Raw genomic sequence first — 144,179 nt, 5'->3', positions numbered from 1 at the left:
AATGACCAGCATGGTCAAATAATAGTAATCACAGTGAGCAGGTCAGAGTTCCATAGCCGCAGGCAGAACAGTTGAAACTGGAGCAGCAGCACGGTCAGTTGGACTGGGAACAACAAGGAGTCATCATGACCCTAGCCCCCCGACACATAAACTACTGCAGCATAAAAACTGGAGGCTGAGACAGGAGGGGTCAGGAGACACTGTGGCCCCATCCGATGATACCCCCGGACAGGGCCAAACAGGCAGGATATAATCCCACCCACTTTGCCAAAGCACAGCCCCCACACCACTAGAGGGATATCTTCAACCACCAACTTACCATCCTGAGACAAGGCCGAGTATAGCCCACAAAGATCTCCGCCACGGCACAACCCAAGGGGGGGCGCCAACCCAGACAGGAAGATCACGTCAGTGACTCAACCCACTCAAGTGACGCACCCCTCCTAGGGACGGCATGGAAGAGCACCAGTAAGCCAGTGACTCAGCCCCCGTAATAGGGTTAGAGGCAGAGAATCCCAGTGGAGAGAGGGGAACCGGCCAGGCAGAGACAGCAAGGGCGGTTCGTTGCTCTAGTGCCTTTCTTTTCACCTTCACACTCCTGGGCCAGACTACACTCAATCATAGGACCTACTGAAGAGATGAGTCTTCAATAAAGACTTAAAGGTTGAGACCGAGTCTGCGTCTCTCACATGGATAGGCAGACCATTCCATAAAAATGGAGCTCTATAGGAGAAAGCCCTGCCTCCAGCTGTTTGCTTAGAAATTCTAGGGAAAATTAGGAGGCCTGCGTCTTGTGACCGTAGCGTACGTGTAGGTATGTATGGCAGGACCAAATCGGAAAGATAGGTAGGAGCAAGCCCATGTAATGCTTTGTAGGTTAGCAGTAAAACCTTGAAATCAGCCTTTGCCTTAACAGGAAGCCAGTGTAGGGAGGCCAGCACTGGAGTAATATGATCAAATGTTTTGGTTCTAGTCAAGATTCTAGCAGCCATGTCTAGTACTAACTGAAGTTTATTTAGTGCTTTATCCGGGTAGCCAGAAAGTAGAGCATTGCTGTAGTCTAACCTAGAAGTAACAAAAACATGGATACATTTTTCTGCATCATTTTTGGACAGAAAGTTTCAGATTTTTGCAATGTTACGTAGATGGAAAAACGCTGTCTTTGAAACAATCTTGATATGTTTGTCAAAAGAGAGATCAGGGTCCAGAGTAACGCCGAGGTCCTTCACAGTTTTATTTGAGACGACTGTACAAACATCCAGATTAATTGTCATATTCAACAGAAGATCTCTTTGTTTCTTGGGACCTAGAACCAGCATCTCTGTTTTGTCCGAGTTTAAAAGTAGAAGGTTTGCAGCCATTCACTTCCACTTTATGTCTGAAACACAGGCTTCCAGCGAGGGCAATTTTGGGGCTTCACCATGTTTCATTGAAATGTACAGCTGTGTGTCATCCGCATAGCAGTGAAATTTAACATCATGTTTTCGAATGACATCCCCAAGAGGTAAAATATATAGTGAAAACAATAGTGGTCCTAAAACGGAACCTTGAGGAACACCGAAATTTACAGTTGATTTGTCAAAGGACAAACCATTCACAGAGACAAACTGATATCTTTCCGACAGATAAGATCTAAACCAGGCCAGAACTTGTCCGTGTAGACCAATTTGGGTTTCCAATCTCTCCAAAACAATGTGTTGATCAATGGTATCAAAAGCAGCACTAATGTCTAGGAGCACGAGGACAGATGCAGGGCCTCGGTCTGACACCATTTAAAGGTCATTTACCACCTTCACAAGTGCAGTCTCAGTGCTATGATGGGGTCTAAAACCAGACTGAAGCGTTTCGTATACATTGTTTGTCTTCAGGAACGCAGTGAGTTGCTGCACAACAGCTTTTAGTAACATTTTTGGAGAGGAATGAGAGATTCGATATAGGCCAGTAGTTTTTTATATTTTCTGGGTCAAGGTTTGGCTTTTTCAAAAGAGGCTTTATTACTGCAACTTTTAGTGAGTTTGGTACACATCCGGTGGATAGAGAGTCATTTATTATGTTCAACATAGGAGGGCCAAGCACAGGAAGCAGCTCTTTCAGTAGTTTAGTTGGAATAGGGTCCAGTATGCAGCTTGAAGGTTTAGAGGCCATCATTATTTTCATCATTGTGTCAAGAGATATAATACTAAAGCACTTGAGTGTCTCCCTTGATCCTAGGTCCTGGCAGAGTTGTACAGACTCAGGACAACTGAGCTTTGGAGGAATATACAGATTTAAAGAGGAGTCCGTAATTTGCTTTCTAATGATCATGATCTTTTCCTCAAAGAAGTCTGTGATTTATTTAGAATTCAAGGCACACTTAACCAGCAGGCTACCACAACATTCTGCAGCGATACGCCATCCCATCTGGTTTGCGCTTAGTGGGACTATCATTTGTTTTTCAACAGGACAATGACCCAACACCCCTCCAGGCTATGTAATGGCTATTTGACCAAGAAGGAGAGTGATGGAGTGCTGCCTCAGATGACCTGGCCTTCACAATCACCTGACCTCAACCCAATTGAGCTGGTTTGGGATGAGTTGGACAGCAAAGTGAAGGAAAAGCAGCCAACAAGTGCTCAGCATATGTGGGAACTCCTTCAAGACTATTGGAAAAGCATTCCAGGTGAAGTTGGTTGAGAGAATGCCAAGAGTGTGCAATGCTATCATTAAGGCAAAGGGTGGCTACTTTGAAGAATCGAAAATATAACATCTATTTTGATTTGTTTAACACTTTTTTGGTTGCTACTTGATTCCATATTTGTAATTTCATAGTTTTGATGTCTTCACTGTTATTCCACAATGTAGAAAATAGTAAAATAAAGAAAAACCCTTGAATGAGTAGGTGTGTCCTAACCTTTGACTGGTACTGTATATGTACTGTATATTGTGTCAATTTCCCCAGGAATGGATTGGGTATGATTTGGTAGTAATTGTGTTATATTATTTATCAAAGAAACACATCCATACACCTTTAGGGGTAAGAGTTTGAGCACTTTGTAACCAGACCTTGGTTGAAATAAAATCTAAATCTTTCAAAATATTTTGAGCATTTGCTTGGAATGCCAGATGGGTGTGGTATACACTTTTGGGACTATACCATTAGTCCAATTGGCCAAGCAAGCTCAGTTAATCCAGGATATGGTGGTTCCATTAAATGAAATGAAAAGACATGTCATGTGGTTTTTAGTTACATTACTCAAACATCTGATGGAGAAGGAAGGCACAGTGACAGTCTGTCATAGAGTTGTGTCACGATATTGGTGTTTCATAATACTTGAAAGTATCGTGGCAAGGATACAAAACATGACGCCGATTTAATTTACTTGAGAAAAAAACATTTTAATGTTTCAAACGCACAGCCTTCCGTCGTCAGAGAGCCTTCCCAGAAGTCCCCGAGAGTTTTTTCCCCTCTCTGTTATATCACACAATATTTTACATAAAGCCGTTTTTTTTTTTAAATGACTATAGAGTGAAGTCTGCTTCATGTTTTCTTTTTTTGCCAAGGAAGGTACAGTGGTGTCACGATACTGGTGTCATGACACCCCTACTATGTTGTACCCCGAGCAGAGGGAGCAGGGTTCCCCACTTCAGAGATCCCTGTGGGGAACAGAGCTTAACCTCCCAACAACTCACTGTAATGTAATGTGTAGCTAATTATAGCTAAATACAGAAGAGATAGACTGCTGTTCCCTTGGCACCCACCAACCACTAACTCCCTCCTCTCAAAGGTGTAACGATCAAACCGATTAACTGTTCAGAACATCTCATCTCCTCTACAGTCAACCATAGTCTACTGTAATGTTGACAATGAGAAAGAGTTATGGGAATGAAAAGGTCGATGATAACTGCCAAAGGCTGTGTTTACACAACTCTGATATTTTTCCGACTAATTTGATCTTTTGACCAATCACATGTTTTCACATCATATTTTTTCTGAGCTGTGATTGGTCAAAATAAATATCAGAATTGGGCTGCCTGTGTGAACCCAGCCTAATTCAGCAGGGTTTGGGTTGCCGAGTGGCGCAGCGGTCTAAGGAACTTTATCTCAGCGCTAGAGGCGTCACTACAGTCCCTGGTTCGAATCCAGGCTGTATCACATCTGGCCGTGATTGGGAGTCCCATAGGGCGGTGCACAATTGGCCCAGTGTCGTCCGGGTTTGGCCTGGGTAGGCCGTCATTGTAAATAAGAATTTGTTCTTAACTGACTTGCCTTGTTAAATAAAGATAAAAAAATATATATATAATAATAATAATAATACATTTCATTTAAACTCCAGTCAATTCAGAAATTAAACCAAATTACAATTCCAAATGTACCCTTATAAAAAAATATTGGAGAGAATTAGAATTTCAGTGCGCTTCATGAGTTGAATGGAATTGACTCCAACACTGTAATTCAGTCATTTAAAGGATCTCAGGACAGTGATAATATGTCCTTTGTACAGGTCCAAGATCAGTTCTCTCCCCAATTTGCCACAGTATTTTAATCTATTGGGAATATAAATTAACTATCCAGATACTTACTTCATATTCCAATAGCTCCTAGAAGCTTACAACCAGACTTTATATTGTAGTAAATTTGGGAGTAGCACCGACCGGTGTTTGAACCTGGGTCCAGCAACTGTCAAGCAAACACCTTACCTATTATGGCAAGAGATTCAAGTCTCCTGATAAAGGGTTGTGAGGTGTTGGGTAAAGGTCGCATACAATATTATTAACTATGTTAATAATACTAAGACAAAGAGATTATCTCTCCAATGAGTTGTGAGTTTCAGTACTATTCCCTTCTCTGTTCTCCTGAAAGATAATGATTAATTCAAGATAATTATTGTTCCTAACGTCCCCGTCCCCCTTATTCGCTCAAATTAATGTAACAAAAATAAAAGAGAAAAATGCTTAATTTATTTTAAGAGGCTAAAACTGGTATATATCCAATTAATTTTAATTGTCTTCATAAGCTGAAAATTCTCAAAAGATATAGAGCAATTAAATCTCAGCATTGACTCTGTCACCTCTGGGACAGAGAGGAGACTGTTTAACAGGATTTTCATGGAAGCGTTTTTGGTTAAATGACTCTAGACGGCTAACGCGATTGCATGGGCGTCTTTAACGGTTTATTAACAGTTAATAAGAGGAGTTATAACAGTTATATTAGCAGTGTAATAGTGTAACACAGTGATCAATGAGCTATGCAAGGCAAATATGGCCAATACTATTGTGTTTGTTAATGAGCTGACTGTTGAATCTTTGGTTGTACTTTTGTTAACATGTTTAAATGAAGAGAATGCAGTTAAAAATACACAGCGACTGTTAGTATATTACATATTCCACCCACTTCAGTTCTAGCTGCCATGATAGCTGTTCCCAGTCCTAAACTACTATAGACGTTTGGGATTTGGCTGTTGTGTTTTCACAAATGATATGTTATTATTTGTTTTGATTCAGTATTAAAGGAAATTAAGTAATATATTAGTCATCACCTATTTTGAGAAAAACGAAGAAGAAGAAAAACAAACAAAAAAAACGAAAAGAGACGAGCAAAAAGTTGAGCCAGTGGTGCATTTTTTTTGTGTTTGGGAACTTGATGAAGCCACGGCTCCTTGCGTCGTAAAACGGGGGAACATAGCGCTATATACAGTACATTACCATGAATTGTGGTACAGAACAAAGCAGACAGAACATATCAATTACTCCTGGTTTTGGAAGCGGGCCAGGCTGTCCCCCCCTGAGACCCGGTGGCAAAGAAATACAGGAATATCACTGCTTGTCTGGGTTTTAAAAACATGGAGGTGAAAAGGGGCACGTTCATGGGAGGAAGGAAGCTGCTTATTCAATGTTCTATTTGTGGAGGACTAGAGTATCTTATCATTGAGATGACTAGAATTTACATAAAACACAAACAACAATTTGCCTCCGACTTAGGGCTCGTTGTGGTCCGCGGTGTATTGACTAGTATGCACCCTAGATATTTGATTACCCTAGAGGGTTGATTCCCCCTTAACAAAAGCAAGATGTATGAGGTATCTGGGTAAGAATGAAAGCTTTGGTTCATTGTGATACCTACAGGACGAACTTCTCCTACCTTTAAAGAGAGACTATGGAGAGAGACTGTGTATATTCATCTCAGATTTATTTATAAAAAAAAAGTACATTCATTTTACTAGGCAAGTCGGTTAAGAACAAATTCTTATTTACAATGACGGCCTACCGGGGAACAGTGGGTTAACTGCCTTGTTCAGGGGGCAGAACGACAGATTTTTACCTTGTCAGCTCAGGGGATTCGATCCAGCAACCTTTCGGTTAATGACCCAACACTCTAACCACTAGGCTACCTGCTCTAACCACTAGGCTACTGCCTCTAACCACTAGGCTACCTGCTCTAACCACTAGGCTACCTGCTCTAACCACTAGGCTACCTGCCGCCACAAAAGCCAAATAGAATAATGTAAATTGTAAATAATGTAAACATTATGGAAGCTCTATGTTTGACACACATATTTGGGAAAGATTATGGGGCATTTGATGTGTTTTGTAGTGGTCATGCTCACTGTATTCATGTGTAAATATGTGTTTTGTTTTGTTTGAGTGGGTCAGTTCTACCTGTGCACTAAATGTACAGTGACAATAAAAATCACATGTTTTATTAAAGTACATCTCACAACATCGTTGTTTTTTTTGTTTACCGTTCTGTTGCAAGAAAATATACAACGTACAGAAATGTTCTAACAGGCCTCGTATAGTGAGGGGAAAAAATTACATTTACATTTACATATTCACCCCCTATTCACCCGCTATTCACCTGCTATTCACCCGCTATTCACCTGCTATTCACCCCCTATTCACCAGCTATTCACCTGCTATTCACCCCCTATTCACCCGCTATTCACCTGCTATTCACCTGCTATTCACCTGCTATTCACCCGCTATTCACCAGCTATTCACCTGCTATTCACCCCCTATTCACCAGCTATTCACCTGCTATTCACCCCCTATTCACCCGCTATTCACCTGCTATTCACCCGCTATTCACCTGCTATTCACCCGCTATTCACCAGCTATTCACCTGCTATTCACCTGCTATTTACCCGCTATTCACCAGCTATTCACCTGCTATTCACCTGCTATTTACTCCCTATTCACCCGCTATTCACCCCCTATTCACCCACTATTCACACGCTATTCACCCCCTATTCACCCCTATTCACCCGCTATTCACCCCCTATTCACCCGCTATTCACCCCCATTCACCTGCTATTCACCCCCTATTCACCCGCTATTCACCCGCTATTCACCCCCTATTTACCCCCTATTCACCTGCTATTCACCTGCTATTCACCCCCTATTCACCCCCTATTCACCCGCTATTCACCCCCTATTCACCCGCTATTCACCCCCATTCACCTGCTATTCACCCCCTATTCACCCCCTATTCACCCGCTATTCACCCGCTATTCACCCCCTATTCACCCGCTATTCACCTGCTATTCACCCCCTATTCACCCGCTATTCACCCCCTATTCACCCCCTATTCACCCACTATTCACCCCCTATTCACCCCCTATTCACCTGCCATTCACCTGCTATTTACCCGTTTTTCACCCCTTATTCGTTTGGGTTGGAGATTGAATAAATGAAGGTGTGGTGGAGGTGTGTCTATAGATACACCATATTAATGAAGGTGGGGTGGAGGTGTGTCTATAGATACACCATATTAATGAAGGTGGGGTGGAGGTGTGTCTATAGATACACCATATTAATGAAGGTGTGATGGTGGAGGTGTGTCTATAGATACACCATATTAATGAAGGTGGGGTGGAGGTGTGTCTACAGATACACCATATTAATGAAGGTGTGATGGTGGAGGTGTGTCTATAGATACACCATATTAATGAAGGTGGGGTGGAGGTGTGTCTATAGATACACCATATTAATGAAGGTGTGGAGGAGGTGTGTCTACAGATACACCATATTAATGAAGGTGTGGTGGAGGTGTGTCTATAGATACACCATATTAATGAAGGTGGGGTGGAGGTGTGTCTATAGATACACCATATTAATGAAGGTGTGGAGGTGTGTCTATAGATACACCATATTAATGAAGGTGGGGTGGAGGTGTGTCTATAGATACACCATATTAATGAAGGTGGGGTGGAGGTGTGTCTATAGATACACCATATTAATGAAGGTGTGATGGTGGAGGTGTGTCTATAGATACACCATATTAATGAAGGTGGGGTGGAGGTGTGTCTACAGATACACCATATTAATGAAGGTGTGATGGTGGAGGTGTGTCTATAGATACACCATATTAATGAAGGTGGGGTGGAGGTGTGTCTATAGATACACCATATTAATGAAGGTGTGGTGGAGGTGTGTCTACAGATACACCATATTAATGAAGGTGTGGAGGAGGTGTGTCTATAGATACACCATATTAATGAAGGTGTGGTGGAGGTGGAGGTGTGTCTATAGATACACCATATTAATGAAGGTGGGGTGGAGGTGTGTCTATAGATACACCATATTAATGAAGGTGTGGAGGTGTGTCTATAGATACACCATATTAATGAAGGTGTGGAGGTGTGTCTATAGATACACCATATTAATGAAGGTGTGGAGGAGGTGTGTCTATAGATACACCATATTCTGACCTTGAATTAATTCCCTCATAATTCCACCAGCTTTACATGTGAGCAAACCATGGATAAGGACGAACTAGTTACCTAGCTAGTCAACCCCATAGTAACAGTCTATTTATTTACCTACTGGTTCCAAGTGGAAAAGCATCTTCTTTATATTATCCAATAGAAATAACGGAAATAACCAGGGTTTTTTTTAAATAAATTGATAACAGCTATTGAAAACAGCTATTGATAACAGCTATTGATAATAGCTATTGATAACAGCTATAGATAACAGCTATAGATAACAGGTATTGTAAACAGGTATTGATAACAGCTATTGAAAACAGCTATTGATAACAGCTATTGATAACAGCTATTGATAACAGCTATTGATAACAGCTATTGATAACAGCTATTGATAACAGCTATTGATAACAGCTATTGAAAACAGCTATTGAAAACAGCTATTGATAACAGCTATTGATAACAGCTATTGAAAACACACAAAGCAAATGTTTGAAATGATTGTTCCTTATAATCCCTGGAGATGACTGTGAAACCAGTCATATGGAAGGAAACTGAAAATCATATCAACTTGAGATGTATTGCAGGTCCTTTTCCACGCTGAAATAGAATACAAATACCTGGGCCGTTATTCCTAATTAATGTGGATTAAATTTAGAGACCCAAGATCTAGGCTTCTGTAGGGCTGAACCCAATATATAGGCTTCTATATCATGTTAAATATTAGCCTATCGGGAGCCACCGTTAGTAACACACACATACATTTATAACTGTCACTTTGACTGTTTGTTTTCTTCAAATTTGTAACTTTACATTTTTTTGCATCGTTCCATTTCGTTTACCTTTCTTACCTCTGTCACGTCTGTGTAGTTGTTCCAGAGGGTCGCTAGAATTAGTGGATCATATTAAGTTAACGTTGTACAATAATTTAGGACATGTAGCCTGTTTGAATCATTATGGAACTCAGACCACAAGTAGCAGGTTAAACCTGGAGCCTGACGCACGGTTCACCATGACTGGACCGTTGTCATTACAGTTCCATGATCTGTGAGAATTAGACAGAGTCATTTAGCAGACCCTCTTATCCAGAGCAACTACTCACTACTGTGAGTGCATACATTTTCACACTGGGACCCCGTAGGGATCAAACCCACAACACTGGCATTGAAAGCACCATGCTCTACCAACTGAGCCACGCAGGAATTGTGGTAGATTAATAGGACTGTTGTTCAACCCTTATTGTAGACTCTTTTTCCACCTTCCAATATTTCATGGATTCAACTTGAATATGGCAACTTTCAGGATGAATCAAACCACTGTATTTTTTATTCATCAATATATTTTGTCTCCAAACTAGTTTTTTTAAAATGATTTATACTTACACTTTGTAGATGTGTACAGATATAACGCTCAAACAAAAATCTGTGTTTAGACTTTGGACTAAAATACAGTACACTACATGACCAAAAGTACGCGAACATCTAATTTAAATAATCATGGGCATTAATATGGAGTTGGTCCCCCCTTTGCTGCTATAACAGCCTCCACTCTTCTGGGAAGGCTTTCCACTAGATGTTGGAACATTGCTGCAGGGACTTTCTTCCATTCAGCCACAAGAGCGTTAGTGAGGTCTGGCACTGATGTTGGGCGATTAGGCCCTGGCTCGCAGTCTGTGTTCCAGTTCATCCCGAAGGTATTCGATTGAGGTCAGGGCTCCGTGCAGACCAGTCAAATTCTTCCACACCGATCTCAACAAACCATTTCTGTATGGACCTCGCTTTGTGTACGGGGGGCATTGTCATGCTGAAACAGGAAAGGATCTTCTCCAAACTGTTGCCATAAAGTTGGAAGCACAGAATCGTATAGAATGTCATTGTATGCTGTAGCGATAAGATTTCCCTCCGCTGGAACTAAGAGGCCCGAACCATGAAAAACTGCCCCGGACCATTATAAACTTGACAGTTGGCACTATGCATTGGGGCAGGTAGCGTTTTCCTGGCATCCGCCAAACCCAGATTCATCCGTCGGACTGCCAGATGGTGAAGCGTGATTCATCACTCCAGAGAACACATTTCCACTGCTCCAGAGTCCAATGGCGATGAGCTTTACACCACTTCAGCCGACACTTGATATTATGGATGGTGATTTTAGGCTTGCGTGTGGCTGCTCGGGACATAAAAACGTGTTTCATGAAGCTCCCGATGAACCGTTATTTTGCTGAAGTTGCTTCCAGAGGCGGTTTGGAATTGTTGCAGCAACCGAGGACAGACGGTATTTACGTGTTACGCGCTTCAGCACTCTGCGGTCCCGTTCCAGGAGCTTGTGTGGCCTACCACTTCGCAGCTGAGCCGTTGTTGCTCCACTTCTTAATAAGCACACTTACAGTTGACCAGGACGGCTCTAACAGGGCAGAAATTTGATGAACTGACTGACTTGTTGGAAAGGTGGCATCATCCTATGACGGTGCCACGTTGAAAGTCACTGAGCTCTTCAGTAAGGGCCATTGTACTGCCAATGTTTGTCTATGGAGATTGCATGGCTGCGTGCTCGATGTTATATACCTGTCACCAACGGGTGTAGCTGAAATAGTCGAATCCACTCATTTGAAGGGGTGCTTTTACACCACACAGTGATACTCATTTTCTAATTTTACGATTGGATCCCCCACCACTAATAATGTTTTGGTTTGGCCAGGTCCTCAGAAGCCGTGGTTTTGCACCTTGCGGATTTGTATATATATATAAATATATATATATATATATATATTTTTTTTTTTTAATTTAATTTAATTTAATTTAACCTTTATTTAACTAGCAAGTCAGTTAAGAATAAATTCTTATTTAAAATGACGGCCTACACCGGCCAAACCCGGACGACGCTGGGCCAATTGTGCGCCGCCCTATGAGACTCCCAATCACGGCCCGGTTGTGATACAGCCTGGATTCAAACCAGGGTGTCTGTAGTGACGCCTCTAGCACTGAGATGCAGTGCCTTAGACCGCTGCAGATTACATGATGGGTTTGGCCATCGAAAAAAAGAGCAATGCATATGCAGAAAATACCTGATAATAATTGGACCAAATCAAATCAAGAAATTCACCAGAAAGTATTTATTTTAAAGAAATCTGACTTGGGGGAATACCCCGTGAAGGGTGTTGGACCCAGAACTCATTGACCGTTAGGAGATACAGATACACCAGGAGAGAGTCATAGAATGAGATAGAAGACCATCAATATGCTCAGTGTATAAAAATTGAAGGAGGAGGTCATGACTTATATCTTCTAGGCGTTGAGGTCGTCTGTTGAATCTGAATGCTGAATCTACTATTTTATTCTTCTCTCTCTCTCTCTCTCTCTCTCTCTCTCCAATCTGTTGGCTGGCTCAAGGACAGATAAAGGTCTTTCTCTCTCTCTCTCTCTCTCTCTCTCTCTCTCTCTCTCTCTCTCTCTCCTCTCTCTCTCTCTCTCTCTCTCTCTCTCTCTCTCTCTCTCTCTCTCTCCTCTCTCTCTCTCTCTCTCTCTCTCTCCTCTCTCTCTCTCTCTCTCTCTCTCTCTCTCTCTCTCTCTCTCTCTCTCTCTCTCTCTCTCTCTCTCTCTCTCTCTCTCTCTCTCTCTCTCTCTCTCTCTCTCTCTCTCTCTCTCTCTCTCTCTCTCTCTCTCTCTCTCTCTCTCTCTCTCTCTCTCTCTCTCTCTCTCTCTCTCTGCGTTTCACAGTCAGTGGCACTCAGTGACGGACAGCTTCTGAGGAGGTCTCTGCTGATCAAAATGAGGTGAGCACCATCTATAGGCAACCAGAGGAACTGACTCTGGAAAAGGTTTCTCTGGAGAAAGCTGTGGCGAGAAGACTGGTTTACCAAAATGAGATGAGTACAGATGAGATGAAAACATACAGCCATCAGTGAGAATCCACGCAGACTGAGAACCTGAGAGTCCAAACCTCAACACAGCACATGGAGGCATAGAATGCAAGGTGGGGAGAGACAGGTCCTGATGTCAGTGTGGGAAGAAAGAGGTCCTGTTGTCAGCGTGGGGAGAGAGAGAGAGCGCTTGTTTTCAGAGTGGGGAGAGAGAGGGGGCTTGTTGACAGTGTGTGGAGAGAGAGCGCGCTTGTTTTCCGTATGGGGAGAGAGAGAGAGCTTGTTGTCAGTGTGGGGAGAGAGAGGCCCTGTTGTCAGTGTGGGGAGAGAGAGATTCCCTGTTGTCAGTGTGGGGAGAAAGAGGCCCTGTTGTCAGTGTGGGGAGAGAGAGGCCCTGTTGTCAGCGTGGGGAGAGAGAGGCCCTGTTGTCAGTGTGGGGAGAGAGAGAGGCCCTGTTGTCAGTGTGGAGAGAGAGAGGCCCTGTTGTCAGTGTGGGGAGAGAGAGGCCCTGTTGTCAGTGTGGGGAGAGAGAGGTCCTGTTTTCAGTGTGGGGAGAGAGAGAGGCCCTGTTGTCAGTGTGGGGAGAGAAAGAGGCCCTGTTGTCAGTGTGGAGAGAGAGAGGCCCTGTTGTCAGTGTGGGGAGAGAGAGGCCCTGTTTTCAGTGTGGGGAGAGAGAGAGGCCCTGTTGTCAGTGTGGGGAGAGAGAGAGGCCCTGTTGTCAGTGTGGGGAGAGAGAGGCCCTGTTGTCCTTGCGAGGAGAGAGATGCCCTGTTGTCAGTGTGGGGAGAGAGAGGGGCCCTGTTGTCAGTGTGGAGAGATAGAGAGGCCCTGTTGTCAGTGTGGGGAGAGTGAGAGGCCCTGTTTTCAATGTGGGGAGAGAGAGAGGCCCTGTTGTCAGTGTGGGGAGAGAGAGGCCCTGTTTTCAATGTGGGGAGAGAGAGAGGTCCTGTTGTCAGTGTGGGGAGAGAGAGGCCCTGTTGTCAGTGTGGGGAGAGTGAGAGGCCCTGTTGTCAGTGAGGGGAGAGTGAGAGGCTCTGTTGTCAGTGTGGGGAGAGTGAGAGGCCCTGTTGTCAGTGTGTGGAGATTGAGTGGCCCTGTTGTAAGTGTAGGGAAGAGAGAGGCCCCGTTGTCAGTGTGGGGTAAGTGAGAGGCCTTGTCAGTGTGGGGAGAGAGAGAGAGGCCCTGTTGTCACTGTGGGGAGAGAGAGGCCCTGTTGTCAGTGTGGGGAGAGAGAGGCCCTGTTGTCAGTGTGGAGAGAGAGAGGCCCTGTTGTAATGAGTGACGTAGCTGTCTCTACTGACATTTTGTATCCTGGCATAGTGTCTGTTCAGACTCTGATGCTTATTAAGTCTAGTGTTCCACTTGAGAGAATGTCCATCCTCTAATTAGGTCAGCCAACTAAGGAATGTCCGTCCTCTAATTAGGTCAGCCAACTAAGGAATGTTCGTCCTCTAATTAGCTTAGCCAACTAAGGAATGTCCATCCTCTAATTAGGTCAGCCAACTAAGGAATGTCCATCCTCTAATTAGGTCAGCCAACTAAGGAATGTCCATCCTCTAATTAGGTCAGCCAACTAAGGAATGTCCATCCTCTAATTAGGTCAGCCAACTAAGGAATGTCCATCCTCTAATTAGGTCAGCCAACTAAGGAATGTCCATCCTCTAATTAGGTCAGCCAACTAAGGAATGTCCGTCCTCTAATTAGGTCAGCCAACTAAGGAATGTCCATCCTCTAATTAGGTCAGCCAACTAAGGAATGTCCGTACTCTAATTAGGTCAGCCAACTAAGGAATGTTCGTCCTCTAATTAGGTAAGCCAACTAAGGAATGTCCATCCTCTAATTAGGTCAGCCAACTAAGGAAGGTCCATCCTCTAATTAGGTCAGCCAACTAAGGAATGTCCATCCTCTAATTAGGTCAGCCAACTAAGGAATGTCCGTCCTCTAATTAGGTCAGCCAACTAAGGAATGTTCGTCCTCTAATTAGGTCAGCCAACTAAGGAATGTCCATCCTCTAATTAGGTCAGCCAACTAAGGAATGTCCGTCCTCTAATTAGGTCAGCCAACTAAGGAATGTCCGTCCTCTAATTATGTCAGACAACTAAGGAATGTCCGTCCTCTAATTAGGTCAGCCAACTAAGGAATGTCCATCCTCTAATTAGGTCAGCCAACTAAGGAATGTCCATCCTCTAATTAGGTCAGCCAACTAAGGAATGTCCGTCCTCTAATTAGGTCAGCCAACTAAGGAATGTTCGTCCTCTAATTAGGTCAGCAAACTAAGGAATTTTCGTCCTCTAATTAGGTCAGCCAACTAAGGAATGTCCATCCTCTAATTAGGTCAGCCAACTAAAGAATGTCCGTCCTCTAATTAGGTCAGCCAACTAAGGAATGTCCGTACTCTAATTAGGTCAGCCAACTAAGGAATGTTCGTCCTCTAATTAGGTAAGCCAACTAAGGAATGTCCATCCTCTAATTAGGTCAGCCAACTAAGGAAGGTCCATCCTCTAATTAGGTCAGCCAACTAAGGAATGTCCGTCCTCTAATTAGGTCAGCCAACTAAGGAATGTTCGTCCTCTAATTAGGTCAGCCAACTAAGGAATGTCCGTCCTCTAATTAGGTCAGCCAACTAAGGAATGTCCGTCCTCTAATTAGGTCAGCCAACTAAGGAATGTCCGTCCTCTAATTATGTCAGACAACTAAGGAATGTCCGTCCTCTAATTAGGTCAGCCAACTAAGGAATGTTCATCCTCTAATTAGGTCAGCCAACTAAGGAATGTCCATCCTCTAATTAGGTCAGCCAACTAAGGAATGTCCGTCCTCTAATTAGGTCAGCCAACTAAGGAATGTTCGTTCTCTAATTAGGTCAGCAAACTAAGGAATTTTCGTCCTCTAATTAGGTCAGCCAACTAAGGAATGTCCGTCCTCTAATTAGGTCAGACAACTAAGGAATGTCCGTCCTCTAATTAGGTCAGCCAACTAAGGAATGTCCATCCTCTAATTAGGTCAGCCAACTAAGGAATGTCCGTCCTCTAATTAGGTCAGCAAACTAAGGAATTTTCGTCCTCTAATTAGGTCAGCCAACTAAGGAATGTCCATCCTCTAATTAGGTCAGCCAACTAAGGAATGTCCGTCCTCTAATTAGGTCAGCCAACTAAGGAATGTCCGTCCTCTAATTAGGTCAGCCAACTAAGGAATGTCCATCCTCTAATTAGGTCAGCCAACTAAGGAATGTCCATCCTCTAATTAGGTCAGCCAACTAAGGAATGTCCGTCCTCTAATTAGGTCAGCCAACTAAGGAATGTCCGTCCTCTAATTAGGTCAGCCAACTAAGGAATGTCCATCCTCTAATTAGGTCAGCCAACTAAGGAATGTCCATCCTCTAATTAGGTCAGCCAACTAAGGAATGTCCATCCTCTAATTAGGTCAGCCAACTAAGGAATGTCCATCCTCTAATTAGGTCAGCCAACTAAGGAATGTCCATCCTCTAATTAGGTCAGCCAACTAAGGAATGTCCATCCTCTAATTAGGTCAGCCAACTAAGGAATGTCCGTCCTCTAATTAGGTCAGCCAACTAAGGAATGTCCATCCTCTAATTAGGTCAGCCAACTAAGGAATGTCCGTACTCTAATTAGGTCAGCCAACTAAGGAATGTTCGTCCTCTAATTAGGTAAGCCAACTAAGGAATGTCCATCCTCTAATTAGGTCAGCCAACTAAGGAAGGTCCATCCTCTAATTAGGTCAGCCAACTAAGGAATGTCCATCCTCTAATTAGGTCAGCCAACTAAGGAATGTCCGTCTTCTAATTAGGTCAGCCAACTAAGGAATGTTCGTCCTCTAATTAGGTCAGCCAACTAAGGAATGTCCATCCTCTAATTAGGTCAGCCAACTAAGGAATGTCCGTCCTCTAATTAGGTCAGCCAACTAAGGAATGTCCGTCCTCTAATTAGGTCAGCCAACTAAGGAATGTCCATCCTCTAATTAGGTCAGCCAACTAAGGAATGTCCATCCTCTAATTAGGTCAGCCAACTAAGGAATGTTCGTCCTCTAATTAGGTCAGCCAACTAAGGAATGTCCGTCCTCTAATTAGGTCAGCCAACTAAGGAATGTCCATCCTCTAATTAGGTCAGCCAACTAAGGAATGTCCATCCTCTAATTAGGTCGGCCAACTGTTTATCCTCTATATACATCAGTCAACTAAATCAAATCAAAAACAATTTATTTGTCACATGCCTGGTAAACAACAGGTGTAGACTAACGGTGACATGCTTCCTTACAGGCCCTTTCCAACAACTCAGAGAGAAACTGTCACGGGCGTCGTAAGGATTGGACCAAAATGCAGCGAGAATGTGTATACTCATCTTTTTTTATTGGCAGAAAGAAGGAAAAAACAAAACAAAACATTCGTATACAAAAACAACGACGACAAACAGTCCTGTAATGTCACGTCCTGGCCAGTATAAGGGTTAATTGTCATTTTAGTTTGGTCAGGACGTGGCAGAGGGTATTTGTTTTATGTGGTTCAGGGTGGTGTTTTTGTTGTAAGGGCATTTGATTTAGTATTCCGGGGTTTTTGGGCACTGTTTGAGTTTCACGTATTTCTATGTTGATCTAGTTAGTTGTATGTCTATGTTTGGTTAATTAATTGGGGTGGACTTCCAATTGAAGGCAGCTGTGTGGTGTTGCCTTTGATTGGAAGTCCTATATTAGTTGGGTGTGTTTGTCTGTTTAATTGTGGGAGATTGTTCTGAGTTTAGCCTTGTGCCTTGCCAGACTGTGTGTTGATCGTTCGTTCTCTTGTTTTGTTATTTTTGGTGTTCATTTTGGAAGTTAATAAACGTCAAGACGAGCTTACACATACCTGCTGCGTTTTGGTCCTCCTTAACCAACGACAACCGTGACATGTAAAGGCATACAGCTATACACGAAATAACTACCCACAAGTCCCATAGACAAAACACCCCTATTAAATAGGACCTTCAATTAGAGGCAACGAGAAACAGCTGCCTCCAATTGAAGGTCAAACCAATAAACTAGACATAGAAATAGAAAACCTAGAATGAACATAGAAATAGACTAACATAGAACATAGCCCAACAAACCCCGAAACACTCTAAACAAACACCCCCTCTTAAATAAGAACATAGGCCAACAAACCCCGAAACACACTAAACAAACACCCCCTGCCACGCCCTGACCAAACTACAATAACAAACAACCTCTTTTACTGGTCAGGACGTGACAGAAACACATTAGAAAGATAATAACACAAGGAATAAATACACAATGAGTAGTGATTACTAGGCTATATACAATAAATATACAATGAGTAGTGATTACTAGGCTATATACAATAAATACACAATGAGTAGTGATTACTAGGCTATATACAATAAATATACAATGAGTAGTGATTACTAGGCTATATACAATAAATACACAATGAGTAGTGATTACTAGGCTATAAACAATACCTGTACAATGAATAGCGATTACTAGGCTATATACAATAAATACACAATGAGTAACGATTACTAGGCTATATACAATAAACACACAATGAGTAGCGATTACTAGGCTATATACAATAAATACACAATGAGTAACGATTACTAGGCTATATAGAATAAATATACAATGAGTAGTGATTACTAGGCTATATACAATAAACACACAATGAGTAGCGATTACTAGGCTATATACAATAAATACACACTGAGTAACGATTACTAGGCTATATACAATAAATACACAATGAGTAGCGATTACTAGGCTATAAAAAATACCTGTACAATGAATAGCGATTACTATGCTATATACAATACCTATACAATGTCCATACACACGGGATACCAGGGGTACGAGGTAATTGAGGTAGATATGTATATACAGAGCATTCATAAAGTATTCAGACCCCTTGACTTTTTCCACATTTTGTTACATTACAGCCTTATTGTAAATTTGATTAAATAGCTTTTTTTCCTCATCAATCTACACACAATATCCCATAATAACAAAGCAAAAACAGTTTTTTTGAAATGTTTACATACACGTAAGTATTCAGACCCTTTACTCAGTACTTTGTTAAAACATCTTTGGCAGCGATTTTAGCCTTTAGTCTTCTTGGGTATGACGCTACAAGCTTGGCACACCTGTATTTGGGGAGGTTCTCCCATTCTTCTCTGCAGATCCTCTCAAGCTCTGTCAGGTTGGATGGGGAGCGTCGCTGCACAGCTATTTTCAGGTCTCTCCAGAGATGTTTGATCGGGTTCAAGTCCGGGCTCTGAACACTCCGCAGAGTAAAGGAAAAGCAGCCAACAAGGGCTCAGTGTCACGTCCTGACCAGTATAAGGGGTTATTTGTTATTGTAGTTTTGTCAGGGCGGGCAGGGGTGTGTTTGTTTTGTGCTATCGGGGTTTTTGGGTATGGTTCTATGTTTTTGTATTTCTATGTTTTTCTATGTTGTGTATTTCTTTGTGTTGGCCTGGTGTGGCTCTCAATCAGGAACATTGTTGTTGCTGATTGGGAGTCATACTTAGGTAGCCCTTTTTTCACCTGTCTTTTGGTGGGAAGTTGTTTTTGCATAGCTGTGTTTAGCCTGCAATACTGTGCGTTAGTTTTCTTGTTTTTGTTGTTAAGTGTTCAATAAAAGTTAAAATGATCACTCAACCCGCTGCGCCTTGGTCTACTCCCTTCGACGGCCGTTACACTCAGCATATGTGGGAACTCCTTCAAGACTGTTGGAAAAGCATTCCAGGTGAATCTGGTTGAGAGAATGCCCATAGTGTGCAAAGCTGTCATCAAGGCAAAGGGTGGCTACTTTGAAGAATCTCAAATATAAAATATATTTTGATTTGTTTAACACTTTTTTTTTGCTTACTACATGATTCTATATGTGTTATTTCATAGTTTTTATGTCTTCGCTATTATTCTACGATGTAGAAAATAGTAAAAAATAAAGAAAAACACTTGAATGAGTTGGTGTGTCCAAACGTTTGACCGGTTCTGTAGGTCAGGAACCAGTTGCTAAGGAGTGTTCATATTGTTAATTGGGCAGTGATTAAGTATTTTTGTAAGGTACTCCCTGCTACTAAGTTTCGTGTTCTTTGTCAGGGTTGGTTATGAAAACACAATGAGCCAATATTTCTAATCAAGAACAGGTCATCAAACAGTAAAAGACAAAGGGCATAATTTGTAGCTTTAACCAGGGTCTATGATGTTTCCATACCTGCTTAACCAATGGGTCTTTGTGTACATTTTCATCACACACCAATATGTTTCATCAGAGAAAAGTGCATCCGTCTCATTGACCTGTTATCCAATGAAGGCCAGTGTCACCTCTAACACAATGAGCATGACGACAGAATATAAACCCCACAATTAACACAACTTAATAAACGTAATAGGTGGAACTAACAGGGTGGAATTAGAGAATGAGGAGAATAACAATGGTACTACTTAGATGGTTTTAAAATGTATTAAACAGTGGAAAAGGCAACTGTTACGGATACAAGTGTGTCTCCTGTGTGTTTCTTTTCCCTCCTTCTCCTCTTCACAGGTGACAATCATCACTCCCCAATCAGAAGACACCTGTTCCTTTTCCCTCAACCAATCACAGTCCCTTTCCCCTGGTTTAAAAACCCAGTCAGTTGTTTTCTCCCCAGCTCATTTCTCACTCTGTGATCAATCTTTGTGTTCATTCTCTCAATCGCGCTTGTGTCCAATCTCTATCTCCCTGTGTCTCTCTCGCCATCTCTGTATTGATCTCTTTTGTTTTTGCAACTACATGTCACATTTGTCTGGTAATCCTGTGAGTATTGTTTTGTTTGTTTGTTTAGTGGGAAAAGGGGGTACCAAGACAAGTCGCCCATGGGCATACATTACCCGTAGGAATACTGTGTCTAAGTACCCTAGTTAGAACTGGGCGGACCACCCACTGTATTTTTGGTTAGTTAGCTAGCTGTTGTGGAAATAGGCTAGTCTAGCTTAGGGGTGTTTTTGATTATTGTTTCTTTGCTTGGGTCCAGCTCAGACCCTTTTCTCACACCCCTTTACCGTGTGTTTAAAATAAACCTTTTGAGTTTGACGGTAGATTTCAGTTGTCTGTGGTTTTTGGTTCTCACTGTTACTTGTCACGAATATAATTTGCATGATTTATGTTACGGGTCTCGTATCCATCCCCCCCTAGACCGCTGGGCCAAAGGGATTCGTAACAGCAACAATTAATAAAACCTCCTGCCAGTTTACTGTAAAATCCTACTTTATTCAGACCAGAACTTTAGCTAAAAACACTGAAATAATCTCTGCAGATTTATGTTTTTGTAAAGCGCAAGAGATTGAAGTATGTATGTCTGAAGAATGTTTCAGCTTTGTATTGAGGTCACGATGGCTATGAAACTGCCGCATTGAGATTCTCATAACCACTGATCTGTCTTCTTTTTTAACTGATACGTTTTCCAGCTTTTTGACTGTCTTTCTCTGATTGGTGACATCCAGGTGGAACATAGCCTTCCCAAAACAACATTCTAGGCTTACCTGTTCATATGACTACTCTCTTGTCTGAACCAGTGCTTATTCCCATATCCTCAGCCCACTGTAGCACCTACCTTATTAACACTGTGTTAATGTGGCGTTAATTGCTTGTGCTTTCTCACTCCATTAAGTGTGGTGCTGCCTGCTATCTCTCCTAAGGAGCCACGCCAGATGGTTTATCTGCCCATATCCAGCGCGCACACACACACACACACACACACACAGCTGCTAATGGACCAAGACACTGGGGATGTAAAATAGCGGGGCGGCCACGCTCGACGACAAACGCTCCTCGTTGCTAATTGAAAAGTAATTGCGGAGGTACAGAGCACCTGTCACACCGTGAACGGCAGTGTCACCGAGACACAAGGACGACTTAGTTGGAGAGGTGCCGTCGGCAAGTCTGTTATTGTTGCGCATGTAGAATGGAGGGAGATGCCGCCCGTGATGACAGAGAGGACAAATACATCCGTCCTGTGTGGCACAGTTGTTTAGTAATCTCCGTTTCAGTGGAACAGACCATGTACAAAGTATTACGGTCAGGTAATTGAACTGGGTTAGTGGTTATCCTACAACGTCCACGTGAAACCATTGACCTCTACACTAAAACCAATACAATAGGACTGTCTGCAGGGTAATCTATTAATCTACACTAAAACCAATACAATAGGACTGTCTGCAGGGTAATCTACACTAAAACCAATACAATAGGACTGTCTGCAGGGTAATCTACACTAAAACCAATACAATAGGACTGTCTGCAGGGTAATCTACACTAAAACCAACACAATAGGCCTGTCTGCAGGGTAATCTACACTAAAACCAATACAATAGGACTGTCTGCAGGGTAATCTACACTATAACCAATACAATAGGACTGTCTGCAGGGTAATCTACACTATAACCAATACAATAGGACTGTCTGCAGGGTAATCTACACTATAACCAATACAATAGGACTGTCTGCAGGGTAATCTACACTATAACCAATACAATAGGACTGTCTGCAGGGTAATCTACACTATAACCAATACAATAGGACTGTCTGCAGGGTAATCTACACTATAACCAATACAATAGGACTGTCTGCAGGGTAATCTACACTAAAACCAATACAACAGGACTGTCTGCAGGGTAATCTACACTATAACCAATACAATAGGACTGTCTGCAGGGTAATCTATACTAAAACCAATACAACAGGACTGTCTGCAGGGTAATCTACACTATAACCAATACAATAGGACTGTCTGCAGGGTAATCTATACTAAAACCAATACAACAGGACTGTCTGCAGGGTAATCTACACTATAACCAATACAATAGGACTGTCTGCAGGGTAATCTATACTAAAACCAATACAATAGGACTGTCTGCAGGGTAATCTTGTCACGTCCTGGCCAGTATAAGGTTAATTGTTTTTGTAGTTTGGTCAGGACGTGGCAGAGGGTATTTGTTTTATGTGGTTCAGGGTGGTGTGTTTTGTTAAAAGGGTGTTTGATTTAGTAATTCCGGGTTTTGGTTTATGTTTAGGTATTTCTATGTGGAGTCTAGTGAGTGTATGTCTGTTTGGTTAATTGGGGTTGGGACTCTCAGTTGAAGGCAGGTGTTGTCTATCTGCCTTTGATTGAGAGTCCCATATAGTAGGGTGTGTTTGTGTTTGGTATTTGCGGGTGATTGTTCTGTGTTGAGCCTTAGGCTTTGCCAGACTGTTTGTTGTTGTTGTTGTTGTTGTTGTTGTTCGTTCGTTAGTTCTCGTGTTTTTGTTCCTTTTGTATTCATTTTTTTAAAATAAATAATCATCAAGATGAGCATACACGTACCTGCTGCGTTTTGGTCCTCCTTCACCGACAACAACCGTGACAAATCTACACTAAAACCAATACAATAGGACTGTCTGCAGGGTAATCTATACTAAAACCAATACAACAGGACTGTCTGCAGGGTAATCTACACTAAAACCAATACAACAGGACTGTCTGCAGGGTAATCTACACTATAACCAATACAATATGACTGTCTGCAGGGTAATCTACACTATAACCAATACAATAGGACTGTCTGCAGGGTAATCTATACTAAAACCAATACAATAGGACTGTCTGCAGGGTAATCTATACTAAAACCAATACAATAGGACTGTCTGCAGGGTAATCTACACTATAAGCAATACAACAGGACTGTCTGCAGCAGTACAAACTTTTCTATGAAAAGGGAAGATTCTCACAAACACAATGGTGTTGTCTACTTTGGTTAGCTTAGATTGTTAGAGGTTAGATATTTAAATGGTGTTCTGTGGGATGGCTTGCTTTCCATGATCAATCTTGTTTTGGACAGGGGAGGAATTAATTACGAGTGAACAGCTTTTCATTGTGCAATTAACTAAGCCACTCACAGGGGCTCGTGCACGCACACACATGCACACACACGCACATGGACAGACGGACACGCACACAGATGTCTACTCACTCGTCCAGTCTGGCCATGTTGTGTGGTGGGTTTTCTCACATTTGGATGTGTCCATATTTAACCGAACAAGCTCTGTCTCACTGCAGAATTGTATGTTTTCTCACTTTTTCTCACGGTCAACTTTCGAAGTTATTAATGGTTAAGGTGTTGGGGTGGGGTTAAAACAAGGGGTTGGAACCGGTTTAGGGAACAGAACAGAAAACCAGAAAATAACAACAACAAAAAAATTGAGGAACAGAGCCCGAACCGAAAACTAAAGTGATCTATACTGTTCCTGGAACATAACTGCTATTTTAAAAGCGTGGGAACTGGTTAGTAACGTTCTGGACAATTTTATTTCTCTCCAAAAAACAAAACGCACCAAAGCGCATATACAAAGTTCTCCCTCTGTCACTCAAAAATGTATTTCAGTGTCTGCCTGCCAGCTGAAAATCTTTACCAGTGTGAAGCCTAGGTTAGTGTAGCCTACTGACTTTAAAAGCATGATTCAGTAATTAGGGAAATAGTTTTTTAATTAGAGAAGAATGGATTAACGTTTTCAACGCTAGTTAAGGATACAATAGTTATCATGTTTCACTTTGGATTTATTAAGTACAACAAGTTAAGACGTGTTTTTACTTCAATTCTGGTGCCGCTTTGCACACAAAAGCGAGGCATAATACTAAATAAATTAGAAAAATCCCTGTAAAAAAAAAATATATATACTGTATATATTTTTAAAGCGAGGTCCATAAAGAAATGGTTGGTCGAGATCGGTGTGTAAGAACTTAACTATCCTGCACAGAGCCTGTGACCTCAATCCCATTGAACACTTTTGGGATGAATTGAAATGCAGACCGTGAATCAGGCCTAATCGCCAAACATCAGTGCTCGACCTCACTAATGCTCTTGTGGCTGAATGGAAGCAGGTCCCCCCCGCATCAATGTTCTAACTTCCCAGAAGAAGAGTGGAGGTTGTTATAGCAACAAAGGAGGGACTGACTCCATAATTTATGCCCATGATTTTGGAATGAGATTTTCAACGAGCAGGTGTTCACGTACTTCTGGTAATCTAGTGTAGGTGGGCTACTACAGGCTCCTGATCAACCTGTTGGAAACCCCTGATATAAATATAGGTATTTGTAACGGGCGTCATATAGAGGAGACCGAGGCGTAGCGTGTTGAGTGCTCATCGGTATATTTGAATGAAAAACGAACACTAGACAAAATAAACAAAATGACAGCCAACAGATCTGTCAGGTAAATACAAACGAAACAGAAAATAACTACCCACGAAAACCAAAGGGGGAAAAAGGGCTGCCTAAGTATGGCTTCCAATCAGAGACAACGATAGACAGCTGGATCTGATTGGAAACCATACCCGGCCAAAACATAGAAACAAAACACATAGAATGCCCACCCACCTATCACACCCTGACCTAACTAAACAGAGAAAAACAGCTCTCTTAGGTCAGAGCGTGACAGGTATTATTATTAAGCTATTATCAGAAACAAATTAGGTAAAATATCTTATGGGTGTAATATTTTAGCAAAAGGTCAGTTTAAACAGTTTATTTTGTTTCTTTATAGAATAAATTAAAATGGAAAAGTCAAAACAGAATATGGAGGATAAACCAGCTGCCTTGTAGACCTACACTTCCCCTTTAATTTGTAGTTTGTGTTGATTCATTAATTAATATTCCTCTCTCAAGGACTTTTAATAAATATTCTCATTAATAAAAGCAGACATTCAATTAGCAACCAAATCTTGATTGGCAATGTCATCTTAACAGTCTCTCTCTCTCTCTCTCTCTCTCTCTCTCTCTCTCTCTCTCTCTCTCTCTCTCTCTCTCTCTCTCTCTCTCTCTCTCTCTCTCTCTCTCTCTCTCTCTCTCTCTCTCTCTCTCTCTCTCTCTCTCTCTCTCTCTCTCTCTCTCTCTCTCTCTCTCTCTCTCTCTCTCTCTCCCCCTCTCTCAGTATAAAGGGGAGGGAAAATTAACTAATTTCATTAATCTCATTGTCATCGTTTCAAGCGGCCCCTAATAAGTACAAATTAATATGATTCATCAAATTGACGACATAAACTCATTCAATTACAGGTTTTGAAAGGCGAGTGGTTGTTGCTGAGGTGATAGAGAGGGAACAAGGTACCATGTGTAAAGGGAGGTTGAAGAGAGGAGAGGAGAGGAGAGGTGTAGGACAGGACAACAGAGAAGCTATCCTACTAAATGAAACGGTGTCCAGAGTTTACATTTCCTCTCTCAACGGTGTCCAGAGTTTACCAGGTATAGTATTTATAAAGGACCAGATATAGTATTTAGAAAGGACCAGATATAGTATTTACAAAGGACCAGGTATAGTATTTATAAAGGACCAGATATAGTATTTAGAAAGGACCAGATATAGTATTTATAAAGGACCAGATATAGTATTTAGAAAGGACCAGGTATAGTATTTACAAAGGACCAGATATAGTATTTACAAAGGACCAGATATAGTATTTATAAAGGACCAGATATAGTATTTATAAAGGACCAGGTATAGTATTTATAAAGGACCAGATATAGTATTTAGAAAGGACCAGATATAGTATTTAGAAAGGACATAGTGTAGTATTTATAAAGGACCAGGTGTAGTATTTAGAAATGTCCAGATATAGTATTTAGAAAGGTCCAGGTATAGTATTTAGAAAGGTCCAGGTATAGTATTTAGAAAGGTCCAGGTATAGTATTTAGACAGGACCAGGTTGATCTCAGTTCCTTAAAGTTATTCTACCTCTTCAGAAAGAATCCCAAACCGAATCCAAAAAGACAGTCCACCGACGAGCCCCATGTTGTAAACGTGTATTTTCTCTTCAACCAACCATGCAAAGAATCATCTGTCAATGTGTGTGTTTTCCTCTCACTAACATCGGGCCTCCATCTGTCTCTGTAGGCTTACTGTACATTTGACAATTCATATACCGGGCTGCTGAAAACAGGCATGAATGCTGACTCTGCGTTATAGGTGACGTACTTTATTAATCAGCTTCATGTCATCAAGACGACATCCCACCACTCAAACTAACACTTGATGGAGTAGCAGCACATATCGCTGCAGCTGTGTTATTATATGTTCTATTAGGAATACCTTTCAGATGCGCTGTCTCCTAATTGGAGAAGTGACTGCATTCCAGAACAAATACTCTCTTACAGGCCATACGATTAGTATACAGTGCACTACAATACTTTAAAAAACAATACCCTATGGGTTCTGGTCAAAAGTAGTGCACTAAAAAAGGGAATTAGGTTGCCATTTGGGATGCAACTCTGGGGATCGATTGGAGAAGAATAGAGGAGAGGAGAGGAGAGGAGAATAGAGGAGAGGAGAGGAGAGGAGAGGAGAGGAGAGGAGAATAGAGGAGAGGAGAGGAGAATAGAGGAGAGGAGAGGAGAGGAGAGGAGAGGAGAGGAGAGAGAGAGGAGAGGAGAGGAGAGGAGAGGAGAGGAGAGGAGAGGAGAGGAGAGGAAGAGAGAGAGAGAGAGAGACAGAGAGAGGTGGGAGGCTTTCAAATGTCGCACCAATTAATCTATCCAGCCATCAAACAATATTCTGGAAAACAAAGTCAGAGGCCAATCAATCGGCATCACTTTTCCCCTCACAGGGTTATGGGAAAATTGATTTGTCAAACAAAGCAAAGCGTTTTGGAAGCAGCCAGCCAGCTAGTCATCCAGACAGCCAGGGAACAGACAGCCAAAGAGACAGACAGACAGCTAGACAACAGCCAGTCAGCCAGGGAACAGCCAGACAGCCGGGGAACAGCCAGCCAGCCAGGGAACAGCCAGACAGCCGGGGAACAGCCAGTCAGGGAACAACCAGCCAGGGAACATCCAGCCAGGGAACAGCCAGACAGGGAACATCCAGCCAGGGAACATCCAGCCAGGGAACATCCAGCCAGGGAACAGCCAGCCAGCCAGGGAACATCCAGCCAGGGAACAACCAGCTAGCCAGGGAACAGCCAGCCAGGGAACAGCCAGCCAGGGAACAGCCAGCCAGGGAACAGCCAGACAGGGAACATCCAGCCAGGGAACATCCAGCCAGGGAACAGCCAGCCAGCCAGGGAACATCCAGCCAGGGAACAACCAGCCAGCCAGGGAACAGCCAGCCAGGGAACAGCCAGCCAGGGAACAACTAGCCAGGGAACAGCCAGCCAGGGAACATCCAGCCAGGGAACAGCCAGCCAGCCAGGGAACATCCAGCCAGGGAACAACCAGCCAGCCAGGGAACAGCCAGCCAGGGAACAACCAGCCAGGGAACAACCAGCCAGCCAGGGAACAGCCAGCCAGCCAGGGAACATCCACCCAGCCAGGGAACATCCAGCCAGCCAGGGAACAGCCAGCCAGGGAACAGCCAGCCAGGGAACATCCATCGATGCATGGGCTTGTGCTGGATTCATTAGCCCTCATTGAGTATTTTGTTTTGCAGAAGATTTGATTCCCAGGATAAGATACACTGTCCTCAATATTAAGTGAAATTGTTCAAACAGCCTGGTGAAAGTGACGTTCAAACCAGTTAAAGGGCAATTCTACCACTTTTCAACCTCATATTCATTATCTCCAGCACCATACCAGTGTCTACCAGTGTATTGCTATGATATGTGGTTAACCCTAACAGTCCTGAGACCCCAGCAAAAATCAGCTTTTAATTTATCTGACTTTCATTTATTTGCATGTGTCATGACACCGACGGAAGGTGGCGCCCCTCCTCGCCCGGGCGGCGCTCGGCGGTCGTCGTCGTCGGCCTACTAGCTGCCACCGATCCTCTGTTTCACTTTCTGTTAGTTAGGTCTAGGTTAGGCATGCACCTGTTTTGTATTAGTTGTTAGTGGGGGGGGGGGGGGGGGGGGGTATTTAGTCTAGCTAGGTAGGTTTGTGTTTTGTGCGTGATTGTTCGGTGTCAGGACGTATGTCGTTAGAGGAACGAGTGTTTCCCTGTGCCTGTGTTTTTTCCCCGCAGAGGTTATTGTGGGCTGCGTCCCTACTTTGTGTTGAGCTGTGTTTTTGGAGTGTTTGTTTTATGCGCCCTGCCCTACCTTGTTTCGTACTGAGTGGATGCCCATTAAAAGTGTGTTTACGGATTTTCTGTCCCCTGCGCTTGACTCTACCTCTCCTGCTTCCTTGAGCCAACCTTGACAGCATGTCCAGCCCTTATATTTAGCCTCACAATGAAGGGTTCTATCATGTTCTGTTCAGAACAACCAGGGCTACAACTAGAAGACAAAACAATTTGACATAAAGAGTTGCATTCACGAGTTTTATTGACAAATTGTTTGCTCATTGTAAAATGATTATTCAACTATTCAATGACAACAGTGTGGAGTTTGTGACAGCAACTATGTGAGCATGTTACAGTATTATAGACACTATGACCTGGGGTTTACTATGATATTCTTTGTAGAAAAACCCCTTACTACCTTGTTAACGACTCTTGTGTAGCTCGTGAGGGTCATAGAGCAAAGCGTGTGCGTGTTCGTGAGTCTCAACTTTTCACAGATGGCTTGTAATAGTTTGTAGCTCAAACCAGTCTACATATGTTTTTGGTTTTTAAAAAAAAGACCTGTCCCCAGGTCCCTTCAGGATCCATCCCTTTGTCTCCCAGACACAGCTCTAGCTCAGCCTTTGTTAATCACACATGACCAATGGATGGTATCGTTGGATGCGGAATAAATAGATCAATCCAAGTGTAAACACACAGATGTTTTATTAAAAGTGGTTAGAAATTTAAAACCCGCTGACTTCACGGTGGGGTTGTTGAAGTTAAAAATATAAGAAGAAAGTTTGCACGTTGCTAAGTTACCACAGATTTTCATGCGAATATTGTTAAAAATCTGCAATAAAATAATAGGCCAATGTTTCCATCAAAATGACTTATTGTGGATAACAGTCTGTAAGTGATGATGAAGTGCACATTAAAATTACTTTGCGGTTAAATCCCCATATACTAAATGAAAAATAAGTTAAATGGGTTCCCATCGCATTTTCAACGTTATTGATGGTTTTGTCACATATATCAAACATGTTACAGTATATAGCAAACATGTTACAGTGTATAGCAAACATGTTACAGTGTATAGCAAACATGTTACAGTGTATAGCAAACATGTTACAGTGTATAGCAAACATGTTACAGTGTATAGCAAACATGCTACAGTGTATAGCAAACGTGTTACAGTGTATAGCAAAACTACACAGTGTAGCAAACATGTTACAGTGTATAGCAAACATGCTACAGTGTATAGCAAAACATGCTACAGTAGTATAGCAAAACTGCTAGCAGTGTATCGCAAAACATGCTACAGTATATAGCAAACGTGTTACAGTATATATCAAACGTGTTACAGTGTATAGCAAACATGTTACAGTGTATAGCAAACATGCTACAGTGTATATCAAACGTGTTACAGTGTATATCAAACATGTTACAGTGTATATCAAACGTGTTACAGTGTATATCAAACGTGTTACAGTGTATAGCAAACATGCTACAGTGTATATCAAACATGTTACAGTGTATATCAAACGTGTTACAGTGTATAGCAAACATGCTACAGTGTATAGCAAACATGTTACAGTATATAGCAAACGTGTTACAGTGTATAGCAAACATTGCTACAGTGTATAGCAAACATGTTACAGTGTATAGCAAACATGTTACAGTATATATCAAAGTGTTACAGTGTATAGCAAACATGCTACAGTGTATAGCAAACATGCTACAGTATATAGCAAACATGCTACAGTATATAGCAAACATGTTACAGTGTATAGCAAACATGCTACAGTGTATAGCAAACATGCTACAGTATATAGCAAACATGCTACAGTGTATAGCAAACATGCTACAGTATATAGCAAACATGCTACAGTGTATAGCAAACATGCTACAGTATATAGCAAACGTGTTACAGTATATATCAAACGTGTTACAGTGTATAGCAAACATGTTACAGTGTATAGCAAACATGCTACAGTGTATATCAAACGTGTTACAGTGTATATCAAACATGTTACAGTGTATATCAAACGTGTTACAGTGTATATCAAACGTGTTACAGTGTATAGCAAACATGCTACAGTGTATATCAAACATGTTACAGTGTATATCAAACGTGTTACAGTGTATAGCAAACATGCTACAGTGTATAGCAAACATGTTACAGTATATAGCAAACGTGTTACAGTGTATAGCAAACATGCTACAGTGTATAGCAAACATGTTACAGTGTATAGCAAACATGTTACAGTATATAGCAAACGTGTTACAGTGTATAGTAAACATGCTACAGTGTATAGCAAACATGTTACAGTGTATAGCAAACATGTTACAGTGTATAGCAAACGTGTTACAGTGTATATCAAACATGTTACAGTGTATAGCAAACATGTTACAGTGTATATCAAACATGTTACAGTGTATATCAAACATGTTACAGTGTATAGCAAACATGTTACAGTGTATAGCAAACATGCTACAGTATATAGCAAACATGCTACAGTGTATAGCAAACATGCTACAGTATATAGCAAACGTGTTACAGTATATATCAAACGTGTTACAGTGTATAGCAAACATGTTACAGTGTATAGCAAACATGCTACAGTGTATATCAAACGTGTTACAGTGTATATCAAACATGTTACAGTGTATATCAAACGTGTTACAGTGTATATCAAACGTGTTACAGTGTATATCAAACGTGTTACAGTGTATAGCAAACATGCTACAGTGTATATCAAACATGTTACAGTGTATATCAAACGTGTTACAGTGTATAGCAAACATGCTACAGTGTATAGCAAACATGTTACAGTATATAGCAAACGTGTTACAGTGTATAGCAAACATGCTACAGTGTATAGCAAACATGTTACAGTGTATAGCAAACATGTTACAGTATATATCAAAAGTGTTACAGTGTATAGCAAACATGCTACAGTGTATAGCAAACATGCTACAGTATATAGCAAACATGCTACAGTATATAGCAAACATGTTACAGTGTATAGCAAACATGCTACAGTGTATAGCAAACATGCTACAGTATATAGCAAACATGCTACAGTGTATAGCAAACATGCTACAGTATATAGCAAACATGCTACAGTGTATAGCAAACATGCTACAGTATATAGCAAACATGTTACAGTGTATAGCAAACGTGTTACAGTGTATAGCAAACATGCTACAGTGTATAGCAAACATGCTACAGTGTATATCAAACATGTTACAGTGTATAGCAAACATGCTACAGTGTATAGCAAACATGCTACAGTGTATAGCAAACATGCTACAGTGTATAGCAAACGTGTTACAGTGTATAGCAAACATGCTACAGTGTATAGCAAACATGCTACAGTGTATAGCAAACGTGTTACAGTGTATAGCAAACATGCTACAGTGTATAGCAAACATGCTACAGTGTATAGCAAACATGCTCCAGTGTATAGCAAACATGTTACAGTGTATAGCAAACAGGTTACAGTGTATAGCAAACGTGTTACAGTGTATAGCAAACATGCTACAGTGTATAGCAAACATGCTACAGTGTATATCAAACATGTTACAGTGTATAGCAAACATGCTACAGTGTATAGCAAACATGCTACAGTGTATAGCAAACATGCTACAGTGTATAGCAAACGTGTTACAGTGTATAGCAAACATGCTACAGTGTATAGCAAACATGCTACAGTGTATAGCAAACATGCTACAGTGTATAGCAAACGTGTTACAGTGTATAGCAAACATGCTACAGTGTATAGCAAACATGCTACAGTGTATAGCAAACATGCTCCAGTGTATAGCAAACATGCTCCAGTGTATAGCAAACATGTTACAGTGTATAGCAAACATGTTACAGTATATATCAAACATGTTACAGTGTATAGCAAACATGTTACAGTGTATAGCAAACATGCTACAGTGTATAGCAAACATGCTACAGTGTATAGCAAACATGCTCCAGTGTATAGCAAACATGTTACAGTGTATAGCAAACATGTTACAGTGTATAGCAAACATGCTCCAGTGTATATCAAACATGTTACAGTGTATAGCAAACATGTTACAGTGTATAGCAAACATGTTACAGTGTATATCAAACATGTTACAGTGTATAGCAAACATGCTACAGTGTATAGCAAACATGCTACAGTGTATATCAAACATGCTCCAGTGTATAGCAAACATGTTACAGTGTATAGCAAACATGTTACAGTGTATAGCAAACATGCTCCAGTGTATATCAAACATGTTACAGTGTATAGCAAACATGTTACAGTGTATAGCAAACATGTTACAGTGTATATCAAACATGTTACAGTATATAGCAAACATGTTACAGTGTATATCAAACATGCTACAGTGTATAGCAAACATGCTCCAGTGTATAGCAAACATGTTACAGTGTATAGCAAACATGTTACAGTGTATAGCAAACATGCTCCAGTGTATATCAAACATGTTACAGTGTATAGCAAACGTGTTACAGTGTATAGCAAACATGTTACAGTGTATATCAAACATGTTACAGTATATAGCAAACATGTTACAGTGTATAGCAAACATGCTACAGTATATAGCAAACATGTTACAGTGTATAGCAAACATGTTACAGTGTATAGCAAACATGCTACAGTATATAGCAAACATGTTACAGTGTATAGCAAACATGTTACAGTATATAGCAAACGTGTTACAGTGTATAGCAAACATGTTACAGTGTATAGCAAACATGTTACAGTGTATAGCAAACATGCTACAGTGTATAGCAAACATGTTACAGTGTATAGCAAACATGCTACAGTATATAGCAAACATGTTACAGTGTATAGCAAACATGTTACAGTATATAGCAAACGTGTTACAGTGTATAGCAAACATGTTACAGTGTATAGCAAACATGTTACAGTGTATAGCAAACATGTTACAGTGTATAGCAAACGTGTTACAGTGTATATCAAACATGTTACAGTATATAGCAAACATGTTACAGTGTATAGCAAACGTGTTACAGTGTATAGCAAACATGTTACAGTGTATAGCAAACATGTTACAGTGTATAGCAAACATGTTACAGTGTATAGCAAACGTGTTACAGTGTATAGCAAACATGTTACAGTGTATATCAAACATGTTACAGTATATAGCAAACATGTTACAGTGTATAGCAAACATGCTACAGTATATAGCAAACATGTTACAGTGTATAGCAAACATGTTACAGTGTATAGCAAACATGTTACAGTGTATAGCAAACATGCTACAGTATATAGCAAACATGTTACAGTGTATAGCAAACATGTTACAGTGTATATCAAACATGTTACAGTGTATAGCAAACATGCTACAGTATATAGCAAACATGTTACAGTGTATAGCAAACATGCTACAGTGTATATCAAACGTGCTACAGTGTATATCAAACGTGCCCACTGGACTTGCGCTGTAGCCAACAGCTTGCAGATACAGTGTGGGTAGGCTACCTATGTGATTACACCATTATGGATAAGAGAGATATTAATTGTATTTGTCAAACGTGTAGCCAAGCATCGATTATCATGTCGCCAGAATAAAACCCTCGATATTTAAAGGAGCGTCAAGCTCATCGAGTGCACATTCACCAGCCTGTGAAGTTCATCAAAATGTATTTCATCTGTAGCTTACTGCATGGTTTGCTGAGTCGTAGTGAGAGGACCACACATTATATATCTTTAAGTCTCCCAAGTTAACTTTCGATACGATGGTTATTATATCAATATTTGTGCATAAAAGTGTTTCCAATGCCATTTCTTGCATAATTAATTTTACAGAAACAAAAAAAGATCACACCATGTCGAACGAACAAAATATCTGTCGGCATTTATAAAATTGTACCGGCATTATGCTGTTTCCGTCAGCCTTTTTTTTTTTTAAAAGCATCAGGTTATTCATCCGCATGAAATGGCTGGATGAAACCCTGATCTCAACCCCTCCTTCACCTAATCCACAGATATACATCATTCTTCCCTATATCAACACATCACTCTCCTCTCCTCCTGACCTCACCCCTCACCTCCTGACCCACAGATATCCATCTGTCTTCCCTATATCAACACATCACTCTCCTCTCCTCCTCTCCTCACCCCTCACCTCCTGACCCACAGATATCCATCTGTCTTCCCTATATCAACACATCACTCTCCTCTCCTCCTCTCCTGACCTCACCCCTCACCTCCTGACCCACAGATATCCATCTGTCTTCCCTATATCAACACATCACTCTCCTCTCCTGACCTCACCCCTCACCTCCTGACCCACAGATATCCATCTGTCTTCCCTATATCAACACATCACTCTCCTCTCCTCCTCTCCTGACCCCTCACCTCCTGACTCACAGATATCCATCTGTCTTCCCTATATCAACACATCACTCTCCTCTCCTCCTCTCCTGACCCCTCACCTCCTGACCCACAGATATCCATCTGTCTTCCCTATATCAACACATCACTCTCCTCTCCTCCTCTCCTCCTCTCCTCACCCCTCACCTCCTGACCCACAGATATCCATCTGTCTTCCCTATATCAACACATCACTCTCCTCCTCTCCTCACCCCTCACCTCCTGACCCACAGATATCCATCTGTCTTCCCTATATCAACACATCACTCTCCTCTCCTCCTCTCCTGACCCCTCACCTCCTGACCCACAGATATCCATCTGTCTTCCCTATATCAACACATCACTCTCCTCTCCTCCTCTCCTCCTCTCCTCACCCCTCACCTCCTGACCCACAGATATCCATCTGTCTTCCCTATATCAACACATCACTCTCCTCTCCTCCTCTCCTCACCCCTCACCTCCTGACCCACAGATATCCATCTGTCTTCCCTATATCAACACATCACTCTCCTCTCCTCCTCTCCTCACCCCTCACCTCCTGACCCACAGATATCCATCTGTCTTCCCTATATCAACACATCACTCTCCTCTCCTCCTCTCCTGACCCCTCACCTCCTGACCCACAGATATCCATCTGTCTTCCCTATATCAACACATCACTCTCCTCCTCTCCTCACCCCTCACCTCCTGACCCACAGATATCCATCTGTCTTCGCTATATCAACACATCACTCTCCTCTCCTCCTCTTCTCCTGACCCCTCACCTCCTGACCCACAGATATCCATCTGTCTTCGCTATATCAACACATCTCCTCTCCTCCTTAAGTGAATTTACGTAGCAGGTTAAGTGAATTTACGTAGCAGGTTAAGTGAATTTACGTAGCAGGTTAAGTGAATTTACGTAGCAGGTTAAGTGAATTTACGTAGCAGGTTAGGTGAATTTACGTAGCAGGTTAAGGGAATTTACGTAGCAGGTAAGGTGAATTTACGTAGCAGGTTAAGTGATTTTTGGTTAAGTTCAGAATAAGGGTTAGCTGAAAAATGCTAAAGTTGTCTATGACGTGTCTCGAACACGCAACCTTTGTATTGCTAGACTGTCGCGGATTACGCCCGACCATCCTCCCTTCTTTATTTCTGTCTCAAGTAACTAGACCAGTAAGTATCATAAGTCTTGGAGGTGCTCAGAAATACATAAAGTATGTTTTGTATGGCTCTGAGTCCAGGCTGTTGTGTCACATTGTGCCAATCATGCTTTATAAAAGGAGAGAGCGCAGAGCTCCTCCATAGGGACTCCTCCTCCACCCTCCTCTCCCATCCCTTGATAAGGTATCTGCATCTCTCCCTGAAGGCCAGTGCTCGTAGTGTGACATTGTCCTTGCGTCGGGAAGGTCGTCCCGTCTAGAGAGTAGAAAAATCTGCATCCCAAATAGAACCCTAGTCCTTCTATTGTGCATTGTTCCCCACAGGGCTGGTCAAAAGTAGTGCACTATATAGGGGAATAGTCCCCCACAGGGCTGGCCAAAAGTAGTGCACTATATAGGGGAATAGTCCCCCACAGGGCTGGTCAAAAGTAGTGCACTATATAGGGGAATAGTCCCCCACAGGGCTGGCCAAAAGTAGTGCACTATATAGGGGAATAGTCCCCCACAGGGCTGGCCAAAAGTAGTGCACTATATAGGGGAATAGTTCCCCACAGGGCTGGCCAAAAGTAGTGCACTATATAGGGGAATAGTCCCCCACAGGGCTGGTCAAAAGTAGTGCACTATATAGGGGAATAGTCCCCCACAGGGCTGGCCAAAAGTAGTGCACTATATAGGGGAATAGTCCCCCACAGGGCTGGCCAAAAGTAGTGCACTATATAGGGGAATAGTCCCCCACAGGGCTGGTCAAAAGTAGTGCACTATATAGGGGAATAGTCCCCCACAGGGCTGGCCAAAAGTAGTGCACTATATAGGGGAATAGTCCCCCACAGGGCTGGCCAAAAGTAGTGCACTATATAGGGGAATAGTCCCCCACAGGGCTGGCCAAAAGTAGTGCACTATATAGGGGAATAGTCCCCCACAGGGCTGGCCAAAAGTAGTGCACTATATAGGGGAATAGTCCCCCACAGGGCTGGCCAAAAGTAGTGCACTATATAGGGGAATAGTCCCCCACAGGGCTGGTCAAAAGTAGTGCACTATATAGGGGAATAGTCCCCCACAGGGCTGGTCAAAAGTAGTGCACTATATAGGGGAATAGTCCCCCACAGGGCTGGTCAAAAGTAGTGCACTATATAGGGGAATAGTCCCCCACAGGGCTGGCCAAAAGTAGTGCACTATATAGGGGAATAGTCCCCCACAGGGCTGGTCAAAAGTAGTGCACTATATAGGGGAATAGTCCCCCACAGGGCTGGTCAAAAGTAGTGCACTATATAGGGGAATAGTCCCCCACAGGGCTGGTCAAAAGTAGTGCACTATATAGGGGAATAGTCCCCCACAGGGCTGGCCAAAAGTAGTGCACTATATAGGGGAATAGTCCCCCACAGGGCTGGCCAAAAGTAGTGCACTATATAGAGGAATAGTCCCCCACAGGGCTGGTCAAAAGTAGTGCACTATATAGGGGAATAGTCCCCCACAGGGCTGGCCAAAAGTAGTGCACTATATAGGGGAATAGTCCCCCACAGGGCTGGCCAAAAGTAGTGCACTATATAGAGGAATAGTCCCCCACAGGGCTGGTCAAAAGTAGTGCACTATATAGGGGAATAGTTCCCCACAGGGCTGGTGAACAGTAGTGCACTATATAGGGGAATAGGGTGTCATTGAGGGGCTTGTTTGGATCCTGAATGGGCCATTTCTTCTCCAACACCCTTTTAATGTCATCACTAAAATACGAGGTCATTAGGAGATATTAAAACACTGCTGACAAACTCATTAACGTGAGACATTAAACGGGGCGTCGGTTGATTAATCCGCTTTAACGATTCTTTTTAAGTGGTTCTGCTTAAAATGAATACAGATTTACTGGTGGAGCTAATTCTAACTGAGGGCAAAACAGTAACACTGGGTGAAGGGTAGGGTGAAAGTCTGTGGCCGTGAGCCCCTCCCTGTCCTCCCCTCTCTCTATCCTCCCCTCTCTCTATCCTCCCTCTCTCTCTATCCTCCCCTCTCTCTATCCCTCTCTCTATCCTCCCCTCTCTCTCAGCTGAACTTGAAAGGCTCAAGGGGAAAAACCAAAAGGATTCCAAAACCGTCACAACGCTCCGATAATTTGTTCATGGTTCAGACTTTTGTGATGGTCATAAAAAAAATAGGCCTGTTATAAAGAAATTCAGGCGTCATGCCCATTGGTGTGCCCCCTCAGATTTGTCCTGTTAAATGTTTTGTTGTCGTTTCTTTGTAATACTAATAGCCACTTAACAATTTTATGAAGTTGGTTTTACCCAGATTTTAGCAGAGATGCAGAAAAGCATATTTAGTTTCTAAACAAAAACTAAAAAACACCAGTTAGGAGGATACAGACAGCTCAAGATGTATACTTAGATATACAGAAAAAGAAAAATGTTATTTATTTTATTTTTACATAGAATTAGGCAAATGATTATGGCTCTAGATTGCAGGAAAAATAGGTTTCAGGTGTTTGAAAAATACAAAAATTATCCAATTTACGGTCGGGGGCATAGTTGTGCCTGTTGTCATAGATTGAGGACTCATGGTGGATATGGATATTGCCAGAGGCTTTCCACCATTTTAAAGTAGTCAACTGGATGGGGATTCCTATGCGTTTGGTGCAATCAGCCAATGAAGAAGATAACTGTGGCTTTAAAATGGATTTAGCCACAATGGTGCTGTCTTTTATTTATTTTTGTTTTGCAAATGTTTCTTACTTTTTAACTCTGCATTGTTGGGAAAGGGCTCATCGGTAAGCATTTCAAGGTGACAAATACAATTGTATTTTATGCCGTCACAGACGCTATAAAGGCACAGATACAAAGATGAGTCCCCTGCCTATCTCTACGGCCTGTTTGTTCACGGTTATCTGCCCTCTCACTGGCTAGAATGGTCCCATCTGATCTCGCCTTCCATCTTTGAGGACATATTGTCCATTGTCAGTTCGGTCACTTGAATATCTTGTCAATATAATAGACAATCATCCTTGGCTGGACTGGACTACTGAAATTTGGCTGTGGCGTATGAGGCTTGTATATTTATAAAGAAATGTCGCCCTCTTGTGGAATGGATAACAAATAACAATTTGGGCGAACCGGAAATGATGTGTGTAAGACTACATGCCAACCAATCAGCGTATACGTTTCCCTCCACAACCAGCTAGTTTTGTAGCTAAATGATACGGAACCCGAAAACCCACCACGAAACAACGCGTTTTTATTTCATTTGTTAGTATTTATTGATACATCAAACGACATCAATAATCAACGTTTTGTTTACGGATAACACGCGTGGTAACGTACCTCTATCGAGGATAACGTAGCTTTAATTTGTATTATTATTATTTTTTTAACTGCACCAGCTTTATGTGAGGACAAAGGCCTACACATTACTCGCTGCTTCCAACGCATGTATCCCTCTTGGGGTAGTAACTATGGTGGTGGTGGCGGCCATCAACCACCTTCGCAGCAGAACTTCGGTGCGCCGAGGGGTCAGTCTCCTCAAGGCGAAGGTTTCGGGGGAGGATTCGGGGGCTATGGAGCTGTTACACCCGCAGCTACACCCGGGTCAACGTTCAACAGCCTGCGGGAACAGCATCTCCAGCAGATGCAGCAACTGCAACAACTCCACCAAAAACAGCTTCAATCTGTGCTGCACCACGACAGGAACGTAAATGAAAACCCCTATGGAGGTGGTGGCGGTGGTCCTACGGCCGAGTCGTGGCAAGGCAACTCGGGATATGGGTATGGTTCAACGGGGGCCGGTGCCCCTTCCTCTTACCGAGATGAGTATCAGTCCATGGAAACCGGGGCGACCAGCCCACAACTTCAGCCGCCGCAGCCCAAAGAGACCCAGCTTCCCCCATCAGAGGCGAACCCACCCCCATCAGAGGCGAACCCACAGGTACCCACTCAGAACAATGCTACACCCGCGACTAAAGAGGTAAACATAGAAAGAATAGTTGGCCCCAAAAGACTTACATTTCCCGACATTGGAAAGTCGGATCAGGGAGAACGACTGGCCTCCTCTCATTGAAGCCACGGAGGTTCAAGGGCGACCGCGGTACTGCAGGCGTTGTTAACATTATAATTACATAGAAAAATGGCGATCTTCGTGGTCGTGTAAACAAAAAAAAAAAAAAAATGTATTATAATAATAATAATAATAATACCAATTTTGAAGACAATCATGGTTACCAATACTTGTTTCTAATACACTAGATGTTATGTCCTTGAACCGATTATTGTAAAATTACAAACAAAATAAGTTGTAAAATGTAGTTGCTAATGGCAACCTGCTATACCCCGGTCGGCTTTTAAACTAGGGATGTTATGTCTCCATTAGTGCTGAGCAATTAACCAAAATATCGGTTATTTTTCGGTTTTAAAACAACTAATCGACCAACTTCGATTACATTTTTTTTTTAAATTCCGTTTATTTATTATTTATTTTATTTATTTATTAGCTCAATACGGATCCAGCCTTAATTAACTGTGCGACGTAGCAGGGAGTTGTAGTTTCCAACAAGACAATGTTTTACATAGTTTAGTGTATAAAACTTGCTAATTCACTACAATGACCATAATCCATTGCACATATACTTGTCCGGTCTGTGTTTCTTTTATGCAGAGACAGGAATACGCGATCTTGAGGGGATATAGAAAGCCATGATCAGTGATTCATAGTTTGCATTCAGCAGTCATAAAAGTATGCCTTATTTACTTTGTAGAACTACTAAATAGTGATTTTTGTCAGACCGCGTGCTCTATAGAGATGAGATGATGACTTGGAATGAAATAATAATTTAGTATACACAAATCATTTATAATTTATTTAGTGTTGATTACAATAATATTGATTATTTATTATAATAAAGCTCCTTTTCCTTGATCTCCTTCTTATTATTATTACTATTATTATGATAATTATTAGAATAATAAGTAATGTCATTATCATTAGTAGACTTAGTATAGCAGCCTCGTATAACCACCATTGAGCTCTAGGCCTAAGAGCATATCCTGTTTAATCTTAATAGCGTAACTGACTATATTTCAATACTTATGTAGGCTACTGTATCAATCATTCATTTGTTCATGTCATCACACAGCATACGAGTCATTCGTGATTTGAAATGCAATCGAGCATTTTAGTTTTTAAAATAAAATAAAGCGAGCCTTGAATAATTAGCTTAAACAATAAATAAATAAATCGTTCCATTTTAGAAATTGCGTTCACAAATGAATATGATTGTTCGTATTGTTTGCTGTTATAAAGGCTTAACAAAAAAACAAAAACAAAACCGTTACAACAGACTCTGGTTTACTTATAATTTATTTAGTGTTTACATTGTTCCAAACGGTCAGAACAATTTATCGTGTAATCTATACAGCACCTGTTTGGCGCACATAATATACACACATCACTTAATCCTTACCTTCTGTTTCTTAATCTGCAGTATTTTCCACAATTAGTCACATCCGAATCTGCCTTGTCAGTATTTTTTACATGGCAGGAGAGTAACAATTCCAGACAGAATAACCTACAATTTTTTTTTTTGGGGGGGGGGGGGGCGAACTCCAAAAGCCCTCTTATAATACTAGCCCTGTGTGAATCGACATCCCTGTGTTTTTGAGAGAAATGTCTCAGTTTGACAGCTGTTGCTTGCGGTTTGCACAAGAAAACGATAACTGATTGGATAAATTGAACTAAGTGCTGCGTTTTAACTATATATGAATAGGCTGCGTGTAGTCTAATCAACTATCAGTGAATGCTTTTGTTCATATGTTTTGTCTGTGTATGAACTGAATATTACCAAATGCATCAGTAAAAAAACATTGAGCCTATTTAATGCAACCCTTACTGTTAATAGATTGCAAAGCAGCAGCATTCAACTGTACCTAAAGGTTTGGAAATTAACTTTCTCGTCCATAGGCTTAAAATGCATCTCAAGTGCAGTTGCACTGTTTAGCTCACATCTGAAGGCTGGGGGGCATTTAGGACGTACTGTTTAGCTCACATCTGAAGGCTGGGGGGCATTTAGGACGTACTGTTTAGCTCACATCTGAAGGCTGGGGGGCATTTAGGACGTACTGTTTAGCTCACATCTGAAGGCTGGGGGGGCATTTAGGACGTACTGTTTAGCTCACATCTGAAGGCTGGGGGGCATTTAGGACGTACTGTTTAGCTCACATCTGAAGGCTGGGGGGCATTTAGGACGTACTGTTTAGCTCACATCTGAAGGCTGGGGGGCATTTAGGACGTACTGTTTAGCTCACATCTAAAGGCTGGGGGGCATTTAGGACGTACCGTTTAGCTCACATCTGAAGGCTGAGGGACATTTAGGACGTACTGTTTAGCTCACATCTGAAGGCTGGGGGGCATTTAGGACGTACCGTTTAGCTCACATCTGAAGGCTGGGGGACATTTAGAACGTACTGTTTAGCTCACATCTGAAGGCTGAGGGGCATTTAGGACGTACTGTTTAGCTCACATCTGAAGGCTGGGGGGCATTTAGGACGTACTGTTTAGCTCACATCTGAAGGCTGAGGGGCATTTAGGACGTACTGTTTAGCTCACATCTGAAGGCTGAGGGGCATTTAGGACGTACTGTTTAGCTCACATCTGAAGGCTGAGGGGCATTTAGGACGTACTGTTTAGCTCACATCTGAAGGCTGGGGGGCATTTAGGACGTACTGTTTAGCTCACATCTGAAGGCTGGGGGGCATTTAGGACGTACTGTTTAGCTCACATCTGAAGGCTGGGGGGCATTTAGGACGTACTGTTTAGCTCACATCTGAAGGCTGGGAGACATTTAGGACGTACTGTTTAGCTCACATCTGAAGGCTGGGGGGCATTTAGGACGTACTGTTTAGCTCACATCTGAAGGCTGGGAGACATTTAGGACGTACTGTTTAGCTCACATCTGAAGGCTGGGGGACATTTAGGACGTACTGTTTAGCTCACATCTGAAGGCTGGGGGACATTTAGGACGTACTGTTTAGCTCACATCTGAAGGCTGGGGGACATTTAGGACGTACTGTTTAGCTCACATCTGAAGGCTGGGGGACATTTAGGACGTACTGTTTAGCTCACATCTGAAGGCTGAGGGACATTTAGGACGTACTGTTTAGCTCACATCTGAAGGCTGGGGGGCATTTAGGACGTACTGCGGATCGCTAAAATGTCCTAATGAATATGATCACACTTCCTCAATTCTAATATTATGGCGACACTGTAGGAAAAAGGGGTTTGGTATGTTTTAGAAAACTCCAGCTTGGTTCCCAAGTTATCAGTATGGCCCCATCACCTGGACATGTTGAAATACTGTATCTTTCACACCTAGAATAAAAACCTGCAGGCTTCTGTCATAACTGTCAATTTATTGAAAATAAGAATTACATGGGGGACGTTTGGGGGGGGGGGACTAAAATCGTCTTCTGGAATAACAGACATTCTGGAGCAATAATTACATTAAGGTTAGGGTTACCAACTTTCCCTAGTAATACTAGTCCATTGTGAATAGGTCTTTGGTCACGTGCATGCGGCGCGTACATGTGTCACGTAAAGAGAGCACGGCTTGAGGGAATAGGGAATATTTTTCCTAAACAAAAGAGGGATTTCAGTAACAGAACTTTTCAGTCAGAAACGGCTGCAATTATGTTACAGCTTCAGCAACGCGGACAGCGTGATAAACACTTTGATATTCTGTGGTGGTCGCTGCAGCAGGGAGGAGAGAGAGACAACGGGTGCTACTCATTCACTGCCCGGCCCGGCACAATCCAATCAATTGCTGGTCGGACTCCCTCTAGCCATTTGTATGTCATTTGTATGTCTTAATTATATGTCTTAATAATATGTCTTAATAATCAAACAGTTTGCTTAAAGCATCAGACAAGCTCAGATGATATAGTTGATTTGATTTAAACACACCGGATGTGTATATAGATGGAAAAATACACGTTTAACATCAATTGGTCGAAAGAACAGACTCCTATTGGTCGACTAAGATTTTTGTTGTTGTCGGGGACCGAGTTGACGGAACAGCATAAAGATCTATCTGGGGCCAAGCTAGTTTCTCATAGTGTTGTGATGAGATCTCGTCTACCTGCACAAGCTGTCATCACGTCCCAGAGAAGCGCTGTGTAGCTAGAACACCATGCTAACCAGAACGTCTGATATTGTCATGTTGATATGATATGTATGTTTTGTCATCCAGGAGCAGCAGCAGTATTGGTACAAGCAGCATCTCCAGAACTTGCAGAGGCTGAAAGCGGAGAAGGCTAAACAGGGCCAGGGCGATGGCCCAGCAGCACCTCCACCTCCCAAACCCCAGCCTCACTCGGCGTCAGCCGCCCCTCCCCCTCCATCGGAACCACCCAAGAACGCCCCTCCACCACCCCCACCCAAAGAGCAGCCCCCACCACCACCTCCACCTGATGACGAAACGGTAAGGAGAAACCTGACTGTTTTACATGTCTGAGGATAGACTGTGATTGGTATTGTAGGTGAGCATCTCGGTCTATCATAGACATAGCAAAAAATTTACAGGATCTCCTGTGAAGGAGAAGTTTTCAAACATTCCTTTGCAATATCGTCATAATGTACTCTGATGATGTGCTGTAACAATATAATGATATGGTAGGTATTCTCGTATCGGTTTCCCAATGTCATTGGGGGGGAAGACAAGTACATGAATATGTTGGGTGAACTTCCACCTCTGTCCTTGAAGTGCAGCGTAGAGACAGAAAGATGTGACCTGTGGAAGATCTTCCAACCTAAGAACTTAGCCAATAGGCTAACTCAAATGTTTTGTATTTACGAGTGTCTTTGAGATTCCTGCTGTAATGAAAAGGGCTATACAAATCCAGTATCCTCTCCTCCTCCTGCAGCCTGCCCCCACGACCCAGGACCCAGTAGAGGTGGCCCGCCTGCAGCAGCTCCAGAGCGCAGCGGCCCAGTGGCAGCAGGCCCAGCAGCAGAGAGCGAGCTACCAGTACCAAGCCCTGATGCAGCACCATGCTCAGCTTCAGGCCATCCTCAACCAGTACCAGCAGTGTATCCAACAACCTGCACAGCTAGAGGTAACTCTATGACATTTGTTTTGAGACTTTTTATTTTTTTAAATGTATTTTTTTACACACTGAAAATGTTAATGATTCAAGATTCTTCCCCTCTTTTTATTTGTAAATTTGTACCTATTTCAGTCCGTTTTATTATTATAGTAATTAACTTTAATTGCGCAGCATCTTGCGTGGATAAAATACAGTTTGCGTGATTGAAGAGCATGTTATTCTAGCATGTGGCGTTGTCTGTTTGATGTCAGGGGTTATTATGATATTATGAAAGCAAAATTCTAATTTCCTTCGAAAGATGGACAATTAATTAAACCTATTCTATTCTCTGAGATGTCCTCTTCTTTATATGAGTCCTATGCCCAAGGCAAATTTCCACATTGTTTTGGACAACAGTTTTTCTCAAATTCCCCCCTGTGTAGACAATGTCTATTGCCATGCAGCTGAGCCACTATGAGACGCAGCAGCAGAAGTTTGGCCCGGTGTTTGCAGACTGGGGCCGCACCTTCAGCCTGTGGCAAGAGCAGTTCCAGTCCTACCCACATAAAGACCAGCTACAGGACTATGAGTTACAGTGGAAACAGTGGCAGGAACAGATGAACTCCACCTCAACACACCTACAGGTACAGTACAACCAGACAAACTCCACCTCTATTTGTGTGTACCTCCCCTCTGCATCTATGGCCTTTTCAGTAGGAGGTAATGTTAAAGATTGTAGAACAGGGTTCCCCTGACTTGTTCAGTAGGATGTAGAACAGGGTTCCCCTGACTTGTTCAGTAGGATGTAGAACAGGGTTCCCCTGACTTGTTCAGTAGGATGTAGAACAGGGTTCCCCTGACTTGTTCAGTAGGATGTAGAACAGGGTTCCCCTGACTTGTTCAGTAGGATGTAGAACAGAACAGGGTTCCCCTGACTTGTTCAGTAGGATGTAGAACAGGGTTCCCTGACTTGTTCAGTAGGATGTAGTGTAGAACAGGGTTCCCCTGACTTGTTCAGTAGGATGTAGAACAGGGTTCCCCGACTTGTTCAGTAGGATGTAGAACAGGGTTCCCTGACTTGTTCAGTAGGATGTAGAGTAGAACAGGGTTCCCTGACTTGTTCAGTAGGATGTAGTGTAGAACAGGGTTCCCCTGACTTGTTCAGTAGGATGTAGAACAGGGTTCCCCGACTTGTTCAGTAGGATGTAGAGTAGAACAGGGTTCCCCCGACTTGTTCAGTAGGATGTAGAGTAGAACAGGGTTCCCCCGACTTGTTCAGTAGGATGTAGTGTAGAACAGGGTTCCCCCGACTTGTTCAGTAGGATGTAGTGTAGAACAGGGTTCCCCCGACTTGTTCAGTAGGATGTAGTGTAGAACAGGGTTCCCCCGACTTGTTCAGTAGGATGTAGAGTAGAACAGGGTTCCCCCGACTTGTTCAGTAGGATGTAGTGTAGAACAGGGTTCCCCCGACTTGTTCAGTAGGATGTAGTGTAGAACAGGGTTCCCCCGACTTGTTCAGTAGGATGTAGAACAGGGTTCCCCGACTTGTTCAGTAGGATGTAGAGTAGAACAGGGTTCCCCGACTTGTTCAGTAGGATGTAGAACAGGGTTCCCCTGACTTGTTCAGTAGGATGTAGAGTAGAACAGGGTTCCCCGACTTGTTCAGTAGGATGTAGAGTAGAACAGGGTTCCCCGACTTGTTCAGTAGGATGTAGAGTAGAACAGGGTTCCCCGACTTGTTCAGTAGGATGTAGAACAGGGTTCCCCTGACTTGTTCAGTAGGATGTAGAACAGGGTTCCCCTGACTTGTTCAGTAGGATGTAGAACAGGGTTCCCCGACTTGTTCAGTAGGATGTAGAACAGGGTTCCCCGACTTGTTCAGTAGGATGTAGAGTAGAACAGGGTTCCCCTGACTTGTTCAGTAGGATGTAGAACAGGGTTCCCTGACTTGTTCAGTAGGATGTAGTGTAGAACAGGGTTCCCCTGACTTGTTCAGTAGGATGTAGAACAGGGTTCCCCGACTTGTTCAGTAGGATGTAGAACAGGGTTCCCTGACTTGTTCAGTAGGATGTAGAGTAGAACAGGGTTCCCTGACTTGTTCAGTAGGATGTAGTGTAGAACAGGGTTCCCCTGACTTGTTCAGTAGGATGTAGAACAGGGTTCCCCGACTTGTTCAGTAGGATGTAGAGTAGAACAGGGTTCCCCCGACTTGTTCAGTAGGATGTAGAGTAGAACAGGGTTCCCCCGACTTGTTCAGTAGGATGTAGTGTAGAACAGGGTTCCCCCGACTTGTTCAGTAGGATGTAGTGTAGAACAGGGTTCCCCCGACTTGTTCAGTAGGATGTAGTGTAGAACAGGGTTCCCCCGACTTGTTCAGTAGGATGTAGAGTAGAACAGGGTTCCCCCGACTTGTTCAGTAGGATGTAGTGTAGAACAGGGTTCCCCCGACTTGTTCAGTAGGATGTAGTGTAGAACAGGGTTCCCCCGACTTGTTCAGTAGGATGTAGAACAGGGTTCCCCGACTTGTTCAGTAGGATGTAGAGTAGAACAGGGTTCCCCGACTTGTTCAGTAGGATGTAGAACAGGGTTCCCCTGACTTGTTCAGTAGGATGTAGAGTAGAACAGGGTTCCCCGACTTGTTCAGTAGGATGTATAGTAGAACAGGGTTCCCCGACTTGTTCAGTAGAATGTAGAGTAGAACAGGGTTCCCCGACTTGTTCAGTAGGATGTAGAACAGGGTTCCCCTGACTTGTTCAGTAGGATGTAGAACAGGGTTCCCCTGACTTGTTCAGTAGGATGTAGAACAGGGTTCCCCGACTTGTTCAGTAGGATGTAGAACAGGGTTCCCCGACTTGTTCAGTAGGATGTAGAACAGGGTTCCCCGACTTGTTCAGTAGGATGTAGAGTAGAACAGGGTTCCCTGACTTGTTCAGTAGGATGTAGAGTAGAACAGGGTTCCCTGACTTGTTCAGTAGGATGTAGAACAGGGTTCCCTCGACTTGTTCAGTAGGATGTAGGGTAGAACAGGGTTCCCTCGACTTGTTCAGTAGGATGTAGAACAGGGTTCCCCCGACTTGTTCAGTAGGATGTAGAACAGGGTTCCCCCGACTTGTTCAGTAGGATGTAGAGTAGAACAGGGTTCCCCGACTTGTTCAGTAGGATGTAGAACAGGGTTCCCCCGACTTGTTCAGTAGGATGTAGAGTAGAACAGGGTTCCCCGACTTGTTCAGTAGGATGTAGAACAGGGTTCCCCCGACTTGTTCAGTAGGATGTAGAGTAGAACAGGGTTCCCCGACTTGTTCAGTAGGATGTAGAACAGGGTTCCCCCGACTTGTTCAGTAGGATGTAGAACAGGGTTCCCCCGACTTGTTCAGTAGGATGTAGAGTAGAACAGGGTTCCCCGACTTGTTCAGTAGGATGTAGAGTAGAACAGGGTTCCCCCGACTTGTTCAGTAGGATGTAGTGTAGAACAGGGTTCCTCGACTTGTTCAGTAGGATGTAGAGTAGAACAGGGTTCCCCGACTTGTTCAGTAGGATGTAGAACAGGGTTCCCCCGACTTGTTCAGTAGGATGTAGAGTAGAACAGGGTTCCCCGACTTGTTCAGTAGGATGTAGAGTAGAACAGGGTTCCCCGACTTGTTCAGTAGGATGTAGAGTAGAACAGGGTTCCCCTGACTTGTTCAGTAGGATGTAGAGTAGAACAGGGTTCCCCCGACTTGTTCAGTAGGATGTAGAACAGGGTTCCCCGACTTGTTCAGTAGGATGTAGAACAGGGTTCCCCGACTTGTTCAGTAGGATGTAGAACAGGGTTCCCCGACTTGTTCAGTAGGATGTAGTGTAGAACAGGGTTCCCCTGACTTGTTCAGTAGGATGTAGAACAGGGTTCCCCTGACTGGTTCAGTAGGATGTAGTGTAGAACAGGGTTCCCCTGACTTGCGGGACGAGTTTGGGCCACAGGTAATTTTTATTTGGATCCCCCAATTGTTCTGAAAAACCAAACCAAAAAAAAAACCCGACTTAAATATTTTTTTTGTTATAATATATTTATATTGTTGGACATAAAATACCAACAAATCAGCTCCAATTGATTTTAATTTTGGAAATCCGTCCCGAGGTATTACCTCACCTGAAAGAGGAATATAATGTGATTGTATAGAAATGTAAGCAAGGTTTGAAGTGATTGTTTTAGTCATCTGTTGTTTTTTTGGGGGGGGGGCTTCTTGCAGTCTATTTGCAGTCTATAAATTATGAGTAATTATTTTCCAACCCCCCCCTGACGACTTGCTCAAGAAAAAATGTGCCCGAAGCTGAATCTAGTTGATGATCCCTGATGAAGGTGACATCTGTCATATACAATAGACAACTGTGTTCACTCTAGTTATTGTATTTCTATCTTTTCAGTTCTGAATGTTTCACATTGCTGAATACACCCTAGCCAGCTTAATGTGAAAACACTTGATGTAAAATATATTTATTTATTTTAATGGGCTCCTTAAATGTGATTTGATTGCAGGAGAGGGTCACCACCCTGCGAGCCATGCAGCAACAGTACGGAGGTAGCGACAGCAGTGGTCAGTACGGCGCTGACCAATACAGTAGTAGTGACCGGTATGGTAGTGGAGGGTACGGGGACCAGTACAGCCAATATGGTCAGTACCCACACTCTGGATCGGACTCGCAGATTCAACAAGGTCACATGGTGAGCCCGTCCATGCCGTCCCAGCCAGGTAGCCAGCCCTCGTCCACCTCTGGATCCATGTCCCAGGGCCCTCCACCAGGGCACCAGGGCCCTCCACCAGGGCACCAGGGCCCTCCACCAGGGCACCAGGGCCCTCCACCAGGGCAGCAGGGCCCTCCACCAGGGCAGCACGTCCCTCCACCAGGGCAGCACAGCCCCTCCAGCGCCCAACGCATGGGAACCCCAACAGGAGAACCACACCAGGGCCCTCCACCAGGGCACCAGGGCCCTCCACCAGGGCACCAGGGCCCTCCACCAGGGCAGCACGTCACTCCACCAGGGCAGCACGTCACTCCACCAGGGCACCAGGGCCCCTCCAACGCCCAACGCATGGGAACCGCCACAGGAGACCCACACCAGGGCCCTCCACCGGGGCACCAGGGCCCTCCACCAGGGCACCAGGGCCCTCCACCAGGGCACCAGGGCCCTCCACCAGGGCACCAGGGCCCTCCACCAGGGCACCAGGGCCCTCCACCAGGGCACCAGGGCCCTCCACCAGGGCACCAGGGCCCTCAGTCAGAGCAATACAACCTGTCTGGACCCCTTGGTAGAGGGGCAGGCCCAGGAGGGAGAGGGTTGGCCAGACCACCAGGTCCACAAGGAGGACAGCCTCCATCCTACCAAGGCCCCAGAGGATCAAGGTAACTTGTGTATTCACCACATAATGATATTCAAACCCCCCCCCCCCCCCCCCCCCCCCCTACCCTCTTGACCAGGTCTCCCTTTGGGAGAGATTTTGTTTGTACCTGAACTTGGATTGAAAAAAAAATAGGTTAAATAAAACATTTCTATTTACAGGCTGTTCAAACATTCATGTGTTTTCTTTCCACCCAGGTTTGATGGTCCGAGAGGGAACGGCCCGCGGTTTGACCAGCAGCAGCAGAGGTTCAACGCTCCACCAGGTCCCAGGTTCAACCAGCAGCACCCAAGGTTTGGTCAGCTTGGCCCCAGAGGACCAGGGCCTCGGTTCGGACAGCAGGGGCCCCAATTCGACCACCCCCCGAGACAGAGCCCCCCAGCCCGCTTTGAAAGACCCCCAGGTCCCTCAGCACCCTATATAGGCCCACAGCCTAAACCAGACACTGGCAAAGACACCAAACTATTTCAGGGTAAGACTGAGATGCCAGCAGGCTCCAAGCCTCCTGGTATAAAATCTACTGGGCCAGCTAAACCAGTAGCAGACAGTACAACTAAGCAAGGTGAATTGGCAGAACTAGGGGATATGCCAGATGACATGTTGGAGTCCCTCGATGGCTTCTTCGTCCAAAACGACCCTATCCCTCAGACGAAAGCAGAGGCTGATGCTGCTGCTGCTAGTAAGGACACCACTGCCAAAAAGGAAGAGGTGAGCCCCCTTGCTGCTGCCGGTGCCAAGCACCCCGTGTCCACCACCACTTCTGTATCCCCGAAAACCGCTTACCCTGCCAAGAACGCTCTCAACCCAGGTGGACCGGCTGGGCCGTTGAAGACCAACGTCAATAACAACAACGGGCTTCGGGGACCACAGGGGCCTAAGCCTCACGGACCGGAGCCGCCGAAGACCGACCCAATGACCAACCAACCCCCTGGCCTTCTGGGGCACATGGGCCGTGGTAGAGGGGGACGTGGCCAGCCTCTAGGGCCTGTAAGAGGGGAGGAGGTTGGAGGTATGAGGGGAGGGAGAGGACGAGGGGAGGCGGACAGAGGGATGAGGGGGGGGAGAGGACGAGGGGAGGCGGACGGAGGGATGTGGGGGGGGAGAGGACGAGGGGAGGCGGACGGAGGGATGTGGGGGGGGAGAGGACGAGGGGAGGCGGACGGAGGGATGAGGGGGGGGAGAGGACGAGGGGAGGCGGACGGAGGGATGTGGGGGGGGAGAGGGCGAGGGGAGGCGGACGGAGGGATGAGGGGAGGGAGAGGACGAGGGGAGGCGGACGGAGGGATGAGGGGAGGGAGAGGACGAGGGGAGGCGGACGGAGGGATGTGGAGAGGGCGAGGGGAGGCGGACGGAAGGATGTGGGGAGGGAGAGGGCGAGGGGAGGCGGACGGAGGGATGAGGGGAGGGAGAGGACGAGGGGAGGCGGACGGAGGGATGAGGGGAGGGAGAGGGCGAGGGGAGGCGGACGGAGGGATGAGGGGAGGGAGAGGACGAGGGGAGGCGGACGGAGGGATGAGGGGAGGGAGAGGGGAGGCGGACGGAGGGATGAGGGGAGGGAGAGGACGAGGGGAGGCGGACGGAGGGATGAGGGGGCGAGGTGGTCTGTGGGGACGTGGAGGGAAACAGCCCGGTATCCCAGACTTCAGTCCCAACACTATCCCTCTGGGAGGTGGGAGGACGGAGGACGACATGGAGGGGGTTCCTTACGACTACAGACCTCCACATGAAGAGATGGGATCACAACATGGAGGACCAGAGGAGGACTGGCAGCAGCAGGAGTGGCAACAGGACCCTTCACAGGAGAAACCTGAAGATCCTCCTCTGCCTGAAGAGGAGATGTGGGTCCCTGAAGAACACTACTACCCTCCAGAGGACTACTACGAAGACCCAGGGAGAGGAGGTCCCCCTATGGGGAGAGGAGAGCCTCTAGACGGGCACCACTGGGAGGAAGCAGACCCCCCACCTCCAGAGTACTGGGGAGAGGAAGGAGATCCCTACTGGATGGACCGGAGGCCCCCTCCTCATGGCATGAGAAGAGGCCCCCGAGCCCCCTTCCCCCCTGGGCGTGGTCGCCCCCCACGAGGCAGGCCCGGCTTCATGCACCAGGGGGGTCCCAGACGCCCCCTTCCTCCTCCTCATGGAGCCATGGACCTCCATGAACCTCTCGGATCCCCCATGGGGCCTGACGATGACATGGACCCTCTGGGACCGCCACTGCATCGGGATTACAACCCCCGAGGGCCAACCATGCACCACGAAATGATGGAGAGAGACATGAGTGGGCGGCCTCCTCCACCTAGAGAGATGATGGACAGAGATCTGATGGGGCCTGGTGGTCATCCTCCATACCATGACATGGAGAGGGACTCTGGCTGGCCCTCGGGCCCTGGACGACCCCCCCACCTCGGCAGAGACGGGCCAAGAGGTCCCCCTCCGCCTCCCCATGAGATGATGGAGCGGGGAGGGATGAGGAGGCGTCCGCTGGGCCCTCGGGGCGCCCCAATGGGCCGGGGCATGATGCGGCACCCACCTCGCTCACTCGAGGACTTGGAGGGGTACCCCCATGAGGGGTATGGGGAGGAGTTTGGTGGTCCCGGTGATGACGGGTATGGAAGAAAGCTGCCGCCACGTGACTGGCCGGACCACCCCTCACATGAGTACGACTGTGAGGATGAGTATTATCCCCGTGAGCCCCCTCCTCGTGTTGGGGAGTGGGATAGGGAGAGAGGAGGACCACTACCAGAGAGGGACTACTCTCCCTACCCTCCCCGCGGTCTTCCACCTCCCCCAGACCGTTTCAGAGACGACGAGTGGGCCGATGAGAGAGACCGAGACCGTCCTCCATACCCTTACGAGGGAGACGGAGACCGTCCTCCATACCCCTTCGAGGGAGAAGATCGTGGAAGAGGAGGACAGCTCCGAAGTCGTGACTTCCCGGACGACCCTTTGTACAGGCACGATGAACCCCCCTACCCACCCACTGCGGAATGGGAGAGACCCAGACCACCCCTTCCGGAGAGAAACTACCCGCCAGATTTTGAGGACCGTAGGCCCCATTACGACGGGCGACCCGAGCCCCCTAGATCAGATCTAGGTATCCCTCCATCCACAACTTCCCAGGCCCCTGCTCCTCCCAGTACTGGACCAGACAGTTCCTCGGAAACAGCCTCACAGGGAACTGGACCGGGCATACTGGCTCTGTCACAACGACAACATGAGATCATCCTGAAAGCTGCCCAGGAGCTGAAGCTCATCCGGTAAATTATAGACACTCACTGTTTTCCCCCCTAAGGTAGAAACTGTCTTTGGTCTTATCGTGTTTTTCCCCCCTAAGATAGAAACTGTCTTTGGTCTTATCGTGTTTTTCCCCCCTAAGATAGAAACTGTCTTTGGTCTTATCGTGTTTTTCCCCCCTAAGATAGAAACTGTCTTTGGTCTTATCGTGTTTTTCCCCCCCAAGATAGAAACTATCTTTGGGTCTTTCCGTATACCTGTAATATTTTGTATGGCCACTATATTTTAACAGTACCAGTTAAAAGTTTGGACACACCTACTCATTCCAGGGTTTTTCTATATTTTTACTCTTTTCTACATTGTAGAATAATAGTGAAGACGTCAAAACTATGAAATAACACATATGGAATCATGTAGTAACCCAAAAAAGTGTTAAACAAATCAAAATATATTTTATATTTGAGATTCTTCAAAGTAGCCACCCTTTGCCTTGATGACAGCTTTGCACACTCCTGGCATTCTCTCAACCAGCTTCAAATCAAATTGTATTTGTCACATGCACCGAATACAACAGGTGCAGACCTTACCGTGAAATGCTTACTTACAAGCACTTAATGCAGTTCAAGAAATGGAGTTAAGAAAAATAATTACTAAATAAACTAAAGTAAGAAAGAAAAAGTAACAAGAAAATTACATAACAATAGCGAGGCTATATACAGGGGGTACCGGTACTGAGTCCAATTGACTGAGTAGCAGCAGTGTAAAAACAAAGGGGGGTGTCAATGTAAATAGTCTGTGTGGCCATTTGATTAATTCTTCAGCAGTCTTATGGCTTGGAGGTAGAAGCTGTTAAGGAACCTTTGGGTCCTAGACTTGGCGTTCCGGTACTGCTTGCCGTGCGGTAGCAGAGAGAACAGTCTATGACTTGGAGGACTGGAGTCTGACAATTTTTAGGGCCTTCCTCTTGACACCACCTATTATATAGGTCCTGGATGGCAGGAAGCTTGGCTCCAGTGATGTACTAGGCCGTACACACTACCCTCTGTAGCGCCTTACGGTCAGTTGCCGAGCAGTTGCCATGATTGATTCAACTGGCGGTGAATCAACTGGTCAGGATGCTCTCGATGGTGCAGCTATAGAACTTTTTGAGGATCTGGGGACCCATGCCAAATCTTTTCAGTCTCCCGAGGGGGGAAAATGTGTTGTCGTGCACTCCACAACTGTCTTGGTGTGTTTGGACCATGAAAGTTCGTTGGTGATGTGGACACCAAGGAACTTGAAACTCTCGACCCGCTCCACTTCAGCCCCGTTGATGTTAATGGGGGCCTGTTCGGCCCTCCTTTTCCTGTAGTCCACGATCAGCTCCTTTGTCTTGTTCACATTGAGGAAGAAGTTGTTGTCCTGGCACCACACTGCCAGGTCTCTGACCTCCTTCCTATAGGCTGTCTCATCGTTCTCAGAGATCAGGTCTACTACCACTGTTGTCGTCTGCAACCTTAATAATGGTGTTGGAGTCGAGGGTGAACAAGGAGTACAGGAGGGGACTAAGCACGCATCCCTTGGGGACCCCAGTGTTGTTCCCTACCCTTACCAGCTCGGGGTGGCCCGTCAGGAAGTTCAGGATCCAGTTGCAGAGGGAGGTGTTTAGTCCCAGGATCCTTAGCTTAGTGATGAGCTTTTGTGGGAACTATGGTGTTGAATGCTGAGCTGTACTCAATGAACAGCATTCTCACATAGGTGTTCATTTTGTCCAGGTGGGAAAGGGCAGTGTGGAGTGCGATTGAGATTGTGTCATCTCTGGATTTGTTGTGGCAGTTTGTGAATTGGAGTGGGTCTAGGGTTTCCGGGATGATGATGTTGTGAGCCATGACCAGCCTTTCAAAGCACTACATGGCTACCGATGTGAGTGCTATGGGACGGTAATCATTTAGCCAGGTTACCTTCGCATTCTTTTAAAAAATGTCAGTGAAGACACTTGACGGTTGGTCTGCGCATGCTTTGAGTACACGTCCTGGTAATCCGTCTGTGAATGTTGACCTTTTTAAAGGTCTTGCTCACATCGTCTACGGGGAGAGTGATCACACAGTCGTCTGGAACAGCGGGTGCTCTCATGCATGCTTCAGTGTTGCTTGCCTCGAAGCTAGCATGAAAGGCATTTCGCTTGTGTGGTAGGCTTGTGTCATTGGGCAGCTCGCGGCTGGGTTTCCTTCTGTTATCCGTAATATTTTTTTCAAGCCCTGTCACATCCGATGGGCGTCAGAGCCGGTGTAGTAGAATGTAATCTTAGTCCTGTATTGATGTAATCTTAGTCCTGTGTTGATTTCTTATAAGCATCCGGATTAGTGTCCGGGCTCCTTGAAAGTGGCAGCTTCATGAGGTCGTCACCTGGAATGCATTTCAGTTAACAGGTGTGCCTTGTTAGAAGTTAATTTGTGGAATTTCTTTCCGTCTTAATGCGTTTGAGCAAATCAGTTGTGTTGTGACAAGGTAGGGGTGGTATAGTAAAGGATAGTCCTATTTGGTAAAATTGAAAATGATCAACTTGGATTAGCTAATACAATGTGCCATTGGAACACAGGAGTGATGGTTGCTGATAATGGGCCTCTGTACGCCTATGTAGATATTCCATTAAAAATCTGCCGTTTCCAGCTACAATAGTCATTAACAATGTCAACACTGTATTTCTGATCAATTTGATGTTATTTTAATCGACAGAAAAATTAGCTTTTCTTTCAAAAACACGGACATTTCTAAGTGACCCCAAACCTTTGAACGGTAGTGTGTATATATATATATATTTATTTATTTATTTCGGTTAAGAAAACAATTTAAAAAACCCTGGCCAAACCCTCTCCTAACCCAAATGACGCTGGGCCAATTGTGTGCGGCCCTATGGGACTCCCGATCACGGCCATTTGTGATACAGCCTTGGATCAAACCCGGGTCTGTAGTGAGTCTTCTAGCACTGCAATGCTGTGCCTTAGACTGCTGCGTCACACGGGAACAAAATATTGAGTTGAACCAATATTGAGTTGCACCCCTTTTGCCCTCAAAACAGCCTCAAATTTGTCGGGGCATGGGACTCTACAAGGTGTCGAAAGCGTTCCGCAGGGATGCTGGCCCATGTTGACTCCAATGTTTCCCACAGTTGTGTCAAGTTGGCTGGATGTTTTTTGGGTGGTGGACCATCCTTGATACACACGGGAAACTGTTGAGTGTGAAAAACCCAGCAGTGTTACAATTCTTGACTCTCAAACCGGTGCGCCCCTGGCACCTACTACTAAATCCCGTTCAAAGGCACTTACATGTTTTGTCTTGCCCATTCACCCTCTGAATGACACCATCCATGTCTCAATTGTCTCAAGGCTTAGAAATCCTTCTGACCTGTCATCCTCCCCTTCATCTACACTGATTGATTGAAGTGGGTTTAACAAGTGACATCAATAAGGGATCATAGCTTTCACCTGGTCAGTCTATGCAGGTGTTCTTAATGTTTTGTACACTCGGTATGTGTGTGTATATATATATATATTTATTTATTTATTTCAGTAATGTTTTTCACAACTGTTTTTGTGAGAGACCTCTATACTTAGCCTGGGTACTAGTCTATTTGTGCTATAATTCTACTCCTTGTCATGCCATATTTGGCAAATGTGCAGAGTACAAGGTGTGGAATGTTAACACAAAATAGGTTATGGATTCCAGGCAACGTGTATGCATATTAGCAAATGTATCACATGTCATTTCTAATACAATGTAGGTCTGTTTCTCTGGTACTGAACAGAGAAATGCAGGAGAATAAGACTGAGGGAGAGGCCCTACCCATCATGTCTGACCCCAAGACGGAGCTCCCTGCTGGGCTACTGGGGTTGGAGATCCCCCCCGAGGTCCGGAGTGCCCTCCAGGTAGGCTAAACTACAACTCAGTGTGTACCTATTCTCTGTATAGTGCACTTCTTTTGACAAGACATAAGGTCTATATCGTGTATCTGACTGACTGACTGTTGGACATTACATGTATAATATAGCTGTATGTGTATACACTGCCCCAAAAAATAAAGGGAACACTTAACCTCTTTGGTATAGGGGGCAGTATTGAGAATTTTTGGAAAAAATATGTTCCCATTTTTAACTGCCTCCTACACCAACTCAGAAGCTAGAATATGCATATTATTGTTCAGGTTTGGATAGAAAACACTCTGAATTTTCTAAAACTGTTTGAATGGTGTCTGTGAGTATAACAGAACTCCTATGGCAGGCAAAAACCTGACAAGGCTTCAAGCAGGAAGTACCCTGTCTGACAAGGAGTCGTGCGTCTTACCTCTTTTTATTGAAAAGTAAGGATCTTAGCTGTAACGTGACAATTCCCAGGGCTCCAATAGGCTCTCAGAGCCCGCGAAATAACTGAAGGTTTACGAGGGAACCTCAGGTTGAAATATATTATCGCCTTTTGTAAGTGGATGCTCGGAGGACCTTTCAATGATGCGCGTGCATGAGTCGCTTCTGAGGAGAAATTTTATTCGGCTGTTTAGGCTCAATGCATACTCCCGGTCGGAATATTAACACTTCTCTATGACATAAATGGCATAAAAATTGGTTTTAAACAGCGGTTGACATGCTTCGAAGTACGGTAATGGAATATTTAGACATTTTTGACACGCCAATGCGCCATGCGCGACACCGCGAAGAAGCATTCTAGAACTCACGAACAAAACGTCGCTGTTGGAACATAACGATGGATTATTTGGGACCAAACCAACATTTGTTATTGAAGTAGAAGTCCTGGCAGTGTATTCTGATGAAGAACAAGCAAGGTAAGAACATTTTTCTTATAGGAAATGTGATTTTGGTGGATGCTGACCTGGGTGGGTATCTAAATAGCTAGCCCTGTAATGCCGGGCTATGTACTTAGATTATTGCAAAATGTGCTTCATCCGAAAAGCTATTTTAAAATCGGACATATCGAGTGCATAGAGGAGTAATGTATCTATAATTCTTAAAATAATTGTTATGCTTTTTGTGAACGTTTATCGTGAGTAATTTAGCAAACTGTTAGTAAATTCAACGGAAGTTTGCCGGGGGTTATGCGTTTTCTGAACGTCACATGCTAATGCAAAAAGCTGTTTTTTGATATAAATATGAACTTGATTGAACAGACATGCATGTATTGTATAACACAATGTCCTAGGTGTGTCATCTGATGAAGATCATCAAAGGTTAGTGCTGCATTTAGATATGGTTTGGGTTTATGTGACATGATATGCTAGCTTGAAAAATGGCTGTGTGATTATTTCTGGCTGGGTACTCTGCTGACATAATCTAATGTTTTGCTTTTGTTGTAAAGCCTTTTTGAAATCGGACAGTGGGGTTAGATTAACGAGATTCTTGTCTTTAAATAGCTGTGAAATAGTCATATGTTTGAGAAATTGAAGTTATAGCATTTCTAACGATTCAAAAATCGCGCCACTGGATTGAAGTGGCTGTTACGTAGGTGGGACGAAATCGTCCCACATAGCCCAGAGAGGTTAAACAACGCAATGTAACTCCAAGTCAATCACACTTCTGTGAAATCAAACTGTCCACTTAGGAAGCAATACTGATTGACAATACATTTCACATGCTGTTGTGCAAATGGAATAGACAACAGGTGGAAATTATAGGCAATTAGCAAGACACCCCCAATAAAGGAGTGGTTCTGCAGGTGGTGACCACAGACCACTTCTCAGTTCCTATGCTTCCTGGCTGATGTTTTGGTCACTTTTGAATGCTGGCGGTGCTTTCACTCTAGTGGTAGCATGAGACGGAGTCTACAACCCACACAAGTGGCTCAGGTAGTGCAGCTCATCCAGGATGGCACATCAATGCGAGCTGTGGCAAGAAGGTTTGCTGTGTCTGTCAGCGTAGTGTCCAGAGCATGGAGGCGCTACCAGGAGACAGGCCAGTACATCAGGAGACGTGGAGGAGGCCGTAGGAGGGCAACAACCCAGCAGCAGGACCGCTACCTCCGCCTTTGTGCAAGGAGGAGCAGGAGGAGCACTGCCAGAGCCCTGCAAAATGACCTCCAGCAGGCCACAAATGTGCATGTGTCTGCTCAAACGGTCAGAAACAGACTCCATGAGGGTGGTATGAGGGCCCGACGTCCACAGGTGAGGGTTGTGCTTACAGCCCAACACCGTGCAGGACGTTTGGCATTTGCCAGAGAACACCAAGATTGGCAAATTCGCCACTGGCGCCCTGTGCTCTTCACAGATGAAAGCAGGTTCACACTGAGCACATGTGACAGAGTCTGGAGACGCCGTGGAGAACGTTCTGCTGCCTGCAACATCCTCCAGCATGACCGGTTTGGCGGTGGGTCAGTCATGGTGTGGGGTGGCATTTCTTTGGGGGGCCGCACAGCCCTCCATGTGCTCGCCAGAAGTAGCCTGACTGCCATTAGGTACCGAGATGAGATCCTCAGACCCCTTGTGAGACCATATGCTGGTGCGGTTGGCCCTGGGTTCCTCCTAATGCAAGACAATGCTAGACCTCATGTGGCTGGAGTGTGTCAGCAGTTCCTGCAAGAGGAAGGCATTGATGCTATGGACTGGCCCTCCCGTTCCCCAGACCTGAATCCAATTGAGCACATCTGGGACATCATGTCTCGCTCCATCCACCAACGCCACGTTGCACCACAGACTGTCCAGGAGTTGCCGGATGCTTTAGTCCAGGTCTGGGAGGAGATCCCTCAGGAGACCATCCGCCACCTCATCAGGAGCATGCCCAGGCGTTGTTGGGAGGTCGTACAGGCACGTGGAGGCCACACACACTACTGAGCCTCATTTTGACTTGTTTTAAGGACATTACATCAAAGTTGAATCAGCCTGTAGTGTGGTTTTCCACTTCCATGGGTTGATAAATTGGATTTCCATTGATTATTTTTGTGTGATTTTGTTGTCAGCACATTCAACTATGTAAAGAAAAAAGTATTTAATAAGATTATTTATTTCATTCAGATCTAGGATGTGTTGTTTAAGTGTTCCCTTTATTTTTTTTGAGCAGTGTATAATGTAACTGTTGAACTATAATATAGCTGCAGGGAAAATTAGAAACGCGTTTGTTTCCAAGCTATATATTCAAGTAATTAGTATATTTTAAATTCTCAGTTGCTAGTCATCGTCCAACAATATATTTGAAGGAGACTAATTATTGTCCATTGTTGATTTTTTTTTTGGGCAGTTAAAAAAGATAAATATTTACCCGTTTTTTTTGTTTTTATTCTTTTTTTTGTTTATTTTTTACATCTGTTAACCCACTGCACTGTTTTGTCCACCCCAGGCGACCAACCTCATGTCCAGCTCTGCTCCTAATAAAACAGTGACCTGGGGAGACTCCAAGCCTCCAGATACTGGTTACTTGTCCACGGCTCCTCCAGGCATCTCCAAGACTGTGGACTATGGACATGGACATGGTAGGGAGAGACATGGAAATGAAGAGCAGGGTTGGGGGGGGGGGGGGGGTCATTTTCCATTTTTTAATTCCAGTCAATTCAGAAAGTGAACTAAATTCCAGTTCCAAATTCAGATGTTCCTAATTTTTTTTAAAAGCAATGAAGAGAATTGGAATTTCAGTGTACTTCCTGAATTGACTGGAATTTTTATATTTTTCTCTCTCGCTCTCTCAGACCTCGGTGCTTCCACAGTGGAGAGGATCTCTTACGGCGAGAGGATTGTGTTGAGACCCGATCCCTTACCTGACAGAGAACGAGAGAGGAGTTATGAAAAAGGTGAGTTGATATTTATTCTTGGATGGTGATCATTTTGAGACTCCGTAGCAGCTTTATACTTGGTTTGTTTTTACGTACTTTAGTAGAACACACTGTCCATCTGAACACACTGTCCATCTGAACACACTGTCCATCTGAACACACTGTCCATCTGAATAAGCTGAACACACTGTCCATCTGAACACACTGTCCATCTGAACACACTGTCCATCTGAACACACTGTCCATCTGAATAAGCTGAACACACTGTCCATCTGAACACACTGTCCATCTGAACACACTGTCCATCTGAACACACTGTCCATCTGAACACACTGTCCATCTGAATAAGCTGAACACACTGTCCATCTAACCACACTGTCCATCTGAACACACTGTCCATCTGAACACACTGTCCATCTGAACACACTGTCCATCTGAACACACTGTCCATCTGAATAAGCTGAACACACTGTCCATCTGAACACACTGTCCATCTGAACACACTGTCCATCTGAACACACTGTCCATCTGATCACACTGTCCATCTGAATAAGCTGAACACACTGTCCATCTGAACACACTGTCCATCTGAACACACTGTCCATCTGAATAAGCTGAACACACTGTCCATCTGAATAAGGTCTGCTAGATCACTAAAATGTAAATGTTACGCATTACTATCAACAGTGACATAAGGAGGGTTAATATTTTTTTTTCCTGAGCCAATCCGTAGATCAGTTGTTGACTCTTGCAACGTCAAGGGTGCGATTCCCGCTGGGGCCACCAATACGTAAAAATGTATGCACGGTTTTGGAAAAAAAGATTAGGTCTGCTAAATGGTAGATATTATTGTTGTTATAACGATATCCTCTTCTCCCCTGTAGAACCCCTGGGCCCCCTGAGAGACCCCTACCACAGAGACCTGTACTACGACAGACGACCGGTAGACCCCTACATGGAGCGCAGGGAGTACAGCAGAGAGAGGGAGATGTACAGAGAAAAAGCTCCCATGGACTTTGAAAGAGAACCATTCGAGAGGGAACGCTATCCGCCTCGAGATGACAGGTATATCTGGTTCCGTTTTTAAGGAGGGTTTGAGATATCTGGTTCCGTTTTTAAGGAGGGTTTGAGATATCTGGTTCCGTTTTTAAGGAGGGTTTGAGATATCTGGTTCCGTTTTTAAGGAGGGTTTGAGATATCTGGTTCTGTTTTTAAGGAGGGTTTGAGATATCTGGTTCCGTTTTTAAGGAGGGTTTGAGATATCTGGTTCCGTTTTTAAGGAGGGTTTGAGATATCTGGTTCCGTTTTTAAGGAGGGTTTGAGATATCTGGTTCCGTTTTTAAGGAGGGTTTGAGATATCTGGTTCCGTTTTTAAGGAGGGTTTGAGATATCTGGTTCCGTTTTTAAGGAGGGTTTGAGATATCTAAATGTGAAACATTTTGTTTTTGTGTTCTGTTCTTACTTCTTCAAGCAAACATTCCATGCGTGTTGATAAAACGTATTATCACCCTGTGACTAGTCCAGCTGGTATTATATCACCCTGTGACTAGTCCAGCTGGTATTATATCACCCTGTGACTAGTCCAGCTGGTATTATATCACCCTGTGACTAGTCCAGCTGGTATTATATCACCCTGTGTTACTGTGACAAGTCCAGCTGGTATTATATCACCCTGTGACTAGTCCAGCTGGTATTATATCACCCTGTGACTAGTCCAGCTGGTATTATATCACCCTGTGACTAGTCCAGCTGGTATTATATCACCCTGTGACTAGTCCAGCCGGTATTATATTACCCTGTGACTAGTCCAGCTGGTATTATATCACCCTGTGACTAGTCCGGCTGGTATTATATCACCCTGTGTTACTGTGACTAGTCCAGCTGGTATTATATCACCCTGTGACTAGTCCAGCTGGTATTATATCAGCCTGTGACTAGTCCAGCTGGTATTATATCACCCTGTGACTAGTCCAGCTGGTATTATATCACCCTGTGTTACTGTGACTAGTCCAGCTGGTATTATATCACCCTGTGACTAGTCCAGCTGGTATTATATCACCCTGTGACTAGTCCGGCTGGTATTATATCACCCTGTGACTAGTCCAGCTGGTATTATATCACCCTGTGTTACTGTGACTAGTCCAGCTGGTATTATATCACCCTGTGTTACTGTGACTAGTCCAGCTGGTATTATATCACCCTGTGACTAGTCCAGCTGGTATTATATCACCCTGTGTTACTGTGACTAGTCCAGCTGGTATTATATCACCCCGTGACTAGTCCAGCTGGTATTATATCACCCTGTGTTGCTGTGACTAGTCCAGCTGGTATTATATCACCCTGTGACTAGTCCAGCTGGTGTTATATCACCCTGTGACTAGTCCAGCTGGTATTATATCACCCTGTGTTACTGTGACTAGTCCAGCTGGTATTATATCACCCTGTGTTACTGTGACTAGTCCAGCTGGTATTATATCACCCTGTGCTAGTCCAGCTGGTATTATATCACCCTGTGACTAGTCCAGCTGGTATTATATCACCCTGTGACTAGTCCAGCTGGTATTATATCACCCTGTGACTAGTCCAGCTGGTATTATATCACCCTGTGACTAGTCCAGCTGGTATTATATCACCCTGTGACTAGTCCAGCTGGTATTATATCACCCTGTGACTAGTCCAGCTGGTATTATATCACCCTGTGTTACTGTGACTAGTCCAGCTGGTATTATATCACCCTGTGACTAGTCCAGCTGGTATTATATCACCCTGTGACTAGTCCAGCTGATATTATATCACCCTGTAACTAGTCCAGCTGGTATTATATCACCCTGTGTTACTGTGACTAGTCCAGCTGGTATTATATCACCCCGTGACTAGTCCAGCTGGTATTATATCACCCTGTGTTGCTGTGACTAGTCCAGCTGGTATTATATCACCCTGTGACTAGTCCAGCTGGTGTTATATCACCCTGTGACTAGTCCAGCTGGTATTATATCACCCTGTGTTACTGTGACTAGTCCAGCTGGTATTATATCACCCTGTGTTACTGTGACTAGTCCAGCTGGTATTATATCACCCTGTGCTAGTCCAGCTGGTATTATATCACCCTGTGACTAGTCCAGCTGGTATTATATCACCCTGTGACTAGTCCAGCTGGTATTATATCACCCTGTGACTAGTCCAGCTGGTATTATATCACCCTGTGACTAGTCCAGCTGGTATTATATCACCCTGTGACTAGTCCAGCTGGTATTATATCACCCTGTGACTAGTCCAGCTGGTATTATATCACCCTGTGACTAGTCCAGCTGGTATTATATCACCCTGTGACTAGTCCAGCTGGTATTATATCACCCTGTGACTAGTCCAGCTGGTATTATATCACCCTGTGACTAGTCCAGCTGGTATTTTATCACCCTGTGACTAGTCCAGCTGGTATTATATCACCCTGTGACTAGTCCAGCTGGTATTTTATCACCCTGTGACTGGTCCAGCTGGTATTATATCACCCTGTGACTAGTCCAGCTGGTATTATATCACCCTGTGTTACTGTGACTAGTCCAGCTGGTATTATAGCACCCTGTGTTACTGTGACTAGTCCAGCTGGTATTATATCACCCTGTGTTACTGTGACTAGTCCAGCTGGTATTATATCACCCTGTGACTAGTCCAGCTGGTATTATATCACCCTGTGACTAGTCCAGCTGGTATTATATCACCCTGTGTTACTGTGACTAGTCCAGCTGGTATTATATCACCCTGTGACTAGTCCAGCTGGTATTATATCACCCTGTGACTAGTCCAGCTGATATTATATCACCCTGTAACTAGTCCAGCTGGTATTATATCACCCTGTGACTAGTCCAGCTGGTATTATATCACCCTGTGTTACTGTGACTAGTCCAGCTGGTATTATATCACCCCGTGACTAGTCCAGCTGGTATTATATCACCCTGTGACTAGTCCAGCTGGTATTATATCACCCTGTGTTACTGTGAATAGTCCAGCTGGTATTATATCACCCTGTGTTACTGTGACTAGTCCAGCTGGTATTATATCACCCTGTGACTAGTCCAGCTGGTATTCTATCACCCTGTGACTAGTCCAGCTGGTATTATATCACCCTGTGTTACTGTGACTAGTCCAGCTGGTATTATATCACCCTGTGTTACTGTGACTAGTCCAGCTGGTATTATATCACCCTGTGACTAGTCCAGCTGGTATTATATCACCCTGTGTTACTGTGACTAGTCCAGCTGGTATTATATCACCCCGTGACTAGTCCAGCTGGTATTATATCACCCTGTGTTGCTGTGACTAGTCCAGCTGGTATTATATCACCCTGTGACTAGTCCAGCTGGTGTTATATCACCCTGTGACTAGTCCAGCTGGTATTATATCACCCTGTGTTACTGTGACTAGTCCAGCTGGTATTATATCACCCTGTGTTACTGTGACTAGTCCAGCTGGTATTATATCACCCTGTGCTAGTCCAGCTGGTATTATATCACCCTGTGACTAGTCCAGCTGGTATTATATCACCCTGTGACTAGTCCAGCTGGTATTATATCACCCTGTGACTAGTCCAGCTGGTATTATATCACCCTGTGACTAGTCCAGCTGGTATTATATCACCCTGTGACTAGTCCAGCTGGTATTATATCACCCTGTGACTAGTCCAGCTGGTATTATATCACCCTGTGTTACTGTGACTAGTCCAGCTGGTATTATATCACCCTGTGACTAGTCCAGCTGGTATTATATCACCCTGTGACTAGTCCAGCTGATATTATATCACCCTGTAACTAGTCCAGCTGGTATTATATCACCCTGTGACTAGTCCAGCTGGTATTATATCACCCTGTGTTACTGTGACTAGTCCAGCTGGTATTATATCACCCCGTGACTAGTCCAGCTGGTATTATATCACCCTGTGTTGCTGTGACTAGTCCAGCTGGTATTATATCACCCTGTGACTAGTCCAGCTGGTGTTATATCACCCTGTGACTAGTCCAGCTGGTATTATATCACCCTGTGTTACTGTGACTAGTCCAGCTGGTATTATATCACCCTGTGTTACTGTGACTAGTCCAGCTGGTATTATATCACCCTGTGCTAGTCCAGCTGGTATTATATCACCCTGTGACTAGTCCAGCTGGTATTATATCACCCTGTGACTAGTCCAGCTGGTATTATATCACCCTGTGACTAGTCCAGCTGGTATTATATCACCCTGTGACTAGTCCAGCTGGTATTATATCACCCTGTGACTAGTCCAGCTGGTATTATATCACCCTGTGACTAGTCCAGCTGGTATTATATCACCCTGTGACTAGTCCAGCTGGTATTATATCACCCTGTGACTAGTCCAGCTGGTATTATATCACCCTGTGACTAGTCCAGCTGGTATTATATCACCCTGTGACTAGTCCAGCTGGTATTTTATCACCCTGTGACTAGTCCAGCTGGTATTATATCACCCTGTGACTAGTCCAGCTGGTATTTTATCACCCTGTGACTGGTCCAGCTGGTATTATATCACCCTGTGACTAGTCCAGCTGGTATTATATCACCCTGTGTTACTGTGACTAGTCCAGCTGGTATTATAGCACCCTGTGTTACTGTGACTAGTCCAGCTGGTATTATATCACCCTGTGTTACTGTGACTAGTCCAGCTGGTATTATATCACCCTGTGACTAGTCCAGCTGGTATTATATCACCCTGTGACTAGTCCAGCTGGTATTATATCACCCTGTGTTACTGTGACTAGTCCAGCTGGTATTATATCACCCTGTGACTAGTCCAGCTGGTATTATATCACCCTGTGACTAGTCCAGCTGATATTATATCACCCTGTAACTAGTCCAGCTGGTATTATATCACCCTGTGACTAGTCCAGCTGGTATTATATCACCCTGTGTTACTGTGACTAGTCCAGCTGGTATTATATCACCCCGTGACTAGTCCAGCTGGTATTATATCACCCTGTGACTAGTCCAGCTGGTATTATATCACCCTGTGTTACTGTGAATAGTCCAGCTGGTATTATATCACCCTGTGTTACTGTGACTAGTCCAGCTGGTATTATATCACCCTGTGACTAGTCCAGCTGGTATTCTATCACCCTGTGACTAGTCCAGCTGGTATTATATCACCCTGTGTTACTGTGACTAGTCCAGCTGGTATTATATCACCCTGTGACTAGTCCAGCTGGTATTATATCACCCTGTGACTAGTCCAGCTGGTATTATATCACCCTGTGCTAGTCCAGCTGGTATTATATCACCCTGTGTTGCTGTGACTAGTCCAGCTGGTATTTTATCACCCTGTGTTGCTGTGACTAGTCCAGCTGGTCTGTGTAGCCTTGTGAATATTGCCTGCTCCAGGGCCCGGATTCATAAAACTGAGTGCTGATCTAGGATCAGGTCCTCCCTGTGCATATAATCATATTTATTATAATCTAAAACTCTTTATAAATAGGTGTCCTGATATGCAGTGTTCTGATCCTGTCTATCTCTCCAGACCAACCCCCGGCCATCTTCCACCTCGCCCGGGCTACAGGGAGAGGGACATGAGGGAGGGCAGCCGGACCAGTAGAGATGGAGAGGATCCTTATGGAAGGCCTGGGGGTTATGACAGATCTCCGTACGAGCGTGGGCCTGAGCGTGGGCCTGAGCGTGGGCCTGAGCGCTACGACCATGGTCCCTCACCATACGGTAAGAAGACAGTCTCAAACAAACAGACTTGGTGCATTGCAAACGTCTCGGTATGTGAGTGAGGCTAATTTGTACAAAAACTTTTTTTTTTACACTGTCCAAAAGAATGAAGTCTCTGAAGCTACCATGCTTTCATAAAATATTCATACCCCTTGACTTATTCCACATTTTGTTGTTACAGCCTGAATTCAAAATGTATATTAAAACAAGTTCTCACCCTTCTACACACAATACCCCATAATGATAAAATGAAAACATGTTTTTATAAAATGTTGCTAATTTATTGAAAATGAAAACTAGAAATATCTAATTTACTTAAGTATTCACATCCCTGAGTCAATACTTTGTAGAAGCACCTTTGGCCGCCATTACAGTGGAGTCTTTTCTTGGGAAGTCTCTAAGAGATTTCCACACCTGGGAATGTGGAACATTTTCCCATTTTGTTATTTTCAAAATGATTCAAACTCTGTCGATTTGTTGTTGATCATTGCTAGACAACCATTTTCAGGTCTTGCCATAAATGTTCAAGTCAAAACTGTTACTCGGCCACTCAGGAACATTCCCTGTCTTCTTGATAAGCAACTCCAGTGTAGATTTGGCTTTGTGGTTTAGGTTATTGTCCTGCTGAAAGGTGAATTCATCTCCCAGTGTCTGGTGGAAAGCAGACAAAACCAGGTTTTCCTCTAGGATTTTGCCTGCTCCATTACATTCATTTTTGATCCTGACAAACTCCCCAGTCCTTAATGATTACATGCATACCCATAACATGATGCAGCCATCACTATGCTTGAAAATATCAAGTGTTAAAAAGTGAATTGCTTTGCCACATTTTTTTGCAGTATTACTTTAGTGCCTTGTTACAAACAGGATGAATGTTTTGGAATATTTGTATTCTTTACAGGTTTCCTTCTTTTCACTCTGTCATTCAGGTTAGTATTGTGGAGTAACTACAATGTTGTCGATCCATCCTCAGTTTTCTCCTATCACAGCCATTAAACTCTGTAACTGTTTTAAAGTAGCCGTTGGCATCATGCTGAAATCCCTGAGCGGTTTCCTTCCTCTCCAGCAACTGAGTTAGGAATGACGCCTGTATCTTTGTAGTGACTGGGTGTATTGATACACCATCCAAAGTGTAATTAAGAACTTCACCATGCTCAAGGGGATATTCAATGTCTGCTTTTGTATCTTTACCCATCTACCAATAGGAGCCCTTCGCGAGGCATTGGAAAAACTTCCCTGGTCTTTTTGGTTGAATCTGTGTTTGAAATTCACCGCTCGACTGAGGGACGTTACAGATAGTTGTATGTGTTGGGGTACAGAGATGAGGTAGTCATTACAAAAATCATGTTAAACACTATTATTGCACACAGAGTGAGTCCATGCAACTTATTAAGCCATTTTTTTTTTACTTTTTTAGGCTTGCCATAAGAAAGGGGTTGAATACTTATTGACTCAAGACATTTTAACTTGTAATTTTTTGTTTCTTTGTAAAAAAATATTGTTTAGGCCAGTGACCAAAAAAAATCTAAATTTAAGCCATTTTAAATTCAGGCTGTAACACAACAAAATGTTGTATTCAAGGGGTGTGAATACTTTATAAATGCAGAAAACAATCAAAATGGTATTTAAGGCATCTTCCATTGTCTTTGTCTTTTCATGCCACTTGGTTGTGAAGTAATGGAGACACCAGTATTATCTGTTCCTTTTTGTACTGACTGTCCTGTCCTGTGGTCCAGGTGAACGGAGGGGTTACCCAGAAGAGAGAGGAGGAGGAGGCCCCACGTCGTCCCACCCTCCTCCCCCCCAACCGACTGCTCCTCCTTCCAGGATGGAGAAGAAACCGGAGACCAAGAACGTGGAGGATCTTCTCAAACTACCAGGCCGAGACACTCGTCCAGAAAGGGTGCAAATAAATGGCTTCTCGCTCACTCACTCGTAATCACTTTACACTTCACCATAAATGATCCATTATATGGTAATACTGTAGTGACCAGATCATTATATGATAATACTGTAGTGGCCAGATCATTATATGATAATACTGTAGTGGCCAGATCATTATATGATAATACTGTAGTGACCAGAGCATTATATTATAATACTGTAGTGACCAGATCATTATATTATAATACTGTAGTGACCAGAGCATTATATGATAATACTGTAGTGAGCAGATCATTATATTATAATACTGTAGTGGCCAGATCATTATATTATAATACTGTAGTGACCAGATCATTATATGATAATAATGTAGTGGCCAGATCATTATATGATAATACTGTAGTGGCCACTAACAATGAAAGAATGTGTTCAAACATGGAAGGTAGTTGGGTGGAGGCTAGATCAGGTGGGACCGTTGTAGCCAATGAGAGGGCAGATAACCATTTGAACAATGGGCACAACTCCGATGTCACGTCCCCTACTTTTTATATAAGTACACTCGTAACAACCTAAGCATTACGAAACGTCTATTCGATCATGTAGCAAATAAGTCATTACATTTTGTTTCGACACTCTCGTTGACCACCACACAAAAACACCTCGCTTGGTGAGCAGAAAGAAGAAAAACATCTTCACCTGTAGATTTGGCCCCAGGTATCTTTTTGGGGGCAGCGTTCGGAAATTATTCAGACCCCTTTCACTTTTTCCATGTTTTGTTACATTACGGCCTTATTCTAAAATGGATTAAATACAATTAAAAAATCCTCATCATTCTATACACAATACCCATATCATAATTTGTGATGAACTTCACAGGGTAGTGAATGTGCAAGGTGATGAGCTTGATGCTTCTTTCCAATCGAGGGTCTTATTCTGGGGACCCGTGATGATTTGGCTGCCGTTTGACAAATACAAATGATGGAACCTCCATTCATAAATTAAGCCGGTGGGTTTATACGTTATAGTTTTACATCTGCCAAAGACTTGGGAAATGAACAGGAATGATATTGACAAATGACAGGAGTGGAATGTTAGTTAAAACGGCTGGTACCCAGACTGCAGGCGGGGGGGTTCTGGGTTGAATGTGGACGCGCATCGGACAGTTCATAGAGATGATTCGACTCATCTTTGTATCTGTTATATTTGACAGCCCATTGAGTCAATTTTCTTCTTCCCGATTGGCTGATCCCTCCTGATGACCCGGTTGGATATGACACCCAACAGGTTCATCAGGAGGGTTCAGCCAATGAACTTGGAAGTCCCACCCAGTTGAATATATTCAAATGGTGGAAGCCCTCAATGGCGGTGTCCATGCTAATGTCGTTTTGGCCGCTAGAGGCCTCGTATCATTCTCTTTTTGAAACCACCGACCCACCTTGCCCCTGTATCGCCGACCCACCTTGCCCCTGTATCGCCGACCCACCTTGCCCCTGTATCGCCGACCCACCTTGCCCCTGTATCGCCGACCCACCTTGCCCCTGTATCGCCGACCCACCTTGCCCCTGTATCACCGACCCACCTTGCCCCTGTAGCGCCGACCCACCTTGCCCCTGTATCACCGACCCACCTTTCCCCTGTAGCGCCGACCCACCTTGCCCCTGTATCGCCGACCCACCTTGCCCCTGAATCACCGACCCACCTTGCCCCTGTATCACCGCCCACCTTGCACCTGTATCGCCAACCCACCTTGCCCCTGTATCGCCAACCCACCTTGCCCCTGTATCGCCGACCCACCTTGCCCCTGTGTCGCCGACCCACCTTGCCCCTGTGTCGCCGACCCACCTTGCCCCTGTATCGCCGACCCACCTTGCCCCTGTATCCCCGACCCACCTTGCCCCTGTATCACCGACCCACCTTGCCCCTGTATCGCCGACCCACCTTGCCCCTGTATCGCCGACCCCTGTATCACCGACCCACCTTGCCCCTGTATCACCGACCCACCTTGCCCCTGTATCACCGACCCACCTTGCCCGTGTATCGCCGACCCACCTTGCCCCTGTATCGCCGACCCACCTTGCCCCTGTATCGCCGACCCACCTTGCCCCTGTATCACCGACCCACCTTGCCCCTGTATCGCCGACCCACCTTGCCCCTGTATCGCCGACCCACCTTGCCCCTGTATCGCCGACCCACCTTGCCCCTGTATCGCCGACCCACCTTGCCCCTGTATCGCCGACCCACCTTGCCCCTGTATCGCCGACCCACCTTGCCCCTGAATCACCGACCCACCTTGCCCCTGTATCACCGCCCACCTTGCACCTGTATCGCCAACCCACCTTGCCCCTGTATCGCCGACCCACCTTGCCCCTGTATCGCCGACCCACCTTGCCCCTGTATCGCCGACCCACCTTGCCCCTGTATCGCCGACCCACCTTGCCCCTGTAGCGCCGACCCACCTTGCCCCTGTAGCGCCGACCCACCTTGCCCCTGTATCGCCGACCCACCTTGCCCCTGTATCGCCGACCCACCTTGCCCCTGTATCGCCGACCCACCTTGCCCCTGTAGCGCCAACCCACCTTGCCCCTGTATCGCCGACCCACCTTGCCCCTGTATCGCCGACCCACCTTGCCCCTGAATCACCGACCCACCTTGCCCCTGTATCACCGCCCACCTTGCACCTGTATCGCCAACCCACCTTGCCCCTGTATCGCCGACCCACCTTGCCCCTGTATCGCCGACCCACCTTGCCCCTGTATCGCCGACCCACCTTGCCCCTGTATCGCCGACCCACCTTGCCCCTGTAGCGCCGACCCACCTTGCCCCTGTAGCGCCGACCCACCTTGCCCCTGTATCGCCGACCCACCTTGCCCCTGTATCGCCGACCCACCTTGCCCCTGTATCGCCGACCCACCTTGCCCCTGTAGCGCCAACCCACCTTGCCCCTGTATCGCCGACCCACCTTGCCCCTGTATCGCCTTATAGTGTGTCCCCTGACTTAATTCACCAACTTCCTTATTCAATACAACTTTAGTTACACTTCATTCACTTATTTTCCCATTTCAATTGAATACATTTTTTCCAGATTCAATTAGGGTTAAGTGTTTTGCTCATGGGCACATCGATAGATTTTTCACCTTGTCACCTCGGGGATTTGAACCAAAAAATGCTCTTAACTGCTAGGCTACCTGTCCCTCTCAGGGACAAATAAGAAATGTGTTGCCAGGATAATAATATTCTCAACCTGTAGGACAATACAAGTACAACAAGAGTACACAAATATCACATATCCTTCAGTATATTACCAGATACTTGTCTGCTGTATGAGTGAGTTCCATAACTTTTATAATGGTGTTTTCTCAGATTGTCATCATAATGAGAGGCCTACCAGGAAGTGGTAAAAGTCATGTAGCCAAGCTGATACGGGTGAGTAAGAACCTAAAGTTACCATCGTCTGAGCTTTGCTTTTTCTGTTGTGGTAGTGTTGTCTCATCTGGGATTAAATGGTATTTCCTGTCATGCGTTTCCTATTGACCAGTAGCACTACTGGAAGGGAAGAGTATTGCTCTAAATCAGTGGTTCACAACCTTGTTTTGGGGTTCTGTACCCCTAAAACACTTTGACCTGCTTGAAGTAGCCTTCCCTGTAGCTCAGTTGGTAGAGCATGGTGTTTGTCGCTCCGGATAAGAGCGTCTGCTAAATGACTAAAATGTAATGTAAATGTAAGTACCCCCTCATGCATGTGCGACCGGCATGATTCCTAAATGATGTGTAAATTTGACAAAAAAATTGGTTTATGCACCCAGTCAAGTTTGGCAGACTTGTTTTCTATGTCAGGGAAGTAGGAGTTGAATTCACTGCTGAGTTTAGATAAATGTGAGCTTACTATTTGCATCATAGGAGCTCTTTCAACATCCCCTGTAAAAAAAAAAAAAAAAGGTTTATTTTATTTTGACCAATTGATCAATAATATCGACGCCCATGTCATCGATCCTACGGCACACCGTTATTTGACCAACAGTCTTCAGTGCATCAGACTTATAAATCATAGGGTTGCCAGGACGAGCTAAAAAAGTTTGCCCAATGAACACTCAAAACCCGCCCAAAAGGAATGAAAACTAGCCCAATGTTTTTTTTTTTTCGCAGCAAAAGACGAGTTTCCATATTTAGACGACAAACCCTTTTTCCATAAAGTTATAGAGCCAATTTTTAAGAATTAATATCATAGTAGTAACATAGTAACCAAAAAATGTTGGTTTTCCATCAAAATAGTAATTATTCCGAGCTATGACATGACGTAATAAAGGAAATTAAAATGTATCAAGAGAACAAAGATAATTCACCCTGATTAAACTCTCCAGATCATTTTCCCTCAATGGATGTCAATTTAACTCGTTTGACTGCTATGATTAAGCAATAAGGCACAACTGGTATGGTATATGGCCAATATACTACTGCAAAGGGCTGCTCTTAACCATGACGCAACACAAAGTGCCTGGATACAGCCGTTAGCTGTGGTATATTGACCATAGACCAAAAACCCCTGAGATGTCTTATTGCTGTTATAAACTGGTTACCAACGTAATTAGAAAAGTAAACCTTTTGTTATTGTAATGGTGAGATGTTAGCATGTCTTGGGGGTATGATATAAAATGCTAACCTCCCCTGTTATTGTAATGGTGAGAGGTTAGCATGTCTTGGGGTTATGATATAAAATGCTAACCTCCCCTGTTATTGTAATGGTGAGAGGTTAGCATGTCTTGGTGGAATGATATAAAATGCTAACCTCCCCTGTTATTGTAATGGTGAGAGGTTAGCATGTCTTGGGGTTATGATATAAAATGCTAACCTCCCCTGTTATTGTAATGGTGAGAGGTTAGCATGTCTTGGTGGTATGATATAAAATGCTAACCTCCCCTGTTATTGTAATGGTGAGAGGTTAGCATGTCTTGGTGGTATGATATAAAATGCTAACCTCCCCTGTTATTGTAATGGTGAGAGGTTAGCATGTCTTGGTGGTATGATATAAAATGCTAACCTCCCCTGTTATTGTAATGGTGAGAGGTTAGCATGTCTTGGCGGTATGATATAAAATGCTAACCTCCCCTGTTATTGTAATGGTGAGAGGTTAGCATGTCTTGGTGGTATGATATAAAATGCTAACCTCCCCTGTTATTGTAATGGTGAGAGGTTAGCATGTCTTGGTGGTATGATATAAAATGCTAACCTCCCCTGTTATTGTAATGGTGAGAGGTTAGCATGTCTTGGGGGTATGATATAAAATGCTAACCTCCCCTGTTATTGTAATGGTGAGAGGTTAGCATGTTTTAGCGGTATGATATAAAATGCTAACCTCCCCTGTTATTGTAATGGTGAGAGGTTAGCATGTTTTAGCGGTATGATATAAAATGCTAACCTCCCCTGTTATTGGTAATGGTGAGAGGTTGTTTTGGTGGTATATTTGACCATCTGTAACTTTCTCACTCATCATTATTTATATTGTATTCTTATTTAAAATAAAAGTGACTCCAAAATGACACACAACATTATTTAACATTTAAAACAACCCAAATTAACTGTAAATGCATCCAACATGTTTGTAGTGTCACAGGCTTGGTCACATTGCGTGCTATGAATATGTGACCAAATACTACACTTTTTACTACTTTACATATAAAAAAAGTGTTTCGGAGTGTCAATAATTTTGACCCCTACCTTTTTTGAGGAAAACAATTATTACTAGTTAAACAAAATGTTTTTCTCTGAGCATTTGTATTAGTATAAAATAATATAATTTACCAAATGTTTTTGAGCTCACTATTTGATTTATTTTATGCAGTCATTATTCCTCGTTTTTATCAAGGGTGTCAATAATTTCGGACAACACTGTCCATAAACCTCGTTTAATTGTCCGTATCTCGCGAGCTTACGAGAGCACAGCAGTCAGGATAACAAATACCTGCCCCTCATTGTAAACAAACCCAACATAGTTGTCTTCATCCTGTGCCCAAAACACGTCACTTCCTGAAACTTCTCTCACTGAAATACCTTGTCGTTACTAGCTCTGACCTTGCTGATAGCAGCTTTATAGAAAAAAAAAGTTTGACTTACTGTGATGTATGGTTGTCCCACCTAGCTATCTTAAGTTGAATGCACTAACTGTAAATCTCTCTGGATAAGAACATCTGCTAAATGACTAAAATGTTAAATGTTGTTGCACGGTTAAGGACAAGGAGGTAGAGTGTGGAGGGGCTCCTCCCAGAGTGCTGGGATTAGATGACTACTTCATGACGGAGGTGGAGAAGATGGAGAAGGACCAAGATACAGGGAAACGAGTCAAACTCAAGGTCTGTCCTTTCTACTTTCCCTCTGACCTAATCCATTCTGTTCCTATGTGGAGACATTTTAATCCATTCTGTTCCTTTGTGAAGCCATTTTAATCCTCTCTGTTCCTACTGTATGTTGAGTTCCTGTATCTCTTATAGAATGTTAGATGAAATGTATTGAAGAGTTCCTGCACCAGAAATATATAAACCGTACTGCCACTCAAAATGAGTTCCTGCACCAGAAATGTATAAACCGTACTGCCACTCAAAATGAGTTCCTGCACCAGAAATGTATAAACCGTACTGCCACTCAAAATGAGTTCCGGCACCTATTTCAGTCCAAGCCAATCACTAGAGAACACCACTACTATCTAGTTTAGTCAGATACTATCGCTCTGTAGATAGATGGCCTAAAAGTCTACATTTAAACAGGCAGCCTAATTCTGATTATTTTTCCACTAATTGCTATTTTGCCAAGTCAGATCAGCTCTTTACCCAATAATTGGGCAGACGATCAGTATTGGTCTGCCTGTGTAAATGCAGCCAAAGAAAGCCTAAAGACACCTACGCATGTATTACATAATGGCTCCCTGAAGCTACATTTGCTCAATGTAGTTTACGCAAAGCTTTGCCAGGTGATTTTAAAAAAATATTTATTTACTTTATTTATTTGTAATATCATTTCATAACATTTTCCTTTTGTCAGTGTCTGGAATATGAGTATGAAGCCGAGATGGAAGACACGTACAGGAACAGTATGCTAAAAACATTCAGGAAAACACTGGATGACGGCTTCTTCCCCTTCATCATCATCGACGCAATTAATGATAGGGTTAAATACTTTGATCAGTTCTGGAGTGCTGCCAAGACTAAAGGCTTTGAGGTGAGTTAATGTTTGTTCTTAATATCTTGAAATATCAAAAGAGATGCAAGTCTACCTTCCAATTTGCAAACTAGCATACCGTTTTGAATATATGCCTAAGCCTCCCGAGTGGCGCAGCGGTCTAAGGCATCGCAGTGCTGAGGCGCCACTATAGCCTCGGGTTCGGGAAACCAATGGGGCGGCGCACAATTGGGCCAACGTTATCCGGGAGGGTTTGACCGGCTGGGATCTCATCGTGCTCGAGTGCCTCCTTGTGGCGGGCCGGGCACCTGCAAGCTGACATCGGTCGTCAGTTGGACGGTGTTTCCTTTGACACATTGGTGCGACTGGCTTCCGGGTTAAACGAGCAGTGTGTCAAGAAGCAGTGCGGCTTGGCAGGGTCGTGTTTCGGGGGACACATGGCTCTCGACCTTTGCCTCTCCCGAGTCCGTAGGGGAGTATCAGCGATGAGACAAGATCGTAACTTTGGATATCACAAAATTGGGGAGAAAAAGGGGTGTAAAAGAGTTCAAATAAAATTACTTCATTTTAAGTAGTGTCCTAGTGTTGATATTGGAACAGATATTGTATTTTCAAGTCGACAATCTACACAAAATACTCTTGTCAAAGTGGACGAAAAATTCACATTTCTTTAAATATTAATAGAAATTAAATAATTAAAATATAGTCGTTGCAAATTTTTCAGCTCCCAGAGTAAATACATGTTAGAAACACCTAAGTCTCTAAGAGGTTTGCACACCTGGATTGTACAATATTTCTAAAAAAATCTTCAAGCTCTGTCAAGATGTTGGGGATCATGGCTAGACAGCAATTTTCATGTCTTGCCATAGATTTTCAAGCATATTTAAGTCAAAAACTGTAACTTGGCCACTCAGGAACATTCACTGTCTTGGTAAGAAAATCCAGTGTAGATTTGGCCTTGTGTTTTAAGTTATTGTCCTGCTGAAAGGTGAATTTGTCTCCCAGTGTCTGGTGTAAAGCAGACTGAAGCAGGTTTTCCTCTAGGATTTTTCCTGTGCTTAGCTCCATCCTGTTTGTTTTTACTCTGAAAACCCTCCATCTTTTCCGATGTCAAGTATACACATACCGTGGTGCAGCCACCATCATGCCTGAAAATAAGGAGACAGTTAATCAGTGATGTGTTGTTGGATTTACCCCCAAACATAAGGCTTTGCATTTAGGCCAAAACGTTTATTCCTGTGTTTTTTTTGCAGTATTACTTTAATGCCTTGTTTTGGAATATTTTGATTCTGTATATTTGTATTGTATTCACTCTGTCATTTAGGTCATTATTGTGGACAATGTTGTTGATCCATCCTCAGTTTTCTACCATCAGACATTGAACTCTGTAGCCGTTTTAAAATCACCAATGGCCTCATGGTGAAATCCCTGAGCAGTTTCCTTCCTGTCCTGCAGCTCAGTTCGACGTGTCTGGGTGGTTTAATATGTAATAATGATTAACTTGACCATGCTTAAAGATTATATATTCAATATCTGATTTGTTGTCACCTTTCTATCAATTACTGCCCTTTGAGGCTTTCGAAAATCTCGCTGGTGTTCGTAGTTGCAGCTGTGCTTGATATTCGATGTTTGACTGAGGGACTTTATAGATGTTGTATGGGTGACAAAGGAAGGGTTAGTCATTCAAAAATCATGGCAACTCCTATTATTTAACACAGTGAGTCCATTTAACTCATGTGATATGTTAAGCCAAATTTTATTCCTGGACGAATTTAGGCTTGCATAACCAAAGGGGCCGAAATACTTATTCAACGACTATTTTAGTTTTAGTTTTTCTTCCACTTTGACTTTATTTTGTTTTAGATTTTTTTTAAATGGTTTTATATATAAAATACAGTAATCTATTTTAATCCCACTTTGTAACACAATAAAATGTGAAGAAATCCAAGGGGTCTGAATACTTTTGCAAGGCACTGTATATTATAAACGTGTAAATGTTTATTTTCTTAGGTGTACTTGGCTGAAATCTCGGCAGACTATCAAATTTGCGCTAAAAGAAATGCCCACGGGCGGAAGATAAAGGATATCCAAAAGGTACCGTACTGAGTGTCCTTGAAATCCACAAGCGCAGAGCTCTCATACATTTTCATTGATAATGACAGTGATAGACCATACATATTGTGTTTATTCATTTTCTGTACTCTGTATACAACAGGGACAGTCCATAAGTATATCTATTCATTTTCTGTTTTTATATTTGTATTTATAATTTATTTTCTGTTGTCTATATAGATGTCCAGTAACTGGGAGTCGTCTCCACGTCACATGATGCGGCTGGATGTCCGCTCCCTGCTTCAGGATGCTGCTATTGAGGAGGTATGTAGAATGGAAACATACATTTTTTTTAAATTTATTTTATCAATATGTCGGGCTAATGGTTTTCTATTAATTGAGACTTAATGAAATACAGCTAGGTTCTGGGTTGCTGTTTGTAAGAGTGAACCCTAGTCCTCTCTATGGCAGAGGACCAGGGAACGAGGTTTGTACTACCTGTCGGTCCTCTATGATTTTAGATGCACTTTGTCCTCTTGTGTGGCTGTAATTGTGTTCTAGAATTCTAGAAGTGTTCTAGAAGCCATTTTAGGGGACGCTTTTATCCAAAAGCGACTTAGTCGTACGTACGTGCGTTTTACCCTGGCGTTTACAAGCGCAGTAATCTACCAACTGAGCTACAGGAGGACCCACATCAAATTCAATAGAAACATTTTGTATTTGAAGGTTGAGATGGAAGACTTCAATCCTGATGATGAGTCGCTGAAGAAACCCAAGAAGAAGAAGGAGGAGGAGGAAGAAGACATTAAGGTAGGACCCAGTCAGCATGCCCATATAAGGTAGTGGTCAATGTTCCTAAACATGCCCTTATAAGGTAGTGGTCAATGTCCCTAAACATGCCCTTATAAGGTAGTGGTCAATGTCCCTAAACATGCCCTTATAAGGTAGTGGTCAATGTTCCTAAACATGCCCTTACAGCTAACCTCCTGTAGGTTTTCACATCTTATCAACCAGCTAATTATTAGAATCAGGTGTGCTAGATTAGGGTTGAAGTGAAAACCTACAGGATGGTAGCTCTCCAGGAACAGGGTTGGAAAGCCCTGGTGTAAACCTACAGGATGTTAGTTCTCCAGGAACATGGTTGGAAAGCCCTGGTGTAAACCTACAGGATGTTAGTTCTCCAGGAACAGGGTAGTAGAGCCCTGGTGTAAACCTACAGGACAGTAGCTCTCCAGGAACAGGTTAGGAGAGCCCTGCTGTAAACCTACAGGAGATTAGCTCTCCAGGAACATGGTTAGGGAGACCTGCTGTAAACCTACAGGACAGTAGCTCTCCAGGAACAGGGTAGGAGAGCCCTGGTGTAAACCTACAGGACAGTAGCTCTCCAGGAACAGGGTAGGAGAGCCCTGCTGTAAACCTACAGGACAGTAGCTCTCCAGGAAGAGGGTAGGAGAGCCCTGGGGTAGCTCTCCAGGACTGACGTAGTTTGCAGGTATGGTGGACAGACAGGCTAGGTAGTTTGCAGGTAGTGAGTGACTTGATGACTTAAGCCCTTGGCTCTTTTAAAGACCATAGGCTGTTGATGAATGAACTGCAGCTATGGCAGTAAATAGGTTTAGGTCAAGAAGCTGAATGTCTCTGGTTTATGTTTTTATTTTGGTCGATTTTAGTATTCTTTGTGTCCTGAGATTTAATCATATTTATAAAAAAACATAACTTCACAGAAACTTTTGCCAAGTCGAACATCCTATACAGTGATACATAAGGCAAGTGTACCAGAGGAAGATCATGAGATTCTGAAATCAAAATTGAGAAAGCAGTGTGGTCTAATCGTTAGTGCCCCTGACTGACCCCAACACACACACACACACACACATATACACATACACACACACACATTTACCGGAGTCAGGTTCGAATCCAACCCATAACTCTTCTGACTCTGACCTTTCCTGTTGTCTCGTCACCAATTTTTATTATTTTTTCTTCTGTTCAAGTAAAACCCTGAATAACTAAAGGAGTGTGATTTTCCACCCATTTTATTTATATATATATATATATATATATATTCCAAATAAATAGAGAAACATTTCATGATAACCTTTGTCGAGGTAATGTGGATTGGTTCTAATGGTTGTAAGTGATTTGAAATATCCTAGATATTTTTTGATTGTTAATCAAATAAGCCTAAATTTAGTTCTGGATTTCTTCTGTAATCGAACTCTACTTCTAGTAAGACAAAATATATTTGATGCCATGGTCTTAGTTCCTTACTAAATGGTAAGTATTAGCATAGCTTTTAGAATTAAGATTCAGAGATTTCCATTCAGTTTTTGTTTTTTTGCCAAAGGGTGATAATCTTGAAAGTCTGTGATTGATTAACACATCCTATATCCAAATTAATTTCTACAGTTATTGTGGTGTAGTACATAGGAGACCCATGTAAAACTCTTATTGTGGTGTAGTACATAGGAGACCCATGTAAAACTCTTATTGTGGTGTGGTACATAGGAGACCCATGTAAAACTCTTATTGTGGTGTGCAGGTCAAACTTTCAAATGGTAGGTAATCAAATTGAATGAAAAAGATGTGAAACTCCTCCTGAAGCATATGAGAGGTTTCACACGAGTCTTTTTCATCAAACTTGACTTCTTGAAAACGACTAGCCTACTAGCTAGGGTGACCATATTTTAGTTTTCAAAAAAGAGGACATGTCTGGGGGAAAAAGAGGACGTATGGTCACCCTAGTTAATTTACCTGACGAACTCTCTCCTTTAGCTGCAATTTTGTGTTTTGCGGAGCTTATGTGGGCTTCTGGGTCGCTAGCACCTTTATTTGACACTGACACACGTACGTGCCAGCTTTACAGGTCATGCATTCTGCTTGACACGGATCCCGACCAAGACGAAATCACGGGAATTGTCTCTGTAAATCGTCTGTGAATTGACATTTCCGTTTGGGCATTTTTACGCTGTTCTGGAGCCATGTGCCACTGTTGACAAGCAAGCTGCTGCTTTGTCCTCTTGGCTGTTGCCATGGTGAGGGTAATGATTGAGATGCAGTTTGACCAATGTTTGCGTAGGCCTTGACATGACCCACCAATGGTGGCGTGTGAGAAGGCGGGACCTAAAGAGAAAGGTCAAAGCAATGTAAAACGCACACAATGAATGGCGACTGTAGAAAGCAAAAGCCGAATCCCGGACATTTTGGGCGATTTAGAAATCCCGGCCGGACGCATTTTTTTTTAGGTCCAAAAAGAGGACATGTCCGGGAAAAAGAGGACGTATGGTCACCCTACTACTAGCAATCTGCCGATGTTTTCAGACTGATATTCAGTATCATTCAATTTGAAAAATGTGATGACAAGATCAGCCATGTGTGGCATCAATTAAAACAATAAATGTGACTTTGTTTTTTACCAACATAAGGGTCAATAAAACAGGGTCAATTTTAAGATGGCATAGGCCTACTCTCAATACCGGTGAATGCATATTCAATAAGAGTGTTTCATGCATTGAGTTGTTGAGCTTGATTTGGCTGATCCCTCCATTGTGGGATTCATATTAGCCTACTGATCAACAACCTTTGCGTAGAGGCATCACTCCAGCATGTCACGCCTGTATGTAAGGACATCATGTAGGTATTGCTGTTAGTTTGACAATATAAAATTACATCTATTCAATGCAAATGGGTCTAACGTAACGTCATGATTTTGTGATCACGGAAGCTTATGAAACTTGTATTTTTAGTCATTTTTTTTCCGTTATCTGGAAATAATTTCTTCCTCTCTTTAATAACTCAGCTGCCAGGATGAAATTAGAAACGACTCAATTGCCTTGTTCAGATATCTGTCAAGGAAATTGGCGGATTGTAACTTTCACATCTCCCTCCAGTATCACTTACTGCTGTTTACTGCTACAATGACAACTTGCTCAATGACAATGACATTTGCTACCAAGCCATAAATGTGCATAATATCTAACAAGGAGAGCGAGGGTGGGGGGGAAAAGATGAAACAACGATGCTCATTCTGTCTGAAATTACTCCAATCTGTCCGTAGTTTGATAAGTGAAAATGCACACGCTGATCTACAATTTTCTTGGTCCATAAACATACAGGAATATTCTTAGGTAGCTAAACCTATGGCCAACCTTTTTTTATTTTTTATTTATTTAGGCATTTTAAAACACTTCCTTCTTTCCCTATTACGACAATCATCTAATCCGACTGTCAACTGTCAATTTACGCTAATGTTAGTTAGCTACGTTAGCTATTAGCTTCCAGCTGATATCTTAGCACTGTGTTTATCTAGCCAGCTAGCTAGCTAGCATAGTAGCTAATATAGTTAGCTAGCTAACACCACAGATGAAAGGGTTAGTTATCGTAATCTTTGCTAACAGGTCTCATAGCTATCTGCTTAGCTAGCTAGCTTGCTTATTGCATGCATGTCCGGGCACGTAGACACAAGCCTTATTATTAGTGAATTAACTAAATGTAATATTTAGATTTTGGTCACTGTCAGTTCAACCATTTCTCAATACTGCACTTTTCTGTTGGAGAATAAGATAGCTTGCTGCTGGCATTATGTAATGCTCAGGCGGTGAGTGGCGGCTGGCATAGCAGCAGTTTTGCTATGTAGAGGGACTATCTGCAAAGCCGATAGAGAACGGCCGATTTAAATCTAGAAAAGGACAATATCATCCCGATTTTTATATCGGCTCGGCCGATTTTTATCATTCGTTCTCTAATTTCTGATGCAAATAACGGATATGACTTGATAATATGCACTTCCACACTCCAGTTGATAACAATTTGTGAAGCTATTTTTTTTTTACAAACAGCACCAATGTTAAAAGTTTTTTGCTGTATAATGTTTTTGTCATGTGTTTAGCAAATAAAGAAACAAAATGCTCCTCCTGAAAACCTTTTCAATCCAGCCCTACTCCTTTATAACCGGTCTGATTCTTTGGATTTCATTTTCCATGTCTTTCAATTGAATCAATCTCTTAGTATATAATTAATATTAATATATAATTAATCTCAACCATTACTAGAATCACAGCTGAAACGGGGGAGGGCTTCCAAACTATTATTATTATTATTAAGATGATTCGTTAGTCTATTTACAAAAATATTATCTAACTCAACAATTTGTAAATATTTTACAGAGTTACAGTTCAATATAAGGAAATCAGTCAATTGAAATAAATTCATTAAGCCCTAATCTATGGATTTCACATGACTGGGAATACAGATATGCATCTGTTGGTCATAGATACAGTATCTTTATAAAAAAAAAAGGTGGGGTCATGGATCAGAAAACCGGTCAGTATCTGGTGCGACCACCATTTGCCTCATGCAGCGACACATCATCTACGCATAAAGTTGATCAGGCTGTTGATTGTTACCTGTGGAATGTTGTCCCACTCTTTAATGGCTGTGCGAAGTTACTGGATATTGGCGGGAACTGGAACACGCTTTCATACATGCCGATCCAGAGCATCCCAACAGGCTCAATGAGTGACATGTCTGCTGAGTATGCAGGCCATGGAAGAACTGGGACGTTTCCAGGCATTGTGTACAGATCCTTGCGACATGGGGCCGTGAATTATCATGCTGGAACAGGAGGAGATGGTGGTGGATGAATGGCACGACAATGAGCGCACTTCTCCAGTGTGCCAGCGGCCATCGGAAGGTGAGCATTTGCCCACTGAAGTCGGTTACGACGCCGAACTGCAGTCAGGTCAAGACCCTGGTGAGGACGACGAGCATGAAGATGAGCATCCCTGATATGGTTTTTAACAGTTTGTGCAGAAATTCTTTAGTTGTGCAAACCCACAGTTTCATCAGCTGTCCAGGTGGCTGGTCTCAGACCACCGCGCAGGTGAAGAAGCAGGATGTGGAGGTCCTGAGCTGGTGTGGTTACACGTGGTCTGCGTTTGTGAGGCCGGTTGAACGTACTGACAAATTCTCTAAAATGATTTTGAAGGTGGCTCATGGTAGAGAAATTAACATTAAATTCTCTGGCAACAGCTCTGGTGAACATTCCTGCAGTCAGAATGCCAATTGCACGCTCAACTACACTCCCGCAACTACACAGACATCTGTGGCATTGTTGTGTGATAAAACTGCACATTTTAGTGGCCTTTTATTGTCCCCAGTCCAAGGTGCACCTGTGTAATGATCATGCTGTTTAATCAGCTTCTTGATATGCCACACCTGTCAGGTGGATGGATTATCTTGGCAAAGAAGAAATGCTCACTGACAGGGATATAAACAAATGTGTGCATAACATTTGAGAGAAATAAGCATTTTGTATGTATGGAACATTTCTGGGATCTTTTATTTAAGCTCATGAAACATGAGACCAACGCTTTACATGTTGTTTCTATTTTTATTCAGTGTATAAGAAATTGTTACAGCTACAGTACACCAGGAAACAACTCTCACTCAGAAGTTGAATGGGATTGGACATTAGGAAATATCATGCTACAGGCTTTGGGTCAATTCCATTTCAATTTACGAAAGTAAACCACATTCCACATTTCCCTCATTGAACAGCAATGAAGAGAATTGGAATTTCAGTGTACTTTCTGAATTGAAATAGAATTTACCTCAAACCTGCTGGAACTCAGTCCTCCATTAGCTTTGTGCTGTTAGTAACAAGGTATCCTCATCCCCAGGCTATTGATACAGAATATAGGCAGAGTGCAGTCTGGTAGACGAGGTTAGGTGCAAAGGGATTGTCTGTCAGAGTGTCTTTTCGGCATGCCGTGGTAATTTCATCAGCACTAAATCGGTAGGGGAAGTGACTGCCCTTACCGAAAAGCAGGCTTCTGGCAAACAGTTGTGGCAAACTTTTGACCAATTTGCAAATTTTTCCATGCAAATTAGTTTTGTGGCAAACTGTTGCGGTAAATTTGCGACTTGTGAACTTCTGGTAAACAATTCTGGGAAACTTATGGCGAACATTCTACTGTTTGCAGCAAATTTGCTGCAAACTCAGTATGAATATGTAAGTTAATTCAGGTTTTTGGTTACTGTGTGTTAACAACATTTGAAATGCATCTACAAAACCAAATCACACACAATTTTAAATGAACTTGCTTCTCACAGAGAACTAAACATATTAAATGTAGTAAATATACTAAACATTCAATGTGTATTCAATGTCGTAACAGATCAACATCATCAGTTGATGTTGCTATGCTTCTTACCTAAACTGTCATTCTCTATATTTCTTTCAGCAAGGAAACAATGTTTCTGCCTTGTATAAATGCTATATAAACAAACGATGGACTTAGGCCTACTAAATGTACTTTTTTTTTTAAATATGTGGCCAATTGTTCTTAGAGTACAATATTTGTCTCTAGCCAAGCCTCAACACAATTGATTTAAACGAATCAACTAATTATGATATTCAATCTCGACTGGGCACTTCATCGTTAAGAGCCAGTAGTTGTCTACTACTGTAGTTGTCTCTTCTTCCTGACTCAAGTGTATATGGCTTGGGTGGAAGTAAAGCAACATTAAAATTGAGCTATGCCTAATATGGCAATTCATATAATATTTCCTAAATGAATTGTTAACTTACATCTCAAAGCCATGCATGTAAGAAGCCTTGACCTGGTGTGAACACACATTTCTGTCTTCAGTTTGATTGAAGGCCTCAGTCTGTATTTTTGCCTTGTAACTGATAGCTTAATAGAAAGAGATGAGGAACAATGCGTGATGAAGATGAGCTACCTACTAGTTTAAAGCAATTAAATATTTAATTGTTACAAAGAATGAAAGTATGGACTACATTTCTGAGAATAGTACATGCATTTACTTAAGCTTGAAGACCATGTTTTTTTTGTTGTTGTTTTTTTTAGTTATAAATGAGTATGATTGAGTGCATCCCAAACATCTTTCCAAGGTGTCGATGCATCCTTCTCCCAATACAGGCTCTGACCACATTGCAGGTAGGGAGAGGGTATCCATCTGCAAAAGTGAAGTCTATGCTTTGATGTCAAGTCAGCTTATATATTGTTGCTACCTTAGCTGTTGTGCTAGCTAACATGCTACTGCACAATGACACTAGCATATTGACATGCATATTGATTTTTAAAAGACAGGAAACGTATTCACCTAAAAAGTGTTTAGGAAAATTGTTAGCTAGGTAGCTTTCACATTAATTGTGCAAAAATATGATCGCTGAAGTTAGCTAGTTTAGCGCTAGCCAATCGGTGGCGCTGACTGATTTTGAAACTGGGATCTACAAAATGTGTTTCACTCTATCCTATAAAACATGACATTGCTAGCCAAGCATCAATTAGCTAACATAATTTAAGTATATTAGGAAGTTTAATTAAGTTAGACACTCACTGGACAACTTTGGTAGGTAGGTAGCTAGCTAGCTAGATAGCTTGGTTTCCATTTTCCAACATAATTTTCTAATCCCCCTAATTGGTCATCAATGGTTACTGGTGTTGGAACTCGTGTTCACCAGAAACGGCTTCTGGTAAACTATTTGCCACTATTGGCAATAGATATTGTTGCCACAGGTTTGCAACAGACACCAGTACAATATTGAGAATTCTTTGGCCAGAAAACAACCTCTGGCAAACCTTTTGCCACTCGTGGCAATAAATATTATTGTTGCCAAAGGTTTGCCACAATTTCACCACTAGTGGCAAAAATATCTGTCTACATTTTGTGGCACACCATGTAGTTTGCAGCAAATATGCCACAAATTAGCTTTGTGTAAGTGTGATTTTTGAATATCAAAATATTTGAAGCATATTAAAGTAGTATTTATTAAGCCGTATCAGAGGCTAACATTTTGAGGATTTCAAAATGTAGCATATAGAAAGTGTAAGAAGGCTTCACTTCAGTTTGCTACTTTTACTAAATATATTTTATGTTGTACTTTTCAACTTGTTTAACTGGGCTGTAGCTGTGCTATACTACTAGCTGTAAATAAATGGGATTACGACAAAAAATGTTTAGATAAATTGACTAAATTCATATTATAATTTTTTTTTTTAATGTATAGTTTTTGGAGCATTTGACGTGATTTAACGACCTAAACACAAAATGGAAAAGTTAGACTTATCACAATGGTACTATTTTTAAGATTGAAACGCTTCATGTTTTTATTGTTGGCTCTTGTCCTTTGAAAAATACTATAGTTAGAGCAAGTTTGTACATACCAGTTTTTAAGGAAATTGCTATAATTCACTACAGATATCTGTTATTAAGGAAATGGCTATATGTACTACAGGTATGTTATTTGAGGAAATGGCTATATGTACTACAGGTACCTGTTATTAAGGAAATGGATATATGTACTACAGGTATCTGTTATTAAGGAAATGGCTATATCTACTACAGGTATCTGTTATTAAGGAAATGGCTATATCGACTACAGGTATCTGGTATTAAGGAAATGGCTATATGTACTACAGGTATCTGTTATTAAGGAAATGGCTATATGTACTACAGGTATCTGTTATTAAGGAAATGGCTATATCTACTACAGGTATCTGTTATTAAGGAAATGGCTATATCTACTACAGGTATCTGTTATTAAGGAAATGGCTATATCTACTACAGGTATCTGGTATTAAGGAAATGGCTATATCTACTACAGGTACCTGTTATTAAGGAAATGGCTATATGTACTACAGGTATCTGTTATTAAGGAAATGGCTATATGTACTACAGGTATCTGGTATTAAGGAAATGGCTATATCTACTACAGGTATCTGTTATTAAGGAAATGGCTATATCTACTACAGGTATGTTATTAAGGAAATGGCTATATGTACTACAGGTATCTGGTATTAAGGAAATGGCTATAATCTACTACAGGTATCTGTTATTAAGGAAATGGCTATATGTACTACAGGTACCTGTTATTAAGGAAATGGCTATATCTACTACAGGTATCTGTTATTAAGGAAATTGTTATATCTACTACAGGTATCTGTTATTAAGGAAATGGCTATATCTACTACAGGTATGTTATTAAGGAAATGGCTATATGTACTACAGGTATCTGTTATTAAGGAAATGGCTATATCTACTACAGGTATCTGTTATTAAGGAAATGGCTATATGTACTACAGGTATCTGTTATTAAGGAAATGGCTATATGTACTACAGGTATCTGTTATTAAGGAAATGGCTATATCTACTACAGGTATCTGGTATTAAGGAAATGGCTATATCTACTACAGGTATCTGTTATTAAGGAAATGGCTATATGTACTACAGGTATGTTATTAAGGAAATGGCTATATGTACTACAGGTATCTGGTATTAAGGAAATGGCTATATGTACTACAGGTATCTGTTATTAAGGAAATGGCTATATGTACTACAGGTATCTGGTATTAAGGAAATGGCTATATGTACTACAGGTATGTTATTAAGGAAATGGCTATATGTACTACAGGTATCTGTTATTAAGGAAATGGCTATATCTACTACAGGTATCTGGTATTAAGGAAATGGCTATATCTACTACAGATATCTGGTATTAAGGAAATGGCTATATCTACTACAGATATCTGGTATTAAGGAAATGGCTATATCTACTACAGGTATCTGGTATTAAGGAAATGGCTATATCTACTACAGGTATCTGGTATTAAGGAAATGGCTATATCTACTACAGGTATCTGGTATTAAGGAAATGGCTATATCTACTACAGGTATCTTATTAAGGAAATGGCTATATGTACTGCAGGTATCTGTTATTAAGGAAATGGCTATATCTACTACAGGTATCTGGTATTAAGGAAATGGCTATATGTACTGCAGGTATCTGTTATTAAGGAAATGGCTATATGTACTACAGGTATCTGTTATTAAGGAAATGGCTATATCTACTACAGGTATCTGTCAATAAGGAAATGGCTATATGTACTACAGGTATCTTATTAAGGAAATGGCTATATGTACTACAGGTATCTGTTATTAAGGAAATGGCTATATCTACTACAGGTATCTGTTATTAAGGAAATGGCTATATGTACTACAGGTATCTGGTATTAAGGAAATGGCTATATCTACTACAGGTATCTGTTATTAAGGAAATGGCTATATCTACTACAGGTATCTGGTATTAAGGAAATGGCTATATGTACTACAGGTATCTGTTATTAAGGAAATGGCTATATCTACTACAGGTATGTTATTAAGGAAATGGCTATATGTACTACAGTTATCTGTTATTAAGGAAATGGCTATAATCTACTACAGGTATGTTATTAAGGAAATGGCTATATGTACTACAGGTATCTGTTATTAAGGAAATGGCTATATGTATGGCAGGTATCTGTTATTAAGGAAATGGCTATATCTACTACAGGTATCTTATTAAGGAAATGGCTATATGTACTACAGGTATCTGTTATTAAGGAAATGGCTATAATCTACTACAGGTATGTTATTAAGGAAATGGCTATATCTACTACAGGTATCTGTCAATAAGGAAATGGCTATATGTACTGCAGGTATCTGTTATTAAGGAAATGGCTATATGTACTACAGGTATCTGTTATTAAGGAAATGGCTATATCTACTACAGGTATCTGTCAATAAGGAAATGGCTATATGTACTACAGGTATCTTATTAAGGAAATGGCTATATGTACTACAGGTATCTGTTATTAAGGAAATGGCTATATCTACTACAGGTATCTGTTATTAAGGAAATGGCTATATGTACTACAGGTATCTGGTATTAAGGAAATGGCTATATCTACTACAGGTATCTGTTATTAAGGAAATGGCTATATGTACTACAGGTATCTGGTATTAAGGAAATGGCTATATCTACTACAGGTATCTGTTATTAAGGAAATGGCTATATGTACTACAGGTATCTGTTATTAAGGAAATGGTTGGGGAGGTTAAATAAGTAGCCGAATTTTGACCTTTTCTAACATGCGTTAGAGTTTTTAGTCAGAATTCACTTATTGCTTCATTTATTTACAAAATACGTCAAAATCAAAGACTATTAAGGTCCAACTTGTGCATACCAGTGGTGTTAATCCCTATCTAGTAGTCTCTCTTCTATTTTTCTTTAGTAAGGCAACTAGGCAATATAATGAAATGAGTTGTTTCAACTTGGTGTCCTACCAAAGTGGAACCACGATGAACACAAAAGGTGTTGATGAAATATAGTTGTTTGCTTTTGCAGTAGAGGCTAGCTTGTGTATCAACTAGCTGGCTTCTGAAGTCATAACTGTCTCTAAAATGCTTTGATCGTGGCTTTATACCAAAGGCACATCCTCTCAACTGAGGTGTCGTAATGACATCTGACATTGTTTGCATGCCAACATCCTTTTTTTACAAAGCTTATTTCATGTCGTCTCATGTCGTGTGTCATTCTTGCGATTTTTGTCGTGATTGTGCTGGTATTGTTTGATTTAACCTAACTATTTGAACGCCTTCTCTCCCGTCACCGAAACCCTTCCCACACCCTCTCTCTCTCTCTCTCTCTCTCCTCCTGACCCCCTAGCTCCTTGTCGTTCAGAGGCCTAACCGGTGCAGTCTCTCTTCTCTGTATAATTTAGGGTTACATTCCACAAAGCAAATGGGAGATGGACACTTCTGATGCGAAACTAGGTAGGTATTCCCTCTTACTAATGTACATGATGTTCACTAACAACTCTAGCTTCCAGTAATGTTCCTGTTACGCCACAGTGATATGCTCTTCAACTTCATGATCTAAGCCATTGGTTTTCAAACTTCTCGTCCGGGGGGACCCCCCCCCCCCCTAAACTAGCTCACCTGATTTTAAGAAGTTGAATCAGGTGTGTTGGCTCTGGAATGGTTCAAATACGTGGAACGGCTGGGGATTCCCCTAGGAGAGGTTTCGACACCTGTTGTCTAAACAGTTTCCAGTCTCCTTTTATTATAGGCAGACGTGTTGAATACAAAATGACCTGATCAAAACACACAGGTGTGATCACAATAGTACATTTCAAATAAATAACATCAACTCATATTTACCATTTACCATGTGCGCTTGCTTTAAACTGTGTACACAGTTTGAAGGGCAACAAAAAGTACTTCAATATCCTGTTCTCCTTGCTTCAATATCAAAATGAGAGGAAGCGACTTTGATTTGAAGGGATCCTTGGTAATAAAACCGGACAACATGTAAACATTCTTAAGAACATTCTTCTAGATATTTATAGACGGAAAAAGAAATGTCAAAATACAGAATCTAAGGAGCGCGGTCATCGTCGTCACGGTGACCGTGATATCGGTGGGTCGTCGTCACGGTGACCGCGATATCGGTGAAGTAGCATAGTGTTTTATTATTTTGCTGAGTCGTGAGGTGACGTGGCGAGCGCTCTTCTCCTTACAGACAAGCTGGACGGCCTGGTGATGGGGGGGAAGAGGAAAAGGGAGGGAGACGACTTTCAGCTAACAGACGACTACGCCACACGCCACTCTGAGCCTGGCAAGAAGAGGGTAAAGTGGCAATACCATATTATATTCTTGTCTTACTTGTTTCTCTTTAACAAACCATGATATATTGATTGTTTTGACATTTTCCAAAACATCTCCATCATGTCGCGTCTTATTTATTATATTGTTTTATATAACCTTTTATTTATTTAGGCAACTCTTTCTTATTTACAATGACAGCCTGACTGACTATAGAGATCATGGTTTGCAGACCATAAAATGTGATCGTTTGACCAGTCACAACATCTCTATAATCCAAGGTGCCTGGAGAATTTCATCACAAAATCTGGATTATCTATTGGTGAAAAATGTGGTTTTGATCGTGGTTTGGTGTGCTGTTTCGCAAAATTACTAGAATATTTAACTTGAAATGCAATGTCAGACCAGCTAGCTAGCATGAACATAGCATTCCTACACCTCGTCCATTTCCTGCTCATGACCCCGCTGGATGTTTTTACCTTCCTCTCCTCTAGGTTCGCTGGGCTGACCTCGAAGAGCAGAAGGACGCCGAACGCAAGCGCGATATCGGCTTTGTGGTGGGTCAAACAGACTGGGAGAAAATCACCGACCAGAGCGGACAGATAGCTCAGAGAGCTCTGAACCGCACTAAGTATTTCTAGTAACAGAAGATCACTGCCCTCACACCCTGCTTCTTGGTTTATAGGTATGTACATTACATTCTATTAATAATCTAATTTGATACAGTATCGTTGTGTTTTTTGGAGGTGCATTGACGTAATGACGTGTCTTCGTTTATTACAGTTAGTAGAGAGGGCTAGTAGTTACTTTGACTTCATTTGGGAGTTATGAAACATTGTTCTATGTGAAAGCACCCAATAAAATGTGATTTGATTTGAAGTAACTACTATTTTTGATCGAAAAGCAATGACTTAAATTTTGACTGAGAGAATGCATCTACACTGAACAAAAATATAAACGCAACATGCAACAATTTCAAAGATTTTTACTGAGATACAGTTCATATAAGGAACTCAAGTCAATTGAAATAAATTCATTAGGCCCTAATCTATGGATTTCACATGACTGGGAATACAGACATGTATCTGTTGGTCACGGATACCTTAAAAAATAAAAGTATAATAATTAAAAGTAGAGCTGTGGATCAGAAAACCAGTCAGTATCTGGTGTGACCACCATTTGCCTCGTGCAGCGCAACACATCTCCTTCTCATAGAGGTGATCAGGCTGTTGATTGTGGCCTGTGGAATGTGTACAGATCATTGCAACATTGGGCTGTGTGTTGAAACATGGCAGCGGATGAATGGCACGACAATGGGCCTCAAGATGTCATCGCGGTATCTCTGCATTCAAATTGCCATCAATAAAATGCAATTGTATTCATTGTCCGTAGCTTATGCCTGCCTATACCATAACCCCACCGCCACCATGGGGCACTCTGTTCACAACGTTGACATCAGCAAACCACTCGCCCACACAACGCCATACACTCTGTCTGCCATCTGCCCGGTACAGTTGAAACCAGGATTAATCTGTGAAGAGCACACTTCTCCAGCGTGCCAGAGGCCATCGAAGGTGAGCATGTGCCCACTGAAGTCGGTTATGACGCCGATCAGATCAAGACCCTGGTGAGGATGACGAGCACGCAGATGAGTTTCCCTGAGATGGTTTCTGACCGTTTTTGGAGAACTTCTTTGTTTGTGCAAAACCCACAGTTTCATCAGCTGTCCGAGTGGCTGGTTTCAGACGATCCCGCAAGGGAAGAAGCTGGCGTGGTTACACGTGGTCTGTGGTTGACATTGGAGAGGTGGCTTATGGTAGAGAAATTAACATTTAAATTCTCTGGCAACAGCTCTGGTGGACCTTCCTGCAGTCAGCATGCCAATTGCACACTCCCACAAAACTTGAGACATCTTTGGCATCGTGTTGTGACAAAACTGCACATTATAGTGGCCGTTAGTCCCCAGCACCTGTGTAATGATCATACTGTTTAATCAGTTTCTTGATATGCCACCTGGTCAGGTGGGATGGATTATTTTGGCAAAGGAGAAATGCTCGCTAACAGGGATGTAAAACAAATTTGTGCACAAGATTTGAGAGGAATAAGCATTTTTTGTGCAAATGGATCCTTTTCTGGGATATTTTATTTCATACTTTTTACATGTTGCGTTTTATTTTTACTCAGTGTAGTTATTACATTGTCACAATTCTATTACACATAACAAAACACCGCTTTTTTTCCATCTGTTGTCTATATTATGTTTTCCTAATTTTGGAAGATGTGTTGATATTGTAAGATCATTCATTGAAAAAGTCAATTTGGATGGATGTAGCAATTGCAGATTTCCCCTTTTTTTTTTTTGCATATTTTTCAATCAGTTTTCATTTTTTTCCTCTAGGTCTGCAAACTGAATATCAGAAGTCGTCAGGACTACAGGCCGACGTTTAGGAAATCCATAGCTGTTTATTCCATTATTAGAATGCAGGATATAGCTTTCTGTTGCGTTAGACATTCTTGATGTTCATTTAGAATATTTGTATTTTTTTTAAATTTTCTTTCCTCCTATCCTTTCGATTGGCAAGTTCTTGCACCAGTGTGCTTCTCATTTTATACTGTACAAGCTGTAATGTCTACATGTACTGTTGCTTATTTTAAGAAATAAACCGAAGAAACAATAAAGGTTTCACACACAAAACAACCAGGAGAGTCTCATGTGAGTGGTCATGTGGGCTACGTCATGGAGAGTCTTCTGTGATGTCTGTTTTCATGTGAACCACATTCAGTAGAACCTCAAAGATACAAACCTAATTTTTATGGTGATATTTTTTTGTTGTTGTCTCTTTTTTTTTCAAAATTACGAACATTTCAGTATTTCAAAACATCCTCCATTTCCCGGTGTGTTCGTATCTCTAAGGTCCTACTGTGTTACAGGAAGTATGTAGCCTAGGTTAGAGTGGTGGAACAGGAACAGGAAGGTTCTTGGTTCAAGCCCTGAGCCAGGCGATGAAGTGGAAACTGGACTGTTGGTGTCTGAGCCACTGGCTGCCATTGTGCCCATGAGCAAGGAACTCTCAAACTGCTACAGGGAGGCTGCACTGTGTCTTACCCATTGCCTCTCAGTGCATGTGTGTGTCGTGGGGGGGGTTGGGTAACGCAAAATGAAATGAGTTTTCAGTACTCAATCAAACCACATAGTATCACTTGATCTTTAATTTGATTTTAATTCAAATCTGTTACCCCCCATTGCATTTCACATAACTTAATCTCCTAAACTTTCTAACATAAGAAAGTTCACACTCACTGTTTCTTGCAACAAATAAAATACTGAATTGAAAGTCCAGTATATATTTTGTGCCGTTACATGATCTTACAAATAAACAATCCATGTTATATAACGTGACAGTCACACAGAATCACTCTGCATGTGAAACACAACCAAAAATATAACGTTTCTGATAATGGTCAATTCTACACTATCAACTTGTTAACTGAAGCAAATGCCGTGTTCCTAATATTTTATGAAGATTCCCTAATTGGTATCGAGCCAAAAAAAGAAAACTAAGCCATCAATGGTCACCTCTCTCTCTCTCTTTTTTTACAGTAGGCTCTCGTCAGCAATATCAAGCATTACCGGCCCTAACTCCACTAAAGGACTTTTTCCTTCTGTATTCTCGTCACATGACTTTTATTCCTATTGCTAATTGACTGAAATAAATTCTGACTACGCAGATATAATCCAGACTGTCTGTTTCTGACCTGTCAATCTGAGATTATCAAGCAGTGGTTATATGATCATATTGAGTGAATATTGTCGATTATGATTATCTGAGAGGAATACACTGTATCCTGTAGTTGTAAATAGCTGTTGAATGGCATACTGTACCAAATGTTCTGTACTATAGCTCAAAGGCTGCGTCCCAAATGACTCCCTATTGCCATTTATAGTGCATTACTTTTGACCAGAGCACATAGGGGTTGTCTCTGCGCTGCCACCGGTTTCACTGTATAGAAGGGCACACTTCCTTTTTTTTAAATTTAAACAACTGGTCTATACTCTAGTGCCCCCCCCCCCCCCCCCCCCAAAAAAAACCGTTTAGCATGTGCAGCGTCCATTGAGGATTTTCACCATTTTGAAGTAGTCGACTGGGTGAGACTACCTCTGGGTTCAGGAAGGATCACACAATTTAATCCTGGTCATCAGGTGGGATCAGCCAATGAATTATACTTGTGAGCAAATGTTCCATAACTGTAGGTGGCAGTACTTCACCAACCTTGTCTTTTTATACCTGTACAAACAATACACTCCAGATGGCAGTATGGACCCTTTCAGTTTGTTTACCTACTCATAGAAGTGGTGGTAGATCAAGGTACAACTTTAAAAATGGAGATGGCCTCCAATGGTCGCTGCCTGTGTGCTCACAGACGTCATAATGGGACAAATACAACGTTGCGATCTGTATACATCTTCTTTGCCCCGGGGATATAGCTATTGTCCTATTGCTGTGTGATGCGATTTTACTGAAGATACATACACAAGACCTAGACTACATGCCTCTGAAGCATCTGCTTTTAAGTGACAATCAACAGATGTTGCTGGCTATGAAGATATCACTGGAACACCTGTTGATGACCTTTTATATGGAGCTTAGACGTTTCCTGGGCGATGACTGGAACTTTCAGCAGAGAGACGTCAAGGTGAGTAATATTGAATTAAAAAATGTGGTTAGTTACAGAATGTTTCTAAAATACCTAATAAAGCACATTTCTACCAATCAATATGTAGTAGCTAATGGATATTTAGACTGAACAAAAATATAAATGCAACATGCAACAATTTCAAGGAAATCAGTCAATTTAAATTAATTAATTTGGCTCTGATCTATGGATTTCACATGTTTGGGAATACAGATACCTTTAAAAAAAAAATGGGCCTCACAATGGTCCTCAGGATCTCGTCACGGTATCTGCATTCAAATTGCCAACAATAAAATAAAATTGTGTTCGTTGTCCGTAGCTTATGCCTGCCCATACCATAACCCCACCGCCACCATGGGGCACTCTATCCACAACGTTGGCATCAGCAAACCATACACGGGTGGACGTACTCACAAATTATCTAAAACGACGTTGGAGGCGGCTTATGGTAGAGAAATGAACATTACATTATCTGACAACAGCTCTGGTGGACATTCCTGCAGTCGGCATGCCAATTACACGCTCCCTCAAAACTTGAGACATCTGTGGCATTATGTTTTGTGACAACGGCACATTTTAGAGTGGCCTTTTATTATCCCCAGCACAAGGTGCACCTGTGTAATGATCATGCTTTTTGATATGCCACACCTGTCAGGTGGATGGATTATCTTGGCAAAGGAGAAATGCTCACTAACAGGGATGTAAACAACTGTGTGGACAACATTTTATAGAAATAAGCTTTTTGTGCGTATGGAGCATTTCTGGGATCTTTTATTTCAGCTCATGAAACATGGGACCAACACTTCACCTGTTGCGTTTTTATATATTTTTTGTTCCGTGTCATTCAACTGTCTTTCGTTTCAGCTGTATGAAGTGAAATGGGATTTTTCTACAGTGTATTTTTTTGAATATTGTTACTCTATACATGTCACATCAATTGCAATTTTTTTTTTTTTGTAAAAACCTAAATTGTCTTGAGTAGAAGAAAAAAACATGCACACTTGTTTCCTTAAGACCATACGTGTTTTAATATTAAAGAATATTGTTCTTGTGGCTTTTTTGTTGTTGTCTCTGTGTCTTTTCCTTTGCCACAGTCTGCCTTCTGTCCTCTTGAGAGTTGGAGAACAGATATTTTGATTTATCTAATGAAATAATCCTAACGTACTGCAGGTACTTAATATGCCTGCGAAATGCTTGTTTCAATTGATGTATGTATAAAAAAAAAACATGAACCAAGGCCTCTTGTATTATTGTTAATCGTGTTGATATAACAGAAAAAAATACACATTTGTACAATTCATTATGCCTGTTTTAAAATGATATACTGGTTGATAAGGCCGTCTGCTCGACAGGCCAATTCCATTTCGATTCACATGTCTGTCGAACAGAAATGTAATTTGCCCAGAGATTCACACAACTACAGCCACTCGCACATGGCAGATCTTTCTGTTTGTGGCATGGATAGTAGGCTGCTGAAGACCAGACTGCAGTTAATATGGTATTTTAGCTGTAGGTCTACTGCAGTTAATATGGTATTTTAGCTGTAGGTCTACTGCAGTTAATATGGTATTTTAGCTGTAGGTCTACTGCAGTTAAAATTGTATTTTAGCTGTAGGTCTACTGCAGTTAATATGGTCTTTTAGCTGTAGGTCTACTGCAGTTAAAATGGTCTTAACTGTAAGCTGACTGCAGTTAATATGGTATTTCACTGCAGCAGATAGTAGTCCTACTGCAGTTAATATGGTCTTTAGCAGATGCTGTAGGGCTACTGCAGTTAATATGGTATTTTAGCTGTAGGGCTACTGCAATTAATATGGTATTTTAGCTGTAGGTCTACTGCAGTTAATATGGTATTTTAGCTGTAGGGCTACTGCAGTTAATATGGTATTTTAGCTGTAGGTCTACTGCAGTTAATATGGTATTTTAGCTGTAGGGCTACTGCAGTTAATATGGTATTTTGCAGATGCTTTTATCCAGAACTGTCAACATTGACAGTGACACACATATTCAGTAGAGGCCTCTGGCACAAAGTCAGTCCCATGAGGGAAAATATTTATACATAAAGGATTAAACACACCTCGGACTATAGGAGTCTTTTCTTACCCGTGCATTTGTTTACAAGTTTCCTCTTCCCTCATTTTTATTTATTTTTTTTAAAGGAGGAGAGGAATTGTGGAAATCAAATTGCGAAAAGGTCTATGTTGTGAGGTGAGCTTTTGAAGGATGCTTAAATTCAGTGGGACATGCAGGAAAATAGTCTTGTTTTAATACAGTGCCAATCATCCTGGGTTAAACTCCTCTCTGTCTGGCTCTTTCTGGCTCTTTCTATGTTGTGAAGCGGGCTTTGAATTCAGTCGGTACGTCACTGTCCAGTTTACAGATGACCTTATAGATGGCTTTCTTCCAGGATGGGTCTGAGTCTCGGGCCAGAGTGATGGCTATGTAAAACTCCTGTAGTGTGATCTCAGCCACCTCAAGGAACCTGTCAGGGACCTGTGGATAAAAGGCACAATCGGTTAGATTTCAAAAGGAAAATCTGCAATTCAAACAAAGCCGCCACCGTTTTGGATAAAAAGATGATATGGCTGGAGAAATGTAACCACTTGCAAATGTATAAACAGAGCTATAGATGCAAAGACTGACCATCCCTGAGATCAACATTATAACTAACCTAAACAGACCAAGGACTGACCTTCCATTATAACTAACCTATACACACCAAGGACTGTATGATGACATTGAGTAGGATATGGAACATTTTCTGATATACAATGTAATTTTGTCAGACGTATTGATGGTAAGGTAAGTTATACATGCTTTTTATGCCAAAATAAATAGATATTTCTTCAGCGGGAAATGTATTCCTTTCTGTGGATCATTGGCACCCTCTGTTGTTCTAAATGACTTGTAGTGTCATGTGCTCAGTGACCTGAGAGAGGAGATCACAATGCTTGGGTAAGTAAACAGGCCCGGCAGCAGGCTTGTTTGAAGGGGGGGACAGAGCAGAATAACCATTTAAATCTCTGTTGATGGACTAATGAAAACTATTCTAGTCTCCAACCAGCTTTAGCAAGCAAGACATCTGACAGAATAAGCAACAACAACAAAAAGTAATGACCACTCTCCAACTCTTACCCCTCTGTACATCAGGCCCAAAATTATTGGCACCCGAGATAAAGATTAGCAACAACAACAAAATTGCAAATAAATAATACAAATGCTGAGCGATTGTACAATAAAAATGTGGAGATATTTTAGCACAGAGAAAGATAATTTGTTGTAAATCTCTAAAAGATGGGGGGGGTCTATATTGGTACCCCTGTTTTCAATACCTCACCTTGTGAGGATAACGGCGCTGAGCGTTTTTCTACAATGTTTTTTATGAGATTCTAGAACACATTGGAAATGATCTGAGATCATTCCTCCATACAGAATCCAGACCCTTGATTTTCTTAGTCTGCGCTTATGAACTGTCCTGTTTGATTCAAATCACCGGTTTTCAATGGGGTTCAAGTCTGGAGACTGAGATGGCCGTTGCAAAATTTAGATTTTTGTGGTCAATGAACCATTTCTTTGTGGATTTGGATGTGTGCTTGGGGTTGTTGTCTTGCTGGAATATCCACTTGCAGTCAAGTTTAAGACTTCTAGCAGAGGCAACCAGGTTTTAGGCTAAATTATTAAAGTTAATGATGAAAGTAAAGTTAATGCTGCTGTTGACCTAAACAAAAGGACCCAGGACCATTGGAAGCAAAATAGCCCCGTAACTTCAAAGATCCACCATCAAATGGGAGGTTATTTTCTGCATCATTCTAGTGTGACATCATCCAACAAATGTAAAAAAAAAAAACCTGGAGTTAGCTAAACAGCATTGGCACTTGGATTGGACCCGGTGTTATGGTCAGATAACAATAGAGCTCTTTGGCCAAGCACATCAGTGGTTGGTTGTTGTTGAAAGAATGATCCATTTGAAGAAAATAACCCCATGTCTACTGTAAAATACCCATAGAGACAAAAGTACTACTGTTTATGTTTGTGCAAAAAAAATACTACAGTGAATACTGTAGTATTTACTCTATAGTGTTTTTGTTGATATGATTGTAGTATTCCCTGAAGTATTTTTGTGAACTACTGCAGTAGACTGTAGTATTTACCATGGTATTTTTGTTTTATCTTCTTTTTCTAGTTTTTATAAGGAAATATACTCAAGGAGAAAATATACTGCAAATATAAAGCAAATTGTCCAAAACCTATAAGTTGGACTGGGGTCTGAACAGCTCGGTTCATAGCTTGTACTCTTTTCTCTAACCTGTAGGGAACACAATATAGACACTATACTTGGCATGCAGGTTTCTCACTCATGGGTGGCACAAATTGGGATATGGGGGAGGGGAATGGGCAAGCCATATGCAAATTAATATTAGCATATCGATACAATTTGGCGTACAGTATACTACCAAATGCTATAGTAAGCACTACATGACCGAGGTATACTAGAGTAGTATAGTATTCTACAGTATACAATATAATTCTATAGTAAGTACAAGAGTATTCTATAGTAAACTGTAGTATTTTGTATGTAGGTATGGTGGTGGATCTTTGATGTTATGGGGCTATTTTGATTCGGGGACCCGTTTTTGGCTTGTGACTTTCAAAACAAAACCTTTATAACTCATCTTTATAAACAAAACAAGTTTTTTTATTTTTTTATTTGTGTGTGTTCACCAACTCACCATACTGCATTGATCTTTGTAGATGTGTACAGATATAACGCTCAAACAAAAATCTGTGTGTTTAGACTTCCACTAAAATACAGTACACTACATGACCAAAAGTATGTGGACACCTGCTTGTCGAACATCTCATTCCAAAATCATGGACATTAATATTGAGTTGTTGGTCCCCCCCTTTACTGCTATAACAGCCTCCACTCTTCTGGGAAGACTTTCCACTAGATGTTGGAACATTGCTGCAGAGACTTGTTTCCCTTCAGCCACAAGAGTATTGGTGAGGTCAGGGACTGCGGTTTGGCGATTAGGTCTGGCTCGCAGTCGGTGTTCCAATTCATCCCAAAGGTGTTCGACGGGCTTGAGGTCAGGGCTCTTTGCAGGCTAGTCAAGTTCTTCCACACCGATCTTGACAAACCATTTCTGTATGGACCTCGCTTTATACACGGGGGAATTGTCATGCTGAAACAGGAAAGGGCCTTCCTCAAACTGTTACCATAAAGTTGGAAGCACAGAATCATCTAGAATGTCATTGTATGCTGTAGTGTTAAGATTTACCTTCACTGGAACTAAGGAGCCTGAACCATGAAAAACAGCCCCAGACCATTATTCCTCCTCCACCAAACTTTACAGTTGGCACTATGCATTCGGGCAGGTAACGTTCTCCTGGCATCCGCCAAACCCAGATTTGTCAGTCGGACTGCCAGATGGTGACGTGTGGTTCATCACTCCAGAGAATGTATTTCCACTGTTCCAGAGTCCAATGGCAACGAGTTTTACACCACTCCAGCCGACGCTTGGCATTGCGCATGGTGATCTTAGGCTTGTGTGCGGCTACTCGGCCATGGAAACCCATTTCATGAAGCTCCCGACAAACCGTTCTAGTGCTGACGTTGCTTCCAGAGGCAGTTTGGAACTCGGTAGTGAGTGTTGCAACCGAGGACAGACGATTTTTACGCGCTTCAGCACTTGGCTGTCCCATTCTGTGAGCTTTGGTGGCCTACCACTTTGCAGCTGAGCCGTTGTTGCTCCTAGACGTTTCAACTTCACAATAACAGCACTAACAGTTGACCAGGGGCAGCTCTAGCAGGGCAGAAATTTGATGAAATTACTTGTTGAGAAGGTGGCATCCTATGACGGTGCCACTTTGAAAGTCACTGAGCTCTTCAATAAGGCCATTCTACTGCCAATGTTTGTCTATGGAGATTGCATGGCAGTGTGCTCTATTGTATACACCTGTCAGCAACAGGTATTGCTGAAATAACCAAATCCACTAATTTGAAGGTCTGTCCACATAGTGCTGTGTATCTGTTGTACGTATAGACTTCCACTAACATACCTTTTGTACATGCCAACCACCCATAAACAATCTATTATGCCATTTTATCCTTTGATCAGATTGACTGTCTGATCCACCTGAGCAAACTTCAAATGTATTTATTGGTGAAGATATGCATTATAAAAATACATGTGGTGAAGACATGAGCAGTACAATGAAGGATGGTCATATGAGGCTAAATGACTACACAAGCGAGATGTTTTAGCCTACCTGAAAGTCATTAGCCTTATTGTAGTGCATGTTGAGTGCTCTGAAGAGCTCCGAGTCTCTGCTCACTGCTACATCCTTCACACTGTTAACCCCTTCCACTCTGGCCTGACGGGCAAACTTCTCCATCTGAATATAGTAGAACTCTCTGAAGTTACTGAACCATTTAATCAGCTGGGACGTGATACACCGAGTGAGCTATATGGGGACACAAAAGACAAAACAGTTTGGGTAAGTACATTCTAAGTTATTGATGCTTTTTGTTATTTCATTTTGTAGTGTTTTATTTAGTTGATTTGTGTGTGTGTGTGTGTGTGTGTGTTGGTCATCCCACTGTTGACTGTCTTTGTCAATAAATCATGTATGAACTATTTGAATAAAAGCAAATTGTCCACAGTTATGTGTTCAGTGATTGTTTTCAATGAGGGGGATTTTATCTCAATGTTGGTTTGCCCATTCAGACATTCACTCTACCAGTACAACGTGCCATAGGATAGGTCATTCATTAACAAGATACTTTTTAAATACCTGGACATCGGAGAAAAAGGTTTTGAGAACGTTGGAACTAGGGTAGCGAGTGTAGAAGAACATCAACTTGGCTTTCTTCAGGTGTTGTGTGGTCAGACTCTCCTACATGACAGGTTATGGAGCAAACACATTCAGGTGTTGTGTGGTCAGACTCTCCTACATGTCAGGTTATGGAGCAAACACATTCAGGTGTTGTGTGGTCAGACTCCTACATGACAGGTTATGGAGCAAACACATTCAGGTGTTGTGTGGTCAGACTCTCCTACATGTCAGGTTATGGAGCAAACACATTCAGGTGCTGTGTGGTCAGACCGTGTCAGGTTACGTAGCTAATACAATGTACTCGAACCATGCATACATCAGAATATGAACGGATGAAAAAATATATATTGTATTCCTAGAGTGAATCATGTCCGGTACCCTTTGATTGTTTTCATCACAAAATAGGTTTTCACTATATTGGTACACTTCATTATACCCTAAGCATAGACTTCCTTTGAAAACAAGCTTTGGTTCCTGAATCCTGACAATTCTTAAGACGGGTATTCTTTTTTAAATCAATGTTTTTCTCTGTTCTGCAATCATTAGACTACACTCAGATAGTAGAAGCAATTTCCTTAGGAGTAGAGATCACAAGATCAAAGGGCAAATTCTCCTTGAAATGCGTCCTACAGCTACTAATGCTTCCCCAAGCCTCATAGATATTGTTCTCCTGGAAAGAGAAGAACATTGGATATTTGTTTATGGACTAGCCTTGTGGGCAGAGGAAGGTTATTATTATTATGAGACACTTAGCTAAACCTCAAAGACATCGCAGAAGCTTTGTTAGACACAGTATTATTGATATGAGTTGTACTATATCAGAAGACAATTGGCTCACTAAAGAAAGCTACCAAAGAATCTCTTGGTGGAAATGCCATGCATTTGAAAAACACAGCTCAGGACCACAACATATAAACACTCATTCTACTGATTCACTGACTATCTGTAATATTACTGACTAATATTACTGACTAACTAACTCTAATATTCTACACCAGCAGCATACCACCCTGCATCCCACAGGGTTGGTCCTGGTCAGTCCCTGGATGGGAGACCAGAGGCTGCTGGAAGTGGTGTTGGAGGTCCAGTAGGAGGAACTCTTCCCTCTGGTCTAAGGAGATCCCAATACCCCAGGGCAGTGCGGGGGGACATTGCCCTGTGTAGGGTGCCGTCTTTCCGAAGGGACGTTAAAACGGCTGTCCTGACTCTCTGTGGTCACTACAGATCCCATTGCAATTAGGGAGTGAATGGACCTACGTGAAATGAAAATGAATGGCCTTCCCTTCATGCAAAATATATCTGACCTAAACCCTCCATGAATGCTTAAAAAAAAGAAGTGACCCGCCCTATACCCAAAATAACAATTAAAACCATGTGGATAGTAGAGAACATGTCTACCCTTTACCCACACCTCTTTGACAGACCAGTACCTTAGATATGCAGTTTTAGAAACTGTTCTTCGTCCTGTCAGCATTATATAGCAACACAGGAATTTTGATAGTGCACAGGGCTGTGGGTCAGAAGGTTGTGGGTTCACAGATCACCGTGGACAAGAGCATGGGGTGGAAAGGTCTCCTTTCATAGATTCATTCAATGCTTTTACTATCATCGTATTTGCAGATCAAAATTTGTTTTGCCTTTTATAAACATTTCATGATAGTCATTTTACAAAATGGCGCTGGAAAAAATGGCACCAGTTTTACGGCGCCTAACCAATTGTGCTATTATGTGTTTTTTTTCATTATTTAACTTATTTTGTACATAATGTTTCTGCAACCGTATCTTACGACAAAAAAGAGCTTCTGGATATCAGGTCAGCGATCACTCATCTCGGATTAGACAAAGATTTTTTTCTTCAACAAACAAGACGCACAAGATATTCTCCAAACACCCGGCAGGGCCGACATCCACGTTATTTGCAAGAGGAAGCGACGCAGGTACAGAGGACAAAGAGCCGGATGCCTGGTCAGCACCTGGAAAAGGCGAGTGGGAAAGCTGCCGTTACCGTCAATACTACTCGCCAATGTGCAATCATTGGACAATAAATTAGATGAGGTACGATCACAAATATCCTACCAACGGGACATCAAAAACTAATATCCTATGTTTTCACGGAATTGTGGCTGAATGACGACATGGATATTCAGCTAGCGGGATATACGCTGCACCGGCAAGATAGAACAGCACACTCTGGTAAGACGAAGGGGGCGGTCTGTGCATATTTGTAAACAGCTGGTGCACGAAATCTAAGGAAGTCTCTAGAGTATATTGTGATAAATTGCAGGCCACACTACTTGCCTAGAGAGTTTTCAGCTATACTTTTTGTGGCTGTTTATTTACCACCAAAGACAGATGCTGGCACTAAGACCGCACTCAGTCAGCTGTATAAGGAAATAAGCAAACAGGAAACCACTCACCCAGAGGCGGCGCTCCTAGTGGCCGGAGACTTTAATGCAGGGAAACTTAAATCAGTTCTACAAAATTTTCATCAACATGTTAAATGTGCAACCAGAGGGAAAACAAATTCTAGATCACCTGTACTCCACACACAGAGACGCGTACAAAGCTCTCCCTCGCCCTCCATTTGATACATCCGACCATAATTCTATCCTCCTGATTCCTGCTTACAAGCAAAAATTAAAGCAGGAAGCACCAGTGACTCGTTCTATAAACAAAGTGGTCAGATGAAGCAGATGCTAAACTACAGGACTGTTTTGCTATCACAGACTGGAACATGTTCCGGGATTCTTCCGATGGCTTTGAGGAGTACACCACATCAGTGACTGGCTTTATCAATAAGTGCATCGAGAACGTCGTCCCCACAGTGACTGTACGTACATACCACAACCAGAAGCCATTGATTACAGGCAACATTCGCACTGAGCTAAAGGGTAGAGCTGCCGCTTTCAAGGTGCGGGACTCTAACCCGGAAGCTTACAAGAAAACCTGCAATACCCTGCGACGAAACGTCAAACAGGCAAAGCGTCAATACAGGGCTAAGACTGAATCGTACTACACCGGCTCCGACGCTCGTCTTATGTGGCAGGGCTTGCAAACTATTACAGACTACAAAGGGAAGCACAGCCGCGAGCTGCCCAGAGACATGAGCCTACCAGACGAGCTAAATCACTTCTATGCTCGCTTCGAGGCAAGCAACACTGAGGCATGCATGAGAGCATCAGCTGTTCCAGACGACTGTGTGATCACGCTCTCCATAGCCAAAGTGAGTAAGACCTTTAAACAGGTCAACATACACAAGGCCGCGGGGCCAGACGGATTACCAGGACGTGTGCTCCGGGCATGTGCTGACCAACTGGCAGGTGTCGTCACTGACATTTTCAACCTGTCCCTGATTGAGTCTGTAATACCAACATGTTTCAAGCAGACCACATAGTCCCTGTGCCCAAGAACACAAAGGCAACCTGCCTAAATGACTACAGACCCGTAGCACTCACGTCTGTAGCCATGAAGTGCTTTGAAAAGTTGGTAATGGCTCACATCAACACCATTATCCCAGAAACCCTAGACCCACTCCAATTTGCATACCGTCCAAACAAATCCACAGATGATGCAATCTCTATTGCACTCCACACTGCCCTTTCCCACCTGGACAAAAGGAACACTTATGTGAGAATGCTATTCACTGACTACAGCTCAGCGTTCAACACCATAGTACCTTCAAAGCTCATCACTAAGCTAAGGATCCTGGGACTAAACACCTCCCTCTGCAACTGGATCCTGGACTTCCTGATGGTAGCAACACATCTGCCACGCTGATCCTCAACACTGGAGCTCCCCAGGGGTGCGTGCTCAGTCCCCTCCTGTACTCCTTGTTCACCCACGACTGCATGGCCAGGCATGACTCCAACACCATCATTAAGTTTGCAGACAACAACGGTGGTAGGCCTGATCACCGACAACAACGAGACAGCCAATAGGGAGAAAGTCAGAGACCTGGCCGGGTCGTGCCAGAATAACAACCTATCCCTCAACGTAACCAAGACTAAGGAGATTATTGTGGACTACAGGAAAAGGAGGACCGAGCACGCCCCCATTCTCATCAACGGGGCTATAGTGGAGCAGGTTGAGAGCTTGAAGTTCCTTGGTGTCCACATCACCAACAAACTAGAATGGTCCAAACACACCAAGACAGTCGTGAAGAGGGCATGACAAAGCCTATTCCCCCTCAGGAAACTAAAAAGATTTGGCATGGGTCCTGAGATCCTCAAAAGGTTCTACAGCTGCAACATCGAGAGCATCCTGACTGGTTGCGTCACTGCCTGGTACGGCAACGGCTCGGCCTCCGACCGCAAGGCACTTCAGAGGGTAGTGCGTACGGCCCAGTACATCACTGGGGGTAAGCTGCCTGCCATCCAGGACCTCTACACCAGTCGGTGTCAGAGAAAGGCCCTAAAAATTGTCAAAGATCCCAGCCACCCCAGACATAGGCTGTTCTCTCTACTACCGCATGGCAAGCGGTCCGGAGTGCCCAGTCTAGGACAAAAAGGCTTCTCAACAGTTTTTACCCCCATGCCATAAGACTCCTGAACAGGTAATCAAATGGCTACCCGGACTATTTGCATTGTGTGCCCATCAGTGTGTGTTGTTTGCAATGAAACTGTCCCTGTTTGCAAATTATTAAATCTGCGATGTCATTAGAAATCTGAGCAAGGTACTTTAAAAAGTTAGGCCCACCTTTCCACCCCAGACAGAGTAGGGCTACCTTTCCACCCCAGACAGAGTAGGACTGCTGACGCAGAAAAATGTCAGCTTTAACTGCTGGCTACTCTTCTTCCGTGGCTTAACCCAACGAGAGGAGGTCACAAGTGTTTCCCTTAAAGCTGTCTGAGTTTAAACATCTTCTATTACACAGAAAGTGATTAGCTTAATCAATTGATAATGACAGAATTAGATTACTTCCCAAGCAAAGTAAATTTTTTGTCTTGGCTATAGAAGGTTGTAGCTCAGCCTCTGAATGTCTAAGCAATGAAACGATGATATCCCCATTTGCAGCGGAGTCACGTCTCTCCCGGGGAATTTTACAGCTTGTTTCTAGCATAAAGCATGTCGCACCAAAACACTTATATATATTTGGGGATTTATTTAATTTTATCTGTATTTAACTTGGCAAGTCAGTTAAGGACAAATTCTTATTTATAATGACGGCCTAGGAACAGTGGGTTAACTGCCTTGTTCAGGGGCAGAACGACAGATTTTTACCTTGTCAGCTCGGGGATTCAAACTAGCAAACTTCCGGTTACTGTCCCAACACTCTAACCACTAGGCTACCCGCCGTTCCCTGATATATGACTTAACTCTGATAAATACATCATGAGCAAGGAACATATTGTTGTTCATAAAATAGATTATAGTAGTAGCAAGCTAATCAAAGTTAACCTCCGGTCCTCCTTTTTATCTTCGCGCTCTCCTTCTCAAGCTGAACAGAACATAGGCTAGTCCACGTGAAAGTTTTTATTTGGACTAGGACTAACCTTTTTTTTTAACTAGGCAAGTCATCAAACATTATTTTCAGGCAGATGCCTTTGACTCTCCTCCTGAACTGCCGCTGTAGCCCTACACAGCACAGCCACTGGTTAAGCTGCATAAAAACACCACACTAACTAGCCTATAGGCTAAGGATCATGTGATTGAGGCCACGCTAACTAGCCTATATGCTAAGGATTATGTGATTGAGACCACTCTAACTAGCCTATAGGCTAAGGATAAATGAAAAAAAACACTAAACCCTCCACTAGACTACATAAAAAAAACACTAAACCCTCCACTAGACTACATAAAAAAATAAAAAATACTAAACCCTCCCCTAGACTACATTAAAAAAAATACTAAACCCTCCCCTAGACTACATTAAAAAAAATACTAAACCCTCCACTACATTTAAAAAAAACACTAAACCCTCCCCTTGACTACATTAACAAAGCATGACCCTCTCCATTTTCCTCCATGTAACCATTCTGTAAATGTTGATTCATCCCTTATCATAAGAGTAGGGGTGTTAACCCTGGTGTCCTGGCTAAATACCCAATCTGGCCCTCATACCATCATGGCCACCTAATCATTCCCAGCTTCCAATGGTCTCATTCATCCCCCTGTAACTCTTCCCCAGGTTATTACTGTAAAAGAGAATATGTTTTCAGTCATCTTACCTGGTAAAATTACGGTTAATAAATTACTGATTTCACTGACTAACTATAATATCACAGATTCACTGACTTCACTCAAAGTATATGGTAGTATTCTATAGTTAAACACTGTTTCTCCCACTTGCCTGTCACCCCACCTCATTTCCTTATTGTCTGAATAAAGTGGGGAAAAAAACTTGAATAAGAAAAGAATAGAACACTCTTGTAAAGGATACATTCAGCACATACGAGGTCCTCTTCACCATACTCTGAAAGCTACCACGGTCCATCTTGATGTGAGGGAGACCGAGACTCTCCAGAAGCACATGGTGCCCTGTGGTCATGGGTTGGTGAGCCTGAGGACTCCCGGGTGGCCTGGAGGTCACCTTGGACCTCACAATGACCGGATCCCACGGTAAGTCAACTATCTCTGGGGTAGGCAGACCCATGGTACTAGGTCTACACTGAAGCTCTCCGATGGTATCGGGATGGGAGCTGTTGTGTTTCACGTTGTCCAGTACTTGGTGGTTTTCCTGTAGAGCAGTGGGGTGGTTGTGTAGGAATGGAGGCTGGTAGAAATGGAGAGGCCTTTTCACTGTTAGGTTTAGAGAACATGGGCGAGTCATTGATTTAGGCTTTTGAACCACCAGAGATAGAGCCTCGGTTTGAATCTCTTGTAATTGTTGGGCCATACCACTCTCGGAACATGGGGGGAGTCGTGACATGCTGTCTACATGGGTGGATGTTGACGCTGGCTCGCGAGAGCTGAGGAACATGGTCTCATCGTCTGTTTCCACCATTCCACCGTCCTCGACGTGTAGTTGTGGTGACTTGACGAAAGTATGTGATATGTTTTTGAAAATTGAGTCAACGCTCGAGTTTACGGCTCTGGAGAGTTCATACTTGAGAATGTCTGCTAGGAGTTTGTCTTCGTTGTCTGGGTTTGAGTGAAGGTAGTCAGTTAGCTTGTTATTCTTCCACCCCAGATGACCTCTATCTAAAGGCATCTTATTGTTAAACTCACTGTAAGGGTCCAAGAACACCTCACCAGGAGATGTCTCTGTCTCCACATATTCTTTGTTCCAAGTACTATGGTGGTCCTCCTCTTCAGACTCGTTAGTCTGATTCTCGTAGACCTGGATAAACCTGGCTTGGAGTTGACCCAGGAGCCTCTGCATGGTCTGAAGCTGCTTCCTCAGTGTATGTCCCTCGTCCGTACTCTTCCCGCTAACGCCCTCCGTCCTGGGGAGGTCCTGGTGCTGTGGCACCCTCTGTTTCCTCTTGTTCTCTAACATCTCACTCTGAAGGTGACTGGTTGGAGTGGTCTCCCCTTCACCAAACCCTTCACCTGTGAAATAAACACTGAGAGGAGATCCTGCCATTCCTCTGATGATGTTCTCCACTCTGGCACGCTTCGCCCGGTGTCTGTCAACCAGCTCCAGCATCCAGTCCTGGGTCAACCCGGTCTCATTGGGTCTGAATCTAGTGGGACTGGCCCCGATGGATGCCTGGCTGGCTGGAGACAGAGGTGCCATGGTGGTACTCCTGCTGTGGTGGTCCACCTGGTTAAGGTTCGTCAAGGCAGAGCTGGACATGGGAGCGTCTGGGAGGTAATATGCAGTGGTGCTCTCCTGCAGGGTTCTTTTACTCTCTATGGTTGTCTGTAGGAGCGTAGAAATAAGGGATCCACCATTTGACTGAGGGGGAGAGGATTTGTATGTGTTGTTGTGTAGAAAGGAGGGAGGATTCTCTGTCCTGTCCTCTGGGTAGGTGCTGCTGGAGGAATGATGCATGCTGTGGTCCAAAAGGCTTGGCTCCATGCTTCATGCAAAATAAACGTACATAACCACAAATATAGTTTATAGAAAAAACAGGTCTTTAAAAAGCATTTAACATTAGAAACTGTTGTAATAAAATCTTTAAAGGAAAACAATATTGTTCGTGGAAAATCATCAAAACTGCAAAATTTTCCCCAGAAAACATAATTTTAATGACAAAACAAAACTACATTTAAACAGATTAACTAAAATAGTATATTTGTGATTAAAACTATAATTTTGCCATTGGTAATAAATATGAAATACTGTATTTTACTGGCAGTTTGAAAGTTATAAGTTTTGTGAAGTCATTTACTAGACAACAATATTTGTATGTTGTTCGTAATGTGCAGCAATGATGCAGAAGCAAACAATATTACTCACATTTTACCTCAAAAGATTAAGGTAATGTCAATGCTAGAATTATGCAAATATGCATCCTGTAGAAGCACAATTAAAAATCACATTTAAAAAAAAAAAAAAACTGTTCACTGAAATGACTGGCACGAGCCTTTTCTTTTTTTTAAATATAAACGCTCAATATATCAAAGTAGCAGCAGACAAGTTAAGACACAAACGAAAATATCTGTTATTAATTTGATCAAATCTAATCACACTATTTATTTTAATAAAAATTAAAAAACATGAATATCTGCGCACTTACTTTAAATGAGCATGTTGAGAAGATTTTTGTTGCAGCCTAGTGCCTACTTTTCACGTGTCTACTTCCAAAGACTCCACAAACACCGACAACAACAAACAAAAAAAGGATGCCTGCATACCAGTTGCTCTGAGTGAATGTAGGCGTCCAGTAGCTGTCCAGAGAGGAGAGCTGAAATGATGCTTGCCACAGGGGAGAAGGGTTATTATAAACAGGGTTACTGTATTTCATCCACAATCAATCCACATGAGGAGGGGGCGTGGCACCCTATAATTAAATCAAACTCATATAAATTAGCACGTACCATTACTGCCTCTGTGGGAACTGGATGAAAGACAAGTACATCCGACATTTCTTGGAAAATGTTATGTCAATTTTGCATGTAGAAAGTATGTAAGTGAGGTTCTTATTTTTGTTCCCCCCCCCACCATTTTACACACACGCATTTTCTTTTCATACATTGGTCACATAAAACCCCAAGACGATTGAATTAATACGCCTCTAAAGCAATTTTATTTCACCTTTATTTAACCAGGTAGGCAAGTTGAGAACAAGTTCTCATTTACAACTGCAACCTGGCCAAGATAAAGTAAAGCAGTTCGACAACATACAACAACACAGAGTTACACATGGAGTAAACAAACATATAGTCAATAATACAGTAAATTAAACCCTTATTTAAAGGTTTGTTCAATATTTTAGACAACAAAAGGCAGCCTTCTGGACTTGTGGACTGTCTAGTTGTACATCATTTATTTGGGATGAGCTATCTCTCCTATCATAAAAACGACATTGGTTTGTCCCTCGTTCTTTCCTGTCGGGGCAGTCGGCAGCAGTCATAGCTAGATGAGATCCATCTTTTGTCAAATGAACGTCAAAAATAGACCGTTTCATCTAACCCTAACCTTATGATCCTAAACTTGCCACGTCAATTCTCTTATTAACACACTGCGTAAATGCTCCTAATTTGCTGCTACGAAAAGTAAAATCTGACGTTTATTTGACAAAAGATGGATCCTTTCTAGCCATGAGCCGAGGTCCAGGTTTTCTGAACTTCCGTACTGCTTCCTTGGTCGGTTTAGCCACCGCTGTTGACCGCTATGTTATCGCATTCCAGATGTCTTTGCAGGATACTTGGGCGCTCTCTGTCTGCTCTAAGTCAGGTAGGAGAGAAATAACAATTCAATTTCCACGTGTACCGAATAGTTGGGTTCGGGAAAGGTCTTTTTTTCTTCCCCAAGGCCGTAACGTTAGCTACCGGGGAATAGGCCTTAGCCCCCAACCCAAGGACAGAATACCACTTGTCCCGTATCTAGCTAAACTGCTAAGGAAATGGCTTGCGTTTCCCCTTTTAATAAACTATATTTATGAAATATACATATTTGGATAACTAGCTGTGCATAGTTGGTAGGAATATCACTAGTACAATTCACTAGCTAAGTGAATTATTTGAAGATCGAACAGAGAACTAATGTTAGTTCAATCGGTGACGCTAACGTTAGCTTGCTAGCTAGCGATTCGGAGCGTATTTGCTAACTAATTAGCTAGTTTTGCTAGCATTATGGTTTTTCTAACTCTGGGGTCAAGTTTGTTCGTTAGCATGGCTTTGCCGGTTAACTAGTTAGTTAGCTAGCCTAGCTACCATGAGATTGCTAGCTAACAAACCAGCCAAATGAACTATGTTATTAGCTAACTAACGTTACGGATGTGAGTGTGACTTGTCAGGCATGTAAACACGGATCTAATGCCTTCTTAGGTCAGTGGTTCCCAAGCATTTTCGGTTGTTGTACCACCAACTGAAGTTTGCTCTGCCCGGTTGGTACCCCTGAGGTAGCCTACCCCGTCATATGCATTTTACTGTAGTAAGCATATGCATTTTACTGTAGTAAGCATATGCATTTTACTGTAGTAAGCCTATGGTCTCATCAGTTTTCTCAAGCACCCCTGGTTGGAAACCACTGCCTTAGGTAGCAACGTTAGTTAGCTAGCTAGCTATACACATTCATATCATTGTCAAGACACACTTGAGCCACAACTCTCATGCACAGACTGAAGCGAGTTATTACCCAGCTAGCAGTACATTTGACTTTCTCGTCCATTTTTACAGCTTGACCTCTGTTTGAAACCTATGTTAGAAATAGCCCTTGTCATGCCATGCATGAACTAGCCTTGTGTGTAGTTTAGCGAGTCTTCAGCTATCTCTGCAACCCCTATTTTCACCTACACCAACTTACACAACCTAACCTATGCCTTGGCCAGTGTAAGCATAACTATAGCTAGCTACTCTTTGAATATTTCACACTGACCCACTACCAGATAGCTAAGAGAAGAGTCAGATTTCTATGCCTATGATAAATCATTAGCTACTTGATTGAGGTGTTTGTGTTAAACACTGTGACACACACATGACTTTTCCGAAGAGGGTTTATTCTAGCTCCCCGTTTGAGTAAACACACATTGCCAAACTAGTTTGTTGTCAATGGCCTGATCAGAGCTAAGCCTAAGGCCAATACATAACAAGAAAGAGGGGGTTAACGTGTATCAGAGGGGAAGGAAAGTTGGGGAGAACGTGTATCGGAGGGGAAGGAAAGAGGGGGAGAACGTGTATCGGAGGGGAGGGAAAGAGGGGGAGAACGTGTATCGGAGGGGAGGGAAAGAGGGGGAGAACGTGTATCGGAGGGGGAGAACGTGTATCGGAGGGGAAGGAAAGAGGGGGAGAACGTGTATCGGAGGGATCGGAGGGGGAGAACGTGTATCGGAGGGGGAGAACGTGTATCGGAGGGGAAGGAAAGAGGGGGAGAACGTGTATCGGAGGGGGAGAACGTGTATCGGAGGGGGAGAACGTGTATCGGAGGGGGAGAACGTGTATCGGAGGTGACTCACTGATTATCTGTCAGGTCTGTGGCATTGAACTCCTGCATGTTATTACGGGTATCCTAACGGTTAAGAGCATTGGGCCAGTAACCAAAAGGTTGCTGGTTCAAATCCCTAAGCCAACCAGGTGAAAAATCTGTGTCCATGAGCAAGGCACTTAACCCTAATTGCTTCGGTAAGTCTCTCTGGATAAGAGCATCTGCTAAGTGACCATGAACTATTTGCATTGTGTGCCCCCCAACCCCTCTTTTATGCTGCTGCTACTCTCTGTTTATCATGTATGCATAGTCACTTTAACTATACATTCATGTACATACTACCTCAATCAGCCTGACTAACCGGTGTCTGTATATAGCCTCTCTACTGTATATAGCCTCTCTACTGTATATAGCCTCTCTACTGTATATAGCCTCTCTACTGTATATAACCTCTCTACTGTTATAGCCTCTCTACTGTGTATAGCCTCTGTACTGTATATAGCCTCTCTACTGTATATAGCCTCTCTACTGTATGTAGCGCCTCTACTGTATGTAGCCTCTACTATTATTTTTCACTGTCTTTCTACTGTTGTTTTTATTTCTTTACTTACCTATTGTTCACCAAATACCTTTTTTGCACTGTTGGTTAGAGCCTGTTAGTCAGCATTTCACTGTAAGGTCTACACCTGTTGTATTCAGCATTTCACTGTAAGGTCTACTACACCTGTTGTATTCGGCGCACGTGACAAATTAACTATTGATTTGATTTGAAAGCAGGGGTGCGTTCAGGACGGAGTGCACCGTTTTATTCAACGTCAACGTTACTGTACTGAACGACCAGTTGAAATACAGTGTGCTTTTATGGTGACCCAGATAACTGTTGTTATATGGGGTGCTGCACAAGTTTGGAGATTTCAAGTTGTCTCACCCATATACGGATCAGGCCACATCCACAAAATGGGAGTAAACACACCTGAAAAGCTGTTTGAGAATGATGTGCAATTTGCACCGTTTTGTGGAAAAGTGAACCGTTGAACTGAACGCACCCCAAGTTCTTTTGTGGTTTTGAACTTTACCCTTTGACGTCAAATCTGTTTGTGGTCTATAGGAGATATTTATAGTCCTATTAAAAAAATATGTTTTTGTCGTCACATACACCGGATATGTCAGCCATAGTAGTACGCCGCCCCTGGAGCATTATTAGGGTTAAGTGCCTTGCTCAAGGACACAATACAGACTTTAAACCTCTAACCGGTAGTCTACCTGCCACCTATAACTATAGGAGGTGGTGTTGGGTCTATAGGAGGTGGTGTTGGGTCTATAGGAGGTGGTGTTGGGTCTATAGGAGGTGGTGTGGGGTCTATAGGAGGTGGTGTGGGGTCTATAGGAGGTGGTGTGGGGTCTATAGGAGGTGGTGTGGGGTCTATAGGAGGTGGTGTGGGGTCTATAGGAGGTGGTGTGGGGTCTATAGGAGGTGGTGTGGGGTCTATAGGAGGTGGTGTTGGGTCTATAGGAGGTGGTGTGGGGTCTATAGGAGGTGGTGTTGGGAAGTGGTGGTGCGGGGTCTGTAGGAGGTGGTGCGGGGTCTTTAGGAGGTGGTGTGGGGTCTTTAGGAGGTGGTGTTAGGCCTGTAGGAGGTGGTGTGGGGTCTATAGGAGGTGGTGTTGGGAAGTGGTGGTGCGGGGTCTTTAGGAGGTGGTGTGGGGTCTTTAGGAGGTGGTGTGGGGTCTTTAGGAGGTGGTGTGGGGTCTATAGGAGGTGGTGTTGGGTCTATAGGAGGTGGTGTTGGGTCTATAGGAGGTGGTGTTGGGTCTATAGGAGGTGGTGCGGGGTCTGTAGGAGGTGGTGTTAGGTCTATAGGAGGTGGTGTGGGGTCTATAGGAGGTGGTGTGGGGTCTATAGGAGGTGGTGTTGGGTCTATAGGAGGTGGTGTTGGGTCTGTAGGAGGTGGTGTTGGGTCTATAGGAGGTGGTGTTGGGAAGTGGTGGTGCGGGGTCTGTAGGAGGTGGTGCAGGGTCTTTAGGAGGTGGTGTGGGGTCTTTAGGAGGTGGTGTTAGGCCTGTAGGAGGTGGTGTTGGGTCTATAGGAGGTGGTGTTGGGTCTATAGGAGGTGGTGCGGGGTCTGTAGGAGGTGGTGTTAGGTCTATAGGAGGTGGTGTGGGGTCTATAGGAGGTGGTGTGGGGAAACCTTTATAGTCCTTTTGGGAGGGCGTTATAGGATATAAACACAACGGCGCTGTATGCTATGTGCCTCAACTGCTACAGATTCAAAGGAAACTTCATGGAAGCACACACACAGAATTAATATGTAGGACTATTGATTAATATGTAGGACTATTGATTAATATTTAGGACTATTGATTCTGAAGCAGCCCAGTGGAGAATTAAACAGGATATTTATCTTTCTCCCTTGAACAATTTATTTTCAGGGTAATAATGTGCTGGCTGGAAGGACTGCTTCAGGTGAGTAGGCCTCTCTCTCTCTCTCTCTCTCCTTCTCTGTTCAGGTCGTTAGGGTTTAGCGTTACAAGGACCTCTTTGTTAGTGCACACCGTAACAAAAACAAGCTTCCCTCTTTAGACAAGTCCAGGTAAGCCCTTCCAGGTAAGCCCTTAACTGTTTTCAGTCCTTTTTTTGTTCTGTTTTGTGCCAGATCAACACGGCCCACCCATGACTAATGGAAGATGATGGGCCTTTATTCTGGTTTATAAATCTGATAAAAACATGCTCTGTATGGATGATGACTGTAATGTCCATTAAAGTATCAAAGAGCACTGTAAGGCCTGTAAGTAGATAAATATCCCCATCATCAAGCAATGTAGTAATACAGCCAGTGTTCTCAAGAATAGACTGACTCAAGTGTTTACCACTTTGTTGATGATACTAATAATAATAATATGCTCAATTCCCCGCTCTCCCTCTTTCACTCTATCTTCCTCGCTCTTCCTCGCTCTTCCTCTCTTTCTCACTCTTTTCTCTTCTGCTCTCTCTCCCACTCAATTTTTTCTCTCTCTTTCTCTCTCTCCTGTTATGTCGTTGAAGGCCTCTCCACTGGCAACAGGGTCGTCTACAGGAACATTCAGTTGTAAGTGTCCTCTCTTGGTCCTGAGTTTATCTCAGTATGTTTGGCCTCAGGCTGATGAACAAAGGTTTCGCATGCATTTTTGTTTTGATACAGGAAATGTTTGTTTCAATAATTAGGTTTGAGAGTCTTTTAATGGGCGATGCACTGGTTTTAAACCCTCTTGTTTTACAAGAGGCTACTTCATAGGCTAGTTTATAGGCTGCTACATAATAAACATCTTTTCTTCCTCTGTGTTTTAGACGTGAGTCTCCGTCATCAATTGTTGTCTTCCACATCAGATACTTCAAGACATCTGTAGCATGTAGTATGTATTCAAACATCTCTCTAGTCTTTCTCTGTGTATTAAATAAGTTACTGTTTTAAATCAAATCTGCCTGACATCTTTGTTTTGTTTTTTTGATCAGGTGAGAAAGTTGTCACCGTCAACACACCTCCGTTCTCTGAGTCGATCACAGAAGGGGATGTCAGGTGGGAGAAAGGTAGATTTTTTTTGAAAGGGGTCTCAGGAAAATCCACTCGGCTCATGTTTACTATCTTGTTGCATTCTAGGTTTTGTGCAGGACAGTAATACCTTCCTTTGGTCTTTTCCAGCTGTTGGAGATTCAGTGAAAGAGGATGAGGTGGTGTGTGAGATCGAGACTGACAAGGTCCTGTAAACACTAAGAAGTCACATTATATAGGAATACACAATATAGCCTTTAACTGTTTAAAACATTTCCCGGGTTGGTTTTTCTTTGGATTTTCTCCTACAGTATCTATTGTGTTATATTATCCTACATTAATTTAACATTTCTACAAACTTCAAAGTGTTTTCTTTCCAATGGTACCAATTACATGCATATCCTGGCATCAGGGCCTGAGTAACAGGCAGTTTACTTTTTGGCACGTCATTCAGACAGGAAGTGGAGAAAAAAAGGGGCCTAGTCTTATGATGTCATTGATGATCAGATATTTAGAAAAGTCAAGCTATGAAATACTGGAACGTAGTATGTTTTGTAATTTGACTAACTGTGTGTACGGTTTGATAACAAGAATGCGTTTTGTCTCAGACCTCGTTGCAGGTGCCATCTCCGGCGGCCGGTGTGATCATGGAGCTCCTGGTGCCAGATGGAGGGAGGGTAGAGGCCGGGAATCCCCTCTTCAAACTCAAAAAAGGAGGTACACTCTCTTCCCCCCCTCTCCATCTTTATCTCTCATCAAGTGGTCAATGATTTCAAGTCTGTATGTAGGCAGCAGCCGCTCTGTGCTAGTGATGGCTGTTTAACAGTCTGATGGCCTTGTAGAATCAAAAAAGGAGGTACACTGATTTTACTGCTTGTATCAGTTACCTAATAGTTACCGGAATAGAGCTCCATGTAGTAATGGCTCTATGTAGTACAGTACACCTCCCATAGTCTGTTCTGGACTTGGGGACTGTGAAGAGACCTCTGGTGGCATGTCTTGTAGGGTATGTATGGGTGTCTGAGCTGTGTGCCAGTAGTTTAAACAGGCAGCTCGGTGCTTTCAACATGTCAATACCTCTCATAAATACAAGTAGTGATGAAGTCAGTCTCTCCTCCACTTTGAGCCAGGAGAGATTTACATGCATATCATTAATGTTGGTTCTCTGTGTACTTTTAAGGGCCAGCCGTGCTGCCCTGTTCTGAGACAATTGCAATTTTCCTAAGTTCCTCTTTGTGGCTGAACAGTAGTCCAGGTGCGACAAAACTAGGGCCTGTAGGACCTGCCTTGTTGATAGTGTTGTTAAGAAGGTAGAAACTAGGGCCTGTAGGACCTGCCTTGTTGATAGTGCTGTTAAGAAGGCAGAGAAGCACTTTATTATAGACAGACTTCTCCCCATCTTAGCTACTACTGCATCAATATGTTTTGACCATGACAGTTTACAATCCAGGGTAACTCCGAGCAGTTTAGTCACCTCAAGTTGCTCGATTTCCACATTATTGATTACAAGATTTAGTTGAGGTTTAGTGAATGATTTGTCCCAAACACAATGCTTTTAGTTTTTGAAATATTTAGGACTAACTTATTCCTTGTCATCCACTCTGAAACTAACTGCAGCTCTTTAAGTGTTGCAGTCATTTCAGTCGCTGCAGTAGCTGATGTGTGTCGTGTTGAGTCATTGAGACAAGTGAATCCACACCCCCCACTCCCCTCTCTCGATCAATGAGGGAAGATTTGAACTAGACAAGATGGAAAAACATGTATTTATTTTAATTAATTCAAACGCACCGCCTGCAAATGGACACAGAGATTTTAGTAGATGCATGTTTGGCCAGAATGGAGAACAAAGATAGGCAAACCTGGAACGGCCAGTATAATGGATACCAACAATCTCTGGTGTAGCAATCTGTAGCTAGATCTGAATGTCTCTTCTTCTCTGGTTAGCTGCAGCAGCAGCCAAAGCCACTGCCGCCCCAGTAGCAGAGGTCCCTGCAGCATCCGCCGCTGCCCCTCCCCAAACGCTGGCCGCCGTCCCTGTCGCCGTACCCTCCTTGGCAGCACAAGCCAAACCTGGTATGTCGTCAGCTGCTGTTATAAACAAACATTTCATTCATGTTAACTTTAGTAGAATGATTAAAACATTTAAGTGGGGATGGGGTCTCACTTAAACTTATATTTTTTTGCTTAATAAAGTCTTCTTTTTTCTCTCTCTATCTAGTTTCTGCGGTCAAGCCCACTGCTGCAGTACAACCAGCAGCAGTACCACCAGCGGCAGTCCACGGGGCCAGGACAGAGAGCAGAGTACGACCTCTCTACACCAGGCCAGCTTCAGGCCAACACTCCCATACTGACAGAACGAGATGAAATAGCAGGGATAAAGCCGTAGGCTGGTTTCAAACCAAGAGAAGTGTCTTGCTCTCGTTTATTGAAAAGAAATGAACAGATGCGTCCAATCACCAACCAACCGATTTTTGTCTCGTTATTCGTCCAGGTAAAGATGAATCGTATGAGGCTGAGGATCGCCCAGCGACTGAAGGAGGCTCAGCAGACCTGTGCCATGCTCACCACCTTCAACGAGATAGACATGAGGTGAGACAATGCAACACAATGCTGCTGTTGATGTCCAATACAATATCACTTTATTCGTCCCAGAAGGCCCAGTGGTTTCACGGATGCACGTGCCACCATACAGATGCATAAGACATAGACATTTCAAAATGGCATGTTTTCCAAAGAACGACCCAGTCCTCTTACAGTAATCCCTCCCGCAGTAACATCCAGGAGATGAGGAAGCTCCATAAAGATGCTTCCTACAGACACAGCCTGCTTTAACGCTTCTTCTTTCCCCTCCCTCTGTAGCAACATCCAGGAGATGAGGAAGCTCCATAAAGATGCTTTCTTGAAGAGACATAACATCAAGCTTGGCTTCATGTCGGCCTTCGTTAAGGCTTCAGCCCACGCTCTCATGGACCAGCCTTCTGTCAACGGAGGTTAAGACTCTCTCTGTCTTTCTCCCAACTAAGGTTTTCCAGAAATCCTAGTTGGAAAATTCCAGGAATAAGCAGGAAATCTGGAATTCTCGAACCAGGATTTCTAGAAAACTATGGAATTTACAACAACAACAAAAAATTCCCCCAATTGTTAACTCTGCTTCCAACACCACAGACACTTATTTCAACGGTTACATGTTAAAGTAAACTGGATTTGATGATGTTAGGGTCTTCTGTTTATAGGAAGAAGCTTATACACATCAAGTCATAATAGCTTTGAGACTTCTAACTCAAATGTCTTTGCCAGAGAGCCCAGAATGCATTGGATTGGATTGAAACGGTAATGCTATTGAAGTAAAAAGTGGAAAATGATTGATATTTGTTCTCTTGCTCTTCCCAGTGATCGACGATACAACCAAAGAGATCGTTTACAGGGATTATGTCGACATCAGCGTGGCTGTGGCCACTCCCAAGGTAAGGCACAAAGGATATGTGACCTATACATTCTGTCTTCTCTTGGTTGGTTGTGTCTGGTTGGTTGGTTGGTTGGTTGGTTGGTTGGTTGGTTGGTTGTGGTTGGTTGGTTGGTTGTGGTTGGTTGGTTGGTTGGTTGGTTGTGTCTGGTTGGTTGTGGTTGGTTGTGGTTGGTTGTGGTTGGTTGGTTGTGTCTGGTTGGTTGGTTGGTTGTGGTTGGTTGGTTGTGTCTGGTTGGTTGGTTGGTTGTGGTTGGTTGGTTGTGTCTGGTTGGTTGGTTGTTTGTGTCTGGTTGGTTGGTTGGTTGTGTCTGGTTGGTTGTGGTTGGTTGTGGTTGGTTGTGGTTGGTTGGTTGTGTGTCTCGTTGGTTGGTTGTGCTCTGGTGGTTGGTTTGGTTGTGTCTGGTTGGTGGTTGGTTGGTTGTGTCTGGTGGTTGGTTGGTTGGTTGTGTCTGGTTGGTTGGTTGGTTGGTTGGTTGTGTCTGGTTGGTTGGTTGGTTGGTTGGTTGTGTCTGGTTGGTTGGTTGGTTGGTTGGTTGGTTGTGTCTGGTTGGTTGGTTGGTTGGTTGGTTGGTTGTGTCTGGTTGGTTGGTTGTGTCTGGTTGGTTGTGTCTGGTTGGTTGGTTGGTTGGTTGTGTTGGTTGTGTCTGGGTGGTTGGTTGTGTGTGGTTGGTTGTGTCTGGTTGTGTCTGGTTTGGTTTGGTTGGGTTGTGTCTGGTTGGTTGGTTGGTTGGGTGGTTGTGTCTGGTTGGTTGGTTTGGTGGTTGGTTGTGGTCTGGTGGTTGGTTGGTTTGGGTTGGTTGGTTTGTGTCTGTATTGGTTGGTTGTGTCTGGTTGGTTGGTTGGTTGGTTGTGGTTGGTTGGTTGGTTGGTGGTGGTTGGTTGGTTGTGTCTGGTTGGTTGGTTGGTCTGGTTGGTTGGTTGTGTCTGGTTGGTTGGTTGTGTCTGGTTGGTTGGTTGTGTCTGGTTGGTTGGGTTGTGTCTGGTTGGTTGGTTGTGTGTCTGGTTGGTGTGTCTGGGTCTGGTTGGTTGGTTGGTTGGTTGTGTCTGGTGGTTGGTTGGTTGGTTGGTTGTGTTGGTTGGTTGTGGTTGGTTGGTTGGTGTCTGGTTGGTTGGTTGGTTGGTTGTGTCTGGTTGGTTGGTTGGTTGGTTGGTTGGTTGTGTCTGGTTGGTTGGTTGTGTCTGGTGGTTGGTTGGTTGGTCTGGTTGGTTGGTTGTGTCTGGTTGGTTGGTTGTGTCTGGTTGGTTGGTTGTGTCTGGTTGGTTGTGGTTGGTTGGTTGTGTCTGGTTGGTTGGTTGTGTCTGGTTGGTTGGTTGGTTGTGGTTGGTTGGTTGGTTGGTTGTGTTGGTTGGTTGTGGTTGGTTGGTTGTGTCTGGTTGGTTGGTTGGGTGTGTCTGGTTGGTTGTGTCTGGTTGGTTGGTTGGTTGTGTCTGGTTGGTTGGTTGGTTGGTTGTGTCTGGTTGGTTGGTTGTGTCTGGTTGGTTGGTTGGTTGTGTTGGTTGGTGGTTGGTTGTTTTGTGTCTGGTTGGTTGGTTGTGTTGGTTGTGTCTGGTTGGTTGGTTGGTTGTGTCTGGTTGGTTGTGTCTGGTTGGTTGGTTGGTTGTGTCTGGTTGGTTGGTTGGTTGTGTCTGGTTGGTTGGTTGGTTGTGTCTGGTTGGTTGGTTGGTTGTGTCTGGTTGGTTGGTTGGTTGGTTGTGTCTGGTTGGTTGTGGTTGGTTGTGTCTGGTTGGTTGGTTGGTTGTGTCTGGTTGGTTGGTTGGTTGTGTCTGGTTGGTTGGTTGGTTGTGTCTGGTTGGTTGTGGTGTTGGTTGGTTGGTTGGTTGGTTGGTTGGTTGGTTGGTTGTGTCTGGTTGGTTGGTTGTGTCTGGTTGGTTGGTTGTGTCTGGTTGGTTGGTTGGTTGTGGTTGTTGGTTTGTGGTTGGTTGTGGTTGGTTGGTTGTGTCTGGCTGGTTGGTTGTGGTTGGTTGGTTGTGTCTGGTTGGTTGGTTGGTTGTGTCTGGTTGGTTGGTTGGTTGTGTCTGGTTGGTTGGTTGGTTGTGTCTGGTTGGTTGGTTGGTTGGTTGGTTGTGTCTGGTTGGTTGGTTTTGGTTGGTTGGTTGGTTGTGGTTGGTTGGTTGTGTCTGGTTGGTTGGTTGTGTCTGGTTGGTTGGTTGTGTCTGGTTGGTTGGTTGGTTCTGTTGGTGTTTTGACCACACAGGTCTGCGTCCTTTGCTTGTATATGTGCTCCTCTTCACCAGGGACTGGTTGTACCAGTTATTCGCAACGTAGAGACCATGAACTTTGCTGACATTGAGAAAACCATCAACGGTCTGGGAGAGAAGGTAACAAAGCTTTGTCTGAATGGGATGAATGAGTCTCACTATAATCCACTGACGATACATCAGTTCATGAGGTTGTGCTTTACTTTTGGTCACATCAATGATAATTATACAAAATAATAACATACGCCATTTAGCAGACGCTTTTATCCAAAGCAACTTAGTCATGCGTACATACATTTTACGTATTGGTGGTCCCGGGAATCGAACCCACAACCCTGATGTTTACAAGCACCATGCTCTACCAAGTGAGGCACAGAGGATGATTGCGTCACCTTGTGATAAACGGCACCAAGAAGTTTAGCGGAGATCCGTGAAAACAAAAAAGATTCAACCCAAAGTGCCAACTTGATCCAATTTAGGGAACCGTTTTAGACTGAAGAGACATGGTCATTTACTCAATCCAATTTATGGAAAGCCATTTTAAAGTATTGAGACATGGCAATTTACTAAATTCAATTTATGGAAAGCCATTTTAAAGTATTGAGACATGGCAATTTACTAAATTCAATTTATGGAAAGCCATTTTAAAGTATTGAGACATGGCCATTTACTCCATCCAATTTATGGAAAGCCAAATTTAAAGTATTGAGACATGGCCATTGACCCCCTTGTGTTTTCTCCATGCTCGTAACAGTGAGCTGGCTGTGGAGAACTTTGAGGATGAGCCTTATACATACTACCTCAACTAACCGGTGCCCCCGCACATTGACTCTCTACCCGCACCCCCCCTGTATATATTGTTATTTTTTTACTGCTGCTCTTTAATTACTTGTTACTTTTATCTCTTATTCTTATCTGTAATTTTTGAAACTGCATTGTTGGTTAGGGGCTTGTAAGTAAGCATTTCACTGTAAGGTCTACACTTGTTGTATTCGGCGCAGGTAACTAATAAAGTTTTGATTTGATTCGTTTTGTCACAACGTCAATATGATGACATCACCTTGTGATCAAAGCTGGCAAGAATTTCTTCAAGAAAATCAATGAAACAAATGGCATTGAATAATGACCAAGCTTGACTGCTGTGTGTTTTTGTCCACCAGGCTCGTAATAATTTGCTGGCTGTGGAGGACATGGACGGAGGGACCTTCACCATCAGTAACGGAGGAGTGTTCGGTTCCATGTTCGGCACGCCCATCATCAACCCACCCCAGTCTGCCATCCTGGGCATGCACGGTATCTTCGACAGGCCTGTGGCCATCGGCGGCAAGGTGGGTCTCACCCGGTAGTGCATTTCCCGTCTGTATGTCAACAAGTTCAATTCATCTCCATCCAGAAGTTGAATTGGACATTTTTTATTTTGAAGCCGAAGGCAAATTTTATACATTTTAATCAACAGTTTGTTTCTAATGTCTGCTGTATAGTTATTTCTCTCTCTCTCTTTCTTTCTTTCTTTCTTTCCCCTCCCCCCCAATCAGGTGGAGATCCGGCCCATGATGTATGTGGCTCTGACCTACGACCATCGGCTGGTCGACGGCAGAGAGGCCGTAACCTTCCTACGTAAAATCAAGTCTGTGGTGGAGGATCCCCGCTTTCTTCTGCTCGACATGTGATTCCAACCTTCCATCACTGCAGCAGGGCCACGTTCAGTAGGCACTAACGTTGTCGAGCGTTACAAATAGCAGTGTTGTGAATAGAACTGTCGTGACTCCCTCGTTGTATATAATGCTCCACAACGTTGTGGCCTGCTGAACACACCCCCAGCGATTTTTTTAAAACATCGCTCGGCATCTGTATAAAACCAACCCATCCCAAAAAAACAAGCGACAGCCAAATCCATTGTTATTTACTTTAGATTGAAGAGAGAGTCCTCGATCTGTTTCTGTGACAAAGACATTATAGCTGGCTGAAAGACACAAACAGATATGGGACTGAGGCTAAGAGAGAAATTCATGTTAAGATTATTCACTTATTATTAGTTGGTTTCATTCAGCAGTTTTTGCTCAGATTGAAATGTCAGATTGATTCAACGTCGTACAATGTATCACTGATTCTCTGACGAACCGACCAGGTTTGATCTGTCTCAATATTAGACTTTTCCATTCAAAGCACTTACATCAAGAAATGGTCACATGCCAAAAAAAAGCGTCATGATTTTACGGCGATCCTCTTAGCACCCAGAGGGCTTTTTAATCAGCTGTAAATGGAGTCTCTCCATGCTACCGATTTATTAACGCCAAATACGTGTTTTTATCATTCTAGCCTAAAGAATTGCTCAGTCGGACAAGATGAAGTCCATTCTAAATCGCCTGTTCTGCATGGCTGTCCCATGTCATGGTTCTGTTCTGTATGGCTGTCCCATGTCATGGTTCTGTTCTGTATGGCTGTCCCATGTCATGACTCTGTACTGTATGGCTGTCCCATGTCATGACTCTGTTCTGTATGGCTGTCCCATGTCATGGTTCTGTATGATTGTCCCATGTCATGACTCTGTTCTGTATGACTGTCCCATGTCATGGTTCTGTACTGTATGGCTGTCCCATGTCATGACTCTGTTCTGTATGGCTGTCCCATGTCATGACTCTGTACTGTATGGCTGTCCCATGTCATGACTCTGTACTGTATGGCTGTCCCATGTCATGACTCTGTTCTGTATGGCTGTCCCGTGTCATGACTCTGTACTGTATGGCTGTCCCATGTCATGACTCTGTACTGTATGGCTGTCCCATGTCATGACTCTGTTCTGTATGGCTGTCCCATGTCATGACTCTGTACTGTATGGCTGTCCCATGTCATGACTCTGTTCTGTATGGCTGTCCCATGTCATGACTCTGTACTGTATGGCTGTCCCATGTCATGACTCTGTACTGTATGGCTGTCCCATGTCATGACTCTGTTCTGTATGGCTGTCCCATGTCATGACTCTGTACTGTATGGCTGTCCCATGTCATGACTCTGTTCTGTATGGCTGTCCCATGTCATGACTCTGTACTGTATGGCTGTCCCATGTCATGACTCTGTACTGTATGGCTGTCCCATGTCATGACTCTGTTCTGTATGGCTGTCCCGTGTCATGACTCTGTACTGTATGGCTGTCCCATGTCATGACTCTGTTCTGTATGGCTGTCCCATGTCATGGCTCTGTGTTTTGACAGTTCTATTCCTGGGGGTTGGTTAAAGGGTCACCTCTTGATGTCTAGTCTCTTGGCTTCCCCCGTTGCAGGAACTTCTCCTGCCTCTTTGGGATGACTGAGAGAAACCATTTCCCTTCCTTCCCCCTCTAGAGATAGTTCTGTCAGTCCATGACAAGGCAACATGCAGTGTAACACCCAGGCCAGTGTTTTGGTTCAGTCTTCAAGTCGCACAATTTAGCAGCATGCACAATTGTTTTTCATGATCTTCGTTGAACCCAGGAAGCAGATTCTCTATGTGCTGTATACACTACTTGTAACTAATTTAAAGGAAACCCATTTAAAACATCCCAGAGTTTTATGTACAGATTCTCGTCTTGGGTTTTTCTTCTCCTCTCTGATTTTATCTGATGTATTTATAGTTTTCCCTACATGGATCCCCCCCAGTAGAGAAAGCAGAAGTACAGTAACAAGGAAAAGGCAGATTGGTTTCAAACATCCAATAACATGCAGGTGCTGGGTACAACAATAAAAAAAACATTAAAATAACCATGAAATAAAGGACAGATGCATCATGGGTTGAAACGTTGCGCAATAAAACTGGGAGCTTTTATCGGTGTTGTGGTGTCGACTCTTTATTTCGTAAGGAAAAGGAAGAAACCTTATGAGGAACCAGTCAACCAGACCGCGTGACTACCCTCTTAGTGGACTGGTAACGGGGTGTAATTAAAGGGGCATCTGCAGTTCAAATAATAACAAAGCAGAACCCCCCCCCCCACCCCAAAAAAAACATTATTTTGGTAAACAACTGAGAGAAGGCTGGAGAAATTTAACCCCACTCAAATACATAGACAGAGCTATGGATGCAAGGACTCACCATTGATGATATTCAAATTGTTTTTAAAGGCGAAGAGTAGTAAAAAAATATATATTTACCTGTTTTTAAAAAATATATTTCCACACTATGACGTTAAAATTACACTCTCAAATTGTGAAAATGATGGCCGTGCCCTTTTTGTCTAAGAACTGGTTAGGGAAAAAACGTTCCTGGAATTTCAGCCTGTTCAGGTGGGATGGAACTTTTGGCCAACGTCATGACTTCACAATGTGATCTGATTATAATAGACCAATGACTGTTCATCTGGGTAAAGGGGGTGGGCTCTAGACCGTCCTATCAGCCAATTAGGGCTGTGTATGGAAATATCTTCCAATTTGTTTCCTAACGCACACACAATCAGACTGAGCATTTCATGGCTCAAAGGAGGCTCAGGGAAATGTTCCTGAAATTAACATACACAGTGATTTATTAGACATACAGTGATGAATAAATAATACAATTACAAAGACTGCATGGGGTCTTTAACAATGTTTTGGAGGCTATAGTTGTTGTTTTCTGCCATTTTATTTTTACAAACAAGAGTGTAGTTTGGGTTCTGTTGGGGTATGACAGTTGAACTATGCTAACAAGGCATTTATACGTTGTATTCTTCAAGAATCAATTGGTACACACATAGTATACCAAACATTAAGAACACCTTTTGTCCTCAGAACAGCCTCAATTCGTCGGGTCACGGACTCTACAAGTTGTCGAAAGCGTTCCACAGGGATGCTGGCCCATGTTGCCTCCAATGCTTCCCACAGTTGTATCAAGTTTGCTGGATGTCCTTTGGGTGGTGGACCATTCTTGATACACATGGGAAACTGTTGAGCGCGAAAAACCCAGCAGCATTGCAGTTCTTGACACAAACCGGTACGCCTGGCACCTACTACCATACCCCATTTAAAAAGGCCCTTAAATCTATTGTCTTGCCCATTCACCCTCTGAATAGCACACATACAGAATCCATGTCTCAAGGCTTAAAAATCCTTCTTTAACCTGTCTCCTCCCCTTCATCGGGGGAGGAGACATTGAAGTGACATCAATAAGGGATCAAAGTTTTCACCTGGTCACTGTATGTCATGGAAAGAGCAGGTGTTCTTAATGTTTTGAATACTCAGTGTATATAATTAATTTAAAAGTCCAGAAATGATTGTAGCAATGACAGATTGGCCCTTAATAGGAAGCGGGAACAGAACGTTTGAAGAAAACGTGTCTGTGTCTGTCATCACACTGCTGAACTACACCCAGGTGAATCCTAACCCAGAGATAGATCTGGGGCCCTATTCATTAAGGCACGCTGTAGCAAAACCTTTTTCAACAGAACGGGATAACAAGCAGTTTTATTGAGTCCTGATAGTCTCCCTGTCCGTTTTCTTCAGTTTGGTGTGTAATGAAAACCACCATGATCTTCTAAGCTAATTATCTTAGCGCTCTGCTGTTCTCTAGAAGCCTCAGAATAATGGGCTCACCTCTCTAACAGAGAGTCTTGTGGGTTGCTTGGCCCGGGCCCTTCCTCCCCTCTCTTCCTCCCCTCTCTTCCTCTCCTCTTCACGGACGCTCCCCTCAAGTGCCTGCAGCTGCCTCCGTAAGGCGAGCGCTCCCCTCTACACTCTCTGTTTACTTTAATAATCATTGAGGACAATGGCTACTAATGGCTGCGTCTTTGTTTCTGTGCCAGCACCTACAGTACACAAACGTTTGAACAACGCCATTTGGAAGGAGAAAAAAATATAAAAACACAAGTTCGTTCATTCGAAATTTCAATAAAATAAAAAAAACAACAGGTTGATAACGTTAGATTAGCATGATAATACCGGAGGCCTTAATTAACGGTTAATGAATACAGGGATCAATAACACCTATGGGGTCTTTCATTTAATGATTTACTTTTATTGGCCACTCCAGATTCTTTTAGCGCCCATCAAGATAGTTTTTTTTTTATGTGTTGCATATGCTCCGTTAGACCAAGCCTACACTGCAAGGTGCATAGATATTCATTCATTCGGTTGTGATGGGAGTTTTTTTTGTTGTTTGTTGTATTTGTCTTGAAAATTTGGCCCCAACATATGAATATCCAATGAAGCTTGTCCAATAAGGCCTCAAAAAGGCTTTGTGTTAATTCAGATGACAGATGGACCATTAGGAACAGCAGAAATAACTATTGGTTTTCATTAAGCCAACATCAGAGAGGTAATTTACATAAATTATTCCAGTATTTTGTTTTTTTTCCATTTTTTTTCCCAAACAGGCCTGTTGGACTAGTCTTGTTATTCTCTGTTGGACTAGTCTTGTTATTCTCTGTTGGACTAGTCTTGTTATTTTCTGTTGGACTAGTCTTGTTATTCTCTGTTGGACTAGTCTTGTTATTCTCTGTTGGACTAGTCTTGTTATTTTCTGTTGGACTAGTCTTGTTATTCTCTGTTGGACTGGTCTTGTTATTCTCTGTTGGACTAGTCTTGTTATTCTCTGTTGGACTAGTCTTGTTATTCTCTGTTGGACTGGTCTTGTTATTCTCTGTTGGACTAGTCTTGTTATTCTCTGTTGGACTAGTCTTGTTATTCTCTGTTGGACTAGTCTTGTTATTCTCTGTTGGACTGTTATTGTTATTCTCTGTTGGACTAGTCTTGTTATTCTCTGTTGGACTAGTCTTGTTATTCTCTGTTGGACTAGTCTTGTTATTCCCTGTTGGACTAGTCTTGTTATTCTCTGTTGGACTAGTCTTGTTATTCTCTGTGGCGAGTAGTCTTGTTATTCTCTGTTGGACTAGTCTTGTTATTCTCTGTTGGACTAGTCTTGTTATTCCCTGTTGGACTAGTCTTGTTATTCTCTGTTGGACTAGTCTTGTTATTTTCTGTTGGACTAGTCTTGTTATTCTCTGTTGGACTAGTCTTGTTATTCTCTGTTGGACTAGTCTTGTTATTCTCTGTTGCGAGTAGTCTTGTTATTCTCTGGACTAGTATTGTTATTCTCTGTTGGACTAGTCTTGTTATTCTCTGTTGGACTAGTCTTGTTATTCTCTGTTTGACTAGTCTTGTTATTCTCTGTGGCGAGTAGTCTTGTTATTCTCTGTTGGACTAGTCTTGTTATTCTCTGTTGGACTAGTCTTGTTATTCTCTGTTGGACTAGTCTTGTTATTCACTGTTGGACTAGTCTTGTTATTCTCTGTTGGACTAGTCTTGTTATTCTCTGTTGGACTGGTCTTGTTATTCTCTGTTGGACTGGTCTTGTTATTCTCTGTTGGACTGGTCTTGTTATTCTCTGTTGGACTAGTCTTGTTATTCTCTGTTGGACTAGTCTTGTTATTCTCTGCTGGACTAGTCTTGTTATTCTCTGTTGGACTAGTCTTGTTATTCTCTGTTGGACTAGTCTTGTTATTCTCTGTTGGTGAGTAGTCTTGTTATTCTCTGTTGGTGAGTCCTCTTTTCTGGGTTTAGATGAGCTTACCCTGCATTAGCATCTAAGGGGATATTTTATAATGGATACAACTTCTTCAGTGTAGGGAATAGAGCTGTATTATACTCCTGTTGTATCTGGTTGAATACAGTACTACTACATTACCGTCACTATTCCATGGCTAACAGTATCACATGAAGAAGCTGATTGATCCGGTGTCAAAACCACTATGTCTTGGTGCAATGGGGGCCTCTTTACTACAGAGCACAATGAACAGTTATCAGGTTAGCAGAGGATGCATCAGATCCACAAAATGTCAATTTAGCACATTACAGATGGCTAGGTCGTTACCAATATAATAGGTATCTATCTTTTCACTGTGAAACGTAGTGCCAAATCAAATCTATTTTTAAAAGACAAAAGCCTTTCTACCAGATATTACCTCACACGACAGTCCCAACAGTAAACAAAAAACAAATCAGTGGGTTAAAAGCACTTTAGGAAACAAGTGGTTGTAGTCATGTTCCATCCACACTATCTGAGCTGAACACACACATCCGTCACATCAAAACATCAGGAGGAAGGGTGAGAACATCATCCTCATCATCGGACGAGTTGTGATGCCTCTTTACCAGAGACGGTCCTGGTTGGGGTCAATTCCATGTTCATTCCAGTCAATTCAGATAGTACACAAAAGCTGTGTTTTTGACAGGTAGCCCAATTCTGATTTAAAAAAAAATTAATCTCTCACTAATTGGTTTTTTGACCAATCAGATCAGCTCTGACAAATATAATTTGTGAAAACATCTGATGTGATTGGTCAAAAGACCAATTATTGGAACAGATATCAGAATTAGGCTGCCTGTCTAAACGCCTTCTAAGATTACAATTTCAATTATTTTCAATGAGGAAAATGTGGAATTTGGTTTACCTTCTAAATTGACTTACCAAACCACAGGCACCGTTACTCACCAAACCACAGTTATGGTTACTCACCAAACCACAGGCACCGTTACTCACCAAACCACAGGCACCGTTACTCCCAAACCACAGGCACTGTTACTCCCAAACCACAGGCATGGTTACTCACCAAACCACAGGCACCGTTACTCACCAAACCACAGGCACCGTTACTCCCAAACCACAGGCATGGTTACTCACCAAACAACAGGCACTGTTACTCCCAAACCACAGTTATGGTTACTCACCAAACCACAGGCACCGTTACTCACCAAACCACAGGCACCGTTACTCCCAAACCACAGGCACCGTTACTCACCAAACCTCAGGCACCGTTACTCACCAAACCACAGGCATGGTTACTCACCAAACCACAGGCACGGTTACTCCCAAACCACAGGCATGGTTACTCACCAAACCACAGGCACCGTTACTCACCAAACCACAGGTGTGGTTACTCACCATACCACAGGCACTGTTACTCACCAAACCACAGGCACCGTTACTCCCAAACCATAGGCACCGTTACTCACATACCACAGGCACCGTTACTCCCAAACCACAGGCATGGTTGCTCACCAAACCACAGGCATGGTTACTCACCAAACCACAGGCACCGTTACTCACCAAACCACAGGTGTGGTTACTCACCAAACCACAGGCACTGTTACTCACCAAACCACAGGCACCGTTACTCCCAAACCATAGGCACCGTTACTCACATACCACAGGCACCGTTACTCCCAAACCACAGGCATGGTTGCTCACCAAACCACAGGCACCGTTACTCACCAAACCACAGGCATGGTTACTCACCAAACCACAGGCACCGTTACTCACATACCACAGGCACCGTTACTCCCAAACCACAGGCACCGTTACTCCCAAACCACAGTTATGTTTACTCACCAAACCACAGGCACCGTTACTCACCAAACCACAGGCATGGTTACTCACCAAACCACAGGCGTGGTTACTCACCAAACCACAGGCACCGTTACTCCCAAACCACAGGCACCGTTACTCCCAAACCACAGGCATGGTTACTCACCAAACCACAGGCACCGTTACTCCCAAACCACAGGCATGGTTACTCCCACACCACAGGCACAGTTACTCACCAAACCACAGGCACCGTTACTCCCAAACCACAGGCACCGTTACTCACCAAACCACAGGCACTGTTACTCCCAAACCACAGGCACCGTTACTCCCAAACCACAGGCACTGTTACTCCCAAACCACAGGCACCGTTACTCCCAAACCACAGGCACAGTTACTCACCAAACCACAGGCACCGTTACTCACCAAACCCCAAGCACCGTTACTCACCAAACCACAGGCACTGTTACTCACCAAACCACAGGCACCATTACTCCCAAACCACATGCACCATTACTCACCAAACCACAAGCACCGTTACTCACCAAACCACAGGCACCGTTACACCCACACCACAGGCATGGTTACTCACCAGCTGCTGTTATACTGAAGCCTTTTCAGCTACTGAAAGTCTCTCCATAATCTCTCCATAATCTCTCCATAAAGAAACACACCTTGAGACACAATCAGCCTTATTTCCACCCAACGCTGTGCCTGCATAAGTAATGATCTGCGTGCATATTCATCAAGAGTTTGTCTGTCCGTCCGTCTCCTTTACAGGCCGTGCGTACATTCACATTCACAAAGCAGACACACGCCTGTCTGCATCTGGCCCTATTCTTCCTGCCTCCCTCTGGCTGCCTTTGATACGGGCCTGGACCAAGGCCTTCTATTCTTCCTCCTCCTGCCTCTCAGTCTGTGTATCTCTCTCTGGGTCTATTGTTGTCGTAGCAGAAGATTAATGCTGGCTGTAGAATGGGCCGGAGGCGATGAGGAGAGCCCGGAAGAGAGACAGAGGGAGAGATCAGGCTCTGGAACACCTGGCTGAACTGACGTGCCCTCCTTGCTTCGCAGCTGGCTGGGGGGGGGGGGGGTTAAAGGTCAAACATATTCACCAATCACCACGAAGGGTTTGAGTGGGGAAGACGAGTGTAGATCCCTACAATACCACCTTGAATATTCAGTTTTGTTTTGTTTGTTCGTTGGTTCACAGCCTGATGTTTATTTATGTTGTCCTCCATTTTGTTCACTTTACACCAGTGGTCACTGTTCTGCTTCTCTCACTACCGATGGTTGCTGTGGAATGAATCCAGCAGTGACAAAGACAGTAGATTAAATAGTGCCATGGTGTAAGTCTCTGGGCGTAGTGGGTGCGAAGTCAGGCGCAGGAAGCAGAGAGTACAGGGTAGTGCTTTTAATGTCACACACGGCAAACACAAAGCCACCCCACGGAGATACAGGGCGCACACAAAAACAAAATGCCCCAAACACTGGGGACTGAATCAGTCCGAGGAAACCCACGTACAAAGCACCTCAACCACGAGCGTGCACAGACGCAAAACACACAAAACAAACCCGCACACAGAGCAGGCGGGCCTACTGGATAAAATAACCCAGCTAATCAGCCTAACACAAAACAGGTGCAACCAATAAACAGAGAGGGGGAAAAGGGAATCAGTGGCAGCTAGTAGGCCGGTGACGACGACCGCCGAGCGCCACCCGAGCAGCAAGGGGAGCTACCTTCGGTAGGAGTTGTGACACATGGACAAAACACATTCAACTCTATGTGCAAAGTATGACTTTCTAATCTCCTTAAAGGGGCAATCTGCAGTTGAAACAATAAGTATGTTAACTTGCTGCAATACACAAACACAACGCTTATTTTACCCATTAAATTCAAAAGAATCTTGATCGATTGATTCATTGGTTGTTGTTTGGCTGATTGATTCATTGGTTGTTGTTTGGTTGATTGATTTATCGGTTGCTTGGCTTATTGATTGATCTACTCATGTTCAATCAATTGTGATTGTGAGAGACAGTATTCTGTCAGTCTACTGCTCGTGGCGTCAGACCTGCTCAGCCTTCCTGAACTCCTTGTTATCCACAGACCTGCTTCCTGAACTCCTACACAGACCTGCTTCCTGAACTCCTCCACAGACCTGCTTTCTGAGCTCCTCCACAGACCTGCTTCCCTCTTTATCTAATCCCTGGAACAACTCTACCAGGCCCTCTTTTCGATCTGCAAGGAAGTCCTACAAGAGAAATACATTGAAGCTCATTATCAGTTAGGGATCAACCGATTGATGCTTGTGTCAACTGGCCATGCTCCTATCAAGCTTTGCCGTTGCCAATGGGAAATGATAACTGTCAACTGATGCTTGTGTCGATACATTGCACTCAATGGGAAAAGATGAGCTATGTCAATATATTCAATGGACTGCAATGTTTTGACATACAGTTGAAGTGGGAAGTTTACATACACTTAGGTTGGAGTCATTAAAACTCATTATTCAACCAGTCCACATATTTCTTGTTAACAAATTATAGTTTTGGCAAGTCGGTTAGGACATCTACTTTGTGCATGACACAAGTCATTTTTTCAACAATTGTTTATAGACAGATTATTTCACTTATAATTCACTGTATCACATTTCCAGTGGGTCAGAAGTTTACATGCACTAAGTTGACTGTGCCTTTAAACAGCTTGGAAAATTCCAGAAAAGGATGTCATGGCTTTAGAAGCTTCTGATAGGCTAATTGACAACATTTGAGTCAATTGGAGGTGTACCTGTGGATGTATTTCAAGGCCTACCTTCAAACTCAGTGCCTCTTTGCTTGACATCATGGGAAAATCAAAAGAAATTAGCAAAGACCTTTTTTTTGTTGCCCTCCACAAGTCTGGTTCATCCTTGGGAGCAATTTCCAAACACCTGAAGGTACCACGTTCATGTGAACAAATAATAGTACGCAAGTATGAACACCATGGGACCACGCAGCCATCATACCGCTCAGGAAGGAGACGAGTTCTGTCTCCTAGAGATGAACGTACTTTGGTGCGAAAAGCGCAAATCAATCCCAGAACAACAGCAATGGACCTTTTGAAGATGCTGGAGGAAACAGGTACAAAAGTATCTATATCCACAGTAAAACGAGTCCTATATCGACATAACCTGCAAGGCCGCTCAGCAAGGAAGAAGCCACTGCTCCAAAACCGCCTGTCACGCCCTGACCATAGAGAGCCCTTGGTTCAATCACCCCCCCACCCTCCCCATTTGGTTTCAGGTTTTGCGGCCGGGGTCCGCACCTTTGGGGGGGGTACAGTTATGCCCTGACCGTAGAGAGCCCTTGATTCTCTATGGTGTAGTAGGTCAGGGCGTGACTAGGGGGTGATCTAGTATGTTTATTTCTATGTTGGTCCTAATATGGTTCCCAATTAGAGGCAGCTGTTTATCGTTGCCTCTGATTGGGGATCATTTTTAGGTAGCCATTTCCCCACCTGTGTTTTGTTTGATATTGTTTTGTGTTTGTGCATGTGCACCACGTAGTCACGTTTCGTTGTTCGTTCATTGATTTGTTTATTCTTAAAGTTTCACTTTGTAATAAATATGTGGAACTCAACATCCGCTGCACCTTGGTCCCGTTCTTACGACAACCGTGACACCACCATAAACTTGCCAGACTATAATTTGCAACTGCACATGGGGACAAAGATTGCACTTTTTGGAGAAATGTCCTCTAGTCTGATGAAACAAAAATAGAACTGTTTGGCCATAATGACCATTGTTATGTTTGGAGGAAAAAGGGGGAGGCTTGCAACCCGAAGAACACCATCCCAACCGTGAAGCACGAGGGTGGCAGCATCATGTTGTGGGGGTGCTTTGCTGCAGGAGGGACTGGTGCACTTCACAAAATAGATGGCATCATGAGGAAGGAACATTATGTGGATATATTGAATCAGCATCTCAAGACATCAGTCAGGAAGTTAAAGCTTGGTCGCAAATGGGTCTTCCATTTTTTACATTTCAGTCATTTAGCAGACGCTCTTATCCAGAGCGACTTACAGTAGTGAATGCATACATTTCATACATTTTTTTTCTTCCATACTGGCCCCCCGTGGGAATTGAACCCACAACCCTAGCGTTGCAAACACCATGCTCTACCAACTGAGCCACAGGGAGGCCAGTTGGTAGACAATGACCCCAAGCATACTTCCAAAGTTGTGGCAAAACGGCTTAAGGATAACAAAGTCAAGGTATTGGATTGGCCATCACAAAGCCCTGACCTCAATCCTATAGAAAATTTGTGGGCAGAACTGAAAAGGCGTGTGCGAGCAAGGAGGCCTACAAACCTGACTCTGTTACACAAGCTCTCTCAGAAAGAATGGGCCAAAATTCACCCAATTTATTGTGGGAAGCTTGTGGAAGGTTTGACGTTTGACCCAAGTTTAAATTGTTTAAGGCAATGCTACCAAATACTAATTGAGTGTATGTAAACTTCTGACCCACTGGGAATGTGATGAAAGAAATAAAAGCTGAAATCAATCATTCTCTCTACTATTATTCTGACATTTCACATTCTTAAATAAAGTGGTGATCCTAACTGTAACGGCTGTCTTCTGAAATGAACCAAGGCGCAGCAGGTATGTGAATACTCATCTTTTTATTACCAAAACAAAAGGAGTAGAGCATCCACAGGAACAACACAAAAGGGTGACACCAGTGACAGTTCTGCAGGCTATAAAAGCAGTGCAAAAAACAACCACCCACAACCCCAAAGAAAAACACACACACCTATATAGGACTTCCAATCAAAGGCAACTCAACACACCTGCCTTCAATTGGAAGTCCCAAATCAACAATCAAACATTCACATACACAAAAACTGTCACGTCCTGACCCCACTACCCCCTCTACTGGTCAGGACGTGACACTAACTGACCTAAGACAGGGAATTTTTACTCTGATTAAATGTCAGGAATTGTGAAAAACTGAGTTTAAATGTATTTGGCTAAGGTGTATGTAAACTTCCGACTTCAACTGTACATATTACCTTAATTACCTCGACTAACTTGTGCCCCCTCACATTGACTCTGTACCGGTACCCCCTGTATATAGCCTCCACATTGACTCTGTACCGGTACCCCCTGTATATAGCCTCCACATTGACTCTGTACCGGTACCCCCTGTATATAGCCTCCACATTGACTCTGTACCGGTGCCCCCTGTATATAGCCTCCACATTGACTCTGTACCGGTACCCCCCTGTATATAGCCTCCACATTGACTCTGTACCGGTACCCCCCTGTATATAGCCTCCACATTGACTCTATACCGGTACCCCCTGTATATAGCCTCCACATTGACTCTGTACCGGTACCCCCTGTATATAGCCTCCACATTGACTCTGTACCGGTGCCCCCTGTATATAGCCTCCACATTGACTCTGTACCGGTACCCCCCTGTATATAGCCTCCACATTGACTCTGTACCGGTACCCCCCTGTATATAGCCTCCACATTGACTCTATACCGGTACCCCCTGTATATAGCCTCCACATTGACTCTGTACCGGTACCCCCTGTATATAGCCTCCACATTGACTCTGTACCGGTACCCCCTGTATATAGCCTCCACATTGACTCTGTACCGGTACCCCCTGTATATAGCCTCCACATTGACTCTGTACCGGTGCCCCCCTGTATATAGCCTCCACATTGACTCTGTACCGGTACCCCCCTGTATATAGCCTCCACATTGACTCTGTACCGGTACCCCCCTGTATATAGCCTCCACATTGACTCTATACCGGTACCCCCTGTATATAGCCTCCACATTGACTCTGTACCGGTACCCCCTGTATATAGCCTCCACATTGACTCTGTACCGGTGCCCCCTGTATATAGCCTCCACATTGACTCTGTACCGGTACCCCCCTGTATATAGCCTCCACATTGACTCTGTACCGGTACCCCCCTGTATATAGCCTCCACATTGACTCTATACCGGTACCCCCTGTATATAGCCTCCACATTGACTCTGTACCGGTACCCCCTGTATATAGCCTCCACATTGACTCTGTACCGGTACCCCCTGTCACTATCAGATTAGAGCCATAATGTAGACATCTACCACCCCACTACCAGATTAGAGCCATAAGGGAGACTAGACATCTACCACTCCACTACCACTACCAGATTAGAGCCAAAATGGAGACTAGACATCTACCACCCCACTACCACTACCAGATTAGAGCCATAATGGAGACTAGACATCTACCACTATCAGATTAGAGCCATAAGGGAGACATCTACCACCCCACTACCACTATCAGATTAGAGCCATAATGGAGACATCTACCACCCCACTACCACTATCAGATTAGAGCCATAATAGAGACATCTACCTCCCCACTACCACTATCAGATTAGAGCCATAATGGAGACATCTACCACCCCACTACCACTATCAGATTAGAGCCATAAGGGAGACTAGACATCTACCACCCCACTACCACTATCAGATTAGAGCCATAATGGAGACTAGACCTCTACCACCCCACTACCACTATCAGATTAGAGCCATAATGTAGACATCTACCACCCCACTACCACTATCAGATTAGAGCCATAATGGAGACTAGACATCTACCTCCCCACTACCACTATCAGATTAGAGCAATAATGGAGACTAGACATCTACCACCCCACTACCACTATCAGATTAGAGCCATAATGGAGACATCTACCACCCCACTACCACTACCAGATTAGAGCCATAATGGAGACTAGACATCTACCACTATCAGATTAGAGCCATAAGGGAGACATCTACCACCCCACTACCACTATCAGATTAGAGCCATAATGGAGACATCTACCACCCCACTACCACTATCAGATTAGAGCCATAATAGAGACATCTACCTCCCCACTACCACTATCAGATTAGAGCCATAATGGAGACATCTACCACCCCACTACCACTATCAGATTAGAGCCATAAGGGAGACTAGACATCTACCACCCCACTACCACTATCAGATTAGAGCCATAATGGAGACTAGACCTCTACCACCCCACTACCACTATCAGATTAGAGCCATAATGTAGACATCTACCACCCCACTACCACTATCAGATTAGAGCCATAATGGAGACTAGACATCTACCACCCCACTACCACTATCAGATTAGAGCAATAATGGAGACTAGACATCTACCACCCCACTACCACTATCAGATTAGAGCCATAATGGAGACATCTACCACCCCACTACCACTATCAGATTAGAGCCATAATGGAGACTAGACATCTACCACTATCAGAATAGAGCCATAATGGAGACTAGACATCTACCACCCCACTACCACTATCAGATTAGAGCCGTAATGGAGACATCTACCACCCCACTACCACTATCAGATTAGAGCCATAATGGAGACTAGTCATCTACCACTATCAGATTAGAGCCATAATGGAGACTAGACATCTACCACCCCACTACCACTATCAGATTAGAGCCATAATGGAGACTAGACATCTACCACCCCACTACCACTATCAGATTAGAGCAATAATGGAGACTAGACATCTACCACCCCACTACCACTATCAGATTAGAGCCATAATGTAGACATCTACCACCCCACTACCACTATCAGATTAGAGCCATAATGTAGACATCTACCACCCCACTACCAGATTAGAGCCATAAGGGAGACTAGACATCTACCACTCCACTACCACTACCAGATTAGAGCCATAATGGAGACTAGACATCTACCACCCCACTACCACTACCAGATTAGAGCCATAATGGAGACTAGACATCTACCACTATCAGATTAGAGCCATAATGGAGACATCTACCACCCCACTACCACTATCAGATTAGAGCCATAATGGAGACATCTACCACCCCACTACCACTATCAGATTAGAGCCATAATAGAGACATCTACCTCCCCACTACCACTATCAGATTAGAGCCATAATGGAGACATCTACCACCCCACTACCACTATCAGATTAGAGCCATAATGGAGACATCTACCACCCCACTACCACTATCAGATTAGAGCCATAAGGGAGACTAGACATCTACCACCCCACTACCACTATCAGATTAGAGCCATAATAGAGACATCTACCACCCCACTACCACTATCAGATTAGAGCCATAATGGAGACATCTACCACCCCACTACCACTATCAGATTAGAGCCATAATGGAGACATCTACCACCCCACTACCACTATCAGATTAGAGCCATAAGGGAGACTAGACATCTACCACCCCACTACCACTATCAGATTAGAGCAATAATGGAGACTAGACCTCTACCACCCCACTACCACTATCAGATTAGAGCCATAATGTAGACATCTACCACCCCACTACCACTATCAGATAAGAGCCATAATGGAGACTAGACATCTACCTCCCCACTACCACTATCAGATTAGAGCAATAATGGAGACTAGACATCTACCACCCCACTACCACTATCAGATTAGAGCCATAATGGAGACATCTACCACCCCACTACCACTACCAGATTAGAGCCATAATGGAGACTAGACATCTACCACTATCAGATTAGAGCCATAAGGGAGACATCTACCACCCCACTACCACTATCAGATTAGAGCCATAATGGAGACATCTACCACCCCACTACCACTATCAGATTAGAGCCATAATAGAGACATCTACCTCCCCACTACCACTATCAGATTAGAGCCATAATGGAGACATCTACCACCCCACTACCACTATCAGATTAGAGCCATAAGGGAGACTAGACATCTACCACCCCACTACCACTATCAGATTAGAGCCATAATGGAGACTAGACCTCTACCACCCCACTACCACTATCAGATTAGAGCCATAATGTAGACATCTACCACCCCACTACCACTATCAGATTAGAGCCATAATGGAGACTAGACATCTACCACCCCACTACCACTATCAGATTAGAGCAATAATGGAGACTAGACATCTACCACCCCACTACCACTATCAGATTAGAGCCATAATGGAGACATCTACCACCCCACTACCACTATCAGATTAGAGCCATAATGGAGACTAGACATCTACCACTATCAGATTAGAGCCATAATGGAGACTAGACATCTACCACCCCACTACCACTATCAGATTAGAGCCGTAATGGAGACATCTACCACCCCACTACCACTATCAGATTAGAGCCATAATGGAGACTAGTCATCTACCACTATCAGATTAGAGCCATAATGGAGACTAGACATCTACCACCCCACTACCACTATCAGATTAGAGTCATAATGGAGACTAGACATCTACCACCCCACTACCACTATCAGATTAGAGCCATAATGTAGACATCTACCACCCCACTACCACTATCAGATTAGAGCCATAATGTAGACATCTACCACCCCACTACCAGATTAGAGCCATAAGGGAGACTAGACATCTACCACTCCACTACCACTACCAGATTAGAGCCATAATGGAGACTAGACATCTACCACCCCACTACCACTACCAGATTAGAGCCATAATGGAGACTAGACATCTACCACTATCAGATTAGAGCCATAATGGAGACATCTACCACCCCACTACCACTATCAGATTAGAGCCATAATGGAGACATCTACCACCCCACTACCACTATCAGATTAGAGCCATAATAGAGACATCTACCTCCCCACTACCACTATCAGATTAGAGCCATAATGGAGACATCTACCACCCCACTACCACTATCAGATTAGAGCCATAATGGAGACATCTACCACCCCACTACCACTATCAGATTAGAGCCATAAGGGAGACTAGACATCTACCACCCCTCTACCACTATCAGATTAGAGCCATAATGGAGACATCTACCACCCCACTACCACTATCAGATTAGAGCCATAATGGA

At 43.2% G+C, this 144,179-nt stretch overlaps 3 protein-coding genes across 5 annotated transcripts; 2 read left to right on the top strand and 1 right to left on the bottom strand.

Moving 5' to 3' along the window:
* The first annotated feature begins 39,244 nt into the window (after nucleotides 1-39,244).
* On the top strand, nucleotides 39,245-96,143 carry LOC115175206 (YLP motif-containing protein 1). The gene is made up of 23 exons (XM_029734457.1): nucleotides 39,245-39,979; nucleotides 44,292-44,522; nucleotides 44,965-45,156; nucleotides 45,570-45,770; nucleotides 49,640-50,505; nucleotides 50,699-51,859; nucleotides 52,067-53,758; nucleotides 57,496-57,640; nucleotides 61,049-61,181; nucleotides 61,395-61,496; nucleotides 62,363-62,543; nucleotides 68,002-68,195; nucleotides 69,932-70,098; nucleotides 73,440-73,502; nucleotides 76,304-76,423; nucleotides 77,109-77,285; nucleotides 79,257-79,340; nucleotides 79,539-79,622; nucleotides 80,025-80,108; nucleotides 91,868-91,919; nucleotides 92,668-92,774; nucleotides 93,245-93,435; nucleotides 95,149-96,143. Exons 1-22 carry the CDS (start codon nucleotides 39,485-39,487, stop codon nucleotides 93,389-93,391), a joined length of 6,678 nt encoding a protein of 2,225 aa, XP_029590317.1. The 5' UTR covers nucleotides 39,245-39,484; the 3' UTR covers nucleotides 93,392-93,435; nucleotides 95,149-96,143.
* Nucleotides 96,144-99,689: 3,546 nt separating this feature from the next.
* On the bottom strand, nucleotides 99,690-112,248 carry LOC115175205 (prospero homeobox protein 1-like). Its single transcript, XM_029734455.1, has 4 exons — nucleotides 110,665-112,248; nucleotides 104,244-104,345; nucleotides 103,719-103,913; nucleotides 99,690-99,938 (listed from the first exon to the last, which is right to left on the bottom strand). The coding sequence occupies exons 1-4, from the start codon at nucleotides 112,246-112,248 to the stop codon at nucleotides 99,771-99,773; spliced, it is 2,049 nt and encodes a 682-aa protein (XP_029590315.1). The 3' UTR covers nucleotides 99,690-99,770.
* Nucleotides 112,249-113,708: 1,460 nt separating this feature from the next.
* On the top strand, nucleotides 113,709-128,750 carry LOC115175153 (dihydrolipoyllysine-residue succinyltransferase component of 2-oxoglutarate dehydrogenase complex, mitochondrial). 3 transcript variants are annotated; one of them, XM_029734380.1, is made up of 15 exons: nucleotides 113,709-114,069; nucleotides 118,188-118,221; nucleotides 118,801-118,843; nucleotides 119,083-119,084; nucleotides 119,248-119,311; nucleotides 119,435-119,490; nucleotides 119,893-120,003; nucleotides 121,228-121,357; nucleotides 121,503-121,585; nucleotides 121,776-121,873; nucleotides 122,144-122,274; nucleotides 122,675-122,748; nucleotides 124,986-125,069; nucleotides 126,110-126,277; nucleotides 126,485-128,750. In XM_029734380.1, exons 2-15 carry the CDS (start codon nucleotides 118,195-118,197, stop codon nucleotides 126,617-126,619), a joined length of 1,206 nt encoding a protein of 401 aa, XP_029590240.1. In that variant the 5' UTR covers nucleotides 113,709-114,069; nucleotides 118,188-118,194; the 3' UTR covers nucleotides 126,620-128,750. The 3 variants fall into 3 exon arrangements, with proteins under 3 accessions (XP_029590240.1, XP_029590239.1, XP_029590238.1); XM_029734379.1 differs by having other exon boundaries at nucleotides 119,248-119,322; XM_029734378.1 differs by having other exon boundaries at nucleotides 119,083-119,147; nucleotides 119,248-119,322; nucleotides 119,893-120,001; nucleotides 121,229-121,357.
* The last annotated feature ends 15,429 nt before the right edge of the window (nucleotides 128,751-144,179 follow it).

This window comes from Salmo trutta, chromosome 35 (genome assembly GCF_901001165.1).
Source record: "Salmo trutta chromosome 35, fSalTru1.1, whole genome shotgun sequence".
Lineage (NCBI taxonomy): Eukaryota > Metazoa > Chordata > Actinopteri > Salmoniformes > Salmonidae > Salmo > Salmo trutta.
This window is presented reverse-complemented; position numbering and strand designations above follow the sequence as displayed.

What these genes read in the sequence shown, in the direction of transcription:
- LOC115175206 (XM_029734457.1), top strand. Translation starts at nt 39,485, where the DNA reads ATGTATCCCTCTTGGGGTAGTAACTATGGTGGTGGTGGCGGCCATCAA. An exon ending in CACTTCTGATGCGAAACTAG is followed by an intron (nt 91,920 to 92,667) that starts GTAGGTATTCCC and finishes TTCTCCTTACAG; the next exon opens with ACAAGCTGGACGGCCTGGTG. An exon ending in CTGAGCCTGGCAAGAAGAGG is followed by an intron (nt 92,775 to 93,244) that starts GTAAAGTGGCAA and finishes CCTCTCCTCTAG; the next exon opens with GTTCGCTGGGCTGACCTCGA.
- LOC115175205 (XM_029734455.1), bottom strand. Translation starts at nt 112,248, where the DNA reads ATGGAGCCAAGCCTTTTGGACCACAGCATGCATCATTCCTCCAGCAGC. An exon ending in CCTTTTTCTCCGATGTCCAG is followed by an intron (nt 103,914 to 104,243) that starts GTATTTAAAAAG and finishes GTCCCCATATAG; the next exon opens with CTCACTCGGTGTATCACGTC. An exon ending in ATAAGGCTAATGACTTTCAG is followed by an intron (nt 99,939 to 103,718) that starts GTAGGCTAAAAC and finishes TTTTATCCACAG; the next exon opens with GTCCCTGACAGGTTCCTTGA.
- LOC115175153 (XM_029734378.1), top strand. Translation starts at nt 114,007, where the DNA reads ATGTTATCGCATTCCAGATGTCTTTGCAGGATACTTGGGCGCTCTCTG. An exon ending in GGCTGGAAGGACTGCTTCAG is followed by an intron (nt 118,222 to 118,800) that starts GTGAGTAGGCCT and finishes ATGTCGTTGAAG; the next exon opens with GCCTCTCCACTGGCAACAGG. An exon ending in GGGCCAGGACAGAGAGCAGA is followed by an intron (nt 121,586 to 121,775) that starts GTACGACCTCTC and finishes TTATTCGTCCAG; the next exon opens with GTAAAGATGAATCGTATGAG.